At 37.5% G+C, this 144,179-nt stretch overlaps 3 protein-coding genes across 9 annotated transcripts in view; 1 reads left to right on the top strand and 2 right to left on the bottom strand.

Annotated features, from left to right (window-relative positions):
- Nucleotides 1-47,408, bottom strand: part of zbtb47b (zinc finger and BTB domain containing 47b) — a 148,812-nt gene extending 101,404 nt beyond the window's left edge. The window contains exon 1 of one of the 2 annotated variants that reach the window (XM_028804194.2): nt 47,130-47,408. In XM_028804194.2, the coding sequence (XP_028660027.1) occupies nt 47,130-47,132 (3 nt within the window). In that variant the 5' untranslated portion in view covers nt 47,133-47,408. Of the gene's footprint in view, nt 1-46,730; nt 47,087-47,129 lie in introns of those variants that run through there. The other variant, XM_028804195.2, reaches the window with a different exon arrangement.
- A 12,834-nt stretch (nt 47,409-60,242) lies between these two features.
- On the bottom strand, nt 60,243-116,553 carry nktr (natural killer cell triggering receptor). 6 transcript variants are annotated; one of them, XM_051929129.1, is made up of 17 exons: nt 116,444-116,553; nt 109,364-109,444; nt 104,500-104,574; nt 97,933-98,040; nt 93,911-93,955; nt 92,571-92,658; nt 89,932-89,961; nt 84,519-84,664; nt 82,652-82,874; nt 78,333-78,488; nt 73,785-73,872; nt 72,164-72,312; nt 67,740-70,661; nt 62,885-62,980; nt 62,123-62,185; nt 61,401-61,502; nt 60,243-60,804 (listed from the first exon to the last, which is right to left on the bottom strand). In XM_051929129.1, the coding sequence occupies exons 2-17, from the start codon at nt 109,419-109,421 to the stop codon at nt 60,726-60,728; spliced, it is 4,428 nt and encodes a 1,475-aa protein (XP_051785089.1). In that variant the 5' UTR covers nt 109,422-109,444; nt 116,444-116,553; the 3' UTR covers nt 60,243-60,725. The 6 variants fall into 6 exon arrangements, with proteins under 6 accessions (XP_051785089.1, XP_051785090.1, XP_028660026.2 ...); XM_051929130.1 differs by having other exon boundaries at nt 116,390-116,486; XM_028804193.2 differs by lacking the exon at nt 116,444-116,553 and adding an exon at nt 116,256-116,278.
- Nucleotides 116,554-132,878: 16,325 nt separating this feature from the next.
- The window catches only part of sec22c (SEC22 homolog C, vesicle trafficking protein), a 14,078-nt gene continuing 2,777 nt past the window's right edge, over nt 132,879-144,179 (top strand). Inside the window, exons 1-5 of the mRNA XM_028804191.2 lie at nt 132,879-133,082; nt 134,401-134,612; nt 137,769-137,932; nt 141,139-141,318; nt 143,189-143,307. Coding sequence (XP_028660024.1) covers nt 134,431-134,612; nt 137,769-137,932; nt 141,139-141,318; nt 143,189-143,307 — 645 coding nt within the window. The 5' untranslated portion in view covers nt 132,879-133,082; nt 134,401-134,430. The remainder of the gene's footprint in view (nt 133,083-134,400; nt 134,613-137,768; nt 137,933-141,138; nt 141,319-143,188; nt 143,308-144,179) is intronic.

The raw sequence follows: 144,179 nt of genomic DNA, 5'->3' as shown, positions 1-144,179 counted from the left end.
TGGTAAGGGGAGAGTTAGCAGATATGATGGAGAGAAGGAAGGTTGATATATTGTGCGTGCAAGAGACTAAATGGAAGGGGAGTAAGGCCAGGTGGACTGGAGGTGGATTCAAACTGTTCTATCATGGTGTGGATGGGAGTAGAAATGGGGTAGGAGTTATTCTGTAGGAACAGTATGTCAAGAGTGTTTTGGAGGTGAAAAGAGTGTCAGGCAGAGTAATGATTATAAAACTGAAAATTGGAGGTGTGATGATGAATGTTGTTAGTGCATATACACCACAAATTGGGTGTGCAATGGGTGAGAAAGAAGATTTTTGGAGTGAGTTGGATGAAGTGATGAACAGTGTACCCAAGGGACAGAAAGTGGTGATTGGAGCGGATTTCAATGGGCATATTAGTGAAGGAAACAGTGGAGACGAGGAGGTGATGGGTGGGTATGGTGTCAAGGAGATGAACAAAGAAGGTCAGAGGATAGTGGATTTTGCCAAAAGTATGGACATGGCTGTGGTGAATACGTATTTTAAGAAGAGGGAGGAACACAGGGTTACGTACAAGAGTGGAGGAAGATGCACACAGGTAGATTACATCCTATGCAGAAGAGATGATCTGAAGGAGATTGAAAACCGCAAAGTGGTGGCAGGGGAAAGTGTAGTTAAGCAGCATAGGATGGTGGTCATCATTAAGTTCTTCCATGAGAACTCTGAATACTATGAGGACTGACTGAGGTCATTTATGTTAGGTAGAATGCCTAGAGGGGCTGGGCAGTCTGGTGAACCTCTGCAGATTTTATGTTTTTCTCCAGCCATCTGGAGTTTTTGTTTTTTCTGTCCTCCCTGGCCATCGGACCTTACTTTTTTTTCTATGTTAATTAGTGTTCCCTTATTCTAATTTTTATTTATTTTGTCTTTTTTCTCTTTCTTCATCATGTAAAGCACTTTGAGCTGCATTGTTTGTATGAAAATGTGCTATATAAATAAATGTTGTTGTTGTAGGATGACATTGGAGATCAAGAAGAGGAAGAGAGTGAGCGCAGAGCCAAGGATTAAATGGTGGAAGTTGAAAAAGGAAGACTGCAAGGTTCAGTTTAGAGAGGAGGTGAGACAGGCACTGAGTGGCAGTGAAGAGTTACCAGACAGCTGAGAAATTACAGCAGATGTAGTAAGGGTGACAGCAAGAAGGGTGCTTGGCGTGACATCTGGAAAGAGGAAGGAGGAAAAGGAAACCTGGTGGTGGAATGAGGAAATACAGGAGAGTGTACAGAGGAAAAGGATGGCAAAGAAGAAGTGGGATAGTCAGAGAGATGCAGAAAGTAGACAAGAGTACAAGGAGATAAGGCGCAAGGTGAAGAGAGAGGTAGCGAAGGCTAAAGAAAAGGCGTATTATGAGTTGTATAAGAGGTTGGACACTAAGGAGGGAGAAAAGGACCTGTACCGATTGGATAGACAGAGGGGCCGAGCTGGGAAAGATGTGCAGCAGGTTAGGGTGATTAAGGATAAAGATGGAAACATACTCACAAGCGAGGAGAGTGTGTTGAGCAGATGGAAAGAGTAGTTTGAGAGGCTGATGAATGAAGAGAACGAGAGAGAGAAGAGGTTGGATGATAGTGAATCAGGAAGTGCAACGGATTAGCAAGGAGGAAGTAAGGACAGCTATGAAGAGGATGAAAAATGGAAAGGCCGTTGGTCCAGATGACATACCTATGGAAGCATGGAGGTGTTTAGGAGAGATGGCAGTGGAGTTTTTAACCAGATTGTTTAATGGAATCTTGGAAAGGGAGAGGATGCCTGAGGAGTGGAGAAGAAGTGTATTGATGCCGATATTTAAGAATAAGGGGGATGTGCAGGACTGCAGTAACTACAGGGGAATAAAATTAATGAGCCACAGCATGAAGTTATGGGAAAGAGTAGTGGAAGCTAGGTTAAGAAGTGAGGTGATGATTAGTGAGCAGCTGTATAGTTTCATGCCAAGAAAGAGCACCACAGATGCAATGGTTGCTCTGAGGATGTTGATGGTGGAGTCTAGAGAAGGCCAGAATGAGTTGTATTGTGTCTTTGTGGACCTGGAGAAAGCATATGACAGGGTGCCTCGAAGAGCTGTGGTATTGTATGAGGAAGTCGGGACTGGCAGAGAAGTACGTAAGAGTTGTACAGGATATGTACGAGGGAAGTGTGACAGTGGTGAGGTCTGCGGTAGGAGTGACGGATGCATTCAAGTTGGAGGTGGGATTACATCAGGGATTGGCTCTGAGCCCTTTATTTGCAATGGTGATGGACAGGTTGACAGACGAGATTAGACAAGAGTCCCCACGGACTATGATATTTGCTGATGACATTGTGATCTGTAGTGATAGTAGGGAGCAGGTTGAGGAGACCCTGGAGGTGGAGATATGCTCTAGAGAGGAGAGGAATTAAGGTCAGTAGGAAGAAGACAGAACACGTGTGTAAATGAGAGGGAGGTCAGTGGAATGGTGAGGATGCAAGGAGTAGAGTTGGCGAAGGTGGAGGAGTTTAAATACTTGGGATCAACAGGTACAGAGTAGTGGGGATTGTGGAAGAGAGGTGAAAAAGAGAGTGCAGGCAGGGTGCAGAAGAGTGTCAGGAGTAATTTGTGACAGATGGGTATCAGCAAGAGTGAAAGTGGTAGTGAGACCAGCTATGTTATATGGGTTAGAGATGGTGGCACTGACCAGAAAGCAGGAGACAGAGCTGGAGGTAGCAGAGTTAAAGATGCTAAGATTTGCACTGGGTGTGACGAGGATGGATAGAATTAGAAATGAGTACATTAGAGGGTCAGCTCAAGTTGGACGGTTGGGAGACAAAGTTAGAGAGGCGAGATTGCGTTGGTTTGGACATGTGCAGAGGAGAGTTGAGGGGTATATTGGAAGAAGGATGCTAAGGATAGAGCTGCCAGGGAAGAGGAAAAGAGGAAGGCCTAAGTGAAGGTTTATGGATGTGGTGAGAGAGGACGTGCAGGTGATGGGTGTAACAGAGCAAGATGCAGAGGACAGAAAGATATGGAAGAAGATGATCCGCTGTGGCAACGCCTAATGGGAGCAGCCGAAAGAAGAAGAAGATATACCATGACTGTGAAGAAATAACTTTGAAAAATACCAGACTTCTCCCAAAAGACAGTAGAGAATTTGTCCCCAAGGGGAAATAAAAATTATACAGAAGCCGAGAGACAGAGGGGAAAAATTATAAAGAGTATATAGAGTGTGTATAACATACACACACATTATAACAAACACACATTACAACTTCAGGTCTGGATACTAGAAAGCGGATGCTGTCAATAAGCAGCTGTCAATAATACAGCTTGAAGGTGGCTGTAAGATGGTCAGACCGGTCTAGATACACATTTGAAGGCATTAACATTTGAATACTGCAGTTCCAGCTTGTAGTGCTCACAAAAGGAACATGCTATTAGAAGCACATTATACATATTACTCCATGTGCTGCTCTTGTAAAGGAGAATGCCATCATTACATTCTGAATTGAATGTGTATGAACAAAGTATTGTGAAGCAACTAACAACCAAAAATATTTATGAATTATAACCTCCAAAAATAGACATACACTTTGCTCAATAAGGACTGCTCTCTATTACGCTTTAAATGATAAGTCTAAAACAGCAGACTTTCTCATTACAGATTTTACATTCAAAAGAAATCCTTTTCTTCAGTTTTGAAGTAGTAACAATTCTTCGCTTATTACAGCAGGTGTGCAAGCTAAAAAATGATAGTAATGCAAAGTTTTTAACATACCGTCATGCTGTATGAGTGAATTCTTGCAGCGATGTTACAAAATAAAAAGCCACTGAAATCCATGAAAGAATCCAACAAAACCATGGAAACATTTTCTGTTCACAGCTCAGTCCTGGCGAAGGCTGAAAAGACTAAATTGCCAAGCACTGCACACAAGTCTTTTTTCCAGGAAAAAAGTATTATTTGCTAGAAAGCCAAAAAAGAAACTCACTTAATAAGTCTTAAGGAAGGGGCTTATTTAAATAAGTAATCACATTTTAGATGAAATCTGCTCATTTTGACTATTGACAAATGAAATGTGGAGGCAATGCAACTATTACTTTTATCATTTAACATAAAATGTAAAGAAAATCTAATTGAGAAACGCATACATTAATAATTTTTTTTTTGGTTTTATTCCTTATAAATATCAGTTGGCCTTAGCAGAGTATATTAATATAATTACAGCTAATTAGAATATTTTAATAATTCCTTAGCAATGTAAGAAAATTTAAAGTGATTTTTTTGATATTTGTCTATATATATTTTTAACTGATAGGATGACCCCCATCAACAGCAACTAAGTGATTCTGCTGCAGGAACAAGTGCAGAAGCTGGTTGTCAGACAAGAGTTTGTCTGCTCTTATGCAAATTCATATTTGCAAGCCAATCACTGAGACATTTGACCCTACTGCTGCATTCATATGAATTTCCAGATGGACTCTTTTGAGTAATGAAATGCAAGGTTGCTGTTGATTTGTTACTTGGCCAGTAAAAAAAGCAATTAAAAATGAACTGTATATATTTCATGAAAATAAAGATTAAATTAATTGTATTTAATATTTACCACTTCACTCCAAATGCAGTTTGACCACAAAAATTGCATTTCTCGCTGACAAGGTTATATATTTCACTTTATACAACTGTCTAAGATGAAAGGTCAATGGTACTATATGTCACAATGGTATCTCTATATCTCTCTCTCTCTCTCTATATATATATATATATTTTTTTTTTTTACCCCTGGTTTGTTTTGGGGCCAAGAAGCTGTGGTAACAAAACAACATAATTTAAATCTTTGATGCAAAAATGAAATTAAGAAAAAGCATTTTGCTATGAAGAACCTGTGCATCTAGTAAACTGCCTTTGGTCTTAGAAGTTTCCTATAGGACAGTAATATAATTTAACTCTTTGATGTAAGGAAATTGTCTATTAGTATGTATCAACCCTCTGATGTGTCAGTATTTATTCAAAGAGTCTCCTCACAACTTCCAGATTGTGACAACAATAAAATTCTAGCTGTTTGATGTACAAATATAGAGATCAACCTGTTTATCTAGCCAAATTCCCATTCTATTATAAAAACAATCTTTTGGGAGGCAGATTTAGAGTTAGGCTGGACAGTGCAACTGTACACTGAACCACTGCCTTCTGCTTAAAACATAAACTTGGTCCAAGCAGGTGTCATATTCTCTTCCTTAGAAAGAATCTAAAATATCCCTAATTTATTGGTGACTCTACAAAGCCCACTTCTTGAAGTTGTGGCCAGACTAAGTTTAGTTACTAGGTTGGAGCCTTATGGTCTAGTTTTTGTAAGCCTAGGTCTTGAGTTTTGTGGAGTCCGGCAGTTTTTACCAATTGTTGCCTAGGCAATGTGTAAGAGCAATTAAAATGCAAATGTTATGTTATTAAAACTCGTGAACATAAATCAAGGTACAGCTCAGACTGTATAATTTACTAGTGAGATTGCATTTGGAGTTCTATTTGCTATTCTGGTCACAATGCTATGAAAAGACAGGAGCACTTGAAGCTGTTCAGTGCAGAGCAACAAAGTGCATCCAATGACAAAAAGGCATACCCTACTCAGACAGGCTCATCGAATTAAACTTTTTTAGGTCTTGAGCAGAGAAGGATGTGTGTGGACCTAATCCAGATCTTCAAAATTCTCAAAAGCTTCAATAAAGTTGATCCAGAAGTATTCTTTTGATTAAATTGCAAATCATGTATAGTAGGACATCAGGGGAAAGTGTGTTCAAGACTGAAACCCGGAAGCACTTCTTCACACAAGGTGTTGTGGGACTCTGGAACAAACTACAGGGTCATGTGGTTGAAGGAGACACTCTGACAACCTTTAAAAACGTATCTGGACAAGATACTGGAACAAATCAGCTATGAAATAACTGAACAAGCTTGATGGATTGTATCGCCTCCTTTTGTCTGCCTCGGAGAGCCAGACTTGAATTCTCAAACGAGAATACACGTCTAGGGACAAAAGTATGTAGTGAATAGTGGCAAGGGTTATACCCTCTGGGCTTCTTTCTAAACACCTGCCCCCAATTTATCCAGTCTGTGCATTTTCAATCACTACCTGGGTAACACAGAGAGAGAGAGCAAAATATCCTGAACAAAATGCTTGATTCTGAGAGAAAAAAAAAAAAACAACTAAAATTACTGTCATCCATTCAGGAGCTCAGTAGCACAAGGTAACTGAAGCTTAAGAATTAATGTGCATGTTGTAATGAGCACTGTGACAGAAAAGACAGGCGGACACACAAACATAGACCACCAAAGCTACTGAGCGGCACACGTTTGTGAAGTGCCTCTGTCTACAACTTTCTGTCGGTTTAACTATTGCATCACTACAACATAAGAGCAAAGAGAACTAAATAAGCATTGTTGTCTACAGATATGCAATGTGTAAAAACGCTAGAGCTATTTTGTTGCGGCATGTTTGCACTTTCAATTAGACAGTAAAGTTTAATTTCTTTAGTTATTCATTTAGACATATATATAGTCAGAAGAAGAATGTTATGCAGCCTCATCTGTGCATCTACTAGTATTGTTTGCCAGATTTATTGATTTGGGTGTTTTGAGTACTGAAATCTGCAGTTTTTTTTTTTTTTTTTTTAAAACGTGCAATGTACTGTCTACACATACAACACACATTTATATGTCTGATAGAGTGTTTTTTAGGAGACTCTTCATCATAAACAGAAGCTTGATTTTTGTTAGACCAGATTAACAAGAGCAACCTCTGATATTTGCTGTTCAAAATCAGTGGCCCTACTTTGAGCACCGCATTCACGGGGATTGGAATAGTTTAGAAATTTGGCACTCAGTAAGACATCTAATTGTTCCCATCCAGTTTTAATCAAAACTCACTCATGCGAGTCTCCAGATTCAGCACGACTATATTTAATAGAATATTCTAGTCTTCTAGGCCAGAGATCCCGAACTCTGGTCCTAGAGGACCACAGTGGCTGCAGGTTTTCATTCTAACCCTTTTCTTAATTAGAAATGAAATGTGAAATGAGCGAGCCAACAGAATACCAACTAAGTCAGGGCCTCAAACTCCAACCAATTTTACTCCAACCAGTTGCTTAATTAGGCGCCGTGTCTTGTCGTTAATTAAACTTGTTCTTTATTTCCATGGCTTGTTACTGTTCTCATTGTGCAATTGCATACATTTCTGGAATTGTTGATGTTCTCTTTTCTAAGAACACTTTTAAAATGTTTTGGGGACCTGAGCAGATCAACATTCCGGAGTCCTTTGTCTTTCTTTACTTTCAGATATTGTATGATGGACACAGTTTGCTGGTCGTGTTTTGGCCCATTTTGTATCTCATTATTGTCAGGCAGCTAATTAAGGAAAATAAATAATTAAGGGATTTGAGTCTTTAAGAGCAAGTCAATTAAAATAAATTCAAAAGAAGTTAATTAGCAGCAAAAACATGTCACTAATAAAGAAAAGGGTTAGAATGAAAACCGGAGGCCACTGTGCTCCTCCAGGACCGGAGTTAGGGACCCCTATCCTAGGCAATGTTTAAAAGAAATTAAAATGAGAGTTGCATCTTTTTCATTTTTATGAACTTGCTCACTCCAATAAAGGACCACAGGCACTATATGCTCAAAATCTACAGTGCTAATAGAGACTGTACCTGGAGTAACCTGTTCAGTTCTGCTTTAAAGCAGCATGAGAAGTTGTGCAGAGAAGACCAAAGGTCACCCTACTCTGCCAAACTAAGGCAACTAAATTAATTTTCCCTTGGAAAACAACATTTTTTCAGTTAGATGGCAAATAAAGGGCACCTGACTGGAATTTAAGGAGAACTGCATTCAAGACAGAAACTGGAAGCACTTCTTCACACAAAGGATCATCTGAAACTACAAAGACATCAGCCAATGCCATAAACAGTACATACAAATACTGTATGTACTGTTATACTGAGGCCTCTTAAAATGTTTAAACTTGTGGCCTCTGGATTTAATGCTGCCCTGTAGCGTAAAATAGCAATTAAGTCTTCTTCAATATGCTTAATGGCCATTTAGGTAAAGGTTAAATTTGCCTTTTGTGCAATACTAGATTAAAGGTTTATGAGATAAACTTTTATGCTTGGCTGAAATAAACACATGTTGAGGGATTTAAAAATATTAAAAACATAATATTGACTTTGGATTTTCATCTTAACAATTGTACACTTTTTTCTTTTGGAAAGTTATGATGATCTTTTCTGGTTTCTGAGAAGCTCAATACTATTATAATGAGACAGCGAAATAAAATTGCTGCCGATTCCTTACATTAGTTTTCTTCCTTCCTGCATATTCGTAGCATTTGCCATCTTTAATGCTCTCCTTCTTCCCTACAAACCATGTTCTATTTTCATTCACTTATTAATTTCCTCACTCTTTTAACCTCACTCACATGTCTTGGCAAAGAAATCCTCAGAACCAACATCTTCTGCAACACAAGTGAATATCACAAACAAACTCTGCTTCTTAGTCAGACAGAGATTACTAGAAAGTAGTGTCAGGTAGATGGAGCATCAGTTGCATGGAAACCTAATCAGAATGTCTCCTTTCTTATGCCAACAGACATCAGAAATGTCTAACACTTTCTTTGGTACTCCTGATTCGTTATCCTGGGAAATTTAATATAGTCAAGTTTGATCCTTACCTTTATTAGTGATCAGCTGCGTTGTACAGTGAAATCAGAAAGAATTCATACCCCATCATTGTCTGCACATTTTATTGTGTTGTAGATTTCATTATAAAAAGAAAATTTGCCATTTTTACCCATAAATCTACTCTAAATAACCCATAATGACAAAGAGAATCCATGTTTTTTCAAAAATCAAAAACTGAACTCTCATTCATATAGGTATTCAGGTTGTTTGCTGTAACAAAAATTGTGCTTAGGTGCATCCTGTTTTCTTTATATTATCATTGAGATGTGTCAGGAACTTGATTTGAGTCTACCTACAGCAAAATGAATTGATAGGACATTTCCTAGACTTGGCCATCCAGTCAAACCAAGTACCTAGGCAAGAAGGACCTTGGTCAGGAAGGTGACCAAGAACCCAATTGTCACTCTAAAAGAACATCATAAGTCATCAGCAGAGATGAGAGAACCTGTCAAAAGGGACACCATCTCAACAGTAATCAGGCGTTTATGGTAGAGTGACTAGACGCAAGCCACTAATAGGTCAAATTTTACCAAATGGCATTTCAAGGACTCAGACCATGAGGAAAAAGATTATCTGGTATGAGGAGCCAAAACTGAACACTTGGGCTGAATTCCAAGCACTATGCCTGGCAAATACAAGGCAGTGCCCATCACCAGCCTAATACCCTCTCCTACAATAAAATATGATGGTAGCATCATACTATGAAGGAGGTTCTTAGTGATTAGAAACAGGGAGATTGGACAGAATTGAGGGAAGGATTAATGCAGCAAGTCTGAGGCAACAGTTCAACTTTCAGCACTACAATGATCTGAAGCAAACAACCAAGACAACACTACAGTGGCAACATGACAAGTCTATGACTGTCCTAGAGCAGACTTAACCCCATGGAACATCTCTGGAAAGGCCTGAAGATGCAGCTTACAGATTATTCCCATCCAATTTAATACCTCTTGAGAGGATCTGCAGGGAAGAATGGGCTAAATTGCCCAAATTTAGGTGTACATTGTACATTACTTATAGAGACTTACCCAAGAAGGCTCAAAGCTATAACTGATGCCAAAAGGGACTTTAACCAAGTACTAAATTAAAGTCTGCAAAATTACAGAAATCAGATATTTCAGGTTTTGATTTTTAATAAATTTACAAACCTTTCTGAAAACATGTTTTCGCATTATCATTATAGATTATTAAGTATACCTTGATGGGCAAGGCACAAATGGCAAATGTATCCATTTAAAATTGAATCTACAACACAATAAAGTGTGCAAAGAGTGAAGAGTTGTGAATATTTTTGGAATTTACTGTACAAACATACTATATACTGTATATTTGTACTGTATACACACACATATACTCGCACACACAAATATATACAGTGCATCCAGAAAGTTTTCACAGCGCATCACTTTTTCCACATTTTGTTATGTTACATTCTTATTCCAAAATGGATTAAATTCATTTTTTTCCTCAGAATTCTACACACAATACCCCATAATGACAACATGAAACAAGTTTACTTGAGGTTTTTGCAAATTTATTAAAAATAAAAAAATTGAGAAATCCCTTGTACATAAGTATTCACAGCCTTTGCTCAATACTTTGTCGATGCACCTTTGGCAGCAATTACAGCCTCAAGTCTTTTTGAATATGATGCCACAAGCTTGGCACACCTATCCTTGGCCAGTTTCGCCCATTCCTCTTTGCAGCACCTCTCAAGCTCCATCAGGTTGGATGGGAAGCGTCAGTGCACAGCCATTTTAAGATCTCTCCAGAGATGTTCAATCGGATTCAAGTCTGGGCTCTGGCTGGGCCACTAAAGGACATTCACAGAGTTGTCCTGAAGCCACTCCTTTGATATCTTGGCTGTGTGCTTAGGGTCGTTGTCCTGCTGAAAGATGAACCGTTGCCCCAGTCTGAGGTCAAGAACGCTCTGGAGCAGGTTTTCATCCAGGATGTCTCTGTACATTGCTGCAGTCATCTTTCCCTTTATCCTGACTAGTCTCCCAGTTCCTGCCGTTGAAAAACAGCCCCACAGCATGATGCTGCCACCACCATGCTTCACTGTAGGGATGGTGCCAGGTTTCCTCCAAACGTGACGCCTGGCATTCACACCAAAGAGTTCAATCTTTGTCTCATCAGACCAGAGAATTTTCTTTCTCATGGTCTCAGAGTCCTTCAGGTGTCTTTTGGCAAACTCCAGGCAGGCTGCCATGTACCTTTTACTAAGAAGTGGCTTCCGTCTGGCCACTCTACAGGCCTGATTGGTGGATTGCTGCAGAGATGGTTGTCCTTCTGGAAGGTTCTCCTCTCTCCACAGAGGACCTCTGGAGCTCTGACAGAGTGACCATCGGGTTCTTGGTCACCTCCCTGACTAAGGCCCTTCTCCCCCGATCGCTCAGTTTAGATGGCCGGCCAGCTCTAGGAAGAGTCCTGGTGGTTTCGAACTTCTTCCACTTACGGATGATGGAGGCCACTGTGCTCATTGGGACCTTCAAAGCAGCAGAAATTTTTCTGTAACCTTCCCCAGATATGTGCCTTGAGACAATTTTGTCTCGGAGGTCTACAGACAATTCCTTTGACTTCATGCTTGGTTTGTGCTCTGACATGAACGGTCAACTGTGGGACCTTATATAGATAGGTGTGTGCATTTCCAAATCATGTCCAATCAACTGAATTTACCACAGGTTGACTCCAATGAAGCTGCAGAAACATCTCAAGGGTGATCAGGGGAAACAGGATGCACCTGAGCTCAATTTTGAGCTTCATGGCAAAGGCTGTGAATACTTATGTACATGTGCTTTCTCAGTTTTTTTATTTTTAATAAATTTGCAAAAATCTCAAGTAAACTTGTTTCATGTTGTCATTATGGGGTGTTGTGTGTAGAATTCTGAGAAAAAAATGAATTTAATCCATTTTGGAATAAGGCTGGAACATAACAAAATGTGGAAAAAGTGATGCGCTGTGAACACTTTCCGGATGCACTGTACATATACTATATACATATTGAGATATAGTATATACATAGGATCTGACCTGCATGAATGTTAAACTGGATTAAGCTGAATTAAAAATATGATGGGAGTTTTTTGTATTACAAAATATATTTTATATTCCAAGCTGGGATACTGTTCACATACAGTATTCCCCCATGGACTGTAGATTGTATGAATGATGGTTTCATATATACATACTACTCCATTTTATTTCAGTTTTGCAGTATGCTTATAAGAATATTTATACAGGCAATAGTTTTAGATCATTTCGATTTTAACAATGCATCTGAAGCTTTAACTTAAAAAGAGATGTTCCAAAGCCTGTCTCTATTAGAACAGCAGTGAGACATACCATTCTTGTGTTAGCCACACTATTTCATTTGCAACTTTGTCCTACCTACCTACCTACCTGGTATTTAAGTGGAAAGCCAGAGATTTAATTTCAAAGTCAGACCATGAGATTGGGTTACACATCTCATTCTCTAAAACAGCACCTAAGGCTTTCCCTGGCTTTTGTCAAGAAAGCTCCGAGAATGCTCATAAAAACCAAATGGCCAAACCATTTTGCAGTCGTCAAGTATAATATCTTCATTCATCTATTCTTTACTTTTCCAACATTTTATATTTGTACTGCTGTCAAGCACATAATCATACGGGTGGAAATTTTCATATCTGGAGTGCTCATCATCAAAGTGGTAACAGATGGTGATAGCAGCAAATATGATATCATACTACAGTTTGGCCTCAGCATCCAGGACTTAACTGTAAATCCTAGAAGAGTTTCAACTGAAAAATCTATCATCTGAAAAATAGATGGTGTATGAGTTTTAACAAAAATACAAATTGATGAGCTGTTAAAAAATAACAGTCAGTCAGACAGTGCTGGATGTTATAGACCTCAGGATATAATGTGTAAGAATAGGTAAAGAGCTGTACTGCTGCCAAAGTGACAGACCACTGCTGGCCTCAAAAAGTAATGCACCCCTGTGCAGTGAACTTTTTATTTGAAATGTTTTTTCTTGCAAATGAAAGAATTTTTTTCTGGCCAGCAAAAAAAGTAATGTATACCAGGAGAATATTTTCTGTAGTAATCATGGCCATACTTCAATAAGAATAGTATCTAAAGATATTAAAGATTATCACATAGGTTGCTGGAGGTTTCACTCAGTCCAGATATAGTTCAGGAAAGTATCTGTATCTAATAGTGAGATCATGCATCCAAATTGAGCGCACATGATTCAAGGAATTTAGGGGTGGGGGTGGTTTGGGTGTTCAAATGTACAGACTTAAGCAGTTTTCTTTCCAAAGATTCATTCAATGTGTTCACATTGAATTATTGTATGACCTATTACTATCACAAAGCAGAATAAGATTATAACATAATGCTTTTCCAACAATGATTGGACTGATAAAATGATTTAAGTTAGACTTTCACTGATGCTTGGGTAAGTGTTGCAAAAAGATGTTGAAGGGTTGATAACGCAATTTTCTAAACAAATATAGGAATACCAAAGTAATATTGTAACAACGCTGCATGGTAAGTGCACTAAATAGATAAAATGAATTATCTATATTATTATTATTACTCTTTATGGCGATAGAATTGTCACATGAAGCTAATGTGTAGTTAAGGCAGCTAAACAAAATTTGTTAATTTAGTTTTCCACAAAAACATATACAGTATATCTGACATTAGGTAAGTAAATAAAATACAATTTCTGCTTGTTTTAAAGTAATGTAAATTGCATAGTAACCCCAAAAAGAAAACTTATTCTAAACCAAACAAAATATATCCACTTTAATTAAAGGGCAAATGCTTATGTGTGTTTGTGTATCTGTATGTCCGTCCAGTTGAAGGGTTAGAAAGAATAAATTTAAACAGGCAGAACATGTAGAACAAGAGGAAAAAATCAAAAATTATAATAAAATACAAAGTAAGGGCCTAAAAATAAGAAAATTGATCTTATCGGCCTGTTCCGTTGTCTGACATTACACACCAGAAACTGCAGAATTATTGCAACTTCCTTGCATCCATTTGGGCCACATCCAGGTTTATTGCTGTAATGTTAATGGCTGAAAATTCTGCGTGGTGGGCAATGAACAAATTAAATTAACGTTAAATTGATGTGCACGTTGGGAAACCAAAGTCCTGATATGACTAGGCTTGAGTTGCTAAACCAGGCCAATGTGGTAGCAACCACCACCACATTTTTACATAAAAACAGTTCAACTAGAAGAATAGTCAGTTCAATGAGTGACACCGAGAGGAAAAGCTGAAAAAAACGGCAAGGAAAAGGCACTTGCGAACGAAAGGGTTCAGATGCATATTATTATTATACCAGACCAAATGGACCATCCATGTTATTAAATCAAAAACATGGAGTCAATACTGATTGCTTAGATTACTTAAATTTTAACCCATGTTTGACAGGCAGCACTGCTCATTAATTATTGTTTGCAAATTATTCTATACAAATACAGCAAATGAGTAACATATATACATAATTACATCAAAGTAATCATTTATGACCAACTTAGTAAAGAAAAAAAAGAAGAAGAAGAAGAAGAAGAGGCTAAAACAGAGCTTAATCAGGTGAAAATGGATTGATAAATGCCAGGAAATACAAATGGATTATGATTACTACTCAGTCACTGTTTGATGACTTAAAGTATCAACCATGGTCAACACGAGGCAATTTATATTCTATTAAGAATCTTGTTTTACACATTTAAAAAGATATGTCTTAACAGACAAATGTCTTTCATAATTACCTCAGTTCCACATCTCTACATCAAATTTCAGGGATGGCACTTCCATAATACTAAGGCACATATTGCCCCACATCTGTCCTGCACACCACTGTTGTTCTTATTGCTTTTTCTTTGTTCACTCTCTCAACTTATGTGCTCACCATTTGTGTTTACATGACCTCCTATCCATGGTTGCAACATCAGCCTTCTCAGTAAAACAAAGTGTACTATAGCTTTTAATGGCATTTAAAACATGTTTTCCCAACAATAATAATTTTCTTTTATTTTTATAACCTTCACAAAATTTGCTACAGTAAAGTCAAGTACTGTGGATATCTCACTTGACACCACCCAGAGATAAACTCTGATGACACCAAGCCTGCAGCCATGCCAAGTATGTAGCAAATTCTGGGCACATATTCCCCAGCAATTGTGACGAGGCAACACGGGTAACAAAGTCTTCTGCATATTTTAATTGTAAAGACCTTTGTTCTTTTTCATGTAATAGAGAATGCAGGATTCTACAACATGATTCAAAGTACATTATTGTATTATTACATTTTTTCTCAGATACAGCAATTCCCAAAATGTACAACGACATTAAAACGGAATTAAAGCCATTATCTTTATATATACTGTAATCTTCATTTGGATCTTGATCTTTGTTTGTCCACGAATTCACTGCCTTGTGTGCTGTTCCTGCTGTGTTCAGTAGAGGGAAGTAGTGATGGAGGAGGAGAGGAAGTGAGGGGGAGGATCGTTGGATGAGGTTGGAGTGTGGTGATTAAAGAGGATTGAACTAAAGGAGACTACGTGCTGTTTATACTGGCTGAATACACAACACCTTGGTTGTTACTTTTGTTTACAAACACTGTCAATACCACTCTTTGTGTTTAAATCTGGTGTCGACACCACTCTGTGCGTTTAGATCTGGCGTCGACACCACTCTGTGCGTTTAGATCTGGCGTCGACACCACTCTGTGCGTTTAGATCTGGCGTCGACATCGTGCTTTGTGTTTAGATCTGGCGTCGACACCTGCTTCGCTGTCGAGACTGTGTTTTTTTGTGTTTCTATCGACCGTCGTTAGCAGCACTTCATCCAAATCGAATGTTCACCCACTTCTTGGAGTCGGCAGTCAGAGTATATAAGTCGGACACACTTCTGTGATTTTCCATCAGTCGACGTTTGGAGTTCAAGAAAGAAGCATTAGTTCTTCCTTACTCTTTGGATTGCCACAAAGCAACCTGCGAGATTGGAGAAAGGTTGAGAAGAGATCGTGAGAGGAAACAACAGAGTCATGAAAACAAGACGGATTGTGAACGGAGAGAAGCAGAAATGCTCCTCCACCACCACATAATTACTATTCGGACAGTGATTCCGAGTAGGCCGTTCCTATCGAATCAATGTCCAAGGGTTTTGTTTTGTCATTTTGTTTCCCTTATAAAAAATCATAATGCTGTGCGACGAAGGGCCCAGTTCACGACTGGCAGCCGCATTTAAACAGGGAGCCCTTCACAGACAACTTTAACACGCGCAACGTAGTTGGGCACACATGGCTAGTTACTTTATAAAGCGTAAATATTTGCCCTGACATGTGATTCATGGAGTTCGAGAGACACATGGTGTGACATTACAGTTAATATGTTTTGTGCTCCCCACCTCACCTTCAAACACTATATCGTTGAATACAAGCCTTACCAATAATATACAGTTGATTATTTAACACAGTTTAGACAATACAGTACAGTTACATATGTACTAAAAAAGTAAAACGAGTTGTAATTACTGTACTGTATAATGTGCTGTACTGCAATAGTAACACAGAGTCTTCACTGTGTAGCAGCAGCAATGGCTTCTAAGATTTACTGCTCATTTTTCTTGATATACTTTACCATCGCCTTGTTTATATGTAGTTTATGGTGGTGGCCTAGAAAAATTTTTAATCTCATGATTTTGTAGATAAAGTACATCTTGAATATTCAAACTCAATGGTGCACAATGGTGACTAATTCTGGACAACGGCAACGAATGTGAAAAGAGTCCCTGGAAGAAAGAAATAACTTGTGTTGCATAATCCGCATTTCCAAATCTCAGCGCTGTGCAGTCGGTAGATAAATCCTTCCACTCCGACTCCCCTGTATTTAATATGCTAATGTATTTTCCATGTTGATTAAAGGAAGACAACATACACATCATTTAACAACATAACTACTGGCTAGGAAGCTGACTCTATACCGTATTGGCCAGTTTAAACAAAAGACAAGAACCCCTGAACACACATCAGGCCATAGGACACACCTATACCTACATCATTACACTTGTTTACACTCAAATGAACTTGTTAAACACATTATATCTGAAATAAAATGAAAACACTTTTTGTAATGTACCATAATCCAGATTACAATATGTGAATGTCAGGTTGTATAATAGCTCAGCTGAACTTCACACTAGTAGTAACACAACTATGCACTGGGCTTTATTCTTACATCAGATAAGAACTTAATTATGACTACTGTTTGTGAAATGGGACATTTGAACTAGCTGTATTTTTTTTCATTACAATTTAAATTTATTAAGAGTCGGAGTTGGTACATTTTTGTAGACTCCGACCCCACTCCAGGTACCCAAAATTGTCTCAGACTCCTCGACTCCGACTCCACAGCCCTGACTCTGATATCTATTAGTATGGTGAAAACGTGCAAAATGCATGCATTTTTTGATAAAATATTATTAACAGTTCCTGGAAAGGTGGCATTCATAGTAAACAGAAAAGATGTAATTCCCTCCATGCAGTGTACTTGAACTAAAGAGAGGACTAGATACATGTTAAAGTCAAATGCACAGCATTGTGGGAGTGACAATATAATTGTGACAACAGTGACAACTCAAAAAAATTTCCATGTAATTATTGATGACAAGCCCATGAATAGTTGGATCCCAAATCATAATCCCGTGTATTGCAAGGGCCACTGTACATATTGAATCAACAAATATTGTTGTAATATCAAATCAAGAGGTCTCTGTCAATTTCCACTCCTAATTACAAAGGACATAAAAAGAAAATATTTGGTGTAATAATAATTCTTTGCATTTATATAAGGTACACCCAAACTATTAACTCATATGGTGCCCAATTTTTGCATCATGCTGCCTATTTAAGGTTTAAATATTAAACTGAAAAAATAGACCTGGACTAAAATTTTGCTCAATAGCTTTAAAAAATGTGAGATTTGTGCATAGCTGCAAAGCCATAGAAGCAGGAAACTGAACCAAGACTGCCCCTACAAGTAACTGACATCTTTAGGAATAATCATGAGTAGAATTATTCAGATGCTCTTACACGGACAGAACCCATCCCCAACTCTGCTCCTGAGACATAGGCATGGATCCTTGGAATATGGAATGCAACTGGCTTAGCCAGTCAAGTCAAAGTAGAACGCCATCAGCACAGGTGACATTCAAAGATGTCTTCTTCACAGCCAGCACATTCCATTTGAGCTCTGCTACACATGCAGCACAGCAAAGTTGGTAATATATATTTTTTTATTTTTTAGCTTTACGTTCTATTAACTGTAAAGTAGAGTATATGTTGATAGGGAAAAATAGTATGAAAAATGGGGAATCAGCACTATATATTTGGCCCTCCTGAAAAAGAAAAACAGATTCACTCTGTAAGTTAGGTGTTAAATATTGGGAGTGAAAAACACAGCAAAAAGCACCACCAATAAAAAAATAACATACTGAAACAGTCACATGATTTTCTTTACACTTTAACTGTGAATATGAACTGAGAAAACAGATACATGATAAATGGCTATGAATTAGATAAACAAGTTATATATGAATAGTCAAACAATCTGCCTCCTTACGAGGAAAAATGCACTCTTGATCTTCAAAACATCTTACCTCTAGAATATAAAAAAAATTATAAGCCAGCTATAGCTTGACTTCCAATGACACACAGGCTAATATATTATTTTGAAGTAGTATAACAATTTAGAAAAATTATTTTTCAAAACATAAACTGTGCAACACTTAATAATTTAAGCACAGATTTATGTTACCCATTCCCCATCTCTCATCTCTTAACAGATCTTCCCTACTACACAATACCTCTATCCACCTGCATATTCACAGCTATGACAGCAGCATCCGGTGATATGTAATGGTAATACTGCAATTGCAAGCAATTTTTTGCAGTTTCCTTTTTATTAATACCACCTGGCTGCTGAGCTTTTCTAAACTACAATTGACCGCTGTAACTCTGCACCCAGATCAATTTAATAATGTTTCATTTAAGAAAGAAAGGTGTCCCTTGTATAAATTTAGTTACAATTGTGAGATTTTTGAGACTACAACAACACCTCAACTATGCTGTGGACTGAAACTCTGTTAACACAGGCAGGGATTGGCTGTCTGCTGCCAGTGCAACTGCAAGTTTGCAGGCTCACCACGTACCAGATCTGTCGCCCGATGGTTGATGCAGGGAACATTTAAAACCAGCCACTGACCTGGCCTTGCACTCTTTTTTCTTTCTCCAGAATGAGCACGCTCCAGCCACTGATCCACAGCCAATGACCCTATCTGATTAGGGAGGCTATATTTTCCTAAACTTAAGAAGCAAGCTAATGCAGGACAACCAAAAATGTCACTTATAATTCCAAGAGCTAAACTTAAAGGTGGTAAGGAAGCCTTCTGCTGTTATGCGCCTAAAATCTGGAATAGCTTACCGATAGAAATTCGCCAGGCTAATAAGGTGGAACACTTTAAAAAAACTGCTAAAATCTCATTATTTAAATATAACTTTCTTATAACTTAATTCTAGTGTAACCCGGATATTTTGTATATGCATTTAATTATCGTATTTATCATGGCTCCGCAATCCGTACTAACCGTTACTTTCTTTGCAGTCCTTTTTCCGGTTTTCTGTGGTGGCGATCTGCGCCACCACCACCTGATCAGGGCACCATGCAGTCTCTATATTGATGGATTGAAGGCCAGATGTCCAAATGACCATCGTCATCTAACTCTTCTGTGTGAAACCTGAAAACCATGAGGACTGATTTAGATCATTTATGTTAGGCAGAATGCCCAGTGGGGGCTGGGCAGTCTCGTGTCCTCAGAACCCCTGCAGATTTTTTTTTTTTTTTCTTCAGCCCTCTGGAGGAGTTTTTTTTTTTTTTTTTTTAATATAAATACTGTCCTCCCTGACCGTTGGACCTTACTTTACTCTTTGTTACTGTACTATTGCCTAATCTTATTTTTATATTTATCTTTTTTCATCTTGTAAAGCATTTTGAGCAACATCATTTGTATGAAAATGTGCTATATAAATAAATGTTGTTGTTGTTATTTTGAGTTCAACATAGCCAGATTTAAAACAAATCATTGTTTTACAAAAATAGCAGCTTACTTCTAAACATGAGAAGATACAAGCCACAAGTAAAACAGAACATTATATGTGCCTTTTTGGCTGAGACAGGCGAGAACAGGAGAGGGTTGCATCTCACACCACAAAGTAAAAGAAAGAGACAGCAAGAGAGACATAAAGAGACTACAGCAGGGCACACAACTGCCTTGTTCACAAACCACAGCTGGCTAGGTTGAGTAAGACAACGTGAAAGTACACACAAAAGTGCACCTCTCTTCCTCTCCTTCCATTTCAAATGAAACTGAGGCTATGTCCACCCTACTACAGCATTTTTAAATGAAATGATCTTGTCCATGATATTGTTTTCATATCGTTTATGAAGGTATCTCCACCCAAACTAATACGACTGCAAATGCATATGATGTAGCCATTCGCTTATAATGGGCATGTATGCATTGACAGAAACAGGAAGAGGAAGTGTCTCATGCTAGACAGTCATTTACAACTGATATTTATACACAGAGAAAATAAATGTTACATATAAAGAAAACAAAAAATGAAAGATTGTTTTGTTTGGAATGATGAGATGGAATTGTTATTGAGAGTAACGCATTAGTATAAGTTGAGCAAAGCAGCTGAGAAAATGTAATGAGCTAGATCCAATCAGAGATGGCCATGCAATAGGCACAAACCAATCGAAGCACAACTAGAGTTTTCCAGAACTCTCCATTTTCACCAATCCACTGAGACTGAATTTTCAATTTACAATGATTAAAAATGCTGTTGTAGTGTGGATGAAAACTGAAAAGAGAGACTAATATTTGCGTTTTTAAATGAAAACATAGTCGTGCAGATGCAGAACGTGAGGAGCATACAGTAGTGCACATCCCACTTGCATAGCTAATAAATGAGAGTACAGCAGAGAACGTGTCTTCTTGTGCTTTGACTGAACTGTGGTAAGAGGTAGAATTCTTCTCACTCTGGAGTGAATGAGAGGGAGTGAGAGTGCCTTGGCAGGTGTTTTTTTCTTTCTTGTACTGCCATGTAAAAGTGTAACAATACATTAGATAGTCATGCTGCCGTGACTGAGGCAGATCAATAGAATGAGAGACTCCTCTTCCTCAATATAAGAAAAATGTGTGTCATGCTGCATGGTGCCAAGTTTAATTTTTGCACGCTTTTCCTTCCATTTTATTGTTATACTCATATTCTGAAGGGAATTCTTGTAAAGTTGAATTTGTGTACGTTGAATTTACATAATTAGATGTTTTGTTAAACTAATGATATTAAATGTAGTTGCATCAAGAGAATGTACTGTGTAGAACACAAACTGACTGTCTGCTCAGTGATCTACTGGGTTCAAAATATCTTTGTGGAGGAACTTATAGCATCAAATGGTAATGAATTTCTTTTAAATAAATAATCAAAAATGTACTGTATAATTATTTATTTATTCCATAAATCTGCTGGAGAGTGGCAAGTGAATCTTTCATTCTGCTTGAGCCACTCCGACTAAACAAAGACATTCTTAAGCTAAGCTATATCCATATTACTAACCGAGAATGCTAAACCGGATGATGGACGCAGGCACATCCGGCAATGGGCCGTAGCTGCAAAAAGACGTACTGCGCAGGCGCAAAAAGAGTCCGCGAGAGTCGGATGAGGGGCCGCGAGAGGCGGACAAGACCACAGAAAAAAGGAGTGAGCACAGGAAAAATGGAGAAATGAGGCGCAAAGAGCACCGAAAAAAGGAAAAGACACATAAAAAAGTATTCAAACGCAAGCAAAGCACGAAACACATTGCACACGAAACTAGACACAAAAAAAAAAAAAAAAAAAAAAAAAAAAGAGGCTCGCGCACAACAGCAAGGCACCCCCCCCCCCCCCCCTACAGGCACCGGACGGGACACACACCAAGAGGGGGATTCAACAAGCCCATGGAACACAAAAAAAAGAACACAAAACCACCCCACAGACCCTACAAGCAAGGGACGGGACACACACAAAGAGGGGGATTCAACAAGACACAGGAACACAAAAAGAAAGAAGACGCTCGCGCGACAACAATCCTCAAACCACACACACACACACATCCATAAGAAGTGACACCCAAAGCCACATATTCTAAAGTGAACATCAACACCTTCACACTAGACAGCATAGGTGTCAGCATTGGTGGATCTCCTTACAATAAAGCACTATTAACCGTTCAACTGCAGAAAAGGAAACATATTAACAGTGACTGCGATCCTCCTTATTACTTATCCATATTTCGCATGCTGAGAAAGAAACAAGTCATGAATACACGGTCACGGGTACAAAACGAAAAGGAAATGATAACAGGAACAAACACACGAACACGAAAGAAACAACAAAATAGACGGCTATGCAGCATAGGTGGATCTCATTACAATAAGGCACTATTAACCGTTCAACCGCAAAAAAGGCTCCATATTAACAGTGAGTGCAATACTCCTTATTACTTATCCATATTTCTAAAAGAAAAAATGTCTCGACTCCAAAAACGCAAAGCTCAACTAAAGCTTCTAACTAACGATGTACCTAAAAGTAAAAACTTTATGAACTGCATTAGATCCTACAATAGTTCATTTGCTTTTGCATATACCGGAGTAAATATCAGGCCACCAAAAGGCAATGGCCCATACTGCTTTCGCATATGTGCACAAATACTGCATCGCATTGGAACAGTGCACCCTGAAACAAATCAACAACGCAAATATGCACAAATCTACATCCTAGATCCACATTACGCAAACTATCAATCAAAGTGCTGCATCGCAACAGGCACGGATTCAAAACGAAACACCTCCCGTCTCAGACATACGTTAATGGCAGCGAAGGCTACAACGGGCTTCTCACACAGCACAGGCAAATCGATTACAGCTCCAAAACAACACGTCCCAAATACTACACATGCAACAACGCGCCTCTCAAATGGCACAAGGAAAACATACACCAGGAAAATTCATTCAGATTAATGAATGTCATTTGCAATCATTGTCATTCAGTTCACTTCCCTGAAGAAACAACTGGCAATACAAGTTATACATTTACACGTTGTTGTCAAAGGGGTCAAATTAGACTGCCTTCTTTACATTCATATACTGAATATCTACAGAAGCTTATAACTGACGATGTACCTGAAAGTGAAATCTTTATCAACTACATTAGATCCTACAAATCGGTATCCACTATGAACATTAATGGTGGCACTGCACGTGACATCCGTCTTGAAAAAATGTTGTTTATTGATGAATGTTCAATGGCATGAAGTCACTTACTCAACACCATTCATAAACTTCTACAAACGTTTATGAATAATAATATTCGATTTGGAGGAAAGGTACTTTTATGAGGAGGAGATTTTAGACAGTGATTAGCTATTCTTCCAGATGCCATGCACTCAGCTATTGTTCAGTGCACCTTAAAATACGCAGACAATTGGCATTACTTTCAAAAGATACAGTTAGTAAAAAAGATACGATGTCCAGAACCAGATCATAACAATTGCTTATTACAACTGAGAGATGGTACACTCACCAATACAGATGGACTTCAGCCACATATTATTACAATTCCTCAAGCCTTTATCTGCGACGACTTAGTTACAGAGACATTTGGAACAGCAATCTCATTAGACCAAATGCCCCTTTTAACACAACGCACTATATTATGTCCAAAAAATATTAATGTGGAAAACATTAATACCCAAGTCATTCCATTACTTCCTGGAGAGACACAACTCTTTCTAAGCTCTGACAAACTTGACTCTGATCACAACAATAACCATCTTAAATGACCTTACAAGTTCTGACCTGGAATTACCTTTTACACTTAAACGGCGTGTACAAAGAAATTTTCAAATAAACCTTTACACTGGGCCACACACTTTATTGTTTGCTTTCTATTTGCATCATCTACACCGTCACACTATTCTATATGTCATTCATACATCACGCTCTTTGTCATTCCCAACACCAGGGGTTGGCGAGCGAAGCGAGCAGGGGGCAGAGCCCCCTAGTAGGCATAGATAAGAAAGACAGCTAGCAAGTAAAGTATTAAATCATCCTGTAGACTGATATGCTACTTGGAATGTCAGAAACTTAAAGGACACAATTTATCACATGATTCAAGCTACACTATCGTTTAGGTGAGACTTCTTTATTCTGTAATAGCAATATATAGGAGTATACATATTGTATGTACAGTATAAAACTGGTTATGTATTGTATATATTTACAAACACACACATATCCTTATATATAATTTGATAGTATCCATATGTATGGTTTTCGCGTCAATACCCCGTATGCATGGTGTTCGCGTCAATACCTCGTATGTATGGTGTTCGCGTCAATACCTCGACTCAATACAAGTTAGAAGCATGAGATAATGACGGCTGGGTATTAACAACAGTCATTGTTTAAATTTTAGCCGATCTCAGATCTAAAATGAGTGACAATCGCAACGCAGCCACAACAGCAGTGGCCGCGGAAAGGAAGTCACATGACTGACGAGGAACGTAGACTTGCTAACAACAAACGGATGAGCAGCGTGCGGCTACAAAGGCGCATGACACTGACTGAGTTTGCTTTCCTGGGGAAAGCGGCTGTCTTGGAACAGAAGCTTGTCGATGTTGCATCCCCCTTTTCTTTTTCAATTCTTTTTCCATCGCCTTTTCTTGTAAGAAGCGATGACAAAGTTCCTCTGCAAGGTGAGCAAAAAACACTCTTCTTCTCTCAGTGGACCCGTGCATGCTTTGTACAGTACATGTGCATTGATCACCGCATGTTGTATTTGTATGGAATGTTGTGCGATTACAATAAAATCAATAGAAATATATAAAAAAAGCATGTTGTAGCATAAGAAACCGGCCACCTGCATGTTCCTGCTCGCACTGAATAAGCTTACACCTTCTGGTCCATGTCCAAAGAGACAAATATATGTGACAGTTTGAAGAAATCATTTTATGATTAGTATGAATAGTACCAACTAGAAAACATTGCACTAAAGCAATATTATCTGAAAATGAATAGCATCAATCAGGTGCACCTATATTTTAACAATGTGTTTACATATATTGTTGTAGAAACGGAACACACGTGAAATGCATGTGTTCCAAATAACAATCTATTATTTCCCTATACAATTCTAGGTACCTGACTCCCAGATGATCAAGGCTTGAGCTGGGAGAACTTTGTGTCCGTTCTGCAGCAGTGGGGGGATGGAATAGTAGGCTGCTTGCCTTGATCGGCACATTTACAAGACAAAAGACACAGACGGAGAGATGCAAAGGGATTTAAGGTGGGCTGGGTTTACGAGTTTTTTCATAGGTTTTGGTAATTCTAGTGTTAAAGTAGTGAAAGGTAAGATTTCCAAGAAAGCAGGAAGGAATCACTTCTGTACTTTTTAACTATGGCACTGGAGAAAATCCTAGCATATAAAATTGAACACAAGATCCGTTTCATGATTCATTAGCCCAATTTATACACTGGGCTAGACCATACTCAAATTGTTGGCTGTTGCTGAAGTAGGTTTGTCACATCACAAGAAAAGATGCTCACAATAAAATGAACTAATGCTCAGAAGGCCAGTAAAATGAGATGAAGAGGGTGTTGAATTCCTACCATTTAGGGAGTTTTCATATTTTCAGAGGAACAGATTAAAATACTCACTTGGATCAAATACTATATATATTTTAATCAGAACATTCTAGGAACTGGCAGTACACTATTAAGGTATGCAGTTTTGCATATTTCATAATCTCTATTCCAAATGAGAGTTTTTGTAACGAGATACTTTGACTAGATAGCAGAGTTGTTAAACACATTCTAACAAATAATTAGCTTATCTATATACTGTATATAGGAGTTAAATTATACTGCTGTCATAAAGGATATTACTAAATCCAGAAGATCTTTGAAACGATAAACAGGTTGTTAAGCACTGTAACATCCTAACAGATGGCTTCCTTACATCAAAGAGTTAAAATTATACTCCAGGCATACAGATCTTTTTATTTCTTTACAGTTCCAGCAAGGGAAACATAAAAATGATGGACATAATCATTAAAGTTAAGGAAATTGCAACTGAAAGAAATACTCTTTGAAGTACTTCTACTGGGTCAAAAATAGGTACGAGATGTAACTAGTATGTACTTTACATAACATTCACGTTTTGAAAATGTACTTCCACAAAGGTTCATTCTTTACACTTTTTGCCTCAAGATCAATCCAAGGTGGCAATGATACCACCTAAGTAACTGCAACGAAAGTATTGTATATTATATGGGTGAGAACCGATCATTAATTTGTACATTATACAATTCTTTATTCAAATGGAGATACCAAGAAAATGTTTTACAGCCCCTGCTTTTTTTCTTTTCTATTCTCTTTTATGTATTTTATTTTTTAATTTGTCATTGCTGATATATGACTGCAGTTCCTCTGTTGGCAGGGTGTCCTTATGAAGGTCAAGGTCAACTTTTTTTTAAATAATGAATGGGAAATTCATCTGGACATCAATGATATAAAGAAGGAACTTGTCACTGATTCAGAGATGGGGCTGAAATGGCAAACAAGTGACTTACTTAGTGGCCAAGTCACATAACCAGCCTCGTTCCAATGAGGAGAGGAATATGAAAACAATTGTACTATTGTTAATTACTGGTAAGGAGCCTTGGAATGGCATTCATTATAGAAAGGTGCTTTCTAAAATATGAAGCTGAATGGGTGTTTGTGAGTGTGTTTGTCCAGTAATCAAATCTACCACTGTTGAACTTCTCTCTGCCAAATTGTGCACTGATTCCCCATTTTAAAGAGGAAGATGAAAAGCGGTGTTTTGTTCCAATACTTAGGGGGTGCCACAACCCAGGGCAGCACCAGGTACCCCTACCTGTTTTTGTCTGGTATGCAAATGTGTAAAGAATACCAGAGAAACAAAACTGAATAAGTGTTTGTGTGTGTTTGCAAGTCCACAACAATGAACTGATCTCCACCACATTTTGCACAGATTCCCTATTTATATAACAGAATACTACAGGCTATGTTTCCTACTGAAATTTACTTGGTGCCCCTATCGTGGGCAGCAACAAGTACCCCCCCAGCAGGTATGGTGTTCAACCAGCCAAGGCGGGCACATGTCACTCATCTTTTTTAGATCAATACATTGGCTCCCTGTAGCAGAGCATATTAAGTTCAAGTTCTTGAGGTTTTCCTGCAGAGTACTCAATGGGTCAGCATCTTTGTATATGGAGACATGTGTATGATATCTTTAAGGGAAAAAAAAAAACTTACTGTATGTATTTGTATCCTTGCCTGTTTAACTAAGATATTCTGTAACATCTGCATCCAGGATAGATACCGAGGTAATGATAAGATAATGACAAATCGATACTTTTTATTTTGTTCTTTATAATCTGAATTGCCCATGGGATTAATAAAGTTAATCTAATCTAATAATAGTTTACTGATAAGAAGTCAGATTCAATGATCCAGATATTTGCCAATGACTTTTAATTTGTTTAACTATTTTGTAAAACCCAAAATCCTTTCTGTAACAGTCACAGAGAGAAAGACTCTTTGTATAGATTAACAGACCGTTAAACAATAACACATCCTAACCGATAGTTTCCTTATCTATATTTGCACATCAAAGAGTTAAATTTTACTGGTATCACACAGGACACACTGCTGAAGCAGTGACAGAAACTCTGTTTATAAACCCATTTCACTATTCAAGGACACATCTTAACAAAAGGTTTCTTCATCTACATTTGTACATTAGATAGTTCAATTATATTGCTGTCACACAGGATATACTCCTGAACAACGGTTCTTTATTTACAACTTTCTAATTATATGCTTTTAAATTCCGCATTTGTAAATTACTATTGAGGGAAACTCCTTTTTTCTTAAAAAAATTTGACTTCTTCCCAACAGCTTTGGTCCAGGGCAGATCAAGTATAAGGGAACAAGGTCTATTGCAATCATGAAAAATCAGAGTAGCAGATTTTGCATTAAAAGCATATTTACTGAATGCCTTGATTTTCCCAACTGGTTGCCAGAGTAGTTGCTGGCTGGGGTGCAGAAAAAACAGACTTTTTCATTTTAGTTATCAGGTTGGCAGTGTATATGGCCAAGAGTTTACCTTTAAGACGAAATTTTTTATCTGATTCCTACCACCAAGACAATTCCAGGATATGAGATGTATACCAAAATTTGTTGTCACTGACATGCATTATGAAAACTAACCACACATTCCCAACAAAGCACCCACTGTTCAATCAGCAGTGACTTATTAATTACAGCATCATCCTGATCAACATTATATTGGTCTAGCATATCAGAAATAATCTTGAAATAAAAGGCAAATTTTTTTACTGCATTATTGGCAAATACTGGTCCTTGAAAGCAGTAATTTACTGTACAAAAAATACTGAAATGCTAGTACTGTACCGTTTTAAAAATTAGGCTTTTGGTACTTAATCCTTTTTCAGTTCCAGTATACCACACAACCCTACTTGGGATGCGAGACAGAAAGTGAAAGCCTTGAGGTCATATTGTGCATCTAAACATGCACAACATGCAATATCTAGAAAGAGCAACTAGGTCGCTAACGAAAGAGGCAAAATGATCATGCAAACAAAACAAGAACAGCAAAACAAGAAACAACGTCAAAGGCAAAAAGGAGTTCAATGGACTGTAATGCAACCTGACACTAGGGCCTACTTGTTTGAAAGCTAAGATAAGAATTGCTTTTAGAAAATTTTTATCCAACCCAGGGATGAGAAATGTTAAAACCGCTGCCACACTTATACTGTTAGGTCCTATCTTGTATCACATTGCATGAACAAGATGGAAAGTAAAAAATTAAACTTTCTCAAAATAAATTGAAACAATGAGAAAACCTTCAAAACAGAATATGCATAATATAAAAAAACAAAAGAGCTCAAAATATACATATAAACTACATGAATAACTACACAATGCAATCAGAATAATAGTTTCTCACTACAGAAGCCATGGTAAAGAAACCAACAACAACTCAAAATTAAGATGAGCACATTTTTCCAATAAGAGGGTCCCAGAGAGTCAGAGCTTATCCCAGCATGTTCAGGTACAAGGCACAGGCCAGCCTGGGACAAGGCACCAGTCTATCGCATGATACAGTCATGTACAGATCTAGTCTAGATAAATTAATCTAACAAACACATCCTCAGGAAGTGATAGGAAACATGAGTATGTACTGAAAACTACAAAGTAAACTGGAACTTAACCTGCTTTTTGAACCTTGAACAAGAAGTGTTAATCAAGGACACACAGTCTCTGGACAGTTACATTATCATCCATTACATTTCAAACCAAGTTTGTCCAATTAAGAATCACTTGTATGCAACACAGAAAAGAACCCTGGCAAAGCAACCCAGTGTCAAGACACCTTCATGTACAAACCCACACTCACGGATACCAGAGCAGCCAAATCCTTAGATACACATCTGTCTTGTTACATTATGTGCAACCAGAGCCAGTCCCAGTGTGGGGCTTCAAAGCTGGAATCAACTCCAGATTAGTGATGAGTGAAACCCAAAGCGTTCACTTCCTTGTGATTTTGGCAAAATCACGGAAATGTCCAGGAAATTCAATGAATTTCACAAAACGCATGAAGTCAATGTGGAAGAAGGAACCAAACTAGTTTTGAGTAAATTAAAAATTTTTAACTGTCTTTAAAGTGTCCCAGAGGGCTACGAAAGCATCTACCATCTATACTGGACCAATTACTCTGGCCAAAAATGTGATCTGAGCTGTGAGGCAGCAGTGAGAACAACTGAAACATCTTACGTTAATCAACAAAAGATGCAGACGGAATGACAACCACAAACAAAATCCAAAAAGTGACCAGGAACAATCAAGGAGTACAAAATATATACGTCATTGCGCTCACAGAGTTCCAATCTTGAGACACACATTGGTCACACCATGAAGTGGCAGTAGGGGGCTTGGCTCCTTCCATTTTTCATAGCTGCAGGCAGAGCAGAAGTATCTATTTTGTTTCCGCTGTATCTGTACAGCTGCTTTGCACTTTTTTCTTCTATCAAGAAGACAGAAACGCCTTGTAAATACAGTAATCCCTCGCTATATCACGCTTCGAGTTTCGCGGCTTCACTCTATCGCGGACTTTATATGTAAGCATATTTAAATATATATCGCAGATTTTTCACTGGTTCATGGGTTTCAGTGGACATTGGGTCTTTTAATTTCTGGTACATGCTTCCTCAGTTGGTTTGCCCAATTGATTTCATACAAGGGATGCTATTGGCGGGTGGCTAAGAAACTACCCAATCAGAGCACATATTTCGTTTTGAATAAAACTCAAATATATTGTGAGCAGGGGGGCTGTTCGCACCCCTAGAGGATACAGACGCTCCTCAAAAAACGCTGAAAAACTACCTTCATGTTGCTCCTTTCCTTGCTGGGCTTATTTGTGGCTGCTTTGTCGAGCGATATGCTTCCTGCACGGTGCTTTGCATACTTAAAAGCCCGAACAGCACCTATTGATTTTTGATTGTTTGCTTTTCTCTCTCTCTTTCTGACATTCTCTGCTCCTGACGCGCAGTCCTTTGATAAGGAAGATATGTTTGCATTCTTTTAATTGTGAGACGGAACTGTCATCTCTGTCTTGTCATGGAGCACGTTTAAACTTTTGAAAAAGAGACAAATGTTTGTTTGCAGTGTTTGAATAACGTTCCTGTCTCTACAACCTCCTGTGTTTCTGTGCAAATCTGTGACCCAAACGTGACAATATAAAAATAACCATATAAACATATGGTTTTTACTTTGTGGATTTTCACCTTTCACGGGGGGTTCTGGAATGCAACCCCTCGATCGAGGAGGGATCCCTGTAATAATAAATCTTAGGCCTGTGTAGGCTAAAGCCAGCCTATGGAGTTGAGGGGTCAGGCTTCCAGGAGAAATCCATGTTTGTAAATGTTTTGAAGGCCTACACACTCTTCACTACAGGAGTGCACTCAATACCATAAAAGTGCCTATCCATCACAAAGCACACTAAGCGTACACATGCACACTCACTCATACTGGGCTCATTCAGACTTAGCCACTATCATATCTGCACTTCTTTGGGATGTGAATGGAAAAACAGAAAATCATACATAGACATGAAGAGTATAAACTGCACACAGGCAGTGACTGGGCAAAGATTTGGAACCAGGACCCTGAAGCTGTGAGACAGCAGGGCTAATATAAGTTTAAAATCAACAAACAAGTACAAAAAAGAAATTCTGCCAGGACACTGAGAAACCAAACAAAACTCTCAAAAAACAAGACCAGAAAAACTGCCAAAGCACAATGAACATAAAAACATCATCTTTTAGCAAACGTTTACATTGTTATTGTTATTATCATTATTATTAACAATTAATGATAATTACTAATCATTTCTTGTACATCTGTTTAATGTGGTTTTCATTATAGCAAACCAATTTCAACAGATTTAGTTATACTTAATTAGCTGCTTGGCAAAGAAATTGCTACAGCAGACAAACAAAAGGCATTTAATGTTAAAGCTACAGGAGTACAAAGCAGGCATGGAAATAGCAACAGCCACAATATGAAGCACACAAGCCATATTTAGCAGCAGATTTGTGAATTTCAAAAGACAGCTCTGAGGAAAGGACAAAGTGAGGAAAACAAAGCAGATAATGTTAAATACACAGTGCATGTATCTTACAAATATACACAGTATGCTGAAGAGAAAAAAATACATATACATTTTTCTGTTTAATTTTAGCTACGTAAGCTATGCAAGACACGTTTTGATATTAACAATATTTCAGATAAAACTTCACAACTGTTCAACTTCATAAAAATTAAAAACAGTAACCCCACAAACTAAATGGATTTTTAGTGTGTTGTTTTATTTTTTAATTGTGTTGTCACAGTGTATATATTAAGCCAACATCATCATCCACCTTGAAGAATCTCATGTCTGGATTATAACATTTAAAATTGGGGGGGAGGGTGTTAAGGTTATGTGGTTTGGCTTATAATGGTGCAATGGTCTTTTAGGTATCCCTGACAGACAGAAAAGCATTTGCCAAATGTGAGCTGAGCAGCAGTGATAACCACAGTACCACCACCATGCCTTAAACAACAAATGACACAGGCGGAATGATAACCACAAACAAAATACAAGAAATGGCCACAAACTAGCTATGAGCAAAAAAAAAAAAAAATATCATTGAACTCTCTGAGTTCCAATCTTTGGCTGTGCCATAAATGGCAGTGCAGGACTGGCTCGTCCTGTTGGTTGAAGTCGCAGCTCCAGGAGGAGCTGGAACATCTTGTTTGTTTTCAATCTGTGTAGATGCTTTGCCATTTTTCTTCCATCAAGGAGACAGAAACACCATGTAAATAGTAACAAATCTTTATTATTATTATTCCACAGTGTCGTGTTTTCTGACTTGGGGGGGGGGGGGGTATTCCTTTAAGGCTTGTTTTGACTCAGAGCTGTGGCATGTGGCTAATTATGCATGCATTTGGCTGGCATACAAAATTAGCCATATGGTGCAGTGGCGAGTGAGTGAGCACACTGGGATAAGTGTTATATATTCAGCGGCAGTACTTTAATAAAATTTTAATTATGGTCAGTTAATGTACGCCTCAAATTAAAATACTGCAAGATTAAAAAAAAAACAAACACAAAAAAACACCACATGCAGGGTGTAATGACAGCACACATGCACAAAGCAGATGTAAAATGTGAGGTGAAGTACACTTAAAGTACGCATGTGTGAAAGTTCTGTGTATGGCTGCAGTGATGTCACACTGGCCTGGCAAAGCATCATGGGGTGCTTGGAAAAAAATGTTTGGTGAACTAGGTCACTGGTGAACACAGCATATTTGTTGTGAAAAATGTTTTGACAATTTTTTACAATCAATTATTCAAAGCACTAGTGAGGCCTCACCTGGAACTTTGTGTATAACAGCACTAAGGCAAGTTAAGAGTAAATTGACTGATTCTAGGATCATGATATATGAGCTTTAAGGAATAATTTAGAAAGCAGCATCTTTTAGTTTACTTCTCAACTTGAACTCTGGTTACTTAAAGTGTTCAAATTAGTACAGCAGATTGTAGTTAACATTTGAAAATGGATTCCTTAATAAGAACACAGGTGGAACATAGGTGGAAGTTGGTTTAAGAATAATTTTGCACAAATGTGGGAAGGTTTTACCTACCCTAAGAAAGGCACAGATATATAGAATAAATTACCAAATAGGGTGGCATTACTAGAAGTATTTTGTCCACCTTCAAATCTCAGCTTGATATTTAAAGAAATTATTTGAATAGGGATTGATAAACTATGGTGGACTGAATAGCTCATTTTTGTGAGAAGTTGTCCTTACGTTAAGCCAAAATTGCCATTTGCTTTTTGTTTTTGATTTGATATCCTTTCCCCTTCTTTGTGACCTTTCTGGGAGTTAGAGTACAGGGTCAGCCATTGTACAGCAGCCCTGGAACAATTTTTCAGGTTATGGTCCTTAATCAAGGGCCCAATGGAGTAGGATCTCTTTCTGGCAGTAATGGGACTTCAAATGGCAACCTTCCAGATACTAGCACAGATCCCTAGCCAGACAGCCACCACTCCGCCCACTGGCATTTCTGAATACAATGTTAAAAATGTAAAGCTGTTTATTTAACCTGTTATGCTGCATAATAATTGCATACAAAGAGAATCCAAGACCTATCATAGACACAGTAACAGGTGTGCTCTGCAACCTACCATATGAAGCTAGGATGGGAAGCATTGTTCATCAAGTATAATTGGACTACCAATGACAAGTTTATAATGGGACTAACCTGCAGCTAGCATGGTACAAACTGGGTGCTGTATCATCATATTAGGTTTCATTTCATGTTGACCTTTAAATTGAGTTCAAGGGATTGTTCTAGTTTAACTGGTTTTGTGGTTTCACAACACCTTCCAATACCAAATAACTCTACACTAACAGACAAATAAGTTGCATAATAAGTTACAAAAAATACAAAATCACTCCAATACCTCAAACTAAGTTGCAACTTTAGCCACTAAAAACAGAAGACAGTGGGTATTACAGAAATTAACATTCACATTTTATTACCCTTAAGAGTTTGAAAATGAAATTATCCAAGACCCTTTTGATAATCAAATCAAATTTATAGCAGATGACAAAAGTCACATCACAACACAAATAAGAAATATGCCAGAAGTGGACGTTGCTTTACAAAGTGTTTTGCTGGGCTTACTCATTAGATGGGGATTGAATGATTCAGTCCCATAAATACATTCTGAAAGTGAGGCTGCATACTTTTACAAGAAATACTTATTTTTTTAGTGATATGCGTTGTAAAGTATTCTTACTGATGTAATAAAGCTACTCTATAAATATCCCAATGTACTATATGGCCAAAGGTATGTGCACACCTCTCCAAATTATACAGTTCAGGTGTTTCAGGCATATAAAAATCAAGCACATGGCCATGCAGTCTCCATTGACAAACACTGGCAGTAGAATTGGTTTCACTAAAGAGCTCAGTGATGTTAAACGTGGCGCTGTCATAAGGTGCTACCTTGGCCACACATTAGTTGATACATTCATTTTTTGCTCTGCTAGATCTGCTCTAGTCAACTGCACGTGCTATTACTTTGAAGTGGAAGCATCAACAGTTCATCCATGAAATGGAAGACCATGCAAACTCACAGAGTGAGGCTGCCAAGTGCTAAAGCACGTAGTAAGTAAAAATCACCTTTCATCTGTTGCATCCCTCACAAAAAAAATCCAAACTACCTCTGGAAGCACCATCAAACTGCACTGGGAGCTTAATGAAATGGGTTTCCATGGCCAGAAAGCTGCACACAACCCTAGCAACCATATGTACAATGCTAAGTGTCAAGAACAATAGTCTACTCTTGAATGACATCAAGACAAAGAAGTTGATGGTGGACTTTGGCAGAAAGCATCAGAGGCACTACAATCTCTTCAGTATTAACAGCACTGAAGTGGAGAGGGTAGACCTTAACCCCACTGAAGACCGTTTGAATGAATTGGATTGCTGATTGCATGCCAGGTCTTCTTATCCAAAATTAGTACCTGACTTTACAAAATGCTCTTTTGGCTAAATGGTAGCAATATCCCACAGACACACTCAAAAATTTTGTGGAATTCTTTCCATGAAGACTGGAGGTTGGTAGGGCTGCAAAAGGGGTTGCCAGCTTCTTATCAATGCCAGTGATGGTCAGGTATCCACAAAATTATGTACACCCACATTCTGAATAAGCAATTATAATTGAAACTTAATCTTCTTCTTTCGGCTGCTCCCATTAATATATAATGGATATGAGACCTCAGCAACATATTTAAAAAGACAACAATGAGCAATGATACAAGCTGGAAATATGCAACCAAAAATCACAATATGAACATGTGCAACATCAAAAAATAGAAGAACTGCAATTTTAGCTTTTTATAGTCACTTAAACGAGACAGAAACTTAAGATGGTCCACCTGGAAGTGCTGCAAGCGCAATAAACATCAAACACAAGCATCTACCAAAGCCTCTTTTACAGAGCAAGTGAACCATTCCAACACTGTATCAATGACATATGAAGCATTAATGAAAGCTGGTTAATGGTAAATCATGCACAATTTTTCGGGAAATTTTCTTCGCACAGAGATCTCCAATTATGTCGAACAAGCTACTGACTAGAGATGTTAAAAAAAATACAAAAAAGTAATGTCTTTGGGTGGAGAATCTGTTGTTTGAAGTGATGACTAAGAAAATTTTATCTTGTGTTCACGGAGAGCAGAGATGATAAACTTTCTGATATAATGGGCTCAAACTGGCACCAGTGGGGACCAATGCTGAACAACAGCACACAATATTAAAATGTTCATGAAATAACCTCAAGTTACTCATGTAACATAAACCACATGTCAAGTATCCAGTCAGATGCTTGTAATACCCAGCATACATGTACTTTTTGCTAAAATATTGTTAAATATTTAATATTAAATTAACATTATTTATTAGTCAAGAGTCCTGTCTTCACATTTACTTGAATGTGCTTCATTTATTTAAAAATATTTTGATCACTATACATCATGATATATTGAAGTTCTGTGTTCTTCTATCTTAAGTACTCTATCAACAGTATTGTCTATATTGTTATTATAGCACTTGCATTTTAAAAAAGTATTTAAAAATATACACAAAATAAGGCATCACCACAAAATGGGTGCAATTTGTCTATGGTAACATACATTTTGGGTCTGGTTTTAACTATAATTCTAAACAAACCGCTAATCTAAACAGTGCCGACCTCATTATGTCTACAAAGCCATTATTGGCACTTCCAATGTTTAGAAAACATAAAACAGTAAATGATCTCACATACCATTTAAGAAGCCACAAGCACTGCCTGCAATGACAAGTTCAACAAGGTAGATATACAAATACTGTGTACCCAAAGAGTCAAGAGTGAAAAATTGGAATTAACAATCAACCTGACAGCTTGAGTCTGGGGAACCAACTATTGTCAGTTGAAAACGGATTGCTGCCCTATTACATCAAAAAATGATCGGCTATTAAATAAAATGTTATAAAGTAGTATTACATTGAGAAAAGAATGCCTTAGTATAAAACGGTATAGCTTACGAATTTAAAAAAGCTTAACAATGAAGCCAACACTCTAAAATCCTTATAGTCCCGCACATATAAGACTGACGTGACACTAAACTACAGGGTGACACAAAAAAAGTAGCTCAGTGCATTGTAAGGAGCTCTGCCCCTTTATTTCTCTCATCTGTGAGCTTGCTGAAGAAAAGACAGGCCATATTCATTGGAGAATCACATTTTGATTGTGGAGCAGTATGTTCATGCAGGATTCATACAACAATATCATATTGCAAGTGCTCCTGCAAAACACACAGTATGAAACAGTGGCATACCCCTGGTTCTGTGAGCAATACACTGAAATTAGAAAGCCCTTCCTAAGAAGACACTACAGATTGCATAGAAAGAATTCCTCAACAAATCCATAATCACAACAGATGGGTGTGCCCACAAAAGTTATGTCAGAATCTACTCCATGATTTGCAAACTACTTCTTTGTCTGTCACCCAATACCATGAACATTTACAAACACTTTACATGTACACAGTATACATAATCATAACTCTTACTTCACTCCTTAAGTAAATCCATCCATCCATTTTCCTAACCCACTTATCAAAAGCAGAGTTGTGGGGCAGCTGGAGCCCATCCCAGCAATCATCAGGCACAAGGATGAAACAATGCCAGAACAGGTTATTAGCCCATCATAGGGTAAACAGCCACACGTCACATGCCAATCTGGAAGTTCTAATCCAACAAACCTGTCTTTGGGGTGAAACCAGATGACCAGTGATTTATGAATTGGAAAGTACTATACAATAACTCAAACATTTTTGCAATAATTTTTTTCAAACAAAGGAGGCTTTCTACGAATTTTAATATTGGTTATAAAAAAAAAACAAAACATATTGCTGCCTGGGAAATCTCAAAGTCACACATAAACCACACAACATGGAAAAAGCGCATTTCACAGCCTTCTGTCCTTCTATTCATCCATCCACCCAAATCACTCTGATTTGACTGGTTGTGGAAGCAATAAGCAAGAGACAAATTCAGCAAAAACCTGCTTCCAGTGGTAGCGTTTAACATATTTGGCCAATTTTATTTTTTTTTTTGTAAATACTAGGGGGCTTTGCCCCCTGCTCGCTTCGCTCGCCGAACCCCGTATTTGGTTTTCCAGATACACACTTTTAAGATTTTTTTTCTTTGAATTGTTGCTATTTCATTAGTTTCACTTTTATTTCAGAACTTCTGTAAAAACAATATTTGTAATCTTGCGAGTCCCAATATGCTGAATCTTTTTAATGAGGTCAGGATAGGATTCTCTGTTTGGAATTTCAGCATAGACAAAATGATATACATCAGGCATGTCAAACTCACTACCATTGGTGGGCTGCTTCGACTGCCATACGTGCATCAGCGGGCTGCACTGTAACAAATACTATTATACAAAGTTACTGTAGCTTTCTTTCCAATACTGAAAAGTTTAAAGAAAAGCAATTTATTTCCATACAATCTCCGTACAACAGCGTACAATTAGAGTCTTAGTCTCTTAGCTAGGTCCTTATATTACTATATTATATTCATTGCTTATATAGGAGTCTTACAGTGTGAGATCTATTTCTTTTGTCCCGACACTTGGCATCTCTTGTTAGTAACCAGTTCGTCAATATCAGGCTTGAAATCTTGTGCAGCTACAACTTTTATGAGGGATGAAAGGTGCTCGACGGTAAGTCTTGAGTGATGTGGGGTTTTGGTAGCTTTAATTAACGAAAACAATTGCTCATAAAGGTAAGTGCTTCCGCACATAGGCAATATTCTCGATGCCAACTGAAGGATCTACACATACGAGGATGGCAGGTAAGCATACAAGCCTGGCACACCAACTTCGTTGAATTTTGCCTTCAGAATAGAATCTGACTGCAGTTCAATCAATTCCATTTGGATATTCTCAGGCGCATTCTCAATGTTGTAAGAGTATGGTGACGTAAACAGCGGAAAGTCCTGTTCGTGTGAACGAAAACGCTCACTGAATTCATTGCTCAGTAATGCAAGTTGGAAAACAAATCCTCCAAAAATCTAATTTTACTTTACTAAGTTTACTTCAAAGTTTATATTGTAAAATAAGCTGATATGCAAAAAGCCCCCTGACCTACACTAATTTTACAAACTCAAAATCACAAAAATTTGTTAATAAACAACTCACCAACTTCTCGCATCCACTTCAGATCTTCAGCTGTAGTCTGCACTAACTGTTCGTTACAATACTAGCACAAAATTACATAAAACTAGAGCAAAAAAACATGAAAATATGCGAGCTATTACTACACGTGATGGTCAGTTCTTCCCAGTGGCCAGTCTCAGCAGCACAGCCAGTAGTGGCTCTAGGCTCGTGGCGGCCCTGGGCAGAGAAAGAATTGGTGGACCTTCGCCCGTCCATTGCGGACACTGCATAGCCGGCTCGTGCTCATGACACGCTTCTATATGCGCGTGTCCGTAACTTGAAAACCAAGTGGCGGCCCATGATATTCTCATTACGGCAGAACGTTATAATACTACATATAGCTTACTGCTCTGACTCGAGTGATATTAGTAAATACAGCGTACTAATTAACAAGAAACTTAATGTTTTTCGGCCACATTGCCGTCAGCTGTGTCGTTATTTTCTCTTTCTGTTTTATATTCAATATATATTGGCGTGGCAGCCCTGTGCAGGTGCACAGTTTGCACATGCCTAAGGCCGCCCCTGCTGCCAGGCTGCTGCAGCCTAGCACTTCAGCTGCGATGTCGCGGCTCATTAACTTTGGACAAGGCTCGTTGCTATACTAACAGATGACGTTTCCGGTACCATAATGCCATGGGAAAATGAGCTTTTGTCAGAAGGCAGAAGTAAGAAAAGTCAGTAAGTAACGCCAAAGATGAAGAATGATTCAATCACAAACGATAGTAATCATTTTGTACAAGTTTAGTGCTAACTAGGATCTGTCATGCGGGCTGCACAGATTTCTGTTGCAGGCTGCAAGCGGCCCGGGGGCCGCGTGTTTGACATGCCTGATCTACATCATTAGCAGTTAATAATTTTTTTTTTTTACAAAGTAAAAAAGTAAGTAGAGTTCTGCATTGGACTCCTGTCTGTAAAGTCGTGCTATTTTTCTCTCACAGTTCCAAAAGTACATGGGTTTACCAAGGTGATACCCCAGCTTTTGTCTAGTTTTTGTACAAGGGCTAGACAGAACGTTTTTGACTCCTGGGGAAAATTTAGGTTTTTAAATAAGCAGACAGATAAATATATATACATTAACAAAGTAACCAATAAATGCATGTGCAGTAATCTCCGTTTTTGAAATTCTCAAGATTCTTTATTTGTCACATGCATAGTTATACAGGACAGCACGCAGTGAAATGCATCCTGATCCGCTTATCAAAAACTGTGCAAAGTTAGAAGAATATCAGTTAGATTAACAAAAAGTCATAGATCGAAAGATAACAGTATAGTAGAACATAATAAATAAGTAAAATTATGTGAATAAAGTAGAATTAAGTGTTAAGGTGCAATAGTGTAGTAATTATTGTGCAAAACCAAAGTTAGACTGGTGCATAGTTAAATGAAGAAGTTTGTTTGTTTGTGCTACTGCGATCTTTACTTTTTTATATTTTCTAATTTTCCTACTTTAATATCCTTTAACTTTCTCCACATGTGTATAGCGCCAACGTTTTTTTTTTTTGAGCCTTTCTAATTTCCCTGGTTTCATAGTCTCTAACCTGCTCTGCATGTGTTTTTCCAATTCCACTTGTTCCGGGCTGATAATTACTTTCCTTATTTTCTGAATTTGCATCTCGATTATTCTTTTTTGCTCTATTTTCTGTCCAACGCATTTGTGTCTCTTTTCTCCGCGCTTTTCTTTCTTCTTCGTTTAATCGTCGACGTTTCATTTCTACCGTATTGACCTTATACACTTTATATGCACTGAGAGCCCTGGAGCTGTGTGTGCTGCATGACTGCATTTACACTACTGATTTGTTTTTTTTTGATATTGCTTGTAAGTAGGGTGTGTCTTGCATGGCTCTCGTTCTATGTTCCCGTGAGACGCACCGTGGCAGGTCTCTTTCATCTCGCGGGTCTTTAAATTATCTTCCGAGAAGATCACGTATCGTAGACTATCAGGACAGGGGACAGGATTTCTTTTCATAATAGATAGAAAACAAGGGGGCTCCGCCCCCTGCTCGCTTCGCTCGCCTACCCCCGGCGTTTTGAACCCGTGCCCACTGGGCAGCCACATGTCAGGATGACGCAAGTTTAATACGGAGCGCTCGCCCGTGTCACTCTGGGGCTCTCCACTGTTAATACGGAGCCTCCTCCGCAGGATTATGCGGTGCATAGTGGAGTACTGCGGACCCCGTAGTGTTTCCCGTTTCAGTTTGTATTTCGGTCATTCGAGCTCTTGTTTTTGAAGCTTTTGAATTCCGGTCTTCATTATCTGTAACCTGTTGTCCATGTGTTTGGCCAACTCGTTTAACCTGTTTATGACGTTTTACTTTGCTTTCCACTGGAGGCAGTCTAACTTGACCCTTTTCACAACAACGTGTAAATTCATTACTTGTATTGCCAGTTGTTTCATTAATCCCAATGAATTTTCATGAATAGTGGACTCATTATTGAACGCGTTGTCAGCCAACTGGCGGAATCGTTTAACAGGTGTGTGTCGTTGATGTCTTTGACGTTTATCTTTTGCTTGTGCCGTTTGAGAGGCGCGTCGTTGTATGTCCAGTATTTGGGATGTGTTGTTTTGGAGTTGTAATCGCTTTGCTTGTGTTGTGTGAGAAGCCTGTTGTAGTCGCCGGCGTTCATTGTTTTTATTGAGCCTGTCCCGTTTTTGTATCTTGGTCAGTCGAGCTCTCTCTTTTTGGAGCCTTGCCTGCTTGTTTTACGGCATTTCAGATGCGTGTTGTAGACGTCTGCGTTCATTTATTTTGTCCCGTCGCTCCCGTTTTTGTATCTCTGTGATTCGAGCTCTTTCCTTTTGAACCCGTGCCTGCTTGGCCTCAGCACTTTGAGACGCGCGCTGCATGCGTCTACGTTCATTGTGTCTGTCCATCTGGGCTCGTTTCTGTAACTGTGTTAGCTGAGCTTTGCGTTTTTGGAGCCAAGACATTTTTTCTTACGTGGTTTCAGAAGCACGTTGTAGGTGCCGACGTTTATTGTTTTTTTTCATGCGGGTTCGTGTTTGTGGTCCCGTTACTCGAGCCGTATCATTTTGTACCCGTGATCGTGAATTCATGACTTGTTTGTTCTTTATCGTTAGTAATATGGATAAGTAATAAGGAGGATCGCACTCACTGTTAATATGGAGCCTTTTCTGTGGTTGTACGGTTAATAGTGCATCTCTGTAATGAGATTCACCTATGCTGTATAGTTTGAACGTGTTCAGATGACGTATGTTTAATACGGACAGTTCGTTTCTTCGTATTATTACCCATCAGGTGTCGCGCCTGTATATGTATTGTAGTCCAGTCTGTTGTTGTTTATGTATGACGTCTTTTGTCGGCGTGCGTTTTTTTAGAAGTGCGTGGAATGTGCTATCTCGGGCTCGATGGGTGACCGTGTGTGGAGTCCGTAGTCTGTCCCGTTTCACTTTGGGGCGTGTGTCTGACTCCTCTGTTTTGTGTGATATGGGTGCGTTGCCTCATTTCTTATTTCTGTTAGTGGAGGGGTGCTTTGTGTCTCATTTCTTATTTATGTTAGTGTGTGAAATCCGTAGTCTGTCCCGTCTCGTGTGCTATGGGCTTTGTGTGGCGCTTGCGTCTGACTCCTTGTTTTTGTGTGCTAGGGGCGCGTTGCCTCATTTTTTATTTCTGTTAGTGGAGGGGGGGCTTTGTGTGTCGTGGGTCTGAATCCTCCTTGTTGTGTACGTCCCGTTTCGTGTGCTATGTCCGTAGTCTGTCCCGTTTTTTGTGCAATGGGCTTTGTGTGGCGCTCGCGTCTGACTCCTTTTTTTTTTTGTGTGCTAGGGGCGCGTTGCCTCATTTCTTATTTCTGTTAGTGGAGAGGGGCTTTGTGTGTCGTGGGTCTGAATCCTCTTTTTTGTGCGCGTCCCGTTTCGTGTGCTATGGGCTTCGTGTGGCGCTGTGTGCCATTGGTTTGTGTGGCGCCTGCGTCTGACTCCTTTTTTTTGTGTGCTATGGGCGCGGCGCCTCATTTCTTATTTTCCGTTGGTTGGAGGGGGGCTTTGTGTGGCGCCTGTGCACTACGTCTTTTGCGTCCACGGCCCACGTCCCTGCGTCCATATCCGGTTTACCATTCTCGTTTAGTAATATGGATGTTATGTGTGCAATTTGTATGCATTTTTAACGTACATTAAAAAACATTAGCAATACGTTGGATTATTATAATAATAATAATAATGTTTTATTTATGTAGCACCTTTCATACACTCAAGGACACTTAACAACTCAATACACACATTAACAAGACAGTAGAAATTACATACACGAAAAAAATAGATAGATAGATAGTCGCCTTCTGCGCACGTTCGAAGCCGAATGTACAGTCGCCTTCTGCGCAGCTGTCCAAAAAACCTTACGAGACTGACATCCAACCCCAACATCGTGGCAGGCGGTGGATTTACGGCCGCAAAACTTCAAAGAGAAAGGCGACTTCGATTAAAGCTCTAGAGGCCTAAAAGGCGATTTTGACTACAGCTCGAGGCCTAATTACGCATTCTGATTCAATTACGCATTCATTCAATACACCTATATCAGGTTTGTGGTGCTTATACTTATTACTATTCCATATTGTACTGGAACATTCATCATTCAATATTATACTATAGGCCTGGAAAATTCATCAACTAACAGTACAAGCCTGTACAGTAATGAGTAAAGCGGACTACAATCATTACAAAACAACTTCTTCGTTACTTATCATTTGTTCTTCATACACAGCTGACACAAACTCGTGCCCGTTTCATCTTACGTTGTCGAAAAGGGCTCTTTGTCTAGTATACAATAAAGTGCCACACAAACACAAAACTCCCCCAAAGTTCAGGCTTCTCACACAATGCCTTTCTTCAGGCCGCCTCCTTTCCACTCCTCCGGAGCTCCATCCTTCTCCGCTCCCGAATCAAGCCACTGAACGGAGGGAGGCGGCCCCTTTTATAATCACCCGGATGTGCTCCAAGTGCCTCCCGATAATCTTCCGCCAGCACTCCCCAGTGTGAAGGAAGAACCAGCTGCACATCCGGAAGCACTCCGGGTATCCCTGGTCATCTTCCCCCCAGCACTTCCGGGTGTGGTGGAAGTGCTGAGGACCAGGGCTTTCCAGGCATCGGGACGCCCCCTGGTGGTGACCACGGGCCCCTATAGGGTTGAGCTTCCAAGCTCAGTTCCCGTGGTCCCCAAAGCCACCAAGGCGGTCGCCCCCTTGTGGTCTGGAGGAGGCGTAATCCCTCCTCTGGTCCTTCCAGGCATCCCGGCTGGGCGCCACCCCCAGCCGCTTGCCACAATAGATACTTTATTAATACCAAGGGGAAATAATACTCATTGAAAAGATGTGTTTTTAACAGAAGTTTGAAATTAATAAAAGATTTTTCCTCGCAAAAGCTGAGAGGGAGAGAATTCCAAATTTTAGGGGCTATCCACTCTGAAAGCTCTGCCACCCATAGTTACTAACCTGTATTTAGGTACAGTGAGTAACTTAGCGCCCGATGATCGTAATGCACGGGCAGGAGTGTAAGAAAGCAGCAGCTCTGACAGATAATGAGGGGCTAACCCATGAAGGGTTTTAAAGGTGAGAAGAATAATTTTATATTTGATTCTTGAAGAAACTGGTAACCAATGTAAATCATAGAGGACAGGAGTGATGTGAGCAGCACAATTCTGAACATATTGTAATCTATTGATATATTTAGTCGGGAGGCCATGAAACAAAGCATTGGAATAGTCCAGACAGGTAGTGATGAAAGCGTGAATGAGTGTTTCAGTATCTTTCACGCTGAGGAAAGAATGCAGATGAGCAATGTTGCGAAGATGAAGAAAGGCTCTCTGTACTATTGAGCTAATGTATGATTGAAAATTAAGAAGCTGATCAAAGATGACACCCAAATTACGGACTGATGCTGAGGGTTGAACCAGGATCCCATCAATGTCAATTTTTAGCCCACAAAGGGTAGAGAGGACAGATTTGGTACCAACTAATAAGATCTCTTTTTTATCAGGATTGAGTTGTAAAAAATAATCTTTAAATGATGCAATAAATCAACAAGCATTAATTTGCAAAGCCATTTTTTCCACAAAGGGGTTACCTGATAACACAAAGTTATAGGGTAGGAACCTGTCCTAGAAGGGATGCTAGCCCATCTACAATAAAAACACACACATACATGTACTAGGGCCAACTGAGAAACCTCTGTTCAACTAACCTACACGTCGTCGGAATATGGGAGGAATTTGGTGCACTTGGAGGAAATCAACATAGACAGCTTCATGCAGGGAGTACTTGAGATGTAGACAGTTGTGTCCTTACTACAAGGCAATTTACCAGAAATAATTACATTTAGAAGTTGTCATGGCTTTCAGATTGAAAATAATAAAAGAAGCCTGCTTTTCCAACTCTGTCGTTATTTTCGAGGTGCCATTCTTGTCTCATGTCCAGTTTTATACTGCCTGTCCTTGGAGGTGACTCAGCATGCTGCTTAAACCTTTACTTCTCCTTCTCAGAAGTCTCACATTCATCTTTTTTCTTTTAATCATGTCCCCAAAACCAAATTGACCAATCAGATTGCTCTGTGGGACCGGACACAGGTGCACACAGACCTTAGCATTTTATTAAATAGCAGAAAGATATATATAGTAAATAGAAATGGCAACAAATGCATTACAGGAAACAGGTAAATTGTAGGGTAGTCAAATAAAATAATGCATCACGGACATGAACATACATATTTAAAAGAAAAAGAAAATGTGAAAATAAATACAGAGCACCAAAAGCCTGTCCATATCAGGTTACAAATATAGAGAAAAATCTTTTGGAAGTTTAACAAAGGCTTAGTAAAATGGAAATATCCCTAGGCTTGAAATCTCCATGTGTGCAAATTTTGCAGAAACCTTTAAATGGGATCAAGCCGTTATTTTCACATTTTACTTTCCTGTTAAATACGTATGTCATATCGATTTTGTATTCTTGAATTTGACTACCTCACAACTGATTTGCGTTCCAGTTATGCAAGTATTGTCATTACAACTTATATTTGCATATATATTTTATTGTTTTTGCATCGTTACATCTATTAAATGATTTAAACTATTTCACTCGTTTATTAGTGTTCACTTGATGTACACGACTCCCATGTTTGTGTAATTTTACTCTAATGCATGAATGTGATTTATTCACGATAGTAAATCCTGCTTATACTTGTCACTGCCAGTAAGTTTTTATTACAAGCAGCTCTTTCATTGTTCTGAGGGATTATTCCTACTTTCCCAATGCTGTCAGGATTGGCTTCTGTCACTGCAACAATAAACTGCACATCAAATAATAGGGTTCACCGTTCTGACAATATTATTTTTCAGAAAATGTCATTTTCATTATAAAAGGCAATTCTAAATACCGAATTTACCCCATTTGAAAGATGTTTCTATTTTTTTTTTTCTTTCAGAAAAACTTTTACTCGCACCTCTGAATGATAAGCACTTCTCGCACAGATCGCACCCTAATAAAAATACTAAACTATCAAATAACACACGACTTTCTACGCAAACCCCGCCATGGAATGGTTTATTACTACAGCCCCAATGCCTACAATTATATAGCGCCTTACACAGTGCTTATTTAACGGACGAAACCGGTTCGGCATAGCGGCCTGCCAGGTTCACAGTGGCGTCACAAGTGACGAGAAGGCGAACGGTATTAACAACTAACCAAAAACAATAAAAAAACAAGAATCGAGTGACCCGCAGGACGGAGCGCCAATGTGAGACCCGAGAGGAAGCGACTCGAACACCTGACGTGCTCGTAAACTTTCACGCGCTTCCCGGAGGAGACTGCGCAGCGAAGGCCGCTCAGCCAGTCGTCGCCTCCACTCGCGGCGCTGCATCCCTGACTCGCGTATTTCAAACTGTCCGCCACATGATATATTTTTTTCCCTTTTCCCCCGTCAGATAGTCCCCCGACACCCCGCAGCAACAGTGGCACCTGGGCTCTCCGGATGGAGTTTGCATACCTGCGGTCGGCAGCGACCTCGGCACCATCCGCGTCGGAAGGAATTTAACTCCTTCGTGGCACGACCCACGCCACTCGAGCGCCTGCTTTTTTTTCGTTCGGATTCTTCTTGTGTTGACTTCGGGGTTTTTTTTTTGGACGTTTTACAAGTAGAAATTTGCAAACTGCAAACTTCATAATGCTTATGCAAAGCCGCCCACCTCAAATCCCTCTCTCCCTGCTGCTACTACTCCTCCTCCTCCTCCTACTCCTCCCCGCTGCTGGCATCCTCCTTCGGGATTCAGGTAAGTTGCCGAGGCCCGACTCGCCCCCCGGGTGCTGCCTGCAAGAGAGCAAAAAGCCACAAACATCCACCGAGGGCTGGCACGAGAAATAGAAATAGAAATATGCAGCGCTTTACCATTTTGATCCAAGGTGTCCTGGAGTAAATGAGTCCCGCTTCTCATCCTTTCGCTCGCGACCGTGATTCTCCATGAAAAAGGCTCGTGCTCTGTATTGTTACATTTCTTCTGGTTCTCTTTCCTTCCTTGTTATATGATTGTTAATTTTGCATCGCCTTTACATCTGTCTTTTTTTCGCCATGTTAGCGTTTAGGAAAAGGCAAAAATGCAGAGACTGCCTTTGCAGAAGGGACCGGTGATTGGAGCGCAGGGATCATATGGGGTTTGTGTCTGGCGCTTTAAAGGGACAGGGATGTTATATTCCAGGGAGCCGTGCGGAGTGGGCAGTGCCAGGCCTTGGTGCCACACAGCCTTACTGTCCGAGCTCCGGTTAACCCTACCTATCCTGGAACGGGTAGCATTGCAGGGATTCCAGAGCCGTCCTTGTTGTTTTAAGGCGCCTTGCGGTTTTTTAAAATAACTAATTTAGTTTAGTTCCCTTTTTATTGCACCGAATCAAAGTGAAAACGACGCTTAGCCGTGCAGGTTTTAGTAAGAAAAAGTGTGTGCAGTGCCAGTGCTCAGTTTTAACGAAGAAGATGCGACAGTTACAGTATAGAAAGGTTTATACTGTACATCTGGCTTTCCTCTCATCTCCTTTTCACATATCATTATAAGTATGGCATAGCACAGGTAATAAAACAGTGACAAGGAATAAAGCAGCAATATTTTTATACATATATCAATTAATTCAGCCCTTTTCTGTCCATCCATTCATTTCACATACTTAATGTGTCCTGTTCTGGGCATGGTGACTGGATCCTACCCAGTCAGCATTGGGCATATGGGAAGAACAAACCCTGGATGGAATGCCAATGCGTCACAGGGCTCACTTACTGTCACTTGTAGTGGGCCAGTTTGGTATTAACAATTAACCTGTGTGCACATTAGGGGTGAGAATCAGCATTGACCCATGAGAGACACTGAAGTCACCCGGAAGAAGGTTCTATAGTCTGATGAGACCAAAATTGAGCTTTTTGGCCATCAAACTAAATGCAATGTCTGAACGCTGCACACTAACAAATACGCACCATCCTCAGTATGAAGCATGATGGTGGCAGCACCATGATAACATCTTAACATCGGCAAATCCAAGGAACTGGCTACTGACTTTCACCGCACAAAAGAGCCACTAATTCAGGGAGTGGATGTTGAGGTGATCCACTCCTGCAGGTACTTGGGGGTTGACATAAATGACAGGTTGTACTGGTCTTGGAACACAGAAGAACTATATAAGAAGGGGTAGAGCAGGCTCTTTTTCTTTAGTGGACTGTGTTCCAGTAATGGGGAAAGTGACATCCTTCACATCTTCTATAACTCTGTGATAACCTTTGCGATTTACTATGCTGTGGTGTGCTCAACTGGTAACATCACATCAAGATAGGCCCACTAAATTGACAAAGCAGACTCAATTACAGGACACACACTGGAGCCTCTGTAGGTCATAGAGGAGGAGAGAATAGAAACAAAACTGAGTGCCATTATGAACAATGCTGCACATCCTCTCTCTGACACAGTAACACTGAGGACTTTCAGCTATTGAATTATTCAGCAGAAGTGTGTCAAGAAACATCACTGGGGCTCCTTTATGTGAATAACAATATGTCTGTATTAGGCCTCAGTGTGACTGTCATGGTCAAGTCAGAAGTTTTCTTTCTTCTTAAATCTTCTTTATTTTTGGTCATTGTGATGTGTGTTCAGGGCAAAGTGTGTGTGTATATACAGTATTTATTTATCTATGTATTTAAAGAGCTTCCGTAAAAAGCCAAATTTCCCCATGGGGACAAATAAAGATCTATCTATCTATCTATCTATCTATCTATCTATCTATCTATCTATCTATCTATCTATCTATCTATCTATCTATCTATCTATCTATCTACTGTATCTAGTATGGATGGTTCTCTGCAGCAGGCCCTGGAAGGTTTGTGAGTGGAAAATGAATGCAGCAAAATACAAGAACATTCTGGAGGAAAACCCCCATGTAGTCTCCAACAAATCTCTCTCTTGGAGGAAGATTTTCCAGAATGACAAAGACCTCAAGCATAAAGTCAAAGCTACACAGAAATGACTTAAAAACAACAAAGTTAATATCCTGGAGTGGCCATGTCAGTCCTTTATCAAGTGTCACAGAGTAGGAAAACTGTCCTAACTGGCTCAAAAATCTCTGAGTGATGCAAATCTGGTCCTACTCTTAGGAGTAGGAGTAAAATTATTTATCAGTTTTCTTAATTTAGGAAACTACTTCTACCTTCACCGGGATTTAGGAGAGCTTGTGAGGTTGTCCTAATTCACGAAGAGCTGCCAGAAAACAGTGTAGAGGCAGAGATCAGCACACACATCCAGGGAAATAAACACTAGACAAGAATGACCTCGTAAAAAGGTATTGATATGCCAGAGATTGAATAATATCTTAACAAATTTTGTACATTATATGACTGCTCCATCAATACGAAAAAGGTTTGCACTGTCAGGTGAAATGAAAGTGTTGGTAACATTTTTTGGCCACAGGGAAAATGCAGCTTTACAATAGTGATGATTTGGGTTTGTCACAACCATTTCTTGAATTTTCAATCAAACTTTGAACACTCTTACAACACATGAGGTAATGTGCAGATTTTTACATATCTCTAACACTCGGTTTGAAGTAATGTTAATCCAAGCTGCATTCATGCAAATCTGTGGAGATGTTGGTGTGATTGATGGCATTCACTTAAAGATCATTGTCCCCAGTATGGATGAGCACACGTACAGTATGTGAATTGCAAGCGATATCAAAGTATCAGCACACAGCTGGGCATATATGCAAACTGTCTTGTATTAGCCAGCATATTTACCCCGAAGATAGGATGGATGAGTAATTGACAGTAAAGTGTCACACAGGCTTTGCATTCCATGAACCCACATTCCACATTTGCTTTACACTTTACAAAAAGGTTCAAAAAGGCAGGTGGAGAGTCCCGAAGCATTGGATAAATAAGAGTCTCACAGAAGATTGGGGTATATCACAGAGAGAGAAATGGCATGGCATATGACTGTGAAAACAATCTGGAACGCTGGAAGAGTGAACATGACTTCAGTAACAGTGCAGGAACAGCCTCAGCTAGTTTCAGTAACTTATTTTATGAGGTGTTTCCTGTGACTATAAGAACGGGAAGGTGATTCTTCTAAAAGTATTGGTGTGGATTATTCATTGCTAAGTAAACACACCCACTTGCAGGCTTTACTCTCGGTGGGTGTGTGTGGCTCTGTCTTTCCATCTCAGTGTTCGTTACTGTGTTATTCTTGAAGTTGTTGCAAAGTGACAATTAGTCAAGTAGCTTTTATTGTCATTTCAACCATATACCCTTAGTACAGTACACAGAAAAACAAAATAATGTTCCTACATAAAACACAGGACTATAGAAAAAGCTACGCATCATAACGTAAAGTGCATGTGTGCAAGCATGTTCACATATTGCAGGACAGTGCAAAGACAGACAGTGGTACAAACAAAGACAGTGCAGCGCCAATCAGCACACATTTATATCTAAAGGTACAAAAAGCAGCATGTTGAGCCAAAATGTGAGAATATCTTAATAGAAGGAACAGATGTAAACGTGGTGCAGGAAGAAGGTAAGAGTATAATAATAGGTATCTCTCTATTATAAAAAAAAAAACACGAGACAAGACTTTTTCCCGGGGACGGGACAGAAGACATTTACCTCCATCGGTGCTTGCGTAAGACAAGCAGCATCATAAAGGACCACAGCCATCCAGCACGCCAGCTGTTCTCCTTGTTACCGTCCGGCAGACGATACAGGAGTCTGGCTGCTCGGACTACAAGACTTAAGAACAGCTTTTACCACCAGGCCATTCGACTCCTCAACAGCAACACCTGAACACTTACATACACTTACATTACATCTACATTGCACTACTCACACACAAACTGTACCTGCACACACTCTGAATACTGACTGGAACATGCATCTGCACTTTATGGAATATGCATCTGCACTTATAAAACATTATCTGTGCAATAACTGTCATTTGTACTTGCTGCTCATTCAACTCATATTGCTCTATAACTTTTTTTAAAACATACACATTTTATTTTATATGACTTGTCTATTTTTAACTTGTAATCTTTTTTTAAGCTTTATTGGATCTAGGCTGAGTGACTTGTTTTTCTCGTCATACACATTTCATTGTATGTTGACCCTGTGTTAACCTATATATGACAAATAAACCTAAACCTAAGATCTTTTGAAGAGAGACAGAGACACTTTCACTTCCCGCGAGACGGACAAGTCATGTCATACAACCTTCAGACGCAAGTCTCGTGATACACATGCAGAGCAGGTTAGAGATAATGGAAGTAGGAAAATTCGAAAGTCTCAAAAAAATGAGAGTAAACATCACATTAGCGCAAACAAACTGAAAATATTACTCAGGGGGGAAATAACGGAACAGTGAAAAGAGATTGAATATTCAGGTGCTATAGAGGCTTTTAAACGTTTAAAGCACCACACGAAATGTAGATCACATGGGACACAACAGCAGCAAGCCAATAGATTCTCGAACAAAGAGGAGGTGAAAAAAAGCCTGTTACTTGTTTCCCAATGTAACACCGTTTAAGAGGGGTTTCGGAGGTGCAGCCGCGTCTCCTTGGGGTGCACTCAGCCACCCTCTTCATAACAGTGCCTACCTTTTTTTGAGGGGGGTTGGGGATGTGGTGTTTCCCATTGTATCACCATTTAAGAGGGGTTTTGGAGAAGTGGCCGCTGGCAGGGGGGAAAAGGGGTTGGCAAACAAAGTGAGCAGGGGGCAAAGTTCCCTAGTAATAATAAATATAAAGACATGAGGTGGTTGAGTGGGAAGGTGTGTATGTGTTACCAGTCTAGTACCTGAGTGTTTAGGAGTACTCTGGCTAGAGGAAAGAAACAAATGACACATTCTGGTAGAGAAGGCCCAAATGCTTCAGTACCTTTTTCTAGATGGCAGGAGGGTGAATAGTTTATGTGAGGGATGCATTGTTGCATGCATTTTAGCACAATATCCTACCATTTTATGTTTTCCTCCTCCATCTTCTTCTTCGTCTTCTACTACTGCTTTGAAAATTATTGTTATTTTTATGATGAAGCCTTAGTGTTAGTATCAGAAAACTACAAAACATCATCATGAGTGCTATTTTGCAGTTCGGGGTTCCATAGAATTGTGACATTGTTCATTCTCAGATGTGAACTCCTGCTTCTAGTTGGGAGCGGGTGTGGGATGCTGCTACTCCTAATGTCCTACTCTGAGGTAAGACAAATTCTCACCCTAGTCAGACTTTTAGTACAAGTCTTAGGACTAATTCTGAGACCCTCAATAAACTTGTGCATAGATCTCAATCCATTTGAGTTATTTTTGGCTGGACTTGACAAAGGCTGTTCATTTGCGATCCCCAAGCAACGTGACTGACCTCGAGCAATTTGGCAAAGAAGAATTGGGGAAAACTGCCGTGTCCAGATGTGCACAGCTGATGGAGACCTGTGCACACAAACTCGTGGCTGCCAAAGATACAACTAATAAATACTGATTTGAGGGGGGTGAATACTTTATCTGATCAATTATTTAGTGTTTTATGTTTGTAATTTAGCTAACTTTTTAGAGATCTGTTTTCAATTTGGCATGAAAGAGCCTTTTTCTGTTTTTCAATGTCAAAAACATAAACCTATAGTGATTCAGTGTTATGTAATGATAAAACATGAAAACTTGCAAAGTGGAAGTAAATACTTTTTATTGGCACTGTATTTCTTTCTTCTCACCATAAGGCAGGTTTTTTGACAACCTTGACAGGTAACAGTGATGACATTCAAAAGCCATCTCTCAATTCATCCTGAGTCACTTTAAAGCATCTTATAGTTTTTATTAATTCTGTTTGTTTCCTTTTTGACAATGGCACTTGCAAAGTGTCTAGATATGCAGGTAGTTTACGGTGCAGATTTTAATGTAAAAAAGCCACTTGGAGGGTGGTTTGGAGTCTGAGCAAATGCCATGAATTATTAGAAAGTAGTTTATTTTTTCCTTTAATCAAGGTTTTTTCCTCACTATTTGTGTCATGGACTTAAACCTCTGTGGAAGATGCCATATTGCTTCTGAGGTTATTTTGTACAGACGGTAAACCCAAAAATATTGTAAAAAATTACCTTTCCAGCACTAACAGCAATACATGCAGCAAGTTTAAGGGTAGTAATTATTGTTAAAGGAATACTCTACCCAAAAATGATCTTTCTTTACATGTTACTTGTCTCATGTAGTTTGTTGTGGTGGCTGAAAAAAAAATCTCATATTTTCATGCATAACAGAGAGGTAAAATGTATTATATAATAGAAGCCAATAGTAACCAATGCTGTACAATGGCCAACAATGTGAAGAAGTCTCAACAGAAAAAGAAAATCTTATGTCACTCGTGTCACACAATCCTCTTGTCAGTTATCCAGTCAATTGCTCAAAATGTGCAAAAACGTGTGCTTTTTTTGATAAAATAATTGTTAAATATGTACTTACGAAATACTCACCATACACCATAAACAGGTAACTAAAGCTGCATGGAATTGACTTGTTTATTTGATAAAATGAAATTTAAATTTTTAAGTGAAAGCGTAAATTCAAAATCTTTTTCCGATTATTACCAGCAAGCCGAGAAACTGGATTATTCATTCCTTATCTGGCTGCGGTACCCTAAAGGATAAGTTTGATATTTTTCAAGTCAAAGTTATTTCTTCACAAACATGGTATATGGGCATTTCCCCCACAAATATATAAAAGTTACATATTTTCTGTAAATTAAAAAAAAAATTGTTCCCCATACTGGCATTTACAATGGAGGCAATTGTACCTGAAGCACCATCACAAAATAATTGAGCTGCCTGACAACTCAATTAGACTTCGATCAAATCTCAGCCCATTAACTCTGCTGTGCCGAGTCTGCATGTTCTCACTATATTCATATTTTCCTCCCAATCTAAGTGATGAGTCCAAACTGGCTCTGTGTTGAAAAATGTACCCTGCTATGAACTGGTACCCCAGTCATGGTTAGCTCGGCCCTTGTGTCCAATTCTGCCACCACTGGAAATCTTCACAGCATGATGCTACCACCATTATGCCTCATGGTGAGGACGGTGTGGTTTTTGATAATGTGCAGTAATTGGCTTATGCTAAATATGGCATTTAGTCTGATGGTCAAATCGCTTGATTTTTGGTTTCACAGAACCTTCTCCCAGCTTCTAACAGGTACCTTCTGCCAAACTTTAGCCAAGATGTCATGTGTGTTTTTTCTCTTTCTCACTCTCCCATAAAGCTGCAACTGGTGAAGCACCAGAAAAATAGTTGTCTGTTCCAAAAGTTGTTCATTTCTCAACTGTAGCTTGTAATTCCTATAAACTTATCGTAGGTCTCTTGGTGGCTTCCCTCACCGAGTCTTCTTCATGTATGATCACTCAGTTTTTGCAGCCAGCTTGTTCTAGGCAGCTTTACAGCTCTTCTATACTCTTTCCATTTCTTAATGATTGATTTAACTGGACTCCAAGACATTTTCAGTGACTTGGATACTTTCTTGGCTCCATCCCCTGACTTGTGCTCTTCAATCACTTTTTCACCGAGTTGCTTGGAGTGTTCTTTTGTCTTCATTGTGTAGGTTAGGCCACTATACTGGCTCACCACAAGTTGGACCTTCCAGATACCTACAAGGTAATTCCATGTTAAATCATCACACTTTTGAACCCCATCATCACAGATTTTAATGAAACTTAGCATGCTGATTTAGTCATTTGAGTAACCCATGGAACTAAAATTGTACATCTCTTAGATCAATATTATAGGAGATTTAAGCTAACAAAGTTTGGACATATCGTTTTAAAGCTCTTTTCCAGGACTGTATTTTGCATAAATATTATGCTATTCCCAAGATGAAAAATGACCATGTTACGAGTGATTATAATATTAAAAAGTGAATAGTGAAAAAAAAATATTTTAAAATTGGTCAATTTTTTACTAAAGCTAGCTTATAATATGAACATCTCCAGGAAATGTGGTCTTTGTTTTTTGAGTCATTGCTGCGATATCATTATTATCTGAAGCGTGCATCAAAACCACAATTTCTTACAATGCTGTTGAATAGCAGTTAAGTGATCAGTGAATGGTATGGGGTTATTATGGTTCAAGAAAACTAAACTAAGACAAAAGCCAGAACTAGAAGTGACAATATGATTTTAATTGAAATAAAAATTAAATTTGCAATCAAATTGAATAGAATTAGAATACAATCCACTGAAACCCTGACAGGAGATCTCCATTGAACTAACTCTGTGACATCTAACACCAGTGGTGATCCAGGTTTATCACACTAAAGGGGGTGAATACTTATGAGATCAATTAATTTTGTTTTGTAATTAAGTTAGACCACTTGGTAGGAATCTGTTTTCATTTTGTTATTAAATGGGTTTTTTTTGTTGAAAAAGCCAAATTAAATATACTTTGTTTAAATATCATAACAATAAAATGTGAATACTTATTACAGACATTGTCAATACTGATTGACTCCTGTAGCAGCTCTGAAAAGAATCAACGTTGACGAGAGGCTTCTGCTGGCCTCTAGTGTTTCAAACAGGCAATACATGCTTTGCATCAAATAACCCATTTTTTTAATGTTGATTATTAATCATCTGATCCCACTAAATCCAATTTTAGGGTTGTGATGAGCTGGAACCTATCCTAGAAGTATCAGGTGCAAGGTAGGAATCATATCAGCAAGGTCGCCAGTCTTTTATTCATGTCAGTTGTCAAAACTGAACACAAAGAGGCTGCTTTTACAGAATCATCAGTGTCTATGAAATTTACTTAATGAAGATGGTCCTTGTATGTATCTGTTTTCAACTAATTTGCATTACTGAACATCACCAAATTATTATTGTACGTACATTTCATAAATATTTCATGCATGATTGCCTCTGCAAATTCTAATTAGTGCTAATTATGGATGAGTCTGCATCATAATATAATGCTCGTAATTAGTGTGCTTCATTAACGACAGCAGAAATGATGGAATTGTAATGGTTCAGGAGTGACACCAATACATTTCATCAAGCAGATTAAACTGTAAATGTAAGTACACTGCTGTGAAAAAGCATTTGCCCCTTGCATATTTTCCTTCATCACTGCAAACTTTGACAAAGGTTTTCAGCCAAAATCTGATAAAGGGCATCTGAGTGAACAAATAACACCTTTCTTATTTTATATATTGAATGTTATCTAACTGAATTATCTAACACCGGTGTGAAAAAGTCAGATTTCTGAATATCGACCTTTCACATTACGGCAGAGGAATCTGAGATCACTCATCTTTGCAGAGCTGCTTTAACTTAGAAACATTTGTTAGCTTTCAGTCATGAACTGCTAGTATCATGTACTACAACAGCATGCTGTTGTGGTTAGGAGTGGACTTTGAGTATGTCAGGTGAGAGGCCATGTAAGGGGCCAGGATGGCACTGGACCACCCAATCTGAACCGAGGACTTTTATTGCATAAAAATGAAATGTACATTATATATATCAATCAGCTACTACATTAAAAACACTTGCCTAATAGTGTGTAGGCTCCCCCTTCTGGCAAAAAAAAATAGCTTTGACCAGTCAAGCCTTGGATTTCACAAGACCCTCAGAAATCGGGCACCAAATTGTAGACAGCAGATTGTTTTCCAGACTAATTTGACAGACCAAGTCAACACCCTGAACTCTTTGCCATGTTCCTCAAACCATCCCTGAGCAATTTTTGTAGTGTGGCAAGGTACATTATCCTGCTCAAAGATGCCTCTGCCATCCATCACCATGAAAAGGATGCACATGGTCTGCAACAATCTTTAGGTAGGTGGTCAAAGTAACATCCACACGATTGCCAGGAACAAAGGTTTCCAAGTAGAACATTGCCTAGAGTATCATTATGCACCTGCCAACTTGCCATCTCCTACTGCCATCTCTTCCCAGTTAAATGACACACACACACACTTCAGGCCTTACTTCCTTAGAGTACAGTATACGGAAGGATGTTGCTATGCACCTTACTATATTAAATTCTACCCAATTTCTAGCCCCATCACTGTACTAGGTCAGTTGTCAGCCATCTTGATGTGATCACTTTTGTGTTTTCAATCATTGCCTTGCTGCATGACCCAAACATATTTCAGCATCAGCTCATAGACAGATGACCAGATATTTTCCTTAAGAATTTTGATACAAAGTAGAATTCATGGACCCTTCGATTAAGTCATCCAGGTCCTGAGGTAGAAAGTCAATTTCTGCCACTGACCTTTGCTGAGCCAAGAGAATTGTAGTTTTTTAGGACCCCCCACCCACCGAATTTTTTGTGAATTCCTTTTGGCAGACCACCAATTTCTGAAAAGATTAATAACTCTTCCAATTTTTCTGTTTGGGGATTACAGCTTCGGCAATAGTTCATTTGAGTTTAAGAACCTTCAGAAATGGCTTTGTAGCACATTCAGGACTGGCCATGAAAAATCTTAAATGACACGTGACTGATCAAGCAGTACTTCACTTTGAAGACAAGTACCTCTCTGATGATGTGGACAAAAGACAATAATGATGTGAGCGGGAGAAGAACTAACAGCGGTCTCTCCCCAATAAAAAAAAAACTCGTCCAATGCCCCATGACCTAATCCTAATCTAGGATTGGACAATTAGCTATCTAAGGACACACATACTACTGATGGTCAGCATACCACATGTACTTCAGAACAAGTAATCCACCTTAAGATAAACTTGTGCAGACCTGGTCAGTACTTGGATGAGAGACCAACCAGGAAAAGCTTGCGTTGCTAATTTTAGAGGCGCTTACCCTGTGGTCTGACTGTGGATCCTAATGCCCCAGTGCAGTAAAGGGGACACTGTGTTTGTAAAATGGAACTGTCCTTTAGATGAGATGTAAAATCAAGGTCCCGATTCTCTGTGGTCATAAAAGATCCCTGGGCATCCTTTGTAAAGAGTAGGGTGTATGTTGATGCCCTAGCTAAATTGCTCACCATGGCCGTGCCATTCTGGCCCCCTTACAGACAGACAGCCAGCCAATTAAAGACTGGAGATTATCCATCTCTCATCCAATTCACTACCTAACAGCTAATGTGTGATGAGCATACTGCTACAAAATGGCTGCCACCACATCATCCAGGTAGATACTGCACATTAGTGGTGGTTGAAGTGGCTCCCCCTACCTTTGTAAAACACTTTTGAGTAGTAAGGAAAGCACTATATAAATGTAAAGAATTATTTTTATTATTGACTGCTGAGAGATACTGTAATGAAGCAAAATTCTATAATCTTTAGAAAATCACGACTACCTTAATCCCAATATTGGATTTAAAAAAGCTTACATAGCAGAGGGGGTGGCACGGTGGCACAGTGGGTAGCGCTGCTGCCTCGCAGTTAGGAGACCCGGGTTCACTTCCATGGAGTTTGCATGTTCTCCCCGTGTCTGCGTGGGTTTCTTCCGGGTACTCCGATTTCCTCCCACAGTCCAAAGACATGCAGGTTAGGTGCATTGGTGATCCTAAATTGTCCCTAGTGTGTGCTTGGTGTGTGGGTGTGTGTGTGCATGCCAGAAAGTGTCAAATTACTCTGTTTTATTTCATTAATTTAATTTCTACACATTTAGTAAGAATCGGAATGAAATAAAGGTGCATGGTGCCCAAGTTATCATCTAATTTCTTAAATTTTGTAAAATTTGGTTAACACATTGACTGTCTAATATAAATTAACTTGTATTTAGCAATCTGTAGACGGACTCCACCTATGAGTTATTTCATAAACCATCTTCAGGGCTGTAGCACCAAATACAAGCATATGTGTATAACACAACTATGAGGTCGCAGGTTGCCACCTTTTGGGCAGCTTAAGCAATCACCATTGCTCTGCTATAACTTTTGGCAGTGATTGTCCAAGGTGGGATCAATCCCCATTGGTGACTAGTGATGACAATTCTCCAAGAGCGACAACCTGCCCACCAAGGGTCTGATAATTGTCGTGGCCTGGGTCTCTAAGACACTAAGTCACAGAGTAACAATGAAATATCAGTGTGGCATCACAGAACAGATTATTTCACTTTCAGTTAATTTTTTTAAGCATATTTTGGATAATATTTATTTTTCACAAAAATAATTTACATATGTAGAACCACATTCATCTGAATATTTCTCAATGATTGGCGTCTCATCACTATGAAATTCAAATGGTAACTGTGACACTGGATTGCCACAAATTGTGCAAGATCCAAATTGTTTGACCCAGTCAAATTATCACGCAACTGGTGCATACACAAGTCATTACTGCAGAATTTTCTGTTTCATGCACCAAATATGAGCTAACTCAAAGGTTTTTTTTGAGAAAATACAGTACATATTTTTCAGTTTTGCTCAGTAACAAAATGCATAAATTAGTATATTAAAATAACACATAGATTTTACATTGGAAGAAGATTGCTGTGGCGGTCAACATGTTAAAACAGCTCTAGATATTTTACTCTAATTGTGAAAGTGTCTAAATTAGTTATACAGAAAACACAGAAAGTCGGAGCCATTTTACCACTAAATACACTATACAAAAGTTCAAGATTGCACCACTTTGTACAGCATAAGGCTATCCTTATACTTTATTAGCATAAGTTGCCAAGTAAAGAAGTTTACGTTAATGTTTGAGAATAGAATTTGCAAAATCATCTAAAATGCAAGTCTGAGGAACAGTCTCCCCAATGCAATATACATTGCGACACTGTTCGTGATTTGGTGAAATTGCCTTCATGTCAGATGCTTGTAATAGTGAAGCGAAAAAAGAAAACAAACTTTATACAGAATAGGTGGCATTACATTTCTGATCACACTTTTTGAAGTCCACCGAGATCAAACAAAAAAAAAAAAAAAACTCTCCGACAGCTTACGTTTGTCACTACTGCTTATACACACAGTAACTTGTTTAGCAATGTTTCTATACAGGCAATTAAATACACAGCCAAATAGTATAAAATGATCACATTTAAACACAAGCTTTTTAAATTTTTTTTTATTCCACATGTGTTTAAAATGTGTTTAGCATAAAACATTACTTTTCCAGCTTTGATCAAGCTTAAGGCATCTTTTCAAAACCAACTTATGTGTATGTATATAAATTTTATATACACAACCACACACATAAGATGAAGACAAAATCTGGAGATAATATTGAAACATAAAATATCTTTCATCACATTTAGTAATTGAATAAAATATTTTGGGCAGTTATCAGTTCTATATAGATTCATGGTTTCATCATTTTAAATAATTCACATAAGAGAAAATGAAATAAAAAACTTAGAAATGTATTTACAAAAAACAGTATATTTACCATAATAATAATTCAACATAAGCTAAAGAAAGCTTTTTACACAATATAATGCAACATGCTACCATGCTCGTGTACCCATAATACATTATTTTAATGTATTCCTTTTAACAAAAATAATCAAGGAATCCAGGATTCTGTCTAGCCATGTCAACTATATCGGCTACTTTCACTGCAACTGCGACGTCTGGAGTAACTTCGATCACTTCTGGTGTAAGAGCGATAAGATCTAATAAAAAAATAAAAAAAGCAAATGAGTAGGTAGTTATCATTAATAATTTAAACTAAATTCACGTAAAATTTATTTTATCTCTTTAACTATTACAAATTTCATGTATGGGTATTAAAATAAAAGGCTGCATTAATGCTCATTTGTCAGTAAGGGGTAATAAATTTCAGATGAAAACTGAAATCAATACTATGGTTGCTGAACCTTCATTTTTTCTAAGTAAACATGCTTTACTGTTTATATTTAATCAGCTAAAGAAACTAAAAATGTACATAAATATTCTCAAAACAAGCCTTACACATGTATCTCTATGAATTAAAATACTTATGGCCTTATTACAAGAAAAGATAAAGGGCCCATAAGCAAAATGGATGACACCTATGCAAAATAAGTCTGAAATGGGTTGAGGTCAAATTACGAGCCTGGTAACAGTTTCTGCAATGAAGCAGATTTAGTCAGAGATGCAGTATATACCAACATAGTTAGGCAGCAGACTCTCTCCGTCATATCTCTTTGTGGAATGTCATTATAAAGTAATTAAAACATTACTAATAAATATACGGTCTCAAAAAATAAAAATGAAAAATTTTCCTCACCTGGACCTTCGGCCATAACTTCGAGATTTTCGGTAACTGCCTCTGCTTCTTCTACTGCTATGACTTCTACTTCTGCTGTAGTAGCTGTCATATGTGTAAGACCTTGAAAGGGAAAGAATACAAAAAAAATATTGTAGTTTATCACAATCTTTTCATATCTGGACACCAGTCCTTCACATGGCCAGTTCACATACACAATTTGGTATCATCATCTAACCTAACAAGCACACTCTTGGGAATGTGGGATGAAAACAAGACGACACGGGGACTCGTATGGAAACTACACGCAGATAGCAACAAACAAAAACTACAAATAAAACATTTATTACTAAGAACCACAATATTTAGATAAAGAATTTCTAGTTGAGAGGTTGTATGCGTTTTGCTTTAAATGTGCCAGGATTTTAGATATTTCTAACCCATTCTTTATCTTGGCTCACTAAGTGGTCTTTTTTTAATTTAACTTTTAATGTATCAAAGTATGGGTTTTACTATTTAATTTGAAGCAGGAATGCAACTTTGTTAGTGGTAAAACAATCTTCTTTGCCCGTATTAAATGACGTCTAATTTATCCCAAGGAAGATAGTCCTACACAGATATATCTTCTCTTAGGGATGATTAGTTTCCAAGGTCTATAAAAGAGTAATAATGTAATTACAGAGCAGATAACACAGTAACTGACTGTCATACTGTGCAAAGAGAAAGACCAGTGTACTACAGACCTGGATCTTCTAGATCTTTCATACGATCTGCTTCTGGAACGACTTTTACTGTAAGTCTTACTGCTGTTAGAAGAAACAAAAAGAGTCCTGCATTCAATATACAATCCACACAGGAATAGTCAATGTCCAAAAATACTATCTGCAATCTTGTTAACTGTAATTAATTACTATATATTGTGGGGTGAAAAATGGGGGGAAAAAAAAACGGAAACAAAAAAATACTACACTAGACTGTTTCTCAGGTGGCATTTAAATTATTGCTCACAGGATAGTTTAGCCGATCTGATAATATTTTGCTAAGCATTGCAATGTTTATTAACAAAATATACTTTTTCAGGTTTAATGTGAGTACATTTACTGCTGTATAACAAGATAAACTACATGTCTTTAATCTTATCAAAGAGAAACTTCAGCGCCACAATGCAGTGTCAGGCAGCTAAAGGTATTTTATATGGTAGATAAAAAGAAAAAGCAGACTTAGAACAACATGCACAATAGCCTCTAAACTGGACCAGCACTTGTTATGTGTGGGTGTCTCCTCATTGCCCCTAGGACAGGCTTGGGGATCCTACACTTAGGGATTCAAGGCTTCTCAAAACAACTCCTATAAAATTAGTTTTGCATGCAAACAGACTGGAGATTCTACTTTTATTTAGTCTTTCTACAGTACAAAGAAAAACAGCACAATATTTTAGTAGAGCCAGTTTAGAATGTTAACAATTAATGATTTTGTCAAATATATAAAACAGAACCATTTCTTACCTTCCGCTTCGGTAACTTCTGTAAGTGCTACTCAGAGATCTGGAACGATTTCTGCTATACCTTCTTCTGCTGTGACTTCGAGAGTAACTTCGAGACCTGTTTATGTATGTAGCTTTTAGTTTTCTTTGAAGTTGAAATATACAAGTTATGAAATATACATTGATACCAATGTAAAATTCAAAATATACAATATGTACTTTATTATAAACCAAACAAAATTACATGTGGTAGAGAAATTTTAAAATAAATGGCTGTCATTAACATAAATGTTTCCAACAAAATCATACATTGGGGGTTTGTTTGAAATTCAACCATTATCTCTGTAGATAGAACAAGACTGTTTAAAAGAAAACACACACACATTGCACTGTCTGCACTGCAATGGGGGAGTTGGATGTAGCTAAGAAATAGTGGTTGAGAATTATTAATGTGATGATGCTACAAAGGTAGTCTACAGGCTATATCCTCCTCTCACCTTAAATTAACTACCGTAATAAAAGGATCAGTGTCTCTGTCATCCCAAAAGATGGTGCATCACAAACATTTTCAGCAATAAAATGCATTGCATTTGTTATTCCAATAGATGGCACATCACAAGCATTAAAACGGCTTTGATGATTACCATACCAAATGGTATATGACAGAGACATAAGCATTGCATGATGTACTGCACACATAAGTAATCGACATAGACCTCAGCACTAACATTTCAACCTGTCTTAAATGAGTAGCACAGCTAATACAAATTATAATACAATTTCAACTTCCTTTATTTAACCACTCTGCCCAAAAGGGGTCACAAACATTGTTTTCATTTTATACATTAACAAGTGAAAAAGTAGGTACAAGCCAATAAAAACTTGAATTTGTCAACATATTAGAACAAGCAAATACAGTATTAGATCTTCATGCAAACAGTACATACAGATAAAAATGATATACTTGAATAATATTAAATTGACATATTGTATTCATTCTCATAATCTAAACTAACAAAAATGTGGATTTGTCACATGGAAAAAGTAAGTACACCCCTACATTTATCACCACTTCAGACCCATCAAAGTTAATCAGGTGTTCCAGATTGGATGCCAATGATTAGAACCTCCTTATGGAGTATTTAAAGAAGGGAGTGCTGATTATAGTTAGAGAATAGAGTGCAAACACTGGCTTATTGCTTATCATCAAAAAAACTAAGACCATGTCATATTTTATGATGAAACCTTTGCAAATAGATGGGGAAGAAGTTGAGGTAGTATCAGAGTTTATCTTCCTGGGATCAAACATTTCTGCAGATGGTGACAGCAAACAAGAAATTAAAAGACATTTGCTGCTTGGAAGGAAAGCAATGACAAATTTACAGAAGATATCAAGGAGTACAGAAATCACTTTACTAACAAATATTAGGATAGTTAAGGCTATGGCCTTTCCAGTAGTAACATTCGGCTGCAAAAGTTGGACCATAAACAAGCCTATGCATAGAAAAATCAATGCCTTTGAATTGTGGTGTTGGAGAAAATTATTGCGTTCCATGGACTGCAAAAGGTCTAATTAGTCAATACTTAAAGAAACAAACAGATGGTTTCTTGGAAGGACTCATCCTGAAAATAGAGGCAGAATAATGCGAAGAGAAGTCTCACATTTTTAGACCTTGATGCTGGTTAAAACTGAGGGTAAAAAGGAGAAAGGGGCAACAGAAGTCAATATGGTTGAACAGCATTTGTGAGGCAACAAATATGATCACATGACAACTTGAAGAAGCAGTAGCTGTAAGGAAAATCATCTACAAGTGGCATAGATTTCAAATGACTGGTAATTTGTGCAGAACTGACGAGCCCAGCACATTCAGCCCAAGAGCTGACCATTTGGTACTAAACGAAATCTCCAAGAACCCCAAAATTTAATTGCGGGATCTACCGGTAACTCTTGCAAAAGCTGGTGTCAAAGTGCTTGCATTAAGGATGCTCTGATCAATACCGTCGCCAATCAAAACCGCCCAATTTTTCACAAAAAAGAATTGATAGGAGTTCTGTAAAAAGCCCAATCACAAAAAACGATATTTTCAGCCCATGCTTTTCTAAACTTTTACAGTAATTTAGCTGTAGTGCTCCTTTACTCAAGGTACTACGGTAGCTGAGCCAGCACAAGTGTCTTTTTCATTTTTTTTTCTTTTGCAGCCAATGTCCTGCACTGTAAACAAAGAGCAGAGAGTGAAAGCTTGTATTATCAGTGAATATGAGGTGATTGGTATATTTGCCTTTACTTTAAAGAAAGTGAAGTAATAAACGGAAGAAAAAAAAAAGTAATCGGAGAAATTGACCTGTGCAACTAGACAAATGGCAAGAAAAGCTACTTTAAAGAATTCAGACCTTTATTTGGTCCTTTACATTACAATGGACACTACTTGAGTTTGGACAGCGTGCTTGTTTAAAATGCAGCAGCTTACAATTTTAATTGGAAAAAGATAAAGATGAATTTGAAATTGCTGCTTAGTAAACAGACTTTTTTTTTTTTTTTTTTTTTTTTTTAATATAAAAGATTTGTACTTTTTTATTATTTGTTGCTGTGTGTCATACTGCATAAGTGTGTGTAAGAAGCAAATACTACATAATTAAAATACTAATCCATATTTTATAATTATACCTCAAGAATTACTAATGTCGAGTTGATGCACTGAACAAAAACCTCTACAAGTAAAGCAAATGTATATTTTAACGGCAAAAAGCTGTAGTGATCCCTCGCTATATCGCGCTTCGCCTTTCGCGGCTTCACTCCATCGCGGATTTTATATGTAAGCATATTTAAATATATATCGCGGATTTTTCGCTGCTTCGCGGGTTTCTGCGGACAATGGGTCTTTTAATTTCTGGTACATGCTTCCTCAGTTGGTTTGCCCAGTTGATTTCATACAAGGGACGCTATTGGCAGATGGCTGAGAAGCTACCCAACTTACTTTCTCTCTCTCTCTCTCTCTCTCTCTCTTGCGCTGAAGTAGCGGGGTGTGAGCAGGGGGGCTGTGTGCAGCTGCTTCCTGAAGGACATGCTGCACGGAGCTTCGCATACTTAAAAGCTCAAAGGGCACGTATTGATTTTTTATCTCTCTCTCTATCTCTCTCTCTCTCTCTCTCTCTCTGCTCCTGACAGAGGGGGTGTGAGCTGCCGCCTTCAACAGCTTTGTACCGGCGGTGCTTCGCATACTTAAAAGCCAAAAAGCCCTATTGATTTTTTTTTTGACTGCTTGCTTTGCACTCCTTTGAAAAGGAAGATATGTTTGCATTCTTTTAATTGTGAGACAGAACTGTCATCTCTGTCTTGTCATGGAGCACAGTTTAAACTTTTGAAAAAGAGACAAATGTTTGTTTGCAGTGTTTGAATAACGTTCCTGTCTCTCTACAACCTCCTGTGTTTCTGCGCAAATCTGTGACCCAAGCATGACATTCTAAAAATAACCATATAAACATATGGTTTCTACTTCGCGGATTTTCCTATTTCGCGGGTGGCTCTGGAACGCAACCCCCGCGATGGAGGAGGGATTACTGTAGTGCAATTCATAACATGAAAACATATAAGTGCATGTATATTTACATTTAAGCAGCATTTAATTGTCAATATATTTTAATTATAAAAATACACTTTAATATGGGAAATAAAACTTCTGTTTGTCTGGTTATGCAGGAGATTAGCACAAAAACTTTTTTAAATGGATAAAGAAAGAAAAGAAAAAAAGAAATCAATCGTTATCTGAATCAGCAGATCAAGAAATTGGTATCGGCCTTAAAAAACACTAAGCGGGACATCCTAGCTTGCATCTAACTTCAGAAAGAGATTGCACAAATTTGACCTGCATGGGAGGTGCACCAGGAAATAGCTTTTGCTGTCCAAAAAACGAACATCAGAGCAAGACTACAGTTTGCCACTGAACACAAAGACAGACCGGGCCTTCTGGAACAATGTATCCTGATGAGATGAAATCAAAGATATGAGTAAGAGATGTTTGGCTATAGTAACAGTAGACATGTCTGGCACAAACCAAAGACAGCATTTCATGGGAAGAATCGCACACTAACTGTGAAGTATGGTGGTGGGAATATTACAGTTTGGGGTTTTTTTGCTGGCTCAGGACCTGGGCAGTTTGCAGTCAGACTGCAAATTCTGTGAATTACGCATCATATCAAAGTGTGTTTGAGGAGAATGTGTGCCCACCTATCTGAAAGTTGAAATTGAACTGGAAATTGACCTTTTATTTAACATTAAAATAATCCAAAGCAAACTAAGCAAATAAACCAAGGGATGGCTCAAAAAAAAAAAAAGAAATGGAGGGTTATGGACTGTCCTAGTCAAAGCCCTGATTTGAATCCCATTGAAATGTTTTGTGGGGATTTGAAACAGGCAGTACATGCATGAAAACCCACAAATTGCAAATGAAGGAATTTTATTTGCATGAAGGAGTGGTCAGAAATTTCACAGAGTTGTATTAGGGACTGGTGGGCAATTATGCAAAACTCCTACAAGAGATCATTGCTGCTAAAAGAAGGCAATACCAGAACCTGAGGTCAATGGTGGACTTACTTTTTATCGTGTAAATCATTACATCTAGGTAATTTTGTTTAATATACAATTGAGAAAAAAAAAATTATATATATATATGTTTTTATTCAGTTATACCAACTTTATGCGCAGGCTCTGTTTGCATGAAGATCTAATGTTTCTCTGTTCGAAAATGTTGAAAAAGTCAAAAGTTTCTTTGGGGTGTACTTACTTTTTCACATAACTGTAATTACATTAACTATGGGGAAAAAATAAGTTACAAATAGAATAAAATCCACCATTTAGAAATAGTTTGACAATGGCTTACCTATAGGAATAGCTGTAACTCCTAGATCTTGACCTTGAGTGACTATAAGAAACTGACACCGTCCTCGACCTCGTTCTGTGGCTTGAAGCAGATCGATTTTTACTTCTAGATCTTGTTCGGCTCCGAGATTTGCTTTTCTCTTCTCCGGAAGGTGATCTTTCCTCACTTGAGCTATCTTGGTTTCTCTGCCTCTGATTCATTCTTGCAGTTTTCCGAACCTCATCAAAGAGAGATCCTGGCCTAACTTTACTTGTGCTTTTAATTTCTATCCTGAGGCCCTGAGGCTTGTTCTCCCCAGCATCTCCTGTGCCATCCATGCTTTTCGTTTCAGCATTCGCTGTGCCGAGCTGGTCTAAAGAAAGGCCTTTGAGAGGCTTCCATTTTGGATCAGAAAATACATTCTGCATTTCATTCTGGGAATGTCCATCTGTTGTTTCTCCTGAGGCATTACTTAAAAGCACACTAGAAAGTGTACTGGCATTAGTATCGGTGGACTCCATCACCTGTGCAGTATTTTGCAAAGACTTTTCCTTGTTTATAATCATTTCTTCAGATTTCTTTTTAACCAGTTCATCATTCTTTACATCAGTACACTGCAGCACATTATCACTGCTAGGAGAATTCTGTTCAGATGTACATAAGTCCATACAATCGTCAAATTGTTCATTCTTTGCAGGTGCCTTTGGCATATTTTCTTGCCTAATGTTGGACTCCACAGATTTCACTGTCTTATTCTTTTCTTCTTTGGGTTTGTTTCCACTAGCAGTGACCCGTTTTGATAACTGTTTATTTATATTTACATAGCCCTTCTTTTGTGCACTCTGAGGAACAGACTGTGACAGACTAGAATCTGTTGAAGTCTTGGTGGTTTCTTCAGTATTAAGACTATTTTTTTCTGACAAACCACTCAAATTTTCAGTTTTACTTTCCTTTGTTTTCTTCTTTGTGGCTGTTGGCACATAATTATACTTTGTGTCATCTTCTTCCTCCTCTTCGCCAAACTCCAATGGAGGCTGCCAGTGGAATGTTTCTTTTGGTTTCTGGATTTTTTTCTTTGTTTTGTTATTTTTAGACTTTGTCCTTCCTCTTTCAGATTCATATTTTGTTGATCTACGCTTTTTGTGCTTGTGTTTATGCTTTGATTTTTTCTTACGTCTGACTTTTTCATTTCCCGAACTATAATCTGAGCCATCAGCAGCAGTTGAAGTTGTCAATTTTGGGGATTTTTTAACTTCAACTTCTGTGTCTACAGTTGTTATCACACCTGACTTCTTGCTTGCTTTGCTGTGCTCCGAGTGATGGTCTTCAGTGTCCGTGTCTGAGCTGGCTTCCCCTTCCTCTTTACCAGATGAACATCTTGATTCATCTTGGGCCACTTTTTTACTCTCTGCATCAGTTCCACTCTCAGAGTCCCATTTACTGCTAGGAAATTCTTTTCTGCTGCTAGTCTTTTCATCAGTTTTACCTGAATCCATGTGTTGTAATTCAGAAGACATAACAGTAAAATTTGTGGGTTTTTTTGAATCATCACTGTCACTGTCCCAGCCAGATTTGGACTTCTGCTCATCCGTAAGTAACTCTGCATCTGGTTCACCTTCCTTTTGGTGATCCATTATGATACTTCCTTTTTTGGACTTTGAATCTTGCTGTTTTAGTTTTTCCGAATCAGCACTAGGTCGAGTATTTTTTTCTACAGTGCAATGTTCTCCATCAGAAGAATACGCTGAGGAGGTTTCAGCAGATTGGCTCTTTTGCACTGTAACACTTTTGTCTTCTTCATACTGATCACCTTCAGGGCTACTTTCTTTGGTGTCTGTACAACTCCTGGTGCTTCTTTCTCTGGATTTTGATTTATTTGTTTTGTTTCCTTTGTATGAATCATATGAATTTGATCTGCTGGAGGATGAAGAGTGACTCTTATACTTTAATGGAGACTGGGATGCAGAACTGCTGCAACTTCTACTTTTTGATCTGGTGTATGATCTACTATATGACCTACTTCTGGAAGACCTGCTTCTAGATCTCCTTCTTCTGTAGCTTCTGTCACTGTTCCTCGAGTAATCACTTCTTTCACTGTCTGAATACCTAGATTTACGATACAAAGAACTGCTGTGCTCTTTTATGTTTCTTATAGCATAGCTTGTTTGCACAAATGTATCTGTAGTTGGTTTGGCCTTAATTTCCTGTATACGAACATAAGAAGGCTTCCAAGGTTTTTGCCCAGGCTTCCACCTTGAAGGTGGTGGGCTGTCACTTAACGGAAGCACAGGAACACTCTCAGTTACAGCAGTTGTCACAACCTTTTCATTATTCTGTGGTATTTGTTTTGGAGGATCAATTTTACTTTTACTGCTTTCACTTGCTCGCGTATACCTTGGTGATCTAGAAGACCTTCTCTTGCGTGTTCTTGATACAGACCTTGATCTAGACCTGGATTTACTTTTAGATCTCGATGCGGTCCTAGACCTGGACCTTGATCTGCTGGTAGAATATGATCTTGATCTGCTTTTTGATCTTGTGCAAGAATGAGAACTTCTGGAAGACAGGGATGCATTACGAATTTTGTCAGATCCTGACCAATCTTTTCTGGACGAAGGTCTTGATAAGGAGGAAGATCGAGATCTTCTATGATTTCCCTCTGAAATCTTGGATCTTTTGCTTGAAGTATAAGATGATCCCTCATCAAGCACTGAGGAATCTCTTCTTTGTCTTGTTTTGGATACTTTTTGCCTCTTTGAATGTTTTGGCTTCTTGGTTTTCTTTTTATGTTTTCCTCTCTTCTTTTCCTTTTTGTGCTTACTGTGTTGGTCATTTCTTTCATTGCTGTGATCAGAGTAATAATCATGGGACAAGGATCGCGAACAAGATCGTGACCATGCTGCACTCCTGTCATCCCATTTGCTTGAAAAGTGTTCATTAAGTCTAGAGTAAAAAAGACATTCAAAATAAAAATACAGTTCTATACGCATTTCAAATAATTCATATTTGCTCAAGTTGAAGGGTATATAATAAGCAATTATTAACGAGAGATTATTTTTATTTTTCATTGTAATCTACATGTTGCCTGGAAGTCAATCAGTTTTTAACTAACTATCTACTAGATTTCATCCTTAGATTGTTTTGTAAACATAAACATCCACCTTTTCTAATACAAAAATTAATAATAGCAATAGACATAAAATATAACAGTGAAAGAATAATTAAACAAAATACCAATTAACATATTTTAATTACTCACTACTTACCATTTCTTGATATATTCTCAATTAAAGGCAGATTTATACTTCATTGTCAAGCCATAGGCTCCGCCGTCGAAAGCAGTTTATACTTCTGTGTTGCCTGAGTGTTAGTTGGGTGTGTTTGTAGCATGCAGGAGAAGCAAATGATTAATTAAAATGCGGGCAGTTTTTGCACTCCACGATTACTGCTTTTCTTGCTACAAATTTTCTTCCATAGGCCAACGTATGTATTGCTCACACTTTTCCACACATTCACCCAGTTCCAAACCGGGACACGTTTCAGAAATCACCAAATTGGCCAATCGGAGTGGTAGGGGTATCTATAGGGTTTGCTTCAACGTGATGCTCAATCACACTGTTGAGAAGGTGTGTGTCAGGCTACACCATAGGTACAGCGTAAGTGACGTGGACTACAGCATAGGTTCGACAAAGAAGTATAAATTAGCCTTAGGCTTTAATGGCAAAAGATACTAATGGACATCACAAATGCTAGGGAGTGGATATTTAGAAAATAGTGCTATACCAGTCTGCTTACTAAAGGATTATTTAACTCTGATTTATTTATTTACTTATTTAAAATCTGCAGTTGAAATAGTAAATATTAACAGCTTGATCAATGTAATAAAATACAATGTAAATACAATAACTGTAATACAAATTAATTCTAGCAAGTAGGACAAGAGGCTGCATTTTACAAAAGCAAATATTTTCCATTATTTCAGTGGTATAAGTACACCCTGTAGTTTTGTTATTATATCTTTCTCTACAATATACAAATAAATTATGTAAAAACTATTACAAAGACAGAGTGTTCCCTTAACTCTATTAATTCACATGTTCTTCTTAGGCATGATCTTGCTCACTATTTTTCTTATCACAGGAAGCTCACGTCAAGCATACGCACAATGACAAAGTCCATCAGATTCCTTTTAAAGTCTACATAATGGGATTTGAACTGAAAACCATGTTTACTAATCCAATTAATTGAAATGTGATTCTTAAAAACTAGATTGGATCATTGAGCAGTGCTTACATTGCTTTGCTTCTAATCCAGTTGTTTAGAATGGGATTAAAAATGTATTAAGTAGACATAATTTTGCTACATTACACAGAACACCAACATATCTCTGAAAAGGTGAAGAAGATATTCATGTTTTAACAAAGTATATAAAAACTTTGCCCTACTTGTCTCCTTTACTCCATTTTTCACTAATGGCTGGTTTAAAGGTTTTAGTTCTTTGCATTTCTTCTTTCCAATGAGGAGGTGTCTCACTGCTTTCCTCATCATCTTCAGATTTAGAATGAGACCTTGACCGTGGAGGTGTATGATATCTCTGCAGAAAAAATGTGAAATTTATATTAATGCACACAAGTTTGTAAGCTCCTTTTTCCCCATTAATGTGTCAGAAAACTATAAAGGTAGGATATCTCCATTTTATATTAATGAAAAATTAACTAAAATAAAGCAATATAAAGACAATTTCCTCTTGGGGATTAATAAAGTATATCAAAAATCAGATAATTAGTATGGCTTTTAAAACATAATTCCTGAAAGAAAAAACATTTAGCAACATTTAGGTTTGGAATTTAAATGAAAAAGTGAAATTATAAAATATTCAACATAATTAATTTCAAGCAAAATTATAAAATATTAACAAACAGCAGCTGCAAAGCATATTAAAATTCATCAGAAACAAAAAATATAAAGGACATTTAAAATGGAAATATGGCTATAAAAAAAAAAAAAAAAAACAGACTAGGAGTGCAAATGACAGACATTTCTAACTGTTGACAAGTCACTGCAGGCTTATAGCTTAGTAATAGTCACTGGTTATGCAACACACAAGCTTAACTGAATTATGATTATTAGCTTTAAACACTTGCAAATGATAATTTATAACTCTGTCCAATAGATTTTTGACAGAAATTGACATTTAGTTGTTTGTAACAGAAGAATGCATATTATATCCAATTCTATCAACACACTACAGTTCATTTTTACTTAAATGCGTTCGTTAGTTGTGTGGTTTCTAAAAGTTATGTATAAAATATACACCATATGAAACTGCAACAACATTAATCTATACAAGCAAGTGTGACAGTCGGCTCCATGACTCCTGTTTTCTTCCAGGACCATTCGATAATGTTTCCAAGGATGAGCAGGGCAAATGTGCACACACATAGTCAGCAATAAATAAATAATCAAATAAAAGCTCATAATTCTAAAAAGTCCAATTCAGACTTGGATGTGCAGGTTTGTCAAAACAGTCAAGCACCAATACCATTTGCGGTTTCTTCCCCAGTCTTCGTTCTTCACTGCCTCTGGCTCATTCTACTGCTGCCAGCATTTGTGACAGTTTTGGTCGGCTTCACTATCCCTAGTTAGTTCCAGAAGCCTCTTCAAATTGGATCCATTGATAATATACCCAAGGATGAGCCAGCCACATGAGGACACACAGTCAGCAATAAACAGTCCATTAAAAGTTAATAATTCTACAAAGTCCTCTTTAAGCTTGGGTGTGCGGATTTGCAACAACAGTCAGGCACCAAGCCTACTTGCTGTTTCTTCTCCAATCTTCATTTCTCACTGCCTCTGGCTCATCCTCAGATACTGTATGTTATTGTCATATTCAAGAAGTGAACCCAGGAACTGCCAATTACTAAAGTAAAAATAAGATTTCACTTTCTTAAATTTCTATAATCCATTAAGATTAAAGAAAAGATGTCTTACATTGAAAATACACAATTCCACACCAAACATTCAAAACTAAAACTTTAAATACTTCATGTTACATACAGAACATACCATTGTACCTCGGCCTTTCACTTTGCGACCAGACTTTGTAACTGTTGGCTTCTGTTCACTTTGTACTGCTGAGTCATCTAGATTTGTCCTGTAGATAAAATGGTAAAAATAAAATTAAATAAAATTTCTGTTATAAACACATAGATGTTTTTGTAAATATATATTTTGCATAGTACATAAACAATTTGAACTGAAATAGAATAAACAATTGCATAATACTGACCAATTTTCCAGATATCTGAAGAAAAAAATGACAGTAAGGCTGATTAGGACATTTTAGCAAAATAAACGCTATGTAAACTCTTTAGATCCAAAAGTAAAAAAAAAAAAAAAAAAAACATGAATGACAATGTGTAATCTTACAAAAGATATACAATGAAGTGAATATATAATTAGGAAAATTGTTATACTGCTTATAACAATAAAAAGAATATGTACCATAATGCAATGTTAAGGTCATGAAGCCTTGTTTCATCCCTTTTTTCCCTTCATATACTTGGCTAAAAATCATCTTGATTCCTTTAAATCACTATGCTAATGTCCTAGATTATAGTCTTTATTCTTAATTTGAGATTATCAAATATCCAGTCAATGTTAAAGTAACGTAAAAAGTTTGTGTAGAAGTACAATTCAATAACATTTTTATCAAAATGAACAGCATTCATAACCAATGCTCTGAATCTCATCAAGCAAAGTGTGGTCACTTAATAAGTGGTTTGTGTCCATATTACCAATCCTAAACAGGGCACCTAAGTACATTCACACACATACCCATTCTCATTAATACAGGGCTAGTTTAAAATCAATTACTGACCTAGGACAATGTATACAACTATTCCAAGTGTGAGTGTGTTGGAATTCAAACTCAGCCTCCTGAACCTGTGAGGTAGCAGCAGACCCAAGTGTTGTATTTTTGTAAAATAAATCTGTAATTTGCTTGCTTTTTAAATGCAGTTACAAATTTGCATCAAAAAGTATCCACTGCCCTATTTATATTCAGTTCTGAATATAATTAAAAGCTCTGGGTCATGATCCTCAAAGCATGCATCATCTCATATACACTTCTCTTCTGGTTCGTCCTTCCACTGCAAACCCTGTCCCACCCACACGCAGCCGACACGGCATTTCTCAATTCCTATTCATCCTCTTCCATGTCATGCACTATACTGGCCGGCTGAGCGTAATACATCCAACAAGCACTCGAGGTGCTGCCACAATGGTAAAGTAGCTTTACCACCTTTGCGGGAGCCACCCGTGTCTTTACAACAGCTTCTTACACAGCAAACATCAGAAGCTAAAAATTATCGTGAACACATTCGAGAATACAACTCTTCTCTAGCGATTGCTTCCATGGCTGCACAGATAACTCCTGACCACGGACCATACTGTTTTAAAATACACGGGCAAATTTATCACCAAATCTCTCCACTATACGCTAACACTTCTACCTCTCCAGGATATGGACAGTTGTATGTTTTTGACACAGCGCAAGCTACTGAAGTACGCTTACAAAATAAAGCAAACTCTGTATGCTGAGAAAATGTACTTCTCCAGCTAGATTCCATGCTCAGAACCATCAACCCCTTTGCTAAATCATACAAATACATGCATGAAATCGCTCAGTCCAATCCAACAGCATCTGTACGAATGGTTTTCAAGGAAAACCCTAGGCAGGATTTACGGCGATACAATGCCCCGACATGTCACAGCGATGTTGCAGCGATTTTCGTCGGAGAAGACGGCGAAATGCCTGCCAAAAGGGACATTTGCATCTATCCCATAGGCAACTCCTGTAAACAGATTTCTACGCTCAATATGAATTGCGATCCTATGGTTTACCCACTTTTATTCCCTTACGGAGACATTGGCTGGCACAAAAATTTACAACATGTTCCCGATAAAAGAAGCGCCAAGCGAATAAAGCTTAGTCAATGCCAATTTTACACGTACAGATTAGCAATGAGGAATACATTTAGTATTTTGCACTCCAGCGTAAACTATTCCAACAGTACGTTGTACATGCGTATGTTAAAACAGAGGGTGAGCGTCTCAACTATCTCAGATTACATCAACAAGATCTGCGCGTGGAACTATCAAACGCATTGCAAGCAAACGCTGAAAATAACAACATACACGTAAGCAAAATGATCATATTACCGTCCACATTTCCAGGAAGTCCATGATACATGCAACAAAACTATCAGGATGCCATGGCCATAGTACGTAAATTCGGAAAGCCTGATTTATTTATCACTTTCACATGTAATCCTGCTTGGCCAGAAATTCTACATGCACACTGCGTCTTTCAAGAAGTATTTATTTCTTCTTGATTTCTGAATTCCTTTCTCACCGTTTTCTGTTCCTATTCTTACACCGCTGTATGCTACAGCAGGCATTGGCTAGTATGTAATAATGCTGTTAGGACGAAGGGTGTGTAATTATAGTTTTAAAGAAAATAAAGGAATGCCCAAGTGTAATTTTTATATTAAAAAAAAAAAAAACAAAAAAGAAAAAAAAAAAAACTGGTGTTAAAACTGTGTTAGTCTTTGATTCATTCATCCATCCATCCATCCATTTTCCAACCCGCTGAATACGAACACAGGGTCACGGAGGTCTGCTGGAGCCAATCCCAAGCCAACACAGGGTGCAAGGCAGGAACAAATCCCGGGCAGAGCGCCAGCCCACTGCAGTACTCTTTGATTAAATCACTTCATAAAATTAGCTTATGACAAAGCTTTTACATCTATCTATATATCTATCTAAAAGTATCTGAAGTCTAATACAGTAATCCCTCGCTATATCGCGCTTCAACTTTTGAGGCTTCACTCTATCGCGGATTTTATATGTAAGCATATTTAAATATATATCGCGGATTTTTTGCTGGTTCGCGGATTTCTGCGGACAATGGGTCTTTTAATTTCTGGTACATGCTTCCTCAGTTGGTTTGCCCAGTTGATTTCATACAAGGGACACTATTGGCAGATGGCTGAGAAGCTACCCAACCAGAGCACGTATTACATATTAAATAAAACTCCTCAAATATATTGTGAGCACGGGTTCTGTTCACACCCCTAGAGGATACAGCTGCTCCTCAAAAAACGCTGAAACATTTCCTTCACATTGCTGCCATCCTTGCTGGGCTTACATGTGGCTGCTTTGTCAAGCGATATGCTTCCTGCACGGTGCTTCACATACTTAAAAGATCAAACAACACGTATTGATTTTTGATTGTTTACTTTTCTCTCTCTCTTGCTCTGACATTCTCTGCTCCTGACGGAGGGAGTGTGAGCAGGGGGGGCTGTTCGCACCCCTAGACGATACGGACGCTCGTCTAAAAATGCTGAAAGACTACCTTCACATTGCTCTCTTCCTTGCAGCTGCTTTATACGGCGGTGCTTCGCATACTTAAAAGCCAAACAGCCCTATTGATTTTTGATTGTTTGCTTTTCTCTCTCTCCGACATTATCTGCTCCTGACACGCACTCCTTTGAAGAGGAAGATATGTTTGCATTCTTTTAATTGTGAGACGGAACTGTTATCTCTGTCTTGTCATGGAGCACAGTTTAAACTTTTGAAAAAGAGACAAATGTTTGTTTGCAGTGTTTGAATAAAGTTCCTGTCTCTCTACAACCTCCTGTGTTTCTGTGCAAATCTGTGACCCAAGCATGACAATATAAAAATAACCATATAAATAACCATATATATGGTTTCTACTTCGCGGATTTTCACCTTTCGCGGGGGGGTCTGGAACGCAACCCCCGCGATCAAGGAGGGATTACTGTACTAGAGTTAATGCCAAAAAATGCATTTTAAAATGTCATATTTTTTGAGCTATAAATAGTAAACAAAATAAGATTATTTGATATACTTTGTTAATCCCCAAGGGGGAAATTGTCTTTTTGCGTGACCTTTGGGGGTCACAGCACAGGTTCAGCCATTGTACAGTGCCCTGTACAATTTAACTAGCCCAAGATTATCACTGAGGTCTGACCCAATAATATATTTTCCTATTTCAATGTATTAAATAATGCACAGTAAATGAAAACATGCAAACAATGTTGCACGCTTCCACAACTTTATAAACCTGACCAGACTACACAAATTCTCTTGTGTGACAAAGGACTTTAGAAAATCTGCTTCACAGAATGAAGATAATTTAGACCAAGTTCCAACATCATGCTTTACACTCTTATCAAGGCAATTCAGACCATAACCACTATGTAAAAAATTATCAATTTTGCCACAGAAACACTAATGGCCAAGTTATGAGTATGGAAACAATGTAAATGAAAATAAAACAAAATGTGTTAAAACTCTGTATTGGTAAACAAACTTTGTTGCTTTGCTAGAATACAGTTAGGATGAAATACAGTTAAAGTGTGTTAATCCATGGTAAATTAACAATTACGAAGGTATGAAATATTTTTCATAAAATATATTTAATGGGTATTATGATGCCAAACCCCACCCCATACTGGTATGTTTAAATTTGCCAACACACAACCAAAAGTTTATTAATATAATCCTTTCCATATGTCTGATACTTACTGATCTGACTTGGCTGCAGGAACAGGCATATCTCTTCTCAGAAGAAACCTATTTTCGGGCACTGGTGGGATTTCTTCTGGTCGAACAACTGGTTTTTCTCTCTTCACAATTAATTCATTTATTCTCTCCTTATCTACATTCTTCTTGACAAAATCTCTAAAATATAGAGTAATTGACATATAGTTTCTGAATGCCAAGCTGTTCTATAAAAAATACCCAAAAACCAGTGAAGCTGACAAGTCAAACATACAGTACAATAACAAAGAATGGAGAGGCATAAGAATTTGAGGTTGAAATTATATTAGAATGCACTATACAGCATAGTGCTATTCAACCATTCATGCAGTCAATTTTAAAAGTTCTCATGTGGTCAGTGACCTTGGATATGTTACTTTTACTTTCAAACAATTTTTACATACAGACTGCTCCAGTCACATTTTAAAATTCTGACTACTTCTGACTATACAACCAAAGCTTTGCATGTTTAACCTTCTTTCCTTTTAAACGTGGAAATAACCCTTAACATTTTTTGAGAAAAAATAAGACCAGAATCTACAATATAAAAGCATGCATTTATTCCACCAAGAATACACAGAATGGTGGGAATAAGCAGAAGGATTTACAAACTTACAAAATAAAACAACAAATATGATGCACTCCCTGAGTATTATTAAAGAGTTAAGTTGACCAGTCTATTAGGTGCCTGGCTAGCCCACTTTCCACTAGTGTACCAAACCCAGACCCCAATTCCCTCTCCTTACTTCCTGCAAGTTCAGCCCATGACTTTTCTCTACTATTTTCTTTTCTCCCATAATCACTTTGGTGGATTTGGAACTCCTATGGTTGCTGTAATCAAACTCTCTCTGACTGAGCTAAAGCTTACATTTAAAGTGGCAAAGCAACTCCAGATTGCCTGTCTACCATAATAAATAGCTGTAATGGTTCTATGTTTGAGTCCCAGGAATGAGCAATTCTACTGTATAACACTTGTTACATATAGCTGCTCTAATCCACCAGATGGTAATTCTTCTCTTGTAATATTTTTATAATGGTGTTGTTGAGCTCTGCTACTATTCTGCACTGACTGCCTTTGCTCAACTTTCAGAATCTGACATGGCGCTTCACTACTATAGATATATTTCGCTCTATTGTAATAAAAAATCCAGGGACGAGACGAGACTTTTTAGCCTGGAACGAGACGTGACTTTATCAGAGAGATACTTACTTTCATGTCCCCCAAGATGAGACTTTGTGCCAAACGATTTAACCACACCCGTGGCCGGAATTAAAAGACAGAGTAGATGACAAAGCAGAACGTTGTAAAGAATTCAAAAATGATGGCGCAATACACATGCAGAGCAGGTTAGAGATAATGAAAGTATTAAAATTCGGAAGTCTCAAAGAAAATTATAGTAAAGATTGCATTAGCGCAAACGGAAATTATTACTCGGTGAAATAATGGAACAGCGAAAAGAGATTGAATATGCTCGGATTTAAATTTTAAGTCAAAGACTTGTAGATCATCTAATTCGTGTTGCCATCGGGGAAAAGTAGTGTTTCTTCCCAATGATGAGGCGTATCTGCGAGAATTAAGATTTGTTGTTTGTTGAAACTGAAATCCACATACGTGAGTTGCAGAGACGCAAAGTAGCTGACGTGTAGCGCAGGCCGGGGGGGTTGGCAAGCGAAGCAAGCAGGGGGCAAAGCCCCCTAGTAAGAATATAAATTGGATCACATGTAGAAATGGGTATCTACTACTCGACTAACCATTTTCATCTTTACTAAATACAAAATGCAAAGGAAGCAAGGTGAGTCTCCAAACAGACGACCCAAATAAATGAAACAATGTAAACCTAAACAAACAGATATAATGGCAGTGTGGCACATATTGAAAGTATACACTATATTCCAGTAAACTGTTATTATTAATATGCCAGCTAATTTTTATTCCACATTGTAGAAGATATTTCAATCTTAAGTGTGCTAGTAGGAAAAACGTATATTCCCTTCATTGTGAATTTGACATGTATGTACTAAGTAGACCCCTGCGAAGTCGCGGTTCAGGATTCGCGGACTCAAGTCATTCGCAGATTTTTCCTTACAACCTAACTATTAATTGTTAGCGGAAAGCGGAAATATCCTACGCAATTTTTTATGGCTTTTTTCGTGGCGATACTGTGCTATAGAGAGAACAGGAAGCAACCGCTGAGGGAAACATGGTTTGGGATGGTGAAAGTAGCCAACCCGAGAGCGTTATTCATTTCTCCTTGCTGCTGATTGACTGCTGCCCTGTGACGCGTCTCCAGCTGAGTTGGTTTACCACCGCTGAGAGAAATGTGGTTTGGGATGGTGAAAATAGCCAATCCGAGAATGTTATTCATTTCTCCTTGCTACTGAGTGACTACTGCCCTGTGATACGTCTCCAGGTGAGTGGGTTTACCAACGCTGGAGGGAAATGCGGTTTGGGATGGTGAAAGTAGCCAATCTGAGAGCGTTATTCATTTCTCCTTGCTGCTGATTGACTGCTGCCCTGTGACGCGCCAGCTGAATGTCCTCATGTTTTCCACTTTTGTTATTGTATTCATTTTATTATTCTTAAACGCACAAGATGTCGCAGCAACGCCCTGCACCTTCTAAGGCTTCTGGCACTGAGCCTAAGCGCAAGAAGAAGTTTAAAACACTCCAGGAGAAGGTTGAACTACTAGATTTGCTCCGGGAACTAAAAAGTTATGCTGCAGTAGCACGCCACTGTGGCATTAATGAAAGCACCGCACGCTACATAAAGAAGAACGATGCAGCGATCTGGAGTACCGTATGTGTAAGTTTCTGTGATAGTGCCAAAAAGGTAATGACCGTAAGGAATAAAAATATCGTCAGGATGGAATCTGCCTTGGCATTGTGGATCACAGACTGCAGGAATGGTAACATAATCCATGAGAATGCACGGAAATTGTACCAGCAGTTCGCTACAGGAGGCAATGTAGCAACTTCCCATCACAATGTTCCTGAAACCTAAAAAGAAAAGCCAGCACAAAACCTCACCAGAAGAACACCCGTCCAAAGATACGACTCCTCCTGAAGAAGAGGCACCACCCGAGGAGTTTTAAATCCTCTGCATCGTACTGCACAGCTACTTCATCAATATCACTCATCATTGGTGAGTACCTGTACATTTTACTGTATTTTAATTAAATAAAATTACTATTTTCTCTAATTATAACAAAGAAAACGACAGCACATACCAAAGAAAATGCGCTTGCATGAATTACAGTACGTATAGCGGTAACATCGGTATTTTACATTCTAGCACTGCGAGAGACATAGCAGTACAGTACTGTACAGTATATGGGTTTACCTTTACATTCTGCTTTTAGGTAATGTATTATGGTAATTTTTTAGGTAATGTATTAATGTATTAAGCTGAGTTTGCAACCAAATTAAAGTGCTTTGGGGGCATACTGTATTTAGGGTTTAAACTATAAAAATAGGAATTTAAAAAGGCATTTTTTAACCACATCCAAAAGTCGAGGTTTTTCACAATTCGCGGGTGCTCTAGGAACGTAATCCCCGCGAATTGAGGATATACTGTATAAAAATGATACAGAAACTACAGGTTATTTTAACTGATACAAAAACACAAGCCAACTTTTCAATGGTAAGGTCATATTTTTTATAGTCAAGGATAAACAAGACTTCAAGAACAAGTTATACTACCTACATTCTACAGACAACTTAACTCTGAGGTTGCCAATATTACTTTTTGCTGACCTGTGTACATTGCTACTCAATCCAAGACCTAATTCTGCCAGCTCAGAAATACCATATAATTTAGATGATTTCTCACTATGAAAGACAATGTAAATTTTTGTTTAAAGAAGAGTAATTAAGAAAATATATCATTAAAAGAACTCAGTATGACTGTTTGACCTGCTTGTAAACCGGTTTCCAGTTACATTTATAGCGACTTTAAAGGTTTTGTATCTTTACTCAACAGAAGGTACTAATGTCTAAAAGTCAGGGCCATACACTGTATAATTGCTTAATGTCTGTTCACTTAAAATTTGCTAGGCACTCTATATCAAAGTCATCAGTTTAGGTTTAACAATGTAAAGAGTATTAAATGGCTACAAATATATTTTCAAAAAATGAGCATTTTAACAAAAACTTGTACATACCTTGTACAAGCTTACTATGAATACTTCATGTGTGTTTTATCTATAAATAATACTGCCATGTGTTCCTATCAGCTAATTATAAGCAATTTCAACCCCTTTTATTTACTAGTTTACATCTGAAGAGAGGCAAATAGCAAAACTCACCTCCTTTGGCTAGATAGTACTTTTTTACTAACACTTTCCCTTTTCTTTAATTCTTTCTTGACTTTCTTAGAATGTTTGTGCTTTGTTCTCCTTTTTCTCTTTCTCCTCTTAAACTTTTCTTCTTCTGTATCACTCTCAGAAGAGGACGATGTAGGTGAAGAAGACTCAGAAGAGGTGTCTGAAGAATTTGAGGAATGGGAAATCTTCTGCTTACGTTCCAGAACTAGAACACAATAAAATAAAGTATAATATAATCAAAAACTATTAAAGAATGTATTGCATTTTTCCCCAATTGTGTTATGTTCTTTCTATTAAGGAGATAAACCTTGTGCATAATGTATAATGTATATGGACATAGCATGAAATGTTATAGGGGTGATTTGCTGCTTTTTTTTTTTTTTAATCAAATTTATATCAAGCATATAAACACAATAAGGAAAACATAATCCCATCAAACGTGCAAAATACAGCATTCTAGAAAATTATAATTAATGATTAATACCCCAGCCTTATCTAGTTCAAATAGCCATAGAAATCAAAAACCCACACCAAAAGAAAACAAAACATAAGCAAAGGTCTGGCCTTTGATTATAATCAAAATGTATCAAATCTACACATACCATACATTCTACAGTTGTTTTCTGGAAAGTATAAAACGTACATACAGTAGGCACTTATCATTCACAGACTAATCTTCTTGGACACATACTGTAAGTAAGTCATGAACTGAGTATTGAACTTAGTGCCTTTCCATCACATAAAGTGAACCTGAAGGACTGCTGTCAGAGTGAATTTGAGGGGTATTAAGATTTTTTTAACAACTAATATTAAGCAGCACTGTCAAATAAATGCTGACACAAATGTATTAAAACAGACAGTTGAACATATTCAAACTAGAAAACTGGACTGAGAAGGTGATAATGACTAACAGAGCAGAGACTGGAACCAGTGCCTGAAGGATGCATGCTGAGCACTCTACTTCAGGTATTTACATTTCTTTGCATTTTTCATAATGCTTAGGAACATACAAATAAATTTGAAAAAATACAGTGTTACTTATTTAAAAGTAACATACTTTGAGTAGAAGTAGTTTTTCAAAAGAAAGCAATTGCTACTTCACTATCAGACATAGAGTACCTTACGTTTTAACTTATTAGCTAACTCAGTGGAAAAGAAGTGAGGGCTTCTGTTACAAATATGCTGTATCCGGAATATGAATCCTGCACTTAGTTGCTGTTAGTGCAAAGTTTGTGTCTGTGTCTGCAAAGGATTTCCTCTCACCCCCTAAAGATGTGTAGGTTAAGTTAAATGGCAATTTAAATACAAAGTGAGAGGTCTGAAACTTAAAATCTTATGAGAAAGACCTGGCAGTCATTTGACCACAGATTCTTCCGTATGGACCATATATCCAAACTGTGAACAGAATGCTAATAGGATATTACATTTTTTATCCCAATGTTGTAGTACAAATCAAGTTACGGGATACTTAAGCCATACAACACACTAATGAGACCTTATCTAGAATAAGTTTGGTCATATTTATTCCAATGTAAAATTCCATCATTAGGAACTTGCATTGATCCTTAACCTAACTGGGTCCCCAGCTGTGACTTCAGGTTTACTTATTGTGAGTGAGTTGGGTTTAACTGTGATTATGGTCAGATGAAATATTATATTTGATAAATGAACAAATGAAAACATACAGATATTAAAAGATATTGATGATGAGTTACATAAACATAATCAAACTTCTTCAGTTCCACAAAAACAAAAATCTAATTTTAGTGTGTAGAAAAAAATATCAAATGAATACTACTATGCTGCATTTTGTAGTTGACTTAAATGTGTTACAAAGAGCAATATTTACCATCATTTGCTGACTTAGTTATTAACTGGCCACAATCAATCACACGAACATCTGCATAAGGGCGGCTTGCAGCATCGGTCTTCAGATTTTCAATCTGCTTAATCACCTCAAAGCCAGAGATAATTAACCCAAAAACAACATGCACGCTGTAAGAAAGAAGTATTCTTTTTATAAGATTATACATACTTATTTTAGCAATTTAACTCGCTGTATTTTCAGTGAGAAAAAACAAATGATTAATTTAAAAAAAAAAAAAAAATTCAAAACAAAATTGACAACGATATAACAGATTACTAGTATCTTTCATCATTTGTTATTATACTAGTTTCTGCATTACAATTTAAAATATTACATCTTATACAACATATTTTTCATTTCAATAAACTGATCATTTAGGAAAACCTACGACACTGCGAATATCCACATTTTTTTCAATTGTGATGATAAATTCAAAATGTTCTACTATATATGCACATGTCTATAATTTGATCACAGTTCGTGGTATAATAAATATAAAACTACATGCACATTGTTAACAGATAAAACAAAGCAGTATTTCATTCAGTGTTAAAGTGAATAACATTTTACATATATAAAAAGGTATTACTTTTAGAAGTCACTAATGAAATAACCACTCTGAAATAATTACTTAGAGAGATCCATAATATTTGTTGTTGAACAGCAGGATTTGCTATTTTTACATAGAAAATGCGGTTTGAAAATGGTTTTACATTCATAATTCATATCTTGATTACAATTTAAAATTTACAGTTGACTCACTTTGATCAATAACTTTTAATCATTAAAAAGTAAAACATTACAATACAAAATAAGAATTAAACCTCTCAGAAAAGGTGCGATTTATGCAGTGATTGAGAATTTATTTTAATGTTGAAGAGAAAACATATCACAAACTGTGTCTTTACATTACTGAAAAGTGTTCTATGCATTTTTGTTTAGCAAAAGGGAGTCCCCTGCTAACTGTCAGGCAGGCAAGCTGCCAAGAACAGCTTCTCTGATTGCCTCTCAATGATTAAGATGCTTTGCACAGTATATAAAATCATAAAAATAATATAAAATATAGAATACAGCCACAATGCTACTAGTGTACAAAGATCTACCACCTAAGTATTGCTTAAATTGAATTTTTTTGTATTTTAGTTTTAAAAGTAGAAAAGTGAAGAGCAGTGATGCAAATGTTCAAGTACAAAGACACTGAATGATATAGAAACCCCAGAAAATGTGTTTGGTCTGCAGGACCACCAATAGTTCAGACCCAAAATGTCCTAAGGGCACATGAGTAATGATCAATTTTGTAAGCTTGTTCTGTAACCCTTATTTCACAAACTGTCCAACAACTAATGTTTACTCAATAGTGGACCTCTTTTGTATGTCGTTTTGGATAAAAAAATGTAAATCTACAAATGAAGAAGGTGAGCAAAATATGAAAGTGCTATACCCTCTAGAATTTTTAAAGCAATCGGCACAAACTCATATTTAATATGTGAGCTGACAAGACATTCATAAAATGTTAAAAACGAACAAGAGTACAGACTTCCCTTCGCTTTACAAACAAAAAAAAACCCTTTGTAAAGACAGTTTTGTAGCATGAACACCTAAATCACCATTCATTTAAATGAAAAACATAAGTGTACACTAAAACACATTTAGACTGACATTACTAGTTTAATGATAAATCCTCAAAATATCCCTAATAAGACTTTGCACATCATTAAGTATTATTTGATAAAGCACATTTTAAGGAATTGCATTTGATTGGTCCTGAGGTTTTGTAACTATTTTCCAAACGTTTTTGAATTAATGATGCTCAGGATGATGTGAAAGGACATGTGAGGAATATACGTGCATGAATGCAAATGTACACATTACTTCAGGCTGTGAATCCAGCCAACCTGTTCAGCAGCATTCTGCGGACTCTCAGAAAGCTGTCATGAGATGAGGAACACAAGCATATTTGTGGACATTTCTTATGTGGTACATTCATGCACCTATCTATATGTGCTTCCTTCATTCAGTAACTGTTAGTTTTGCAAAATCATGTTAAAGCAGGGAAAGAGTGGAACAATGATGCACAGTTCATTTAAAATGACAAGCACAATGACAGGCACACTGATCAGCCTCTCTTACCAGTTTAAAGTGAAAAGTGCATCATCTTGCACACAACATTAAAAAATGCTCAGGTTGGTAGACTATTGTTTACTAATGTAGATAATGTCACCTATGCAAAGAATGACTGTCATGTTCAAATAACCACAAATATCTAGAAGGATGTCAATGTTACTGAACTGCATGTTATTTGGGCTTGTGCTAGACATGCTATGGTCAATGAAATTGTCTGGAATAGGTGTCCTTGTTTTCCCTTTTATAACTTGTCCTTTAACATAATAGTCTGTTTTTTATGCACTAAATGGATGGTTATTTTGATTACTAACCTAGTAGTCTAGCTTTTCAAGTGCCAGTGAGGTGTCCTGATGTTCATGCCAGTTTGATTTAGTAAAATTGGCGCACCAGCTTCCTTTTCACACCTAGCAAGCTGAGCTGCACGGTGGCAAGTAAATAAGGTGGACAACTAAAGTACTTTGAAAAAGGTATGTTATAAAGCTCATTCCTGAATAACTGTCTACATTAAGCCTATCAGTAGGGCTTATTTTTACTTACTCTTCTTGAAAAGGCCAATAGTTAATAAAGAGGTGAACTGTAGTATGGGTTCAGATGGTCTTGGACAAGGAAGTGACCATGGGGGGTGTCCAGCTTCGGTAAGAGGACCTAAAGTGAATCATGCTTTTAATAACTCTTACTGGTACTGGACATATTCCTACACTAACCACTAGTTCATCTTATAGGAAAAATTCCATCCTCTGCAGAGTCAGCTCTTGATTAGTCCTTCTAATATTGTAAAGACTGCTTGATATTTCATTACACGGGACTATACATTAATGCACCAAAGACAATGAGTAAGTTATACAGATTTACCAGTCCAACTAGAACACCTTAAACACTAGTTTACCCTAACATCTGAATAGTTGAAATTTATCCTGGGCTAGATCAGCTTTGGGAAAAACATCTAATTCTGAGCAACACGGGCACAGCTCGGATTTCCTAAATTGGTTTTGCTAGCTTCTATTGGTATTACAATAATCCCTCCTCCATCGCGGGGGTTGCGTTCCAGACCCCCTGCGAAAGGTGAAAATCCGCGAAGTAGAAACCATATGTTTATATGGTTATTTTTATATTGTCATGCTTGGGTCACAGATTTGCGCAGAAACACAGGAGGATGTAGAGAGACAGGAACGTTATTCAAACACTGCAAACAAACATTTGTCTCTTTTTCAAAAGTTTAAACTGTGCTCCATAACAAGACAGAGATGACAGTTCCGTCTCACAATTAAAAGAATGCAAACATATCTTCCTCTTCAAAGGAGTGCGTCAGGAGCAGAGACTGTCATAAAGACAGAGGAAAGCAAACAAATCAATAGGGCTGTTTGGCTTTTAAGTATGCGAAGCACAGCGGCACAAAGCTGTTGAAGGCAGCAGCTCACACCCCCTCCGTCAGGAGCAGAGAGAGAGAGAGAGAGAGAGAGAGAGAGACAGAGAGACAGAGAAAAACAAACAGTCAAAAATCAATACGTGCCCTTCGAGCTTTTAAGAGAGCGAAGCACTCTTAAATGAATGCAACATGAAACAAAACCGGCCATCATGACTGGTAATGGAGCTATTATGGAACTACTTCATGTTGGATCCTTTGAGCACACTCTTACTTTTGTATTGCAAGGTGCTCTGAAAATTCCAAAAATTGCCTGCTTGCTTTTCCAGGTGAATTGCTATAGATTGTTATTTTTTGGGCACAATACAACTAGTTATTAATTAAACGTAAACTTGGAGCTACCCATTTTCTCCAGTGTGGATTGATTGGGCTTTGCTCATTTGGATGTTGACCGAGATTACATTTATGGGTGACCTAGGGATAAATGATTTCTCAAAATTTGCCGTGTTACAACCATAGTTAACAGCTTACATATGGATTTGCTTTATCCAGTTGTTCTTTACCAACAAACCATTTTAATCTGCAGTTAGCCCACACATCTGATTTGTCTAAGACGATGGTTTGATTTAAAGAGGACATACCATTTTAAGTGACATAAGAAAGTGTTTTTTTCCATAGAAAGTCTTAACAGGCAAATTAGCGCCATCTACTGGATTGAATTCCAAAAACGAAGATAACCAGTAATCTACATATAGTTATAGAACGGAATAGAGATTCACAAGATCAGTCTTGAGGCTTTAAACAATTCAATATCGATTCTTAAACAAAAACTAACGATTAATCAGAAAAAAAAAAAAAATCAATATTTTTACCCAGGCCTACCTACTACTACTATAAATGCCAGTAAATCAGGTTGATTTAGACTTCATACAGTGCATGTTAAGACCTTACAAAAGACTCATCACCTGCAGGAGATTTTTGGAACAAATACAAGTAGTCGTCAATTTATGACTACATTTGGTTCCAAAGGACCGGTTGTAAATAGATTTGGACCATAAGACAGACCGGTATATTTACTCAAACCTGTCTGTATATATAGTACTGTGTAACAAGTCCCTTAAGTCATATTGTGTGCTTTATATCCTTTTTTATCATTCACTTTTTTTCTTCCCTCATACTGCTTGATCATTTTCATTTTTGTGTCGAGATCAATTGTCTTTTTTTTTTCCTGTAATTGTAAGACAAATGTGACTGAACACAGTCAAAACTGCTGCAGGTAGTAAATAGAGATTGAAATGAAGGAGTCACAGCACAAAGAGCAGGCATGGCAAAAACTGTCATTTGTCTGAGACACGGTAGCATTTGTAAGTCAAATGGTTATAAAGAGCCTAGGTCGTAAGTCAATGACTACCTGTAGTGATATTGATGGTGTAAGAGACCTAGGCTAGGACACATAAACAGAATACATGAGATGTGTCTAGTTGATATTGCTTATCTTTTAATTTTCCTGTCCGCTATCTAACATTAAGAAATGTTAACTATTACAGGGTTCAGAACAAGCCGATGAGAAATAAAGTTGGATTTTCAAGGCCAAAATTCTTATGTTGTTTAAAATGTACTTACTGGAAAACCACAAAGGACTTCTGTGAGTCTAAAGAGTAAAGCACATGTAATAACAACAATAATCAGATTTCCAAACTGGATATTATGATACCTAGTAGTATGATACCCAGTGGTATGGTATAGTTCCTATGATAAATTCTGAGAATTTAATTAATAAAACCTGTATATATATATAAAAAAGAAAAGATAAGCAGAAAAACAAGGACACCCATGATTTTGACAACCTATATAAGAAGCTATGGCTCAAAATGAAAAACAAGTAGAAATAACTATTAAATGTCTTACCCATCAAGATGAGGTGCCATTTTTGTTGTTCTGTGATATGAGAGCACATAAAGGTTTACAAGTTTTGAAGTGTTTCAAGGTATGGTGATGAAAAATTAGATGGGGAAAAGGAGGAGTAGAACAGACAAAGAGAGGAAGGGAGGGAGGAAAAGACAAAAAATAATTAAAAAAACAGAATATATTTCAAAAGTAAATCAGCTGTACCAACAGCAAAGTATTAGCTTAGAATACAAAAAATCTAGATAAAAGATTCCCTTTTTTGCCTTTTAAATTCTGTAGAAATACTTTAAGGGGTTGGATCAAAAACTGAACCCCATTCCCTCATAAGCTGTATATAAAAATGTGGTTTGGTTATTCGTATAATTTTAGAAGACCTAATCATTAAATCCACAGAGAAAAAAACAGACAGAACACCTGAACCTTCAAACCAAAACTCCATTTACAAAAAGTCCTTACTTAAGATTGACTCATTTGGTTGTTTTTAGAAACTTGCAATATGTTTATTTACTTCACTGAATCAGATATACAATATTTGTGAAACTTCCAAATTTTAAATTATTTTTACACCATCAGAACTATACATTTTAACTAATGATAAAATTTTAAAAAATTTAGATCCTAATTTCCCTCCTACTAAATTCAATGAGTATATGTATTTTTATCCTAGCTAACCAAGGGAATAAATGGTGAATAGGAGAGAATTAGTTTTTGATCTCTTTGATTAAAAAAAGCACAGACAATACTCTGATTCAATAACATTGTGTGTCACAACGGCCCAATACCGAGCTCTCAAAACTGTTATGGAATGTTCATTAAGTATTTCTATTTAAATCTAAAAACATTTACTGTACAGAGACACAAAGAGAGAATGAAAAATAAGCACAACCTTAGAAGAAAACTTTACCTTTGAAGTGCAGGATGTAAGAGTGTTTCTGAAAATTTTACACAAAAATTGCAAGAAAAAAATTGTGATACATTTTTAGACAAAAATTAGTCCAAGTTTTTGTATTTTTATATAGCATTCAACAGAAACAATTAAAACTGAATACATAAACTTGTCAAAATAAAGACATACTTTTGTAATGCATTAAGATGTAATACTTGGAAAATCATGCATGCAACCTTCATTCAGTATTCATACAAAATACTTTTAACCTGACACACATATTTAAGCAGTACTATAAAAAAAGTCAGCTGACTCTAAAACAAAGTTAAATAAAATTATAGTAATATTTTTTTTCTCTCTTATTTCAGATTGCTGTTTCTGTATCTAACCAAAAATCTTTCAGATCTAGCACTAAAAATAGTACAAGTATAAAATGTATTTTTTCCTTTTCAAAAGGTCCAATAGTAATTGATAAAATTAGTTGTCAAATTTTGTCAGGAAATGAGATCAGGTAAAAAAAAAAAAAAAAAATCCTGAAAAAACACTCAAAACTCAAAAACCATCATTTCCTTAATTTTAATTATATGAATTTAAAGAATGAAAATCTTAAAAAGGTTACACAAATAGCACCTATTCCTAGTCATTAATATTATACATTTTTTGTATAAGGTGTCGTTTTGGAGAGATGCCTGTTTATTACACAATTATTACAATAATTGTGTGCTGTAATTACACCATAATAGCACAGAGCCTTTTTAAAGGCAACTGTGTACTTGTCCATAAAATAAGGTACACTTATACGTTAATGTTCTAACAGGCAAAGGCATAACTCAAACAATGGAAATGTCTGCATTTTTCTCACAATTTCAGCTGAAAAGGAATTGAAAATAACTTTTTATAATAAAGTGCTTCCTTTTCAATCTATTAAATGTAAATGGCAATAATCATCTGTTTATGTAATTTAATGCAGTGAAATATAACAGCATCCCCCAATCACACTATTTACTGTAATGTGTATTAGTTTAATATTTATAAAAACACTTATTAATTTACAATGGTTCCTTACACCATAAAATTCATTTTTAATTAATACATATTTTATTGCACCAATTACTTTTTAGACAAACATCTCTGAAAAAGAATTTCATTCTGAAGTGCATAACGTTATTTTTTTTTTTAAGTAGTGAATAACATTATAATATAAAGCAATAGGTGGGCTGAACAGTCTATTCTCATTAGAACTGTTATAATATCCTAATATATGCTCTGTCTGCAACAAGACATACAGGATAGTAAAGTTACAATTAAACTAAGCTGTTATATAGCAAACAAATAAGGTAGGAAACCATGGACAAGAAACCTGTGAATTTCAGTAAGCATAATGAAAAAACACAGCTATGCATTCAAAACAGGTCAAATCACAGACTTGCTAGTATGTCTGGATGGTGCAACTCCATTTAGAAGGCACATAGTGTAGAAATGTAAAAGGGCACAAGTAAGATAAGGCTTACCACTATTCACCGAGTAACCAAGTACTTCTCATTAATTTGTAATGACTAAATACATATGCAGATCATTAAATTTTTTCCACAGGTTATTATTAAAATTAACTTTTGGTTGAAATTCCTATTCCTTAATGTAATAAATAAAAGTACAATAAAAATAGACTTTAAACATTTAGTATAAATACAGGCAAAAATTACGTATCGATATTACCCCCAACACCAAAGTGCGTGAACAAATTCATACTTACATGAAAAACTGTGACCCATTTGTATCTTTGCCCCGGTTTGCCATTGACAATAGGAATGCTCGATCATGTTTGAGAACAAAGTTTTCATCTGTCCGAAGAAAGAAAGATCAAGTCAACCCCTCTTTGATATTGAATATGACGAAATCACTTAATGTTTAAATTTAATTATAAAATGGTGGAAAGCAAGAACCAAATTTGTACTTTCAAGCTACCTTATACTACCACCCCAAAAAAAACACAATATTCTCATGTTAGTGAACCTACCTTTGTTTTTAAAATGGTTAACTTCAAGCTTGTTTTTAAAATATAAATGGAAAAATAATTTAATAACCCAAAACAAATAGAGATAACAAAATTGACCTAATAACCATTTTTTAAAAGCCAAGTAAATTGGCTTTCAAAATCATACACAATATACAAGACAAAAACAAAAGACATTTATGGACCAAGAACCTATACTGAATAAAGTAATAATGTTTAGGTTATGGCAGGAATATTACAACAATCTTTCATGCATTACTTAAAACAATGTATTTTATAAAAAAAATAAAATAAAAACAATAACCATGAACCAATCACAAAACTTTATAAGGTAAGAAAAAAGAAGCAAACTAAATAGTTTGTACTTATGGGTAACAAATACTGTACAATGAATTGAATTGTCTCATAAAATTTAATCATTAAATGAAAGAAAACAAGTTAGCCTTCAAATAACCTTAATTTATGAGTTATCAAAAGAAGTACACAACTGTATCATTAATATTGTTTTATCTGAACTCTATCACTACCATGTGTGAAAGTGTGGGGAGGTGGGAGGGGAGTCGGGGGACTTTCCCAAGCATTGAATCACTTTAGAAATCAATTATTTTTTATCATCTAAGATTTTTTTTTTTTACATATTCTTGATGGGAAAGGTGCAAGGGAACAGTGTTTGAATTGTGTTGCTGAGCTTTGTGTCTCTTACCTTTTCATTTTGCAAAAGACCACATTCTCTATAAATAAAAGAATACGTTGAAAATTTTAGGCAGGAAGATAGGACTTTCATTAAAAAAATGCCTAACCTCCATGCTAAAAAAATCCTTTAAACTTAAAGACTATCTCCTTGTGTTGATCTTAAGAGGAAAAAAAACAATCAAACAGTATCACTATACCAAAACCATGCATTTATATTTACCATGCAGCATTAGCTTCATGCAGAAGAACTGAAGCTGAAAGCAAGAGTTGTTTTTTTTTTTTTTTTTTTTTTTTTTTAACAATTCTGAAAGGGACTGAGCAATTCATTTTTATTTTTACCAAGGACTTTCAATAACCTTTTTAATAATGCTGAAAATAATTCTTACCTTCAAAATATCCACCATATATTGATTCCCCTCCTCTTCCATTACCTTTAGCAATGACACAAATATCAAGTATATATTTTATTTACAAAAGCAATTTTAAAGCAGTATTGTACATTAAGGTTAAGAATTACTGACTTAAAAAAAGGGCACAGGGAATGAATTACAATTTATGTTTATAATGGTTTGTATGAATACAATTTGTTGAAAGCAAATCTTTTTATACAAGAAATAGTATTTTTTTAAGGTAAAAAAAAGTTAAAATAAGTACTTTTTATATCCTATTATATTGCAATACAAAAAGGAGAAGACACATATAAGAAATTGCTGTGTTCTGCATTACTTTGGTGAAATCTAAAGAAACTGACATATCAAAAGTGAAAATGACCACAGGATATCAAAAAACAAATTATGGATGTATTAAATAGGTAAATATATCACATGACACTAGTAGGGCAATAATCAAGTTCAAAACCAACTGGTACTCGTACCTCGGACACAATCTCTAAAAGTGCAACAAAAACCTTTTCTAACACTTTTAGTCCTGCTACTTTAACTCCCTCTGGAAAATGTTTCAGATTGCATTTCTCAAGGACCACTTGCTTCACTTACAACCTTCTTCCTTCTTCAATACAAAGTTTGAATTCATGTTGAACTCCGAATACCATGATGTTGGTACATGTAAGTTGATGTTAGAGGATGGACTGGCCATGTTGGCAATACCCCTGTGTTAATTCTAGAGATAGTATTGAGCAGGTGAAAGAAATTCTAGGCCAGTGACATCACTGGTAAAATGTTTTCTGCTGATTTTTACGAAACTGCTACACTGTTATATACCACTATATTTCAAAGATCCCATATGAAAGAGTGTTTTTTGCTATTATGATATATGAAAATGTGACTGCTCCCCTTTAAGAACACTAAGCTCATGAGTTCCTCCAGAAAGACTGGAAACCTGACAAAAAGCAGTGACATGGTCAAAGTTGGACCCTCCAGAATAACAGATTTTATGCACCTGGATCAAAATCATCCAAAATGATTTACTCAAATCAAAACAAGAAAAAAAAATAAAAATCTTTTTGCAATGGCCGCCTCAAACAGACTAAAAACCTGACGGTTAAAATGCAGAGGGCAGTGTAGTCTAATAGGTAGTATATATCCAAGATCACAGAGGTGGAAAGGCTGCAAATTTGAAAAATTTGGTTCCCATTAAAACACCAGCTCCTTATGTCAACCTGATCTCCTGAACAAACCAAAGAAATATACCAGTTTTCAACATAAAGATGCGTGTTGTTGTATGTAAACTTAAAGCTAGAAAGGGCATCCAGCAACCTAAGATGCATTCCTCATCTGCAAATCAAGCTGTTTTCCTGGAGATTATCAGGCAACTAAAGAGACTGATAAAACTTTGAAAGCATACAATAAATGTGGCTTACAGAGTGCATACAAAAAATCTGATGAAAAAACTGCAAAATGCAGTCAATTTACAATGGGCACAATCCATACAGTGCATCCGGAAAGTATTCACAGCGCATCACTTTTTCCACATTTTGTTATGTTCCAGCCTTATTCCAAAATGGATTAAATTCATTTTTTTCCTCAGAATTCTACACACAACACCCCATAATGACAACGTGAAAAAAGTTTACTTGAGATTTTTGCAAATTTATTAAAAATAAAAAAATTGAGAAAGCACATGTACATAAGTATTCACAGCCTTTGACATGAAGCTCAAAATTGAGCTCAGGTGTATCCTGTTTCCCCTGATCATCCTTGAGATGTTTCTGCAGCTTAATTGGAGTCCACCTGTGGTAAATTCAGTTGATTGGACATGATTTGGAAAGGCACACACCTGTCTATATAAGGTCCCACACCTGACAGTTCATGTCAGAGCACAAACCAAGCATGAAGTCAAAGGAATTGTCTGTAGACCTCCGAGACAGGATTATCTCGAGGCACAAATCTGGGGAAGATTACAGAAAAATTTCTGCTGCTTTGAAGGTCCCAATGAGCACAGTGGCCTCCATCATCCGTAAGTGGAAGAAGTTCAAAACCACCACGACTCTTCCTAGTGCTGGCCGGCCATCTAAACTGAGCGATCGGGGGAGAAGGGCCTTAGTCAGGGAGGTGACCAAGAACCCGATGGTCACTCTATCAGATTTCCAGAGGTCCTCTGAGGAGAGAGGAGAACCTTCCAGAAGGACAACCATCTCTGCAGCAATCCACCAATCGGGCCTGTATGGTAGAGTGGCCAGACAGAAGCCACTCCTTAGTAAAAGGCACATGGCAGCCCACCTGGAGTTTGCCAAAAGGCACCTGAAGGACTCTCAGACCATGAGAAAGAAAAGTCTCTGGTCTGATGAGACAAAGATTGAACTCTTTGGTGTGAATGCCAGGCGTCACGTTTGGAGGAAACCAGGCACCGCTCATCACCAGGCCAATACCATCCCTACAGTGAAGCATGGTGGTGGCAGCATCATGCTGTGAGGATATTTTTCAGCGGCAGGGACTGGGAGACTAGTCAGGATAAAGGGAAAGATAACTGCAGCAATGTACAGAGACATCCTGGATGAAAACCTGCTCCAGAGCGCTCTTGACCTCAGACTGGGGCAACAGTTCATCTTTCAGCAGGACAACGACCCTAAGCACACAGCCAAGATATCAAAAGAGTGGCTTCAGGACAACTCTGTGAATGTCCTTGAGTGGCCCAGCCAGAGCCCAGACTTGAATCCGATTGAACATCTCTGGAGAGATCTTAAAATGGCTGTGCACCGACGCTTCCCATCCAACCTGATGGAGCTTGAGAGGTGCTGCAAAGAGGAATGGGCAAAACTGGCCAAGGATAGGGATGCCAAGCTTGTGGCATCATATTCAAAAAGACTTGAGGCTGTAATTGCTGCCAAAGGTGCATCGACAAAGTATTGAGCAAAGGCTGTGAATACTTATTTACATGTGATTTCTCAGTTTTTTTTTTATTTTTAATAAATTTGCAAAAACCTCAAGTAAACTTTTTTCACGTTGTCATTATGGGCTGTTGTGTGTAGAATTCTGAGGAAAAAAATGAATTTAATCCATTTTGGAATAAGGCTGTAACATAACAAAATGTGGAAAAAGTGATGCGCTGTGAATACTTTCCGGATGCAATTTATATAACTGAAAAAGCAAAGCAGAATTGAAGGAGTAAATACTGATATGGAAAGATATTCTGTATTCATCATTAGTCCTCTCATTTACAGACTAAGACCAAAGTAATGTTTGCAGAAGAGAAAAATGGATTGCGTAAGAAACATGTATGTCTATGCTTAGATATAGTACTTAAGTAGCGAGAGTAAGGTCAGCATCAAACAAAAATTTTCTGCAATATATGGATACTCAACAACCTCTTGTAACTTGCTCAGATAAAAATCAAACAGGTTTGTATTTATTGCACTGAATCGCAAGGTGTAGTTCTGACCTGCATAGCACTAGGTAATTCAAAATATTTTTTACCATATGTAGTGTCAGAAGCAGCAGTGAAGTTAAGCAGCATCAGCACAAGAAACTCAAAATTCCATAATATAAAAAAAAAAGTTCCCATGCTATTGTGGAGTCAAACTTTGCAATAATAAGATTAAACAGATGATTAACAGCCAGAATTTAAACTATAGTATATAGGGATAAACAAGGTATGCAAGGGAGTACAGCAGCTGTCGCCCATTGTCACTTACAAAGCAGTCTCCCCAGTAATGAAAGGAAAAATGTCTCAAACTATAAGATATTTGAAACCGACATCTGGCAAATAAAGAAACATGGTACAAAGTTATAAAGGATAGTGATGACAATCCAGAGGATTCAGAATTAAACCAAAGGATCAAAAAAAAAAAAAAAAAAAAAAGACAGAGATAAGACATGGGATTGATATGGCAAAAACATAAGCCAGTGGAAAAGGCAGAGGTTTGCCAGATATATAGCAAAAAAAAGACAGAAGGAGTGAGTAAGGAGTTATGCTGTGATGAACAATGTTAAAAAGTCCAAAAGGCAATTACCTTCAGTAAAATCGCCTCCCTGGATCATGAAATTTTTAACAACACGATGAAAAGTGGAACCTTTATAGCATAACTTCTTGCCTGTAGTTTTTCCAATCCCCTTTTCACCTAAAAACACACACATTTTTTCTTGTTTACAATACATATCCAAGTATTTAGCTATGTGCTACAATGTTTTTATTTGAAAACATAAAATGTACTATAAAGACAGAAAAAACTATAGTTTAATAAGCATACTCTACAAGCAATGTACACTTTTGATGCAATGACTGATACTGTATGCATGCTTCTGTTGTATAAACATTTGTGGCAATTTAAACAGTGTAATGCTCCAACTGGCTGAAGAGGTTCTTGATGTTTAAACCATTTGGAGACAAGTGAAACCTTTGGAAATAAATTCAGTTGCAAGTCATCACCTACAAAAGGGCACACCAATAGAACAAGATAATATAAAATGGCTACTTTGATACAGACTGAAACAAAGGACCCAGGGCTTCATGTATAAAAGAACAAAACAATGCTGCATAAGCCCATTTCTGTGCTGACTTTGAGAGGCATAAAAAATAAACTTGGCATAAAGCCACACAACTTTTCAGCTGAGTTTTGCAAAGTGGCAGCACCCAGCATCAAAGCAGTGCTACTGTTCTGTTGTTCACCTTTCTTCTTCATATTCACATCCATGTCGCATGCTTTATCAAATACACCGAAATTAATTGCATATAATTTACTTGATTGTAATGATTCTGTAACAACATAATGATGCATGGAATGGCCAAACTAGTCCAACTACCATGGCTGCTTTAGCGCTATTAGAAGACATTGCAAATGGAAGAATTAGAAGAGAGTGCACATTTATAGATCATGATTCCTGGTTTCTAAGTCGATTTCGATTTCCATATGCTACCCTCTCGGAGCTGTGTGCTGAACTGGCACCGGCTTTACAAAAGCAGACTGAGGAATTGTGTTGCATCTGCTCCTTTGCAAGTTCTGTCCACTCTCAGGTTTTTAGCCGCAGAATCTTTTCAACATGAACTGGCTGACTGATCGGGTATTTCTCAGTCATCACTGAGTCGCACCATGCTTGCTGTATGGAATGGTATTATCCACTTGTCACCCAGATATATGAGATTTCCTTACACCGTACTTGAACAGGCACACATCAAAGCGCAATTCGCAGCAAGGTCAGGTTTTCCAAATGTAATCCCAGCAGTCAAGTGGACACACATTGCTATTGCAAAGGCGCTGGGCAAGTTACATTAGTCAGGGATGAATCACCAAAAGAACGAGCTGGCATTACATCATATACAGCTGGAGAGCCTATAAAAACAGCAACTCTGCACAGTCACAGGTGCTTTTTCCAACTAGTGTGACAAAAGGTGAGCAGTCCTTTTAAGGATAGTGAGGCACCTCAAAGAGCCATATAAAGAGCAGAAAAAACGATCTGTTGTGGTACTTTGTGCTGATGCTACACTAGAAAAGCTCCTTCACTGAATTAATTTCCTTATGTAAATAGAAAGCATTTCCACTCTATTAATGTGCTGCTCTGTTGTGTGCAGAAAGTGTTGCATTGTTCAAGGATGTAGCATGCTGCATAATGTGGCACACAATCGTGGCTTGCCCATATCTGAACAGATGCAGTATGATGAACCGGACCCTGACCCACCAAATCATCAGCCAAATCAGATAGCACTATACTTTCATTTGAATGTAAAATGAATGTAAAATAGGTTATCAGATGCAGGATTTATTTTTTAATCAATTCATGTAATTTATGGTCAATATCACATGGTACAATTCTTATATTGCTTAGTTCATTGGCCACATCTCTTACAGCATCCATTACTGCATTTTGTGATTCCTGAATAGCGCCCAACTGCCCACAGCCAAATGGTCACCCAGTGGTTTCCGAGGCAGAGTTGTGCATGCAGCCGGCACCCAAAGATGTGTTAGGCACAGCAGCACCATCGCCTCGTGGGTTTGTGTCATTGACACAGGGGTCAACATTCGTAATATTGTCCGAAACAGTATAAACAGACAGTGGGCTGTGACTCGCTTTTCACATGGACTTTGATATCTGACAGCTTCTTTTTTACATTCTCGTATGCGAAGTATAGGGAAAGTATTGTAATCATCCAAAGATTCGATGTCAAGATTTTGATGAATCTCAACATTTTAGACCTCCCTGACCTTCTCATATAAGAAGTATAAGGAAAGTATTGGAATCCTCCAAAAATTCCACTTCAAGATTTTGATGAATCTCAACGTTTTAGACCTCCCAGAGTTCAAAAATACCATTTTTGGAATTGTCCGAGTGTGTGTGTGTGTTTATGTAAACACGACAACTTGAGTATGCTTTCACTTAGGTCAACCAAATTTTACATAAATGTATTAGGTACAAAACATGTATTTCTGACAACTTTTGGGCTATTTTCGTTAACCAGAAGTAGTATTTTACCTTTCATTCATGCAGCTGCAAAGTCCGATTTATTCAACTTTTATAATAATTGTTCAATATATTATTAATTTGATTTGATGTTGATGGTTCTTTAATATACATAATATAAGAATATAATCATTGTCTTGAGGTTTACTCCTCAAATATCCATCCTCATATCTGAGTATACGAGAAAGTCTACGGGAGACCACTCCTGATTTTTTTTATTATTTCAGGCACTGTGCAACTTACTGAACTTGAACATTCCAGAGTCTCTGTCACACTGTATTACTCCATTAACTTCCTTTTGTTGCTTTCACCACTGCTTATGCCAACAAATACGGAGTTTTTCCTTGCCTCCAATTAACATTCAATGAAATTCTTTTTTTTTTTTTCCCCCACATGCTTTTGCCATTGTCTTTTAACAAAACACGGAAAGGAAGGGGCAATTTATATTGATTTGCACGTTCAAATATGTGAAATTCTGGGAGGAGTAGGGGTGGGGCTGTAGGCACGTGCATCTGGGTTAAATTTCACGTTTATTGAGATTTATAAAGGGGAAGAGCATGGAACGGAGGCCACCAGTATATACAGTACAAAAAAATATTTCAACATACAAACTGCAGACAAAGAAAATATTTTGCATAATCTATTTTTTTTTTTTTTTTTTTTTAAACATTCATCATTAAATATTCTAATTATTAAGCACTAGCAAAATACCCGCGCTTCGCAGCGGAGAAGTAGTGTGTTAAAGAGGTTATGTAAACATATATATACATATACATAAACACATATATATACATATCTACATATACACATATCAACATATATATATACACATACATATACAAACACACACACACACACACACACATATATATAGATATATATATATAGATATATAGATATACAGTGATCCCTCGATTTATATCGCACTTCGCCTTTCGCGGCTTCACTCCATCGCGGATTTTATATGTAAGCATATTTAAATATATATCACGGATTTTTTGCTGGTTCGCGGATTTCTGCGGACAATGGGTCTTTTAATTTCTGGTACATGCTTCCTCGGTTGGTTTGCCCAGTTGATTTCATACAAGGGACACTATTGGCAGATGGCTGAGAAGCTACCCAGCTTACTTTTCTTCTCTCTTTTGCGCTGACTTTCTCTGATCCTGACGTAGGGGGATTGAACAAGAGGGCTGTTCGCACACCTAGACGATACGGACGCTCGTCTAAAAATGCTGAAAGATTATCTTCACGTTATCTTTTTTGCAGCTGCTTCGTGAAACGACATGCTGCACGGTGCTTCGCATACTTAAAAGCTCGAAGGGCACGTATTGATTTTTGATTGAAAAACAAACTCTGTCTCTCTCTATCTCTCTCTCTCTGCTCCTGATGGAGGGGGTGTGAGCTGCCGCCTTCAACAGCTTTGTGCCGCGGTGCTTCGCATACTTAAAAGCCAAACAGCCCTATTGATTTGTTTGCTCTTCTCTACCTCTCTGACATCTGCTCCTGAAGCGCACTCCTTTGAAGAGGAAGATATGTTTGCATTCTTTTAATTGTGAGACGGAACTGTCATCTCTGTCTTGTCATGGAGCACAGTTTAAACTTTTGAAAAAGAGACAAATGTTTGTTTGCAGTGTTTGAATAACGTTCCTGTCTCTCTACAACCTCCTGTGTTTCTGCACAAATCTGTGACCCAAGCATGACAATATAAAAATAACCATATAAACATATTGTTTATACTTCACGGATTTTCTTATTTCGCGGGTGGCTCTGTGAATGTAATTACCCCGATCTACATGGTGTCAAATAAACAAACCACACGCCGTGGCGCAACGTTAGGGGGGGGGCATCGCCTCTGGCGCTGACGTCCGAGGTTCAATTCCCGAGAGGGAGTGCAGTGGAGTGTGTACGCCTGATGAGCCCAGAATGAGGGCGAAACACGTGTCGCGTACTCTTTGCATTTATTTCACAGTAAACTATTTCATCTATATATATCTATATATATCTATAATCTATATATCTATATATATCTATAATCTATATATATATATAAAACAGCCTGTCCGCTGTTTTATAAACGAACGCCATATAAGGCCGTCCTTTCTCCTTGCTTAGCGGTTCTGTATTCTTTTATTGTTCGTTTATTACGATTGTTATAGTTATTGTGTAGCTATTTGAGACTCACTTTTCGGTTCAGGTACCCATTTCCTTTATGTTTTCCGCGGATTCGCCGCTATTTTTTGTTCGTTTATTACGATTATAGTTATTTATTGATTCCCTTCTTTAGCTGACTGCCTGCTCATATAAGGCGCTCTGCTGTTTTTTTGTGAAGCAGCGTTTACACAGCTTTTCCGCTGTTTAATAAACGAACGCCATATAAGGTCTTCCTTTTTCCTTGCTTCGCCAAGGAAGCAGCCTTTTTATTTAATCCACGGGTTCTCCGCTGTTTTTTTGTTCGTTTATTACGATTGTTATAGTTCTCTTTGTATACCACGTTGTCAGTTCAGTACTCCGGTTGTAATATGACCAAGCTGTGCAAGCTTACTGTTGAGAATGCAACGTATAGTTGTACAGGAGAAAAGCAATCTTGCCTCAAATCAATGGCAACCTTTTGTAGGTCTATGAACTTAATTTAAACTTTAGGTTTACACGGTGCTTTGTTTCCGAAGTACCTGCACTCATGAATATGTCTGTATGCGTCAGTCGCTTCATATGTTCACTTGAGCCGCTCTCTTGTGTGATGTTGCGATGTCCACGGCTTTATTTAATGTTGGCTAAGACCCGGTACTTAAAAGTTTCTCGTACTGCGTTCACAGTCAGTTCACGTGATTACGTGGGTGGCGTGATGACGTGATTCGCAACTCCGCCTCCCACGGCCATGGAGGTGCACTCTATTACAGTATATGGACAAAAAAGAGGTTCCAGTTATGACCATTACATGTAGAATTTCGAAATGAAACCTGCCTAACTTTTGTAAGTAAGCTGTAAGGAATGAGCCTGACAAATTTCAGCCTTCCACCTACACGGGAAGTTGGAGAATTAGTGATGAGTCAGTCAGTCAGTCAGTCAGTGAGGGCTTTGCCTTTTATTAGTATAGATGCTGTAATTTGTTTGCAGTTAGGATACACTTGCGTTAAAATTTAAGAATATTTAGAAACATATAAACGTACATTTTACCTTATAAAGACATATACTAATGCACTGGTATTAACTAACCTGCCATATTTTTTAAGCTTTGGAAATACAAATGTTTAACAAAATGCTAAAGAATAAAGAAACTGCATTAATAAAGGAAACACTCAACAAAGAAGAGATAAATGCTCATCTTTAGTCCTACTCAATGCAATACCTTAATCAGAGGTAGGTTTGGACCTTTTATTTAATTCATTTATATGTTTGTACCTTCCCTAGTCAGATTTTAAAATGTTCCCATAGTATGCATTTTGCTTTTGCACAAACGTCTAGACAGAATTGTGTTCTCTCTTAAAGGAGAACTTTTGAATGTATAAATTAGCTTTGTTTTACCCTATAGATGATGTGTGTTGTGTAGAAAATATGTCTGTTTCTTCATTGCAAATTATCACATATAAAAGGCACCATGATTATGAAATAAATAAATAAGATGTACATCACAATTAAAAGCGGAAGAAATTATGTTTCTTTGCAGGGCAGCATGGCTGATGCTCTGTGATAGAGTGAAAAGCTCAGAAATTAGAGTCTGAGTGCAGTCACTGTTCCTTGGGATCAAGATGAGCCAGTTTAGATAGTTTGGGTTATATGGTAAGGATGGCCCAAACCTTGCAGCTCCTATAAGAGCAGAGACCCTGCAGCAGACCCATTACACACCGAAGAGATTATATTTCTCAGGTTTGAAAATGTTACGGTATTTAAGGAGAAGACCAAATGAAAATAATACACATATGGCTAATAGTGTATCCACATTTTTTGATAAATATTCAAAAGAAATAAGTCAAAATATGCAAAGATTTCAGTTTAAACTACAAATTAGACTGTAACTGAAAGGTAAATTGCAGTGGCAATTCATAGCCGATGCATTCCTTTAGGGCTAGCACTGAGCAAATCTGAAGAACAACAATACTTAAACAGAAAAATTTTACTTTCCATACCTGTACATAACCATAGAAAATTTTTGCATGTCTTTGGACAAACATCTGAAAAAAGCTGGAACACAATACGGCCCACTAAATAAAGATAAAGGCAAAAAGTTTAAGATTTATTTTAAACAGAAACTGATTAAGGCATTGTCAGTTCTTACTTTCTATGTATGTTTTTATCAGAAAACATTCAATTCATTCAGTCTCAAATTTAATTCATTCAGATGTATTAATATACTTTCATGTTCTATGAGATATTTACTGTAATTTCATTATCTTGAAATTAAAATGTACTTTATGAATGCTTGATCATATTCTTTCAGACAAGTAGTGCATAACATAACCATACTAACATAATAAAGTCAACCTGCATGCTAAAGGACCACTCTACAAACCACACATTGACAAGATAAAACATTTTTACTTTTGTCAGACGGAGTCCTTGCTACAATTTGGGTGAACCCTGTAACATTCTGCTCTTGCCAGTTTCTTAATTTTTTCCTGCCTCCTGAAAAATGTTCAGTGTTCCTGTGGCCCATGTTATTCGACTTTACCTTCAGTAAACCCATCAGTCTTGTGACATTCTAATCATCACAACGGAGGAGTCACTTGTTGGAAGGCAAGCTAAAGTTCAGCCTTGCTGTGGGTACCTCACTACAGGTCACTAAACCAGAGTAAGGTTTTTTTGAAGCATGATTCATGATGCATTTCTTCCTAAATCAATCATGAGTAAAATACAAAGATTACAAAGATTTGAGGGAACAGTTATTGATATATCAAGGCTGCAACTTTTAAAAACTACATATCAGAGAGAGGTGGAGTATAAACTATAAAATTTCATGCAGCATACTACTTTGTTCCTAACACACAAAACAGTAGATGCACAAGAAACACGATGACTCAATTGAATAACACTGCTGCCTCACAGCTCAACAGTTCAGGGTTTAACAGTAGAATTCCTGAACCCTACAAAAACGTTGTAATCCCAGGCCACTTTAAATTCCTTCACAATACTTCATTTTGTAAATGTGTCAATCAGCACAAGCAGCCTGCTATCCCATCCCCCACTAACGCAGCTGAAGTTCTCCCAGCCCAAGTCTCTTTATCTGGGTGTGAGATGCCTTCAGTTGTATAGGGTAAATAATGTATCGTTATTTGGAATACATGCATTTCATGTGTTCCGTACCTACAACGATCTGGGTAAATGTTGGATGATAGGAAATCCGTGGCAAGAAATGTTGAACACATAACTAAAACAAACTTTTTCCATGTTATAGTAATGAAGTGTATAACGTGTGAAGACTTTAGTCCAAATATCAAATAAACGTGCGCTTTTATTCAAGAATATAACCAAAGAAAAAGAAATCAATTTACATGTTGCCGTCAATGAGTTAAAAACCCAAGCTCAAATGTCAATTGACAGAAAACTGATGTCTTCTTGGATGGTGCAGAGGTAAGAACTGCTGCCTTATAACCAAAAGGTTGTGGGTTCGAGTCCAAGTGTTCTTTGTTTTGAGTAGTGAGCTGCTATTATTATTACTAAAATATAATAAAAACATACATTTGATTTGAGTCTGAAACACCCGGTGTAAATGTTTGCGACCTGTAAAAGATATTGCTAAAGGGATATAAACAGACACACAAATGCTGGTGAATCAGGTCTTCTAGGTGTCTTGTTGTCACTTGAATTTTTTTGTTATTCAGTTTTATTCTTCAATAAAAGCACACTCGTTTTGTTATGCCTTTGCATAAGTGTTTATTTTATATTCCAGTAACCACTTGAATGAGATCAAATCTGTCCCTGCCTCTTCTTTTTGGGTGCATACACTGACAGCATTGCACTGCCAGATCTAAACACTAGCATGGAGAATTGTTTGCGTACTAAAGTGACTTTAGCTGCAGGTGGATGGTCCCGTCCCATTTTATTTATGGTGCCAAGCAGAGTTGTGTTGTGGTGCAGCAGTCTATTAGCCAGTGAAAGCAATGTGAAGAAGTTGTCTGTTGTTATGGTTCTGCCTTTGACCAGAAATGGCTCCATAAGCTTTATGACCACAGTCTCGGAAAGTCTTTCTCCCGAGGGACGACTGGGATCTTTTTCTAAATAAGGAGTGGCATTGCACATGTGCTTTGTCACCAAATCTGCCTCAATCCAAAACTTTACGCCAAATTTGTCAGGCTTGGTTAAGATGTATTGCAAGGACAATGGATTTTGGTTGGAAACAGTTGCTCATCAACAGTAATATGTTGCCCTGGGTTGTAACTGAAAACACAGTTCTCAACAAAACATTGCCAGATGTCCAAGATCACAGCAAATCTGTTGTTTTTCATATGTTCTGTACAGGTGTCTTTGTTGTCAAAGCGCAAATGTTGCATGATAGTCCGATTGCGGCCATAGTATCTTTGATTGCCGGTAAAACAAATAGTTCTGAGCAGGCATCAACCACAGCACCAACTGTGGTCATTGCTGCTCTTGTGAAAAGAATGGAGATAAACGCCATCAATTCAAAGAGGGAGAGGCAAGTTCGTTGTACCACGTGAACGTAACTGACAGAATAAAAATTTACACCAGGTGTTACAGACTTAAATTAAATGTTTTTATTATATTGTAGTAATAATAATAGCAGCTCACTACTCAAAATAGAGATAGCAGTTCTTACCTCTGCACCAGCCAAGCAGACATGTCAACTTCCTGTCGATTGATATTTGGGCTTGGGTTTTTACTCATTGACAGCAACATGTAAATTGAATGATTTATTTTTCTTTGATTAAATTCTTGAATAAAAGCACACTTGTTTTGTTATACTTTTTAGAAAGTGTTTATTTGACATTTGGACTAAAATTTTCACACATTATACACTTCACATCATTATTTCCATGTTTCTGTTTTAGTTATTTGTTCAACATTTCTTGCCTTGCATTTCCTGTCATACAACATTTACCCAGATCGTTGTAGACACTTAACACACATGAAATGCATGTATTCCAAATAACGATATATTATTTACAATATACAAATCAAGGAACCTCACACCCAGATAAAGAGAACTTGCAAGTGCTGGGAGAACTTCAGCTGCGTCGGTGGGTGATGGGATAGCTGGCTGCTTGCTGCTTGTGCTGACTGACACATTTGTGAAACTGATGAAGAGGTGCAAAGGAATTTAAGGTGGCCCAACAATATGACTTTTTTCAATAGGCTTCAATGATTCTAGTGTTAAATAAAGATTGTCTCTGAACTCTTGTTGCAGAGGGTCACTAGCTCTATTTTGAATCTTACCCAGATGTCCATGCTTCTCAATATATCTGTAAGGGAGAGCCCAGACAATACCATACATATTATGGATGAATATTTTGTTAGTTATAGTATGTATTTTAAGAGTTTATTTATTTTTGTATTTTAATGGTCACTAAATAATAAGCCTACAAAACTACATTTTGTCAATAAAAAATGAGCAGGAAACACCAGCGGTCTATGGTTTAATAATAAAAACACCAAAGTTAACACTTCAATTTAGAACACAAGGCCCTAAAAAAACAGAAGGTGCATCCGTGCTAAAGGCAAATAATCAAATGAGCAAAGTCTATATTGCATAAAACTACTAAAGGGATAAAGTAATAAAGGGTAGCTTAAAAATTCAAAGCTCTTCCAAAAATCATTCCAGTTAACTACTTGTGCTTTCAGATAAAGCCGAATGTTTATCATCTTTACTGCATAACCATTATAATAGGCAACACATAATATAACAACATTTTATCAAGGTGGAGATTTTACACTGCAAGAGTTACTAATTTTGTCTTAATGTCAAGTATCCAGACACCAGTGAGACATTTCACATACCTAAGAATTCTAATTCAGTACTCTGAGCCAGGGGTAGGCAACGTCGGTCCTGGAGTGCCACAGTATGTGCAGGTTTTTGTTCCAACCCAGTTCCTTAACGAGAACTCAATTATTGCTGATGAAGCACATATTGCTTAAGTGACATTTTAATGCTTCATTTTAGTGGTCTCGCTTGTTAAGGTTCTCCAACCTTAATTGCTTATTTCAATCTTAAACTGCTGCATTCAGTGTTTTAATTGCTCCTTATTAGCAATAAGATGTAAAAGACAAAGCAGCCAGCAGTTCTCCAGCTAGCTTTTTTCCAATTACATGTGTGTGTGTTCATCATGCATGGTTTGATTTAATAAAACACTTAATAGAAAAATGTGACAGACTGAAAATGATCTGTTTTAGGCTTCAAATCATTTGGATGATATCCTTGGAAAGGAAAAAAATCTACGATATAAAAGCCTTACATTGCACAGACTAACAAGCCATAAAATTAAATAAGGTCTGAGATTGGCAATGATTGGTTTCTAATTAAGCAATTGGGTTGGAATGACAACCTGTAGCCACTGCGGCTCACCAGGACCGACATTGCCTACCCCTGTTTTACATCTTATTGCTAATAAGGAGCAATTAAAACACTGAATGCAGCAGTTTAAGATTGAAATAAGCAATTAAGGTTGGAGAACCTTAACAAGCGAGACCACTAAAATGAAGCATTAAAATGTCACTTAAGCAATATGTGCTTCATCAGCAATAATTGAGTTCTCGTTAAGGAACTGGGTTGGAACAAAAACCTGCACATACTGTGGCACTCCAGGACCGACGTTGCCTACCCCTGCTCTGAGCTATAAAATATAAAAAATACATTTTCAGCACCAACAGACATGCATTCATCAAGTATATGAACAACAAATCTGTAAAAATAAATATATACCCATTAAGACATAAACAGTATTTACCAAAATAAAAAAAAAAAAACTTGACAGCAGGAAAAAAAAAAAAAACTTTAAAAAGGAAATAAACCCATAATTAATGTTAAACAAGATGTTATACCTGGCTCTCTGTTGATTTCTACATCAAAATAGCACTGGGGGCGGTCTTTCAACCCCATTCTGAATACTTCATCTGACAAACCTGGAAATTAAAAGAACAGTTCCTTGAGTAAAAATGTTTGCTAGTGCTACAGAAAAGGAAGATTCTGATAATGTTTTAACAAGTGTTCCAACATATAGCAATTGGTAGTCCATTTTGATATGGAGACAAGCACTTAACAAGCAGCAAATATAACTATGTTTTGGAAAAAAATGTTTGGGGTAAACATGGTATATACTGTATATTAGGGTACTCTGGTTTGCCTCCTACTTCACAGACACTAGAATGTTAAATTAAGCAATATGTCTAACTAACCTAGCCTAGTGTAATTAATGTGGCATGTCCAGTCGTGGATTGGAGCTCCCGTCAGGTCTAGTATCCATTATGGGTCTGATAATGCCTGGGTAATGTACTAAGCGGGTTAAGCAAATGAATGGAGAGAACAGAATCAATGTTTGCAAGACATTACAAATCTTAAAAAACATATGTACAGTAAACTTTTACTTTTAAACCTTCTATGCTGTATATCATTACAGGACATGTTCAAGATACGTGTCTTGACTTGGTTAATTAATATAATCAAACGTTGTTTTATAAAGCAGTCAAATTCAGTTGAGTAAGTTTTCATCAAGATTCATATATTTTAATATCCTTTAACTTAAGTTACCTATTTCAGATTTCCTATATTCTTTTCGAAGGATGTTAGAAATAAGTATAGAAAGAAAAAATTACTATATAGGCCATCCATTCAAGCAGAACTTTGAATTGAAATAACAGAAAATAAACATTTTTATATATTTGAAATCTTTGCTTCTTTTAAGTTGCTGTTACCACAATCACTGGGAAATATACAGTGCATCCGGAAAGTATTCACAGCACATCACTTTTTCCACATTTTGTTATGTTCCAAAATGGATTAAATTAATTTTTTTCCTCAGAATTCTACACACAACACCCCATAAAGACAACATGAAAAAAGTTTACTTGAGGTTTTTGAAAATTTATTAAAAATAAAAAAATTGAGAAAGCACATGTACATAAGTACTGCGGTGGGTTGGCACCCTGCCCGGGATTGGTTCCCTGCCTTGTGCCCTGTGTTGGCTGGGATTGGCTCCAGCAGACCCCCATGACCCTGTGTTCGGATTCAGCGGGTTGGAAAATGGATGGATGGATGTACATAAGTATTCACAGCCTTTGCCGTGAAGCTCGAAATTGAGCTCAGGTGTATCCTGTTTCCCCTGATCATCCTTGAAATGTTTCTGCAGCTTAATTGGAGTCCACCTGTGGTAAATTCAGTTGATTTGACATGATTTGGAAAGGCACACACCTGTCTATATAAGGTCCCACAGTTGACAGTTCATGTCAGAGCACAAACCAAGCATTAAGTCAAAGGAATTGTGACCTCCGAGACAGGATTGTCTCAAGGCACATATCTAGGGAAGGTTGCAGAAAAATTTCTGCTGCTTTGAAGGTCCCAATGAGCACAGTGGCCTCCATCATCCGTAAGTGGAAGAAGTTCGAAACCACCAGGACTCTTCCTAGAGCTGGCCGGCCATCTAAACTGAGCGATCGGGGGAGAAGGGCCTTAGTCAGGGAGGTGACCAAGAACCCAATGGTCACTCTGTCAGAGCTCCAGAGGTCCTCTGAGGAGAGAGAACCTTCCAGAAGGACAACCATCTCTGCAGCAATCCACCATGAGCAGCCAGACAGAAGCCACTCCTTAGTAAAAGGCACATGGCAGCCCGTCTGGAATTTGCCAAAAGGCACTTGAAGGACTCTCAGACCATGAGAAAGAAAATTCTCTGGTCTGATGAGAAAAAGATTGAACTCTTTGGTGTGAATGCCAGGCGTCACTTTTGGAGGAAATCCCATTGGGATTAATAAAGTATCTATCTATCTATCTACAGTGAAGCATGGTGGTGGCAGCATCATGCTGTGGGGATGTTTTTCAGCGGCAGCAACTGGGAGACTAGTCAGGATAAAGGGAAAGATGACTGCAGCAATGCACAGAGACATCCTGGATGAAAACCTGCTCCAGAGCACTCTTGACCTCAGACTGGGGCGACGGTTCATCTTTCAGCAGGACAACGACCTTAAGCACACAGCCAAGATATCAAATATCAAAGGAGTGGCTTCAGGACAACTCTGTGAATGTCCTTGAGTGGCCCAGCCAGAGCCCAGACTTGAATCCGATTGAACATATCTGGAGAGATCTTAAAATGGCTGTGCACCGACGCTTCCCATCCAACCTGATGGAGCTTGAGAGGTGCTGCAAAGAGGAATGGGTGAAACTGGCCAAGGATAGGTGTGCCAAGCTTGTGGCATCATATTCAACAAGACTTGAGGCTGTAATTAATAATAAAATAATAATAATTCATTACATTTATATAGTGCTTTTCTCAATACTCAAAGCGCTATCCACACAGGGAGGAACCGGGAAGCGAACCCGCAATCTTCCAGAGTCTCCTTACTGCAAAGCAGCAGCACTACCACTGTGAATTGCTGCAAAGGTGCATCAACAAAGTATTGAGAAAAGGCTGTGAATACTTATGTACATGTGATTTCTCAGTTTTTTTATTTTTAATAAATTTGCAAAAACCTCAAGTAAACTTTTTCACGCTGTCATTATGGAGTGTTGTGTGCAGAATTTGCACTGCTGCTTCGCAGCAAGGAGGTCCCGGTTGTTCCCTGCCTTGAATTTGCTTCAGTTTCTTTTCAAAGTCATTTAAGATGTGGGGTTTTGTTATGCAGGGTATTCACCCTGCGATGTGCTGGTGACCCGTTCAGGATTTGCTCCTGCCTCGCACACAATGCTTGCTGGGATAGGCGCAGCCCTGAATGGATGGCATAATTAAATATGTATAACGATTTTTTTAAAGTTCTGAACACTCAGTGGTCTAAGTTTATAACTAGTTTTAATTTCACAAAGACGTTTATCGTGTGGTGACTGGTTATGTGAAGAAAGAAAAAGGAAGGATAGGAACTGCGGGTTTGGTACATCAGCATAAGAGCAATACATACACTAGCAGGGTCAACATAGCCTAACAAAACTCCACATCCTATATGACTTTGAAAAAAAAACTGAAGCACGCCGAGTAAACCCACCAGAAAAACATGCAAATTCAAGGCAGGAAACACCCGGGACAACCTTGCGGAGACTCAGCAGTGCACCCTCAAGGCCACCATGCCCCCACATGTTTAATACATGCTTTAATGCATTTCATCATGAAAATGATATCAAGTATTTATCTTAGTATTCTAAATGTTCAGGGAGCAGGAATATCACGAAATTAATATATTCTGTGTGGTGATTGCTGCCTGCGCCTCCTCTTAATACAAGAGGAAGTCAGTTTAAGAAGCACGTAGCGATTAACATGGCTCCAGAACACTTAACACAAAGCATTTAATGTGCTACATAACTTATGACAGTGTTTGAAAAAATCTTGTAAATTAAATATTCATTTTAAGATGAAGTTTAGTTTAGGATGTTCTACTTTAATGACAAATTATGGGAATAAAGTCAGTATGTCAACTTTAAGCTCGTCATAAACAGTGAGAATAAAGTAGAAATGTCGAGAGTAAATTCAACATGTCATCACACAGTATTGAAATAAAAAAGGAAACAAGTACAACTTGACTTGCAGTATTATCCAGTAGTATAGAAACAGTATTCACACATTTGAACATAATGGTCCACATCCAATCTTTTAAAACCAAAGTATCTACAGACAACAGACACGGCTCCTTTTTTCAGCAAAAGTTCTTCTGTGTCATCATGTTCAGCTTTATCGCCTGCTACAGCTTGTTTCAGAATGTTCTCTGTCCATTTTCACTGTTCAATACCTCCACTAACAAATGTATTCCGTTGCATTCGTGTTTAGCGGTGCAGCAGCTGAAAAGGTCCCCCTTTAAACAGCTTCCCGCTGCACCACGTTCTGAACGTTGTTTAGGCTATTTAAACCGGTGTTGCAGTATAAGAAAAATCCTTATCATAACAAAAATAAAAAACGGTTTTTGGTATGAACTGGTATACCGCCCAGCACTAGTGTCTACTCTCAGCTGTTGTCGCGAAGGCAAATTCATTTCTTCCACTTATGCCTGCACTTGTCCAGGGAACAGTTTGCGTAACTCCATTTCTGTGTGTCTTTGTAGAACGAACGTCTATCGAAGTATGTGGTAACTCTTACAGTTAACAGGCTCCAAATAATTCCCAAGAATATCAATATGCTTGTATCACTAAACAAAAATACACAAAACTACCTTCAAAAAATATACAATTTGTGACACATTCTTCCTTAACATTAAAACAAATTCTTACACATATAACAAATATAACTTTTTCTGAGAAATGTATGCTTATTTTTTGTTATTAAATAGGATATCTATTTTTAATGAATAACGATTAGTAACTTAAAAGGGTTAACTATCAATTATGAAATGTGTTTAATTTTCACATCACTAATAAATACATATAAATTCAAACCATTCACTACATGATTTCAAAACAACCTTTTTGATCCTGCAACAACATGTCAAACTCTTTGCTACGACACCTCTTTATATAAATGTTTTTAAACAAATAGTACAAGTAAAATATTTCAGTTCCAGAATAAAGGTTAAAGTATCACAGACATTATGTGGATTAAAATACTATTGTCAACACCTCTGAGATTGATGTTGAATGTATGCCAGGGGCTAAAGTGCTGAGCAGCAATCATTGCATGGAAAAATAATATTGTATGCTACTGTTACAACCTTCCTAGCTGATGTTTAAATATTAATCAAAGATACTTGTATCTTACAATATGTCTAATCGCCTGGGTCACCATGCAACTCACCCTTCCCAAGTCACAGATAAACTTTCAGTAGTCAAGTAGCTGACCTACAAATCTCCACATGGCTCTGCTCCTAAATATTTCCAGTATCTGATCTTTCTAGAGGTCACTTCTGCCTACAGTCTGTCTATTGAGTGGACCTATCACTTTACATGATTAACATATATATTATGATTCTCAGTTCTTACTTCTAAGCTGTGGAATGAGCTTTATAATGACCAACATCATTCTTGACATGCCTACTGAGGTCAGTTACTACAGATCTTCAGATAGACTAGGATAGCCTTTCCTCAACTCTAATTGCATAACTGCATCCATAGAAGGAGGGCGGCACGGTGGCACAGTGGTAGCGCTGCTGCCTCGCAGTTAGGAGACCCGGGTTCGCTTTCCGGGTCCACCCTGCGTGGAGTTTGCATGTTCTCCCCGTGTCTGCGTGGGTTTCCTCCGGGCGCTCCGGTTTCCTCCCACAGTCCAAAGACATGCAGGTTAGGTGGATTTGTGATTCTAAATTGGCACCTGGTGTGTGCTTGGTGTGTGGGTGTGTTTGTGTGTGTCCTGCGGTGGGTTGGCACCCTGCCCGGGATTGGTTCCCTGCCTTGTGCCCTGTGTTGGCTGGGATTGGCTCCAGCAGACCCCCGTGACCCTGTGTTCGGATTCAGCGGGTTGGAAAATGGATGGATGGATCCATAGAAGGATGTTCTGTGAGAAGGTGGCATGAAATAGGCCTTGGACTGTATGTACCAAGAATTATGCAGTTGACTGGGCGAGCTACGAGTGGTGTTTGTAAGCAATACTGAAGGTACTATGGCCTCCAGTTGTTGCACTAACTCAATAATTTTCTTAAGACTGATCTTCTACAAAATACAGTTAACAAATGACAGAGAACTGCATTTAATGTGGAGCACATGACATGTGGCAGTAGTTGGTTCCAAGCCAACTTTAAAAGGCAAGTAACAAATGTTGAAATGGACATTAATTTTTACAAGCTCAATTAATCAGAGAAAGCACTTCCTAAAAACTTAAGTATTTCGTATAGTGCATAAAACAATAACTGATTAAATCAGATAGGCTCCAGGAACAAATATGCAACTTGGAATATGTCCTGACCGATAAATGATTTTATGACAGTACCAACCTAGTAGCCTTAAAATGTATACATATAAAAGATGTTAAAGAAAAATGGTTAAAACCCCTGAAAACATCTATAAAAACCACCATTTTCACACTCTATCGTTATCATAGTATGCGATGTAAACGAACAATTTCCACCATAATAAATCAGAGATTTGAAAAATTATTAATTACCATTAAGTTTTGAGTAAGAACTATCTGAAAAATTACTCAGCGTTTCGGCTGCTGGGACAAATTTCAAGTAAACTGACGCACCTTCAAGCCCAGGTAACGTACAGATATCACAGGTAAAGTTAGTTTGAGAAGTCGATTTAATATAAACCGGTTGAACAATTTGCATTAATTTCGCCGAATATTAATACTTCCGGATACTAAATCCAAAACAGCCACGTAATCATGCAACTCGTAGCTTTCCACCATTTGTAAACTGTAGGTAACATTTAGACCTTTTTCATCTGGAGCATACATCTAATCAAATGTCTTTTTTTTTTAAAGTCGGTACTGCAGATACTCCACTAAGATGCAGATCTCTATACACTAAGCCGCATACCATCGACTACAACGGGTAAGAGATTGAATGACTACTGTGATTTCAAAATAATGCTGCAATCACAAATGGACAGAATCCATCGACCTGCACTTCCAAATGTACAATGTTTTTTTCAGTTTGTGCTTTTCCAAAAAGCTCCATGTCTTTATTTATGCTGTGCACGCCATACGCATTCTTGTAATAAAATGATAGCTTCAAAAACCTTCAAAGACCATCCAAATATGTCTAATTACAGATCGAAAGCAAAAGTAATGGAAATGCTCAAAGCAGATACGCACACAGAACTGTAGCAGTAAATCATTAAAAATATAAACTGGAATTGGAACTATTTCCTTACCAAAACGCACTAGCTCTACTTTGCCATCTTGACACTCGGGAGACTTTAGAGTCCCATTTATTCGGTTAACAATGCACACAGTGTGTTCCGGGTAGCTGGCACTACGCATTCCCTACCAAAAGAATACTGCTCACCTTCTTGAGCCCCTCAAAAAACACAATACCTGATTATCCCCTCGTCGCATTTACCTGCGGGCTTGCAGACGTCCTCGACGGCTTCAACTAGTCATACTGTTGACCTGCAGAACGTCAGCGACAGCGCGATATCTCTTCCTCTCCCGTGATACACCCATGGGTTGACGGGAAACTGGAGGAACCGGTTCAAGCGTACATTTCTCTGAGCTACTTTCGTTACACGTTGGTGTAACATGAATGGGAGAGGCGCTGTCAAATTTTAGAAAGAGTCTCCAGATTTACAGAGGCGGTATTACAGACGGTAGGCAAAAATACCACAATGTAAAAAGAATATATTTTACCAAAGAAAAAGGTTAAACCAAAACAAAATTCTTGATGTAGTAATTATTTTGCAAGGCAAATTATGGGTTTTATGCCATACTAATGTGACAAGCGACCCTACACTTCTAAATTAAAATGCAAATAAAAACCAAGTTAAAGATAAGGAGCTGTTGATACTTCTTATGTTTTCAAAATAGTTACTACTTTAAATACCGCAAAACGTTACAATATATTTTATCCTGAGTGTTCCTATTTCCCTTTATGTTAAACTCTGTATTATTATTAAAATCAATAACCAGCAAAGCTTAGATTGGACTGACTTTATCTGGCAATGCTGCAAGTGCTAAGGTGATAATTACGAATGAGTTAAGTGCTAATAATCATGTTAAATTCTGATTAACAGTCCTTGCTACATACAAACATTAATCCTTAAAGGCGACTTGTCTTCTCTCATCGAGTATCAATATGCTTATTAAAAACATTTGTCCAAAATATTTACTCTTACACACTGCCTTTACTCTAAGTGCTGACCATATTATGCTAATCACTTTTTCTAAAATGTTCTATTACTTTATACCAATTGCTGTTCAGGGTAGGTCCAAAACAATTTAAATTCATAATAATAATAATGACAGTAGTTGCAAATAATCAATCAGTACTCATTGCTCATGAAAAGAGATCATTTACCTTGCTGTGCATGCAGATAATTAGCACAATAACACAGGAAAGGTATGGGAAAATAAATCAATATATATATGTCATTGCATCACATGCCCTATAATTGAAAATTTGTTTGTATTTAAATGCCTTCAGGGTAAGCCAATGCATCACATCATTGCATGTTGAGACAATGCTTTAGACTAAGATAAAATTTTATATAAGCTTAACATCCATCCATCCATCCATCCATTTTCCAACCCGCTGAATCCGAACACAGGGTCACGGGGGTCTGCTGGAGCCAATCCCAGCCAACACAGGGCACAAGGCAGGAACCAATCCCAGGCAGGGTGCCAACCCACCGCAGTAAGTTTAACAACATTGATTTATTTTACCCATAACTTCTTGCTAAAGCTAGTTGTTCTTGTACACTCTTTTGTTGATATCTTTGCATCCTTTCCGGAGTGTTGATTCTGTAGAAAAATCACAGTCTACCTTTTATTAGTTAACCCCCCTTTTGTACAGCATATCTTAGTATGGAACACTACCTAGACTGGAAGCAAGTGCTCATGACCTGCTATCTTAGAGAATATGTCTTATTTTAAATGTTCTTTTACATTTTCTAAAAGAACTTTCCTTTTGTCAGAGTATGGGCAGTACTCAAAAGGAATGTATTGTACACATTATACTAAATCTGAAGACGCTTTCATTGCACCTATTCATACTTATCATTTTTTCACTTTGAATTCAAAACATATACATTTATACACACTGTTATCAGTTGCTTCATCCTTTCAAACAACCCCACATATTTTCACACATTATCTGTAACAAAACATATCCTCAGACTCTTAAACACTTTAAATACACTTCAGTCACAGAGATCTATTTTACATAATGCACAACATACTCATCATTACTGAAACTATCTTTAAAACATTTAAACTCATTGAAGTTTTATTTTCTAGTATTCACTGTATTAAAGCATTAACTGTAAACACTCTTTGTCTCTCATTTCCTTTTGTTGGGCCGCAGTGCTAATCACTGTGCCACCACCATACTGTCAGTCAGTCATTGTCCAACCCGCTATATCCTAACACAGGGTCACGGGGGTCTGCTGGAGCCAATCCCAGCCAGGACAGGATGCAAGGCAGAAACATATCCCAGGCAAGGCACCAGCCCAAAGCAGGGCACACAAACACACACCAAGCACACACTAGAGACAATTTAGGTTCGCCAATGCACCTAACCTGCATGTCTTTGGACTGTGGGAGGAAACCGCAGCACCCAGAGGAAACCCACACAGACATGGGGAGAACATGCAAACTCCACGCAGGGAGGACCAGGGAAGCGAACTCAGGTCACCTTACTGTGAGGCAGCAGCGCTACCACTGTGCCACCATGCCGCCCACCACCATACTGCCCTTTCTTAAATTACCTAACAACTTATGTAAACCATTTAAAACAATATCCATAACATATGCAGTATAAAAACTTTCACATTTGGAACCTATTTAATAAGTCAGCTGACACATACACACTAGAGTTATCTATGCTCAATACACACACACTGTACTTCCCAAAAGCATCACAGTATACTCCACATCATACACTCATACCAGCAGCATTTTATTCTTGAAAGAAATTGTCTCCTTTGTGTTTTTTCTAATTATCAAAAGAACATTTTTCCTTAAGACTTGATCAGGGTCTGAAGTAAAGATGTTTTGCTCATTTATAAACATTTTCATAAGCAAAAGTGCATATGTTATCCTTTTACAAAATATTACACATATTCAAAACTCATTTTAACCCAAATTAACTCAGAGCTCTAAAAATTTATATCAAGACATTTCGAAATTTGTGTGCACAATATATTTTCAGCAAAGACTTTGAAATTTCAGTTTAATACAAGTACATTTCAGACAAAGTCCCATTCACACATCATTTCTTAAGCATACAACAGCATCTTCAAACACATGGAGCATTCTTTCAACATGTTTTAATCACTATTTTTATCAACCTTAGTATGTATTAGTTCCATAAGTGCTGCTATAGTTAACATTTTCTACATTTGTCTGATCTATGTAAACTGTTAAGTTACCATTAACTTATTACAAATAATATTATGTTCCCTCTGCGGTGGGTTGGCACCCTGCCTAGGATTGGTTCCCTGCCTTGTGCCCTGTGTTGGCTGGGATTGGCTCCAGCAGACCCCCGTGACCCTGTGTTCGGATTCAGTGGGTTGGAAAATGGATGGATGGATGGATTATGTTCCCTAGCATGCATATTGGCTGTCTGATCTGGGCACAGGGGCAAAAGACTAATCAAACTATCCAATAATTGGATATATATATACAACTGAGAAAACCCTGTACAGATACAAAACACCATATACAAATACTACACAAAAACATGCAAACCTACAATCAAGCTCAGCCCTCAAATTGTTAGAGAACATAGAAACACTAACCAGTGCTGCATGTTAAGATGTAAAAAGAAGCAAACAAAAAACAAACTCACTTTGCTGAATAGAACATACAAACGTACACCCCAGTGCCTCTGATGACATAACCTCCGATTGCTGCTAAGAGTTCTAACAAGGAGCATAGGCCGCAGAGTCTAATCAGCCACAGAGAGAACATATAAACTACTTTATTTTTCCATGCGATTTGCCCTCCCACTGGTTGCAACCTTTGAGAACTTAGCTATTTTGAACACACAGGTATTTTAAGTCACATAGGCATTTTTAAAGCTATACAGGCTATTTGGGATCCCTTTAATCTTCACAATATCACAAAGAACACCGGCTATTTTCCCTAAGAATTTACAACTTTGTAGGGTGTAGTAACACAGTCTGTTCCAACTCAGCTTTAAGATAGACAAAAGGGTTTTTAAGTAATTAACAGAATTTAGGACACCATTTGTAAATTGTTTTTTTCAACTTGCAAAACTTAGTTTACTTTAATTACTGAAGAACATCTGTAGGTTGTAGCCTATTAGTTGAAGGAGGACCATTTGTAATATTCTGAAATGTCCTTTTCTACATTTTTGCTAACCAAAACTTTAAATTCAAACTTCTGGCAATAGACCGTTTCAACATTTTTAGGTCATGCATTGCATTTAAGAAGAGGTACTCTAAAACTTTTGACTGGTAGTGTGCTTATATATATATAAAAAATAATGCTGGATATCTATACTGACATGGACTTGGTAATGTGTTAGGAACGAAAGGATGCCACATTGTTTGATGGAAATGAAAATGATCAGCCTACAGAGGGCTGAATTCAAAGACATCCCGAAAATCAAAGTGAAAAAATGATGCGGCAGGCTAGTCCATTTTGCTGAAATTTCATTGCAGCAACTCAAAATTGTACTCCCACATGCTTGTATGCAATCCTGACAACGTTGAGGAATGGTCTTAATGAGACAATGGATGGTGTCCCGGGGGATCTCCTCCCAGATCTGGACCAGGGCATCACAGAGCTCCTGGACAGTCTGAGGTACAACCTGGTAGCGTCGGATGGACCAAAACGTAATGTCCCAGAGGGGTTCTATTGGATTTAGGTTAGGCGAGCATGGGGGCCAGTCAATGGTATCAATTCCTTCATCCTCCAGGAACTGCCCACATACTCTCGCCAGGTGGAACCCAGGACCCACTGTACCAGCATAGGGTCTGACAATGGGTCCAAGGATTTCATCCCTATACCGAATGGCAGTCAAGGTGCCATTGTCTAGCCTGTAGAGGTCTGTGCGTCCTTCCATGGATATGCCTTCCCAGACCATCACTGTTCCACTGCCAAACCGGTTACACTGAACAAAGTTACAAGCAGCATAACGTTCTTCACGACTTCTCCAGACCGTTTCATGTCTGTCACATGTGTTCAGGGTGAACCTGCTCTCATCTGTGAAAAGCACAGGGCGCCAGTGGTGGACCTGCCAATTCTGGTATTCTATGGCAAATGCCAATCGAGCTGCATGGTGCCAGGCAGTGAGCACAGGGCCCACTAAAGGACATCAAGCCCTCAGGCCACCCTCATGAAGTCTGTTTCTGATTGTTTGGACAGAGACATTGACACCAGTGGCCTGCTGGAGGTCGTTTTGTAGGGCTCTGGAAGTGCTCATCCTGTTCCTCCTTGCCCAAAGGAGCAGATATCGGTCCTGCTGATGGGTTAAGGGCCTTCTACAGCCCCGTCCAGCTGTCCTTGAGTAACTCCCTGTCTCCTGGAAAATTCTCCATGCCCTTGAGACTGTGCTGGGAGACACAGCAAACTTTCTGGCAATGGCACGTATTGATGTGCCATCCTGAAGAAGTTGGCTTATCTGTGCAACCTCTGTAGGGTCCAGGTATCTCTTTATGCTACCAGTAGTGACACTGACTGTAACCAAATGCAAAACTAGTGAAAAAACAGTCAGAAAAGATGAGGAGGGAAAAATGTCAGTGGTCTCCACCTGTTAAACCATTCCTGTTTTGGGGGTTGTCTCATTGTTGCCCCTCTAGTGCACCTGTTGTTAATTTCATTAACACCAAAGCAGCTGAAACTGATTAACAACCCCCTCTGCTAGTTAACTGACCAGATCAATATCCCAGAAGTTTCATTGATTTGATGTTATACTCTGATTAAAAAGTGTTGCTTTAATTTTTTTGAGCAGTATATAAACATGTATATTTATATACAGCTGGGACGCCCCTTCTACACATGTTCCGGGGGAGCAATCATGGACTGCTCAGTACCTCCCCCAGGACGCTTGGTGGTAGCCTCCTTGGCTGAGGATGGTGCCTCAGTTTCCTGCAGGGCTCCATGGGAGATGGAGTTCTCCACAGCCCTGTTGGGATCTGAGGTGGCCGCCAAGGGTTGCTGAATGGGTCCCTGAGCCAGCCTAGACAACTCTACAGCCCATGCCCGGAAGTGCAATCAGAAGTAGGTGATCAAGCACCTGAAGCACTTCCGGGTGGGCTACAAAAAGGGCAGGCAACCACCACTCAGGGCCAGAATCGGGAGGAAAAGAATGAAGTTGCCAGGGAGGAGTGGTGGTTCGAAACGGGAGTATTTTTGTGGTTTGCTCAACGTGCTTTGGGACTTGTGGCTGGGGGGTTCACAGGGAAGACGTGCCCTCCAGCTGAAGAAAAATAAAAGTCTTTGTGTTTTTTACACGTGCCTCTGAGTGAGTTTGTGCTGGGTCGGGCGCTATACAGCAGCCAATTCACAGTATATATACATCTTTGCATAGTTATACATCCAAGCATGGGGAGCATCTCATTATTAGATTATTAAGGTGACGCCATCTCCTATTCTAAAATGAAGGAAGAGCTCTGATATCATTTTTGGGAAAACAAGTGCAACCCCGCCCCTTACACCTGCAATATTATTTAAAGAACTCTATGTCTAGTTGGCATTCATTTTGGGACCAGCTGCCAAAAAGGTTGGGCCTCAACACAGAAGCTAACAGTTGGCAGTTTACCTGCATTTGTGATTTAGGATCCATTGGGACCCCAAACCTTTATGTTCATTCATTCTCTTTATTTTGCAGTATATTGTATATACAGTATACGCTGTGTGCATATTTTTTTTCTTAATAGTAGAAGTAGGAGCAGATACATTTCTAGAACACTCATGATGTACATATGAACTTCAGGAATAATTTTAAACTTTCAGGTAGGTGTTTGTGCAAGAGCAAGTTAGACATGTGTGAACTAATAATTAACAATGCAGAATGCTGGCTATAATACGCTTTTCTAGTCATCTTCTGTTCAATAACTGTGTTCTTTTGCCTATTTTAACCTTTTCTTTTTATATTTGCCAGTTTCAGATATCACTTTTTATATGAAAGTTTTCTTCCAAGGCCAGCACCCCAGAATCATGTTTTCTCTGTTGCAATTGACACTGGTATTTGGAGTATTTCAAAAAAGTAGCCAACTGAGAAACTGTAAGGCATTTGTTTCTCAAACAATAGACTCTGGTGTCCTTTATCCTATTTTGCAGTTTTACATTTTGCCTTCCCCTTTCTTCTCTATCCTGGTTAGTTCCAGCTTGCCCTCTTTTCTCAAGAGTGCAATAGACAGTAAAGGTTTCTTAACAGTATGTCACATAGAATAAAGTTCATTCTGCAAAAAAAGAAAAAAAAAGAATAATAATAGACTGACATGTTTCTAGAGAAACCTGTTTCATTTTGGCCATTTTTTTAAACCCAGAACCGAACCTTAGGAATACCTGCACCATGCAATTAATTTGAACAGAATAACTGGTTGCAGCAGTGCTAATGCAATTTCAAAGGTTTCTCAAATAACCAGTTAGCCTTTATAGCTTAGTAATTAATACTATATGGGAGTTTACAATTAGGAAGATGAAGGAATGGCTGCTGAAAATGGGGCTTTGTAGTCATATATAAATAATTAATTAAAAATTAGTAATTTCAAGCAGCAGTAGCCATTAAAAACACTAGTATTGTGTTGGCTATATTTTTAAATCAATTTAATGGTATCTTGATAAAAAAGGTAGCAACTTCTATAAAAAAACATGAATATTTCTGGATGTGTCCAAACTTTTGACTTGTAGTATACATGTTAATTCATACATCTACTTAATTTTTGAGCCCATTTTACCTTGAGCAGTATCACAAGGAAGCTGTAGCCTAGCCCAGAAAGCATAGGGCACAAGGCAGGAACAATCTTTGGACAGAGCACCAGTCCATCGCATAGTGAAAACACAGACACACTTATAAAAGGGCCAATTGAGCATCATTGTTACAATATTAGTTTTACCTTAATTTCTGATTAGATACTCGATGCATAACTTAGGAATCTAAAGGATTTCTCAGTTCAGTATACATTGTCAAATTAATATTGCAGTTAGCAGAGTGCAAAATTAATTCAAAGGACAATGCAAATTAATTCAATGGAAAATGCAAATTAGAATTTATTTCATATTATCTTTTTATCTTTTTGTGTACTTTAAAATGGCTTGTTGTTAACATACTTTTGATGGATAAAAGGTAGATTTATTCTTTTTTTAGTGCACTTTAAACTGTTTGCTTGAAAATGTAGTGGGAGACATAAGTGTGGCTACATTTTTAAACCTACTTTATTTAATTCAGAGTTGCAAAGGGCCAAGTGGTTTCCAGCAGCACTTACATCATGCACACACACATACACTTTCTTACACACAGGGCTAATTTGAAATATCTTGTTAACCTAACCTGTATGTCTTTAGGGATTTGCAAGGAAGACTGAAGCACTAGGAAGAAAATCCACATAGACAGACACAGGGGGATGTGTAAACTTGACACAGGCATATGTGAAAAGGAGATAGGAATAAAGGATGCTAGGTCCATGAGACAGAAGTACTAACCATTGAGCCAACAAGTTGCCTGTCACCTAACTTATAATGTGCAAACACTATGTTTGAGGAGCATTGCCTGTAATAATTTAAGCATTGTTTTTATAGTCAGTGTCATCCCAGTAAGTATATTCTTCTTCTTTGTTCGGCTGCTCCCGTTAGGGGTTGCCACAGTGGATCATCATCTTCCTGTCCTCTGTATCTTGGTCTGTTACACCCATCACCTGCATGTCCTCTCTTACCACATCCATAAACCTTCTCTTAGGCCTTCCTCTTTCCAAGTAAGTATAAAGGATCAAATTCTAGCCTCCCTGCTTATAGCTCCACTGCAGGCAAGACACATTAGTAATTTAACAAACTAACCTAAATATGATTTTCTTTAGCAGTTATTATCATTGTTATTTGTGGGGTCAGTTCAATCATTTAACCATGATGGGCTTGCACATCAAATACCTCTGTTTACCATTTAAATTATTCATTCTCAATACAGTACACTATAAATCATCCCACCTCAACCATAATTGTAACTGAGATTGAGAGAAGTAATTTTTTACACACTCCAATAGCACAGCTGTGAATCTAGCTGACCCATTGAATGTTTGTTACCTTGAGGGACCATCACTGTAATTCTTTTTTAATACCTTCTGAATGAATGAACAAGAAGAGTACTGTATTGTAATCCTACAAGGTGTGTTCACAAGAGGAATGCTGGCATTCACAAAGCAACTGGCTATATCATTCAATTTACAAATCCTCATTAATCATTTTAAATGACAATTTTCAGAATTATATGTTTACCACCAACATAAATAAATTACAAAGAGTCCTTCTAATAGTCTTTGCTTAGCTCTGAGCTCAGAATGTTTCTCAGTTGGAAACAAGAGCTAAAGGCACCCACATGCAAAACCAAAGGCAAATGTGATCCTTGTAACCAGCAGGTAATCGTTTGAAGAAGTTGCTTGGGAAGGGATACTGTTGCATTCTCACTGCTGTAAGACAAAGATGGCATTGTTTTTTTTGCTAGGCTTTAGCAGCACACAAGACCTGTTAAAACAGCAGGATTAAAAGGGATGCAATGCAGAAAGCCATTTTCACCTCCACCTGTATTCCAGAATGAATAGCTGAACTGCAACTCATACTAACACTTTGGGAAGCCCTGTACTTCATGTAATAACAAAAGTGTAAATCAGAGTGGAGTTGACATCTTTGCAGTGACTCCTTCAGATAAAAAGGTGCTAAATGGATATTAAGCAAGCACTAGTTCTGTAAGAAGTGACCTTGATCCAATCAACCGAGGTTACACCTTCCTTCAAAAAGTAGCACTCACCTCTTCTTTCTCCCTGTCTGAAACTTAAAAGCTGATGAGCTGTTCTCTCTTTTAGGAAACTAAAAGCTGTCAATTCACTCTCTCTGAAACCAAAAAGCAGCTGATCTGTTCTCTCTTTGTACTCTGTTCATGACCTGAAACCTGACAAGCCGCTCTCCCAGGTCAAGCTCTGTGCCAATGACTGAGCTCAGTCTGAAAAGCAGGCATTACTTTAATAAGAGAACTCCATCACCTACACTCTTGTACCATAAAAAGTAATGATTTTCTGTATGATTTTGCAGAATGCATAGCTAAAAGTCTAACAGCGAGCTGAGGAAGGCAGTATCACAGCACACCATGCACAAAGTACCGTGTAAGGAAAGACAAACAGTGCATTCTAATTCAAGAAGAGTTCTCCACTTGAACCTGGGGCAACAGCAACAACTCTACACATCAGACATCATCATCATTAAAAACTTGGTAACATTAAAATGTTACCTGCGCCAAGATAAAGCAGATCTCTAAGTAGCCAGTAAAGAGGGATTCTCTTCTGTGTTATATGTTTGACTTTTTAACTGTCTTACGTCCTTACTCCTATGTCAATATATATGCAGATATTATGTTTCTATAATCCTTGTGTTTATCAATAAATTGTAATGTTCTATTCCTTACGAGTGTGGTTCAGTTACCTTGATATACGTCTTACAGATGGAGATCCCCTAATACAGAGATAGGTAAGTAAAATAAAGTGGGAGCCTTACCAAATTATTTAATTACTTACTGGTGGGAAGCGACTAAAGTCCATTCGGACATGCACCTCCAGGTTCAAGAACAGTTTCTACCCAACTTCAATCAGACTCATGAACAATCAGTAACCTTGTGTCACCTCCACTGCTACCTGCACATATACTTCTGCCACTGTCTCTATTTATTCCTAGGATTCTGGTTTTATTTATATTCATTTATTTATTGTGTGTGGGGGGTGGGGGTTTTGTCTGTGTTCACTGTCTGCAGGGGCACATGCAAGCAAGCATTTCATTGTACATGGTACTTGTATTGTACACATGACAATAAAGAATTCCATCCATCCATCCATTTTTCCAACCCACTGAATCCGAACACAGGGTCATGGGGGGTCTGCTGGAGCCAATCCCAGCCAACACAGGGCGCAAGGCAGGAACCAATCCCAGGCAGGGCGTCAACCAACCGCAGGACACACACACACACCCACACACCAAGCACACACTAGGGACAATTTAGAATCGCCAATCCACCTAACATGCATGTCTTTGGACTGTGGGAGGAAACTGGAGTACCTGGAGGAAACCCACGCAAACACGCCACCGTCCCACCCATACAATAAAGAATTGAAACTGATAATTAACCAAGTTAAAATTTTCTTCTTTTCTGACACTGATAGACTTTTAAGACTTTATGCAGCACATTGCCATCAGTAAGATTTAAACCGGCTTACTTCCTTATCAATCTCCACAGGTCCAAGCACATTTTTTTACACTACACACCCTAATGAACAGACAGTATGCGGTCCATATAAAGAGGCAAACCACTGGACTGGAAAGACAATAATAGTGTGCAAAGCCAGTGCTGGGAGGCACAGAGATTAGAGCTAGGTTAAAATCCTCACTTGATCACTATCTCTATGTAGTGTAGATTTTTTCCATGTACTGTAGCTTTATGGGATTTTCCCAAAGATAGATATGTTAACTGGAGATTTCTGTATGTTCACACATTTGCCTACATAGACTGTAATATTGTGCTGTTCATTTAAGCATGATTTCTGAAGTCTAGTATCCTATGCATTTGTCCATGGTGGTCATTTCAAGTGCTGCCTGTGTAAACACATGGGTGGTATATAGGCAAAATGCAAACAGTGGCTTTAAAGAGAAAAATCAGAACTGAGTTTGTAGTTCTGATAATTACTCCCTGTTTCCTCAGTCTTGTCAATATCCTAATGAAACTTTGATCAAGATTTCAATGGATTCTTTTACCACATACTAATAAAAGACATAAAACAATTTTATACTATTTTGATTATTTGTGTGCTTCTAGTGTATTATTTAAAAACTTTTATTTCAATAATTACATTTTTTTAACTTCTATATTCTTAGTATAGGAAAGGTATCACAAGTGGTAAAAATTTGGCTTCAAATATTCAATAAAGTGACATGTTTTAGATATGCTGAATAATACTGGACCATTTTCAAAAAGTTCTCTAGCTCTGTTTTTCTAAAACGTCCAAACAAATAAACCAAACACTATCAAATCTGGTACTGTTACTGTTACCCAGTTTACCACCAATAGAAGATTATAAAAGCATCCTTTGTGTCCTTAAGGAACTGCAGTTAGACAAGTAATGATCAATCAGATCATTTGTTCTAGAAATCAATAATTGTACAGAGACATTGAGTTTAAACTTTTACTTAAAAATTATATGTATTTGCATTATAACCATAATAGCAACAAATATAATCAATACAAAGAATTATACAACCTGGGCAGGTTCATGCAGTCTTTATTCAGTTCCAGATGATATTTTACAGATGGCCCAGTTCCTTAGATATTGATCATATAGCCTTAATCGAAAAATGAAAAAAGAAGGATTTCTTGCTGGAGACAGAGATCCTTTGCAGGTGTTAACACCTAAGCAGATGCTAAGCTCCATTTAAATGTCTGTGAATACTCTCAAAGTGTTGTAAAGGCAGCAAATGGTCAAACATCTCATTCTTGCAATAAAACTCCAACTAAAACAAAACTGAAAACTGAACTGAGCACACCTGGTTCACTAGTAAAGCGGCTAACACTTGTAAAGTTTTTCAAAAAAAAGGAAAGTTTTTCAACAACTTAAGGTTGCTTCCCATGAGAATCAAAAGCAGCTGTAAGATGCAAACAGACTGGCTATAGAAAACATCATAAGGTCCTGCTTTAGTTTTCAGCTTTCTCAGAACACACTTAACTGATGTGCAGCTGACAGTTCTTTCAGGTCATAGCCATTTACCTAAAACCTGCTAGCTGAACAGGTTACACCATCCCTCATACAGCATTCCATCATAAGAATCCAATTAGACAAATTAAATCCATCTACTAACATAATGCTATTAAATTTGCAGCTTTCACAGCTGTACATGTTAAATGTATTTAAAGCAGTATTTTGAGAACATTAATTTTTGATTTTTTTATTATACATAATGGAAACTTAAATGGTATATAAATATGTCACTTACAAAAATTCTCAGATAATTCTGTACTAAAGAGGTGTACTGACAAGGGGCATGAATGAGAGTATAAGTGCTGCAAAGAGAATATTCTGGAAATTAACTTCAGGAAAACCCAGGGACTGGTTATTGACTTCACCATACCAAAGAGCCTCTACGCCAAGTCACTATTCAGGGAGGGGATGCAGAGGTGATATGCAGCTATGTGTATTTGGGGGGGTCATACTGTATCAATGACAAGCTGGACTGGTCTTATAACACAAAGGAGCTACAGTTAGGTCCATAAATATTTGGACAGAGACAACTTTTTTCTAATTTTGGCTCTGTACATTACCACAATGAATTTTAAATGAAACAACTCCGATGCAGTTGAAGTGCAGACTTTCAGCTTTAATTCAGTGGGGTGAACAAAACGATTGCATAAAAATGTGAGGCAACTGAAGCATTTTTTGAACACAATCCCTTCATTTCAGGGGCTCAAAAGTAATTGGACAAATAACTGGAAATAAAATGTTCATTTCTAATAATTGGTTGAAAACCCTTTGTTGGCAGTGACAGCCTGAAGTCTTGAACTCATGGACATCACCAGATGCTGGGTTTCCTCCTTTTTAATGCTCTGCCAGGCCTTTACTTCAGCGGCTTTCAGTTGCTGTTTGTTTGTGGGCCTTTCTGTCTGAAGTTTAGTCTTCAACAAGTGAAATGCATGCTCAATTGGGTTAAGATCAGGTGACTGACTTGGCCATTCAAGAATTTTCCACTTCTTTGCTTTAATAAACTCCTGGGTTGCTTTGGCTGTATGTTTTGGGTCATTGTCCATCTGTATCATTAAACGCTGCCCAATCAATTTGACTGCATTTAGCTGGATTTGAGCAGACAGTATGTCTCTGAACACCTCAGAATTCATTCGGCTGCTTCTGTCCTGTGTCACATCATCAATAAACACTAGTGTCCCAGTGCCACTGGCAGCCATGTACGCCCAAGCCATCACACTGCCTCCACCGTGTTTTACAGATGATGTGGTATGCTTTGGATAATGAGCTGTTCCATGCCTTCTCCATACTTTTTTCTTGCCATCATTCTGGTAGAGGTTGATGAGGTTGATCTTGGTTTCATCTGTCCAAAGAATGTTTTTCCAGAACTGTGCTGGCTTTTTTAGATGTTGTTTAGCAAAGTCCAATCTAGCCTTTCTATTCTTGAGGCTTATGAGTGGCTTGCACCTTGCAGTGCACCCTCTGTATTTACTTTCATGCAGTCTTCTCTTTATGGTAGACTTGGATATCGATACTCCTACCCCCTGGAGAGTGTTGTTCACTTGTTTGGCTGTTGTGAAGGGGTTTCTCTTCACCATGGAAATGATTCTGCGATCATCCACCACTGTTGTCTTCCGTGGACGTCCAGGTCTTTTTGCGTTGCTGAGTTCACCAGTGCTTGCTTTCTTTCTCAGGATGTACCAAACTGTAGATTTTGCCACTCGTAATATTGTAGCAATTTCTCGGATGGGTTTTTTTCTGTTTTCGCAGCTTAAAGATGGCTTCTTTCACCTGCATGGAGCGCTCCTTTGACTGCATGTTGTCTGTTCACAGCAAAATCTTCCACATGCAAGCACCACACCTCAAATCAACTCCAGGCCTTTTATCTGCTTAATTGATAATGACATAACGACGGACTTGCCCACACCTGCCCATGAAATAGCCTTTGAGTCAATTGTCCAATTACTTTTGAGCCCCTGAAATGAAGGGATGGTGTTAAAAAATGCTTTAGTTGCCTCACATTTTTATGCAATCGTTTTGTTCACCCCACTGAATTAAAGCTGAAAGTCTGCACTTCAACTGCATCGGAGTTGTTTCATTTAAAATTCATTGTGGTAATGTACAGAACCAAAATTAGAAAAAAGTTGTCTCTGTCCAAATATTTATGGACCTAACTGTATGTAAAAAAGGGCAGAGAGGATTTTATTCCTGAGTAGGGTCATCCTTTATAACTCTGTGATAGCTATTGCGACTTTTTACGCTGTAGTGTGCTGGACTAGTAACATGACTTAAGAGAGGGCCACTGAATCAACAAACTGATAAAGAAAGAAGGCTCAGTTATGGGATGCATTCTTGATTCGCTGGAGCGAGTAACAGAGGAGAGAAAAATGACAGAACTAATGGGCATTATAAACAATGCCACGCATCCTCTTTATGACACTCAGGCATTGAGAACTTTTAGCTAAGGCATTACACCAGAGGTGTGTCCAGAAAAGCTACTGCGGCTCCTTCATACCTTTAGCAATACTTCTTTGTAAAGCCTCACACTGGACTGCTGTCTTATCTGTAACCAAATTATAAGTTTTGTTTTTTTTTTGCAATTCTTCTTTTGTATTTCAGAAGGGCTGTATTTGTTTGTTATAATATTTTTTGAGCTTTTGAAAAATATACATTTCTGAATTGGGACAAATGAATTTCTTTAAATGTATTTCTTTAAATACAATTTTAATACTGTATTATTAAGCTTGTTTGCAATGTTAGGTACCTTCTGATGATGTAGGCAGTTATTGGTATTATTTACACTAACTACTGACAAATCCTTTCAAAGTTTTATAGTTTTGAGAACTCAAAAAATGACATACTGAAATAATTAAAAATCATCATGTCTGTCCCTGAAATGTGTCCTTTTGTCCTACTAACCTCTTATCCTACTACTACAGGGGTTTTCAAACACGGTCCTGAGGACCCACTGCGGCAGCAGGATTTTGCTCCAGCCAGATTCATATTCAGTGACAACAACTAATATCACTGATCTAATTTAATCACCAGGTATTTTTCTCTTCTCTTCTTCTACATTCAGAAAAGCACAGTAGCATGATTTTTACATCTATATGACATTTACAAGTGCTATTTTTGCTATAAATTCATATGCCTAACTCTCTTTTGTTGATTTCAGTTATATTTTGCCCTTTCTCTGTATCTTAATAATGACAATTAAAAACTAGCAGAGCAGACACCCAGGTAAACAACACGGAATCATGAAAGGCTGTAAGTTCTTTAGCATTAGACCCATTGATTAGTAAATAATGGATTAATTAAACAATTAGAAAACCTGGAAAAGTAGAATGAAAATCATGATGAAAATATTGTTACAAAGAAAAAAAATGCATTATTCCCATATTATATTTGAACCAAACTTAGTTTTTTAATTCCTATATTGACCTCAAAATACAGAATCTGGGAAATAACATTTCACTTAATTAGCCCAGGAGTCCAATTAAAAACAGAAGCTGATTGGAACAAAAACCTGCAGCCGCTGGGGATCCTCAGGGCCAAGTTTGAAAACACCTGTACTACTACATTACCGCCCTCCTTCATATTGTGTTTAGTTTGACAGAAAGTACAGTACATTTATTTTCATTATTGGGAGACATTTCTCTTAGCAAGGCATGCGTTAAGTACTTTGGTTCGGCACCTTACACGTTTGTGACGAGTTAACCTCCACCGTGGAAGCTGAGGTTTAAAGTTTGCCACCACGCAGTGAAATGACCAGAACGTGCGAGAAAGTACGTTTTAAAGTCAACTCGTTCAGTTTTCTAAGAAAGACTTATTTTGCAAAATGCTGCTGTTACTTTAAGAGGTGAACGTAGAGACGCCGATGGGCGGGACCTGCTGAGTTCCCAGAATGCTCTGCGGCTCGGTTGTCAACACAGGAGGAGAAGACTCGGACTGTCAGTCGAGAGCGATTAGGATTTTAAGATCTTTTGCAGAGTGCGCCACGTATAAAAAGAAAATTGCATCGATAACTCATACGTACGACTTTCATACATATTTTAAGCGCAGTGCCAAAATTATGCATACAAGGATAATAAGGTAAGAAAGTGACAAGGCTGAAAATGGGAAAGTTAGGACAGGTGTTACCGTTCTCAAGATTTTAATTTCTCTTTGAACAGCATTATTTAAACTTTGCAGGCAGATGATATGTTGTGTTACTGTTAATACAAGCAGTCAGTGTTAATCACCTGACTATCCAGGTAAATGTAAGACACACCAGCCTTAATAAAATCATGCTATATTTAACCTCAGCATTATAATGAGTACATGTCAGGAAGACGCCCTTTTGAGCATAGATTTGTGTTTTAACCACACGTTTTTAAAAGTCAGCAGTTAATGTTAAAGCACAAGGGAATGCATGTTTAGTGAAATTTGTCATTAACCTTGTATAAAACAAACATCCCGGCCTTTCTCAATTAAAAGAACTAAAACACCCCGTTAAATTGTGTTATATGAATGCCCTATCAAAGGTTAAAAATCTGTTTCCATTATTCAGCTTGTTACCCATGTTTAATGATGTACACGTACAAAGGGAGCAGTGACAGATTTAGGGACATCAACATCAAGCAGTGATCGAGACCTTATGTTTTGCACATTCAGTGAGTTGCCTTAGTTGCAGCGGTCTTTATGCAAGTCAGTTTATAAAATTCATCCATCTTCAAACCCGCTTAAACTGCACAGGGTCGCAGTGGAGCGGGAGCCTATTTCAATAATAGGTTGCCAGTCCATCACAGGGTGAACCCACTTGCACATAAACAGACACTAAGGCTAATTTAGCATCGCCCGATCGCCATATGTCTTTGGCCTGTTCGAGGAATGCAAATTTTATTTATTATACATGTATTGAATATCAAATACGTGTTCCTTCCACTGTAATGAAAGTGACCAGCAAGAGCAGATGCTCTGGCATTACTTCAGAAAGGGATACTTTATTTTGTTTCTCACTGGTGCAAAGCTGTTGAACCTGAAACAAATACATTTCATATGAGTGTGTTAAAATTATTCTTTAATAAATGTCTAGCAATACAGTAAAAGAACAGTATTAAAAACATTTTGAACAAACATTGCATAATTTAAACTGAGATGTGGTGTTATACAAAATGTTCACTGCTGTGTCTTGATTAAAATGGTTAATTTTACCATCTTAAACTATGTTTAAAAGATTTATGTACTCTTTTTTTTTTTTTAATTATCCGTATGACAATTGTTGATGAGGCACCTACAAAATATGCTATTTGTTTAGAGAGATACTCAACAGACAGAAAAAATAAGGACAGTAAAAGGAAATTCTTGTAATTTTCCATTGTCAATATTTTCCATATGTAAGAAACACAAAATGTGATATTTTTCATTGTAGATTGTGGCCACATGAATTTCTTCAAAGACCATGTCATTGATCCTATTTGCATGCATTTTCCGGGCGAGGGACGGACTGCCACTTTCTGCCTCAACAGATTTTGAACATAGTGCGGAGTTGCAGGTGCGCAAACAGCAGCTGAAGTCATTATCAAAATCACTAACCTTATGTCCAGAAAGAGGAATTGTCAAAGGAACCACTCTTAATATATAGTAAGTAACTCTTGTTAAGTTGTTTCTGTTGTAAGGTTTAAAAAGCCAAAATAATTTTCAGTATAGTGTGAAAAAGCAGGTTTAGACAATGGATAGATAAATGTAACTTAAACGTAACTTGCAACACAATCTGCAGAAATTTGTGTAGTTTAAATAAAATGTCTTTGTTTTATACCAGATTGTAAAGCACTTTAAAACAACATACCAGCAGGACATTTTTTATTCTCTTTTAATTGTCCAACTGCCCATTTTTGAGCCTCTTACTCCAAATAAGGAAAAATGGGTGGCTAGAGCCTATCTTGGCAGCTTTGGGTACAGTTCATGAGTCAGCCACTGAAAGGTTCCTGTCTGGTGTACACACCCATGCTCACTCACACAAGGACAATTTAGAGCCATTAATTAAGTCTAAGGATGTGAGTGGAAAGCTGGAGTACCCAGAGAAAATCTCAGTCAGGCATGGTGGGAATGCTCAAACTACAAGGATAATGGCTATTTCAGGATGCAGGCCCAGCTTCCAGGAGACAGCACAGCACAGTCATCCTTATCTAATTATTAAATAGTTAAAACCATTTCAGTTTAACAAAAAAAAAATCTATTAAATGAAGTTGCTGCCTTGCGCTGTAATTAGCAAAATAATAATGATTGGAGAAATGCTAAACCAGTATGTAGTAAAAAATTTTAATATTTCCAATATTTCAATATTTTCAATGGTAATTATGTGACAAATACTGTGAGAAATCACAGTGTTAAAACTGGCTGCCTAATGTTTGATTACAGTATATGACTAGCTCCTAATTCAGCAGGAACAATTTAATACTCAACTGGCAGCATGTAAATGTTTACACACACATAATTAATTACATCACATTTGATGTTGCAAGGTTTGAATGCACGACTTTATGTCAGTGTTTTTACCCAGCTCCTTCCCATGACTCATTAAAAACATTAATTTCCTAGCTCTAGGTGTTCTCTGTGTGGAGTTTGCATGAATAACCTTTGTTTTTCTGAGTCTTCCTCAGGTTGCTTTGGTTTTCTCTCACAAATTAAATATGGTGCATGTAGTTAGTTTGCCTGGTTACTTCTAATTTTCTTAATGTATATTTTTTCAACATTGTGTTGAAAAAATAGGATTGTTGTCCCGACAGTGACAATTTTCTCTGATGCTGGAGTTCATGATTTGAACTAACTGTGTTACCCGTCTAAGATGGGTTGAAATCTAAGTAATCAATGTAGACTTCAGAGTTAACAATTGCGGTGCAGAACACAATACATCATCTCTGTTATATGCCATTTGGTATGGGATTTGTAAAAGCAGTGTTAACATTTGTGCTGCTCCATTTTTTGGAATGGCAGAGACATAGCAACAAGACTGACACACAGACAGATACTTATCTTTTTATTAAGGAGGATAAAATATATATATTTTGGACAGCTGGTCCTAGAGCAATTCACAGATCTTTTTGAGGGAATTTATTAATTGCATAGATATGAAAGGCAAAGAAGAAAGTACACTCAAACAGCTGTGTTTTGAATTTTTGAAAGATTTCATGCATCAGTCCAACACACTTTTGTTACAGCATAGGAACCAGAGATAAATCAAAATGATTCTGTCTTTAAAAACTTTACAGGACAATTAGTGTTTTTTCACCAAGAAGATAGTGACTCCATTTGTAGCCGCCTACCTGAAACACGTCTGTGCAGACCTTTTAGAATTTCATAGCTGCCTTTCACTGAAACAGGATATCAGTTCTACCAAGTGGACAGACTTGTTTTTGCAGTTACAGGAAAAAGAAACAAGTGCCTCACAGTCTGTCTGACAGGATATTTTGCATATTTAAAGCAAATACAGTACTTGTGTGAAATGACTTCCCTACAATTAACTCTCAGAAAAACAGCAACAATAGATTGGGTCACCAAAAAGTCACCACATCTTTAAAATTGCTGCAAAATACATTAGACTGAAGGTAACGTTAAATAAGAATTGAGATATATTTTTCAATATTTTGTCGTGTTTCAAATGAGTCTATAACTAGTTGTAAATGCCTGTCTAATTTTTAATTTACCTCTGGCTGAAACTACTAGTGTTTCCAGTTTTTCTCAATGTAGCCTTACTCTAACTCCGCAACATTAATACTTGCCTTAAACAAGATAATCACTTCTTCATACTTATTACTTTAATTCTGTGTTGTACACTCCTAAATATTTAGATCACACGATGTGTAGTTAATGGCAGGCAGTGCCACAGCTTGAAGTAGCATCAGAAGTATTAATCAATGAAAACACAATTTAAAAAATAGATCAATGCAAAGAAAGCAAGCGCCAGCCAAAAGCATCAGGGGCCCATTTCATTTCTTTTTCTTACTGCTCACTTTCTGAGTGCAGCCTTTCAAGAACTTTCATAGAAGGAAAAAAAAACATTTAATGTATTTTTTAATTTTCATCCTATACTTCTTACAATAAGTATGACGTATTTCCAATATTTTCAGCTTGCTTTCAAAATTAAAAATTCTCATACACCTGAAGTCAAAACAGTTTCTTAAATGTAGATTTTGTCAGTGTCCACTCTAACACAAAACTAAATATTGTATAATCTCTTAACAAAAATCTGATCACATGCGTTACTTTTCACCTGCATACTTTTTTTACTAGAGCAGGCTGAGTTATTAATGACATTGGTTCACTCAGTAATAAGCTAGATTTGAACTGATTCACTCTGATGGTAGAATGGTGCTGGTTTCGTCTTTCCTTAGTACTATGTCTGTGTGGGTTTTGTCTGATCATTCTGGTTTACTTTTACATGATAAAGATATGAGTTTTAGACTAATCAATAACTTTAAAGTAGGCTGTTAGGCACTTGTAAGTGAATGATTGACACTGTGATTCACTGGTGTTCCATCTAGGCTTTATTTCTACAAGAAGGTATTGGGAAAGGCTCTGGTCCTTTATTGGAATAACTAGGTCTGGAAAATTAATGAATGAATAAATTAGCTATTTTAATAGTATTTTCACTTCTAGCCACTGTGGCCTCTAAGCATTTTATAGCAGTTATGTAAATATTAAATTATAGTTTAAATTCCTTAACAATGCAACTATTGTTTGTTTTGAGTCACTGTATGTTAAATTAAAGCTGAAGCTAGGTGTATTTCTCTTTTACAGCTTTGCCTCTTTGGAAGGTGTTGCCTTTATGGTCATTTGTTCCAGCAGCATCCCTACTGCAATGGCTTTTTGTTTCCTGGAAGACATCAAATGGGAATTTTTTTCTTCTTATAACAACATTGAAATTGGGTTGGCTTCAAGGCCATATCCATTCCTAGAATTTGGTTAGTATATGTTTCACATCCAAGATCTGAATAGTCGAGTATTTTTTAAAAGCTAAAATAAATAAAACTATAGCAGTTTGGCATACAGGTAATGTGCATGCTGATGAAAGCTACTCTTCCGAATGTGAGAACTTTTGTTGAATAGGCTATGGCCCCAAATAAATCTTTTTGACCATTGGGCTTCTTTACAAAATGTTTGTAATGCAGTTTTAAGCAGTTAAACATTTTAGCTATAAATTAACATTTTAGATGAATCAGCCAGTAACATTAATAGGGAAAGTATACATTTCATTGTTTTGAGAAATGATTAAGTGGGAAATGTGACCTGTTTTAAAGTCTGTATGATTTAAGCTAAGAACCTGAGTACTAAGCATATTACTAGCATTGATCTTTTTGGGTTAAAATTGTCCTTCCATTTAAGGTGAAAGTCCAGGTACTACATATTAAACTGATTTAGTAAGCAAAGCATTTTAAGTATTAGCATAGATTTCTTTATAATCAGGTTTCCCATTGTGAAAAGCAAATACAAACATTGAAAAAAATACCCATTCCTTGAAAAGATGACCAGATTTATGATTTATTGTTATGTGTTACATGGTGTCTTGCAGAAGAGGTGCATGTCAACTTAAAGTATTATACAACATACAAGCAGGCAGTAAGTACACAAATGGAAAATGTCTGAGATAAATCTGTCTTAATTAAACCTTCTAATTTTTGATGAAACAATTTTAATACTTTCTGCCACTGCAGAGGTCTTACTGCCAGAGTAATGTTACTGTGGAGCATTGTTTGACCTTATGTGAATATATTCAAGTCCATAGCTGTTGGCTGGTCCTGCCAATACATCATTTTGCAAATATTGAACATAAATGGGATTCTGGTGCTTGGCATAAAATCACATTACAGTAAACCCTCCTCCATCGCGGGGGTTGCGTTCCAGAGCCACCCGCGAAATAAGAAAATCCACGAAGTAGAAACCATATGTTTATATGGTTATTTTTATATTGTCATGCTTGGGTCACAGATTTGCGTAGAAACACAGGAGGTTGTAGAGAGACAGGAACGTTATTCAAACACTGCAAACAAACATTTGTCTCTTTTTCAAAAGTTTAAACTGTGCTCCATGACAAGACAGAGATGACAGTTCAGTCTCACAATTAAAAGAATGCAAACATATCTTCTTCTTCAAAGGAGCAAACAAATCAATAGTGCTGTTTGGCTTTTAAGTATGCGAAGCACCATGGCACAAAGCTGTTGAAGGCGGCAGCTCACACCCCCTCCGTCAGGAGCAGAGAGAGAGAGAGACAGATAAAAAAATCAATAGTGCCCTTCGTGCTTTTAAGTATGCGAAGCACCGTTCAGCATGTCGTTTCAGGAAGCAGCTGCAGCTGCACAAAAGATAGCAACGTGAAGATAATCTTTCAGCATTTTTAGACGAGCGTCCGTATCGTCTAGGTGTGCGAACAGCCCCCCTGCTCACACCCCCTACGTCAGCGCAAGAGAGAGAGAGAGAAAGTAAGTTGGGTAGCTTCTCGGCCATCTGCCAATAGCGTCCCTTGTATGAAATCAACTGGGCAAACCAACTGAGGAAGCATGTACTAGAAATTAAAAGACCCATTGTCCGCAGAAACCCGCGAAGCAGCGAAAAATCCGCAATATATATTTAAATATGCTTACATATAAAATCCGCGATGGAGTGAAGCCGCGAAAGGTGAAGCGCGATATAGCGAGGGATTACTGTAGTTCAAAATGCAAGTAGGGCACATGTAACAATGCCTTTTATTTCCTCTTCTCTTCTTGATTGTCATGCATAAGCTATCAAGAGACAGAAAAGGATTGAAGAGTGTTAGTGTTCAGTTTCAGGGTATTAAAAGTTGCATATGATAATGTAATCTTGTTCTCCTTCTCACATGTATTTGAACAGTTTAAGGGTAACATGGTCATAGTAAGAATCCACACTTCCTCATAAGAGGTTATGGAACATTTCCAGAAAAGAGTGTCTTATATTTTCGTTATTTGGACGATCAAGGTTAGGAGGTTAAGTACAGCCTGAAAAGACACCTCAGGGGATACTGTCTTAAGAGACAGTGTTTTGAAGAAAAAAAAAACATATCTGAAACTGGCAAATAAAAAGAAAAGATTAAAATGGGGAAAAGAACACAGACATTGGACAGAAGATGACTAGTAAATCATAAGGTGTTTGTTTCTCAAACTACAGACTCTGATGTACTTATCCTCTTATATAGTTATGTATATAGAGCTTCCTCTTCGTTTTCTTTTATGGTTAGATTCAGTTTGCCATCCTCTCTCAAGACAGTTGTAGACATGTTTGCATGAAATCTTCAGTTTCTAGGAAATATGTGACATGAAATATCCTTTATTCTGCAAAAAGCAATAGGCTGGCATGTTTCTTGACAAAACTGTTTTCATTGTGGCAATTTTTAAACCAGAACTGAACTTTACGAATGCCTCTACCTTGCAACTCAAGAATAACAGGTTTCAGGGGTGCACATATAATTACAAAGGTTTCCATAAAACAAATTACCATTTAAACTTGACTGATTGAGGATACGGTAAGATAGTTGATCAACAGGTCAACGAAAGAAATTGCTGCTGAAAATGTGACCAGACAGACACGTGAATAATAAATTAAAAATCAGTAATTTCAAGAAGTAATAGCCATTGTCAACACTAGTAACGTCTTGGCTTTATTTTAAAAATCAATTCAATGTTCTCTTGATAAAAAATGTATCACTTACTTTAGCACTGTTTTTGTTTCCTTCCTAATATTTTTATTCGTTTTATCGTTTGTTTTTTAATTGGTGATGCCTTGTGCTTAAAGTTATGTAGTCAAACAAACCAATGCATTACTTATCACAGCTCCATTCCAACTAGTGTGATGTTGAGGTGTCGGCTGCTGCTCAGGTCCTAATTTGGGATCCTGAGGAGGTTTGTCGTGTGGTGGGTGTGGCAATGCACTGCATTGTTATGTGAAAATAAATGAAAAGATGTTACATTTCTCCACCCACGTACTCAACTGTGCCACTACCCATAAGCTTTTAAAATAAAAATCCAATGTTGTCAGGATGAATGGTATTTCATTCATGACTACATTGAAAAGTGATACCTTTTTAATAACACGTCAGTGTACGCACATTATGTTTAGTGTTTAATGCTTAACCTTTTTTGTGTTCTGTTAATAATAGACAGTGTTATTCAAAAGATCAAGCATCACTATAGTCACCATAGGAAGCCATCCCTACAAGCAAGTCTGGCTGATGTTGAAGAAGACCTAAGGAGAAAACCTGCAAAAGTTCTGACGCCAGAGGATTTGGTTTTTAGTAATGGAACTATAAATGGGCATATCCTACACCCTTTAGAAACATGTGAGTATCTGCAGTAGTTTGTGTATTTCTTTTTGGACTTCAGTTGATCTTTACTGTATATATGTCTCATTTGTTTACAGTTCTAAATATTGACTTTTATATCTGTTTGATGTGATGGACATTGAAATTATAGGCATTGTTTTTCCTTGCTTTTGAACATCTACAGGTTATTACACTAATAGTGTATAAGGAAGAACCTCCATCACATTAGTTAATTTTTGCTTTTCAGTGTTTTGATGTCTTCAACCAAAACCAATTTTAGATAAAGTGAACATATAAAACATTTTAATATAATGTATCTAATGACCAGAGTTATCCAACATCACAGGGTTCTAGTAATTTAACTTCTTATTATTCTTTTGGTTTTTTATGGCAGTTGGCAGACCCACTGATAGTGCATTACTGCCACCAACTGGACTAGTGTGAATTTCCCATTGGGATTAATAAAGTATCTATCTATCTATCTATCTATCTAGAGTGTGATGCAGTATATGCAGGAAAAAAATCCCTCAGTTTAGAACTCAGACTAAATCAACCCATAAAGCCCTATAGATTTTAAATACTGATAAACTACTCTATGACATGGGCTACGGTTATTTTCATAGCTAATTAAATCTTTTAAAGTAAAATTACTAATCTCCAATTTCTTCAAGTGCTGCCTGAAGTTGTATCCTTTCCTCTTTGAAATATTACATGCTCCACTGTTTCTTGCTGATCACAGTACCGACAAAATTCAGATGTATATTTTCCTATTCGATATAGAGAATAATTTAACATGGTATGTCCAATTCTTAAACTTGTCAGAATTATTTCTTCCCTTCTTGTTGTTCCACCTTTTCCTACAAGTCTAACATTTTTATATATATTGTACAAATGCCTCCCCTTACTCCCATTGTTCCATAAGTTTTTCCACAAACCAATAACTTTTGGTTTTATCAGTACTTTAGCTTCAGTTTTACTAATTGAGATTTTTATGTCCACCTCAGACCTCTTTGCAGCCTCTTTAGCCATACCATCAACCCTTTCATTCTCTTCAAGGCCTTTATGTGCAGAAACCCATAAGAAAAGCACATATATACCCATATCAATTCCAATCTACAATTAGTCTGCCCATTTTTAATACTTATCAGTCCTGAATAAAGATTACTACCCATCCACATGCCCAAAAATTTTATTACTGAAACTGCTTTGATAGTAATTTAACTAGTAATTTCCCCTAATTAAATCTGTCCAATTAAAGAGATAATTAGAACCAGTTGACTGAATACAGCCAGGCTTAATTACAGCCAAACCCACTCAATAGAAGCCTTACGTAGTTTGACACTTACCACCTGATTTAAATTGCCAGTTCAAAAATGAAACAAAAAAGTCTCTGTTGCTCCACTGAACTACAGTGAAAGCCATAATATTTAAACAGAAAACACTTGGAACATTAGTGAATCTTCCAAACATATGTTTGGTTTATAAATACAAGACACATTTAATTGTTCCCTAGGGAAGACAACATTTTATTGTATGATCCTCAAATCTAAATAGATGGAGAGTCTCTTCCTTTTTGTGCACAACATAGGGAATAGTGGAGATGAACTCCATAAATTTGCTTCTGTACATACTAACACATACATATAGTAGAGATGCCTTTATTTTATCTTGCTAGGATTATAAGGGCTTTTGTTCATTAGCAACAGATTTCCATTATTTTTAAAATATACTTAGAATTAAAAGGGGATTAATAAATTAGTATTATCAAAGAGTAACTGTACTTTTAACATGCATTGATTACTTGGACTCTTGTTTGCAAAGCTTATAATATTATTTAATTGAATGAGTTTTTAGTAAATATTTTCTCCTAATGCTTGATCTTGCTCAGCACAGAATCAAAAATTGGGGCCTGTGACAGCTCTAGGGATACTATCCCTTGTTCTCAATATCATGTGTGCAGCTTTAAACATCATTCGGGCAGTTCATCTTATTGAAAATACATTTCAGGTAAGTATTTTTTTGAGATTCACTGCATGGTTTGTTGATTTGTTTTTATTGTTTTTTGGAAATTGGATCTTGATTGTTGCTATGTATAGCGTATGGCATACAGTAAGGAATAAAAATTAAGGTTCATAGGCAAAGTCTGGGGATTACGTACATTGTTTTCAACAGTGTGCATACTGAAGTTGATTTTATTGGAAATTATTTTCAGGTAAGTTGCTTTGTGTAATTTTTTTCTTATGCTACTGATGAAGTAGACTGTTCTGTTTTCTTAGTTTGTATTTTTTCTATAAGTGTTTTCATATTTACATTGAGGTATTTTCAGCACATTAAAATGCAAAGTTGTTAAAAAGCAGTCTACTTTTTCAGAAATACGGTAGATAAAACCACATGGCTCCATATTTTACTTTGTTAAACAATTATAAAATGTTTGATATTGTCATATTGATGGAATGTGTCAGATATATATTTTTGTTGTTCATAACATAACATTGCAAAACTGCTAAATCCAGTTCTGGGGTGTGGAGTGGATATTGGTTCCTATTCCAGCTACACTGAGTGCTTGGTAGAAAACTTCCCAGGACCAGATGCCATTCTGTTGCAGGCCCCACTCATACAGTATACACAATCACTTATACGGGACCAGGGAAAAAAAACTCACACTGGCATAGGGAGAATATGCAAACTCCACTCCATATGGGCAATGGCTGGATAGATAATTCACCTGCAGAGTGCTGGATCTGTGAGGCAGTAGTGCTACCAATTCCACCTCTGTGTTATCACAACATTTTTCATCTATTAACCTGAATTATTAGCAACAATATTTGTATTTATTGTTCCATTATCTGATCTTGTGGCAACTGTTGTAAGGTAAAAGG

The sequence above is a fragment of the Erpetoichthys calabaricus genome, chromosome 6, assembly GCF_900747795.2.
Source record: "Erpetoichthys calabaricus chromosome 6, fErpCal1.3, whole genome shotgun sequence".
Lineage (NCBI taxonomy): Eukaryota > Metazoa > Chordata > Cladistia > Polypteriformes > Polypteridae > Erpetoichthys > Erpetoichthys calabaricus.
This window is presented reverse-complemented; position numbering and strand designations above follow the sequence as displayed.

Bases quoted from the DNA above. Each gene is read 5' to 3' on its own strand.
- nktr (XM_051929129.1), bottom strand. From the start codon at position 109,421: ATGGGGTTGAAAGACCGCCCCCAGTGCTATTTTGATGTAGAAATCAAC. The intron at 98,041-104,499 runs GTATGGAAAGTA...GTGTGTTTTTAG, and splicing joins TTTTCTATGGTTATGTACAG to GTGAAAAGGGGATTGGAAAA. The intron at 62,981-67,739 runs GTAAGCCATTGT...ATACATAAACAG, and splicing joins AGTTACAGCTATTCCTATAG to GTCTCGAAGTTACTCTCGAA.